The sequence below is a fragment of the Poecilia mexicana genome, unplaced genomic scaffold (genome assembly GCF_051168715.1).
Source record: "Poecilia mexicana isolate PSO_F unplaced genomic scaffold, ASM5116871v1 scaffold_5, whole genome shotgun sequence".
Lineage (NCBI taxonomy): Eukaryota > Metazoa > Chordata > Actinopteri > Cyprinodontiformes > Poeciliidae > Poecilia > Poecilia mexicana.
Genome location: NW_028263374.1, coordinates 11,849,177 through 11,962,503, shown reverse-complemented (window position 1 = coordinate 11,962,503; position 113,327 = coordinate 11,849,177). Strand labels below are relative to the sequence as shown.

Here is a 113,327-nt window from a genome sequence, read left to right as displayed (position 1 = left end):
GTCAAAAATATTTCACAGATATTCTCAGGTGCACCAGAGCTCAAACTGAGGTTAAGATATTTTGAAAAAATTTGTAGGTCACTGTAAAAATGATCAAAGCTAATTTCAGCTAATGTATCTTCAAAATCTTGACTTTTAACTAGAAAAATGCTGTTTTAACAAGCGAATGTAAGCAGTGACCAATGAAGGCTTGTTTAAATAAAAATACCATAGAAACTGTCTGACAGGAGCGGGAATGTCAGCTGGATCTGGCACAAGAAACATCCTTCTGGGACACCCAAATAGCAAAAAGCAGGTTGTACTAATAGATGTTGGCAAGGGTGGTACCGACATGTTATTAATCAGGCAGAGTACGCAATCAATTAGTTTAAAGTGCCTCATTTTTAACCATGCAACTGGCCAAAATGTCATAAAAGAGCAAGGCAGTTTGTTAAATAATAGCGGCGGTTCTCAGTGATGGCCTGTTTTTCTTCAGCTCCTGGAAAATAAGCCTAGGAGATCTACAGCATTCTCCTGATTTATAGACACTCCAGACATTTAGAAAAACCAAACCTTTATTTCAGTGGTTAAGAAAATTCATGTTAAGAAATAAAAAGAAATAAGTTTTTTTGTTTGTTTGTTTTCTGAATCACTTTTTGCCTCAATCAGTCAAACCTTTAAAAGTTTTAACAGGAGAAATTTAAATTTGTACTTATTTTAGGATTGATCAGAGTATCTGCAAATTTTAACTGGCCAATGATAATTTACTGATTGTTTGGGGTTTAATTGAGATATGAAACAGAAACCAGGAGACCCTCCTCAGAATGGGTAAAACTGGAGAACATGTTATTCTCTAGTTGAGGCAGATATGTGCTGATCTGCATCAGCAAATGGTTACAATAAATATATCACTTAACTTAACCTATTTTAATTAAATTAATTTCAACACAGTTCAGTGCAATTTAATTTAATTTAGTTTAATTTAATTTAATTTAATAATTCACAATTGCTGAACATCTTTTTAAATGTTTCCATTTAAAGTGGATTTACAACAAATGTTATTCCGCTTTACAAGACAAACAGATTAATTTAAAGTATAAGTATATACTAATTTATATACAGAAATACTTAATCAGTTTAATCCAGTCGGATTGAAATTCAAGTGATTGGTCAAGACAGCAATTTATTTTTATCAGCACGGTGAAATTCAGAAGATGTGATTATTCGCGTCATGTTTACGTCCGATTTTGAAATACATAACTTCCGCTTTTCAAAGTTGAAAAAAATACTGATATCCATTAAGTACTTTGAAATACTTTGCAGGCAGCTGTCAAACACTTTCACTCTGAGGTTATACATTAAACATTAAACATGAAACGAAAAAAAAACAAAAAAAAACGACTGCTGAGTGCTGATGTTGAGTCACTGATACATTTTTAAGTTTCTTCACAGTGTGAAAACAAACAGAATCAGTGTGTGAGCTGTGGTATGCACCTCTGCAGTCTTGTTCAGAATAATGTACAAAGCTATAAGAAAGTGAAGCTGGGAGTTCATTACTTATATAAAAGCCTGGATTATATTTTATTTTATTTGGGTAGTTTTAACTAAATATTGGGCCAAGAAAAACGACCAAAACTGCCATTTTCACCTAATCAGACTTCACTGAACTTTTCCCACAAGATGAAATATGAAATGCTAAGATGGAAAAATGATGCTGTAAAATTATATTAATACCAAGGGGTTCAGTTTCTGCTTCAGTTCACACTACAACTAGAGAGACAAAGTTTGTTCACGTAAAATATCGCTAACCTTTTATCTGCTGTTAAGGAAGAAATTCTAAATAAATTGGTTAACTTTGGAAAAAAGTTTGGCTCTCTCTTCCTCTGGATCCCAGGTCCTCTCAGCGGGCCGTGTGTGGCCACAAGGAAAACAAGAGCAATGCGTGTTGACGTCACAGAATTACAGAGTTTAATCCAATATACGACAATGCATAAACTTACACCAGAAACTGCAGAACAACGGAGACATACATCCATTTACCTGACATAAATGGAAAGAAGAAGAAAAGCAAAGATGTGCAAAGACATCTTTGGAGAATTGCAAGAGCAAATCTGATTTGTTTCTTCTGTGTAGAAAGTTTTATAGTTAAGGCGTATTCTTATCTTTAATTTATTCAAATAAGGCGTATCTTTGCTCCTCCAACCAGGAGCCATCTCTGACCCTTTGTCTCAAGCCAGAAACCCCTGCCGTGTTTACGGCCTTTCACAGATGAGTGTGAAAAGCTGGAACTTCCAATGCATTGTTTTCCCACAGACAAAAGGCAGTTCAAACGATCCTAGCAAACCATCTGCTGTAACTACAGGTAACATAAAGGTCAAAAAGTCAGAATACATTACTAAATTCAAAACCACAATTAGGCCATTTGAATCAAGACATGTTAAGTTTTAAAACTAGCTTATTTTAAATTTATTTTCTCAACACTGCTAACTAGTTAGCACAAGCTAGTGGCAGTTGTGATCTGAATGCCTGTTTGTAGATGACAGTAGCAGCACCAGGTGTGGTCATCTGCTGCTGTGTCTCAGCTGTTTTAAGGTTTTTTTGTGTTCACTTACGCTGTTAGTTCAGTGATTCTGAAGAAAAACTAAACTTTCAACCTTTTTTCACTTGGAATAGAACAGAATAACTCTTATTGGTCCCTGAGTGGGAAAATCCCTCATGCACAGCAGCAAAAGTGTGTGGCAGATACAGGCACATACTATTTTCTTTTAGCTCTTGAAAACAGTTAAAAAATCTTTGCAAGAAATAAGGACACAAACAGTAAACAACTGCAGAGTGAGGAGTAAGTAGTAAAAAAAAATAAACTGAAGAAAAACATCCTCAATAGAATAAAATGCATGGTATCTTTGCAAATTACATATTTTGAGCAGCAAATGTTGGCTTGTAAACAGTATAGTTTTTTCTATGTTCTTTTGAGTGTTGGCAAATTTGATATATTTTTCTTCATGTTTTGATTTAACATATCAAATACAGTGTTCCCACTACATTTGCATGTATAGAAATAACAGCTTTTATAAGGGTTTTCAGCCCTATTCATTTTTTAAGTACACTGCTGTCCTCTTAAACAGAATGTAGGTTCTGTCTGTGCCTCAAATGTTTAGGTTTTTTTTTTTTTTTTTTTTACATGAACAGAAATCTGATCTACTTCAAACGCCTTGTAACAGTAATGGGGCAAAACAAAACAAGCGTATCAAGTTTTTCGTTAGTGAAACAAAAAGAAGAGGAAAAGGGAAAGAAAAGAGGTTAGATAACTTAAATTAAAGAAACTGCAAACTTGGCTCTCTAAATGCTCTCCCTTTCATTTGCCTGATTCATTCAAGAGCCAACACACAAAAGCACACACACCCACATGCCCTGCTGACTGAAAGGCAGCAAGGATAAGTGGTAGCTCGCTGAAGAGAGGGTAGCGAGAGCAGGTCGCCATGGCAACACGGGGGGGCGGGGGATTGTTGCTTTCACTGGCGAAAGAGAATCAGCTTTGACTGTCCCCGCTTCTCCCCTCGTCTTCTCCCGTCCCCATCTCTCTCTCTCTCTCTCTCTCTCTCTTTCTCTTCCTTTTTCTTCTCCTCCTTCCCCCCGTCTCACCTTTTCTCCCTCTCTGTGTGTTTTCTTTTCATCTGACGTCAGCTTCCTGGGACATCTGCACAGTACGTGAGCATTCAAGTCACGTCTGTTGTTTCAATCTCTTCATGTCAGCACAACAAGTGATGTTCAGCGAGTGGATGTCTGCGTGTGAACAGAGGCATTGATTTTGAGTCTCATATTTTCAGATTATGAGTAATTGTTGCATTCTGTTGTCGCAGTGTAAAAAGCCACAAATCTTTTTTTTTTTTTTTTTTTTTTTAATTTCCCATGCATGCAAAACCAGCGTTATCTCCCTATAGAGTACTTTAGAGGACCGGCTTGCACATGAACACCTACACACATGTCTCAGTGTGCATGAGGGATACGTGTTGATGTGTGGCAGAGCATGTCTCCCCTCCTATCAGGGCATTTGGATTCTGTTCACAGGTGGGTGCACCCCCACCTCCCCCACCTCCACGCCGGACCTGAGAAGACTGAACAACTCAAGGACAAGCCTCCTCCCACCACATCACAGCCACCTATAACGACATGCGTGGACGGGGGAGTCTGTGTACGTGAGAGTGTGCATCAGTAAAATAAAGAGAGAGAGAGAGAGAGAAAAAGAAGAATGATGGAGCATTTGCTGCCATGGTGACAAGCTCAGCGGTATCTAATAGCAACAGGCTGTTGAGAAGCCTGACTTATCTGGGTGAGTGGGAAGGTGGAGGGGGGTGGGAGGAGGGGGGATGAAGGTGGACAGAGAGGAGAGGGACAGAGATGGAAAACGGAACCGAACCTCGGCTCAGGTTCCCCCCCCCCCCCCACATCCACATTCAAATAATAATAAATTCACTTTTGCGCATTTCTGTTTCCTTCAGAAAAAAAAAAAAGCATCTGTCACAATTACCGGGGCCGCAAGTGCTACCCTGCGGTATTTTTAGTGGCTTTTTCTACATTTTGAGAAACTTGAAAACAACAAAAATGAATCTGGATTCGTTTGATTTATAACATACAGTTCAAACAGGGCTCTATATCTCACTGTCTGCTGCTTCTCCCTGCACGCAGAGAGAAAGAAAGACGAAGAATCTGGTTTGAGGTTCAGTAAGTTCACTGTAATTTCATTTTGGGAGCAAAAGACAAAAAAAAGGAGCAAGATTTAATTTTTTTTTCCTTTTACATAAAGAGAGCTATTCTGCATGCAGCTCACAGATATCCTGACCATTTCATAGAGTTAATGTAACGTCTTTTGGGGAGGGCTCAATGGAAATCCGTTGTTAAGGAGGATCTTATGTAAAATATAATTGGACTCCACGTGACTTTTCAGCTCTATCTGGTGGTCAGGTGTGGTGATGCAGCCATAAAAAAAAACATATTTTACTACTCATAGAAAATGGTTTGTGTCTTTATAGCATTTTGAAGAAATAAAATCTTCTAGTATTTACAAATTGTTTTATAAAGAATTATTCATTGCTGTTAAATGATCAAACTCTGCCTGTAATTGCTGACCAGGCTTTTTGCTTCTTCTTCCTGCCGTCACCCTAATTGTTAGCTTCCCCCACATCTCCTCAAATAAGACTACCATGGTTGACCAAACACTACATTCACTTTCTTCTGTGGTCTTTTTAGTCCCTAGAGCTAAATCAGAAAGCCTGCAGATTAAGCTAAAGATGGATGAAAAAAAGCTATGAATAAAATAGAATAAAATAAAAGATGAATAAAGCTAGAGATGGGAGTAACTCTGGTTACAAAAGGACACATGCATAGAGCTTTTACTTGGGCACGAGCCTCAAGGTGTTTCTTCTGTGCCTGAGTAAAATTCCTTATCAGTATTTAGCGAAACATTGCATCCATATAAAAAAACAAAGTTATTAAAGATCCACTGTGGACTGGTTGTGTGATTTGAAAAGCCGTTTACTCCTAAAAATGGAGAACAGCTGTTCAAAACAATCAAAGTCACGTGTTCAAGTTAGGAAGCCAAAATTTGAACTCTAAGTGGCAATGCTGTTTTACTAAAAGATGTTATTGTGATGGAGAAGAATACAGTAGGAAACTACTTTTTGTTCTTCATGTGTCATTTTATGTGGCATCTAATTTCTGTAGACTTTGGAGCATATTGATAATTAAGCCAGACAAATAGGATAAATGTTTGTATTTAAAATATTAATATATATATTTATAAAACACAAAAAACTTTTGAATGTCTATCATACAATCTCACATGTAGTTTTCTTTATGTTGTAGCCGTGGTGTGACTTTCAAAGTCAAACATGAACATCAACCTTGTATTTCCCTTTTCTTCACAGACCAACACATGATGTAATGATGTCATCGCTGATGTCCACACCTGATTCAGACCTTACTGGACAGGATCCTAAAGCTCATTGGGACACATTAAATCCTTCTGGGAAACAAAACAACATAAAATGCAGCACAAACACAGGAAATTGTTTCATGTCTGAGTTTGATGAAGGCATCTGATGTTGGCTTTTTATTGACATCTTAAACAATAGTGGTACAAATACAGAATAAAATGACACATTCATTTACAAAAATCGTAGATTAATTGAAAATTTTAAATATGAACATGCACGGTCAATTACATGTAAACAACAGAATTACTAGCTAACAAACATATCAGTGTAATACATAAAAAGCTCCAAAGAACTATGTATATAAACAGAAGGTGACATCGGATCATATAGTAAAATTGTCTCATATCTGATACGGCTAAACTTGTGTTTAACCTGGGAAGGATGCTGCTGTTGTTATGAGGAAACCTAGCCCGGTAGAGTGTGTGTTTGTGAGTAGAGCAGCCAGCAGTGAGGTGTATTCTCACTCAGGTAATTAGGTGGCAGATACAAAGGCTTTAAAAAAATACCCTGAGGCTCTCAGGATAATGGTTATCTGATCGCTCAGAAGAGGTTATAAAAGAAAATAAAAAACAAATATCAACCCCTTCTTTCTCTCCTCTGCAGAGCTAGATGGAATAATAAAACCAAATGGTATGTCAGACGAGAACCAAGGAGGGTCACCTAAGTCGCTATAAATGGATTTAAGCCTCAGCCCTAAAAAAATTACTTTTTTTTCACATTTTTGCATATTATTCACAAACTTTTACAGGGATTTTATTTGAGACGGGACAAAGTAGCGTATAATTCCTCACGCCCCCTACGGAGTAAAAATAGTGTGGTCGGGTACGTTTTAATTTTCCCACTTTTTTTTTGTCTGCAAAACGTTGGTTGTTATTTAGGCTTCATGTGCATTGATCCACATGACTATACAATGTTGCTGATCAAGATCGTCACAATGAGACAATGGCAAATTATCACCTTGTTAGGTATAATAAAATAAACAAAACACACAATCAAAATGATCAGATTTTTTTTTTTTTTTTTTTTAACAATGCTACAAGTAAGTTTAAGTTTAGATTACAAACACTATTTGGTCCCACAATGCATTTAAATAAAAGTAATCATGCAAAACATTTTTTTTTCTTGTCTTTTTTTAAAAGTATTTCTATAGATTGAGAAAGATGCCTCACATACTCAGATTAACCGATAAACAGTTGAACAGACACATTAAAGGGAGTGGCTGGACCTCTCGTCAACCTCATTGGGGATGTCCACTCCTTGGACACCTTCATCTTTTGGGTAGCGCTCTCCTCGATGCATGTCGAGGAAGGGATGCCAGTCCTTCGACGGGGCAGACATTGATCTCACTCGCTGCAGATGTCAAAACATTTGAAATCAGAAAAATGCAGAAAAACAGCACACATAAGATTTAAAATTATGACTCGCTTACTTACATTTATGAGACTTCCTTTACTTTGTTTCAGATGATAGATGGCAGCAATAGGGAGCCAGATCAGGACGAAAAAAAGCATGCACCATCCCAGAGACAACCCCCAGGATGGGAAGTGTATGTCTCCATATGTGGGGGCTGTAAAGGTCGATAGAGACCATGCCAAGATAACCTAAACAACAATGAAGTATGACTTTAGAGAAAAAAACAAAACAAAACAAAACGCTGGGATCTTTGGTATCTTTATCTGCATCTTCAGATAAATGTTGATCAAAATTACAATGGCTCTGAAAAATTTACATCCAAATATTAGGTGCACAAAAGTAGGCCTAAGTCTAGGTTTTTCATTATTTATCCATTTAAACAGTTATTTTATACATTGTTATACTTAAACATGATAAATAGAAGAAGCAGAAACAATGTATAAGTTATTTTTCTTTTTTTCTTTTTTTTTACCAGTAAGATGCAGGGGGTGAAAAGGAACCAACATAACCTCCACCACAGCCAGAAACGGGGGGAATGTTCTCCAATCATCATTTCGATGTCATCTATGAAACGGTCCAGTCCTGTTCAATGTAACAAAACAAAACAAAACAAAACAAAACAAAAAAACACCCAGACTGGGGTTTGAAGGAGTCTCTCGCTTTCATAAATGTGTGCACCGATTTTTGGAGGTCATGTTTACCATATATGTAGGAAACACCAACGACCTCTAAGAGAACCAAAAATAGCACAACCCAGCTGGCGATAAACGAGTCGATGAGTGTCACCCAGTAGATTCCAGCCTTTAATTCAAAGGAACAGATAGAACGCATTGCCAGGTTTTAAAATAGATAACAGAAAGCTGCAGTGAGACAAACTTACTCTTGTGACACACGGCAGGCCCAGAATGTAGATGAATGTACACGTTGCTATTGTCAGCAAGGCTCGCCTGGGTTTCAAGACTCTGGGAAAAGCATCCTGCAGGGAGGTCAATACCACCTCTACGGACAAAAGGAGAGGCTTTAGAAAATGAAAATCCAACAGATTGACTCTGAGTTGAAGGTCTAACCTATTTCTGCAAACAGAGAGTCCAGACCGATAGTCAGAATCATGAAGAAGAACAAAACGGACCACAGTGGTGAGACGGGGAGCTTAGTGAGAGCTCCTGGATAGGCAATGAATGCCAAGCCAAATCCTGCAGAATAAAACACAATGACATCAATGCTGATAGTTTCATACACCAGACCTCAGGGCTAGCCGAACACTTTGAATGTCTGACCTTCCTTTACCACTTCTGCAACTGGTAATTTATAGATGTGAGCCATATGACCCATTATGGAGAAGATTGCGAAGCCAGCAAAGATACTAGTTGCTTTAAAGACAAGAAAACACGTCACAAATTGGAGCCATTTTCAAATTTCTTTACCAAATAGTGCAGCAATCTGGGCTCGTACCAGCATTAGTAATCGACACAACTATTGTGTCTGTGAACACATTGTTGTGGAAGTTGTTGTAGGAAGAGAGGGCCATGAGTCCTCCCAAGCCAATAGAGAGGGAAAAGAAGATCTGGGTTGCTGCGTCTTTCCACACCTACAACACATACACACAGACACGCACGCACGCGCACACACACACACACACACACACACAATGCAGCTGAAAAGTATAAGCTAGTGTTACATGCTGAGGCAGATAATGGCTGATTGGACACCCACCTGGGCTTCAGCCAGCTTTGTCAAATTGGACTGGGTCCCAATGTAGAACTCAATCCCATCTCTAGCTCCCTCTAGTGTCACTCCTCTGATCAGCAGGATAAAAATCACCACATAAGGAAATGTGGCCGTGAAATACACAACCTTCGGAGAAAGAAGATGAGTTGGAAATGAGTGGCTAAATCTTAAATCTTATGACAGTCTTAAAATGTACATCACATGATTTCACACATGCTTGATACAAGACACTGGACAACAGAGAAACAACAGAAAGGGTGAAAAAGTAAACTGAAGGCATGTTGCCCAGAATTAACTCTTTGTTTATCCATCCATCCATCCATCCATCCATCCATCCATCCATCCATCCATCCATCCATCCATCCATCCATCCATCCATCCATCCATCCATCCATCCATCCATCCATCCATCCATCCATCCATCCATCCATGCTGCAGAGGTCTGGAAGGGAAACCCAGACATTTCTCTCCCAGCATCAATCTCCAGCTCATTCCTGGGGCCAGATGATACATTTAGTAAGACGTGTCAGATTTACCCAGGAGTCGTTCTTATCAGACGCCTGAACCACCATAACTGATTCCTGTCGACACATTGGGGCAGCAGCTGTAGTTTATTCTCCCTCTTGAGATGTACGAACTCTGCACCCTTTATCTAAGGTTGAATCCATACCGTCTGTTGTTAAGGAACATATAACCAAATGTTAACTGGGTGGTGTGGAAATATTTGGCAGCACAGTGAAGCAGTGCTTAGTACTTTTGCTTTGCAGCAAGTAGGTGGTGGGTTTTAATCCCAGTCTGCAGTCTTTCTGCATTGAGTTTTTATGTTCTACAGTGACCAAAGTTGGATTAAAATCAGTGTCTTCAGTCAGAAGCTTCTTCAGCTTCACTGTACTACAAACGGCTACAGGAGATCTGTCCTGCCCAGTCATTAGCATCTACAACAACGTTTTTAATGTAACTGTATAAGACTAGTTGCAACATTTATTTATCTTCTGGAATTAATTAAGTATTTTTTTTAAATTACGGTAACTGGATTGAATAATACATTCAAACTTCTTTAAAAATCATTAAAGTTGTACGGAAAGTTACATTAGGTAGTTATTCCACCCTGGACAAAGATAAGTTCAAATTAATCATTAATTAATCATTAATTAACATGACATTTTCTCCCTTGGGTGAACATAAACTTATTTAGAGAACTGTATTCTGCATTGCGCAAGAGTTCTTCAGTCAAATATGGCAGAACTTTTAATTTTCCACTTCAAATTATGGACACGCTTATCCATATGCTGTAGATATGAGGACATACTTTTCCTGATGACTTGATGCCTTTGATCAGAGTTGCACCTGCAAGGACGGTGCTCAACAACAGGCAAAGAGCAAGGTGCCAAACCACTGGTCCTGTTTGATCCAGGCCACCGGATCGCTCCAGAGCCACATGGCTAAACATGACAAGAGAGACATCTTTAGCATGCTAGCATGCAGTAGGGTCAATTTTAGCATGCTCATTAGAAATGTGTAGCTCTTACTCCCAGTAGTACTCGCTCGGGCTCTGGACATCCATCTTGACTATGTTGGATGGATTACAAGTCTGGACCGATTGTGTCAACACACCACTGACATTACAAAATACTAAAAAAAAGATAAACAGTTAGTGAATGGATCACACGACTTTTGATTGTATTGTGTCATCTGTCACAATGCAATCGTTTGACATCTTATGATGTTCCTAAACAGTTTAAAACCTCAGAGAAATGGCACCTCCTTCTAAACCGCAGAAGATGCAACTATGACATTTTAAATAAGCACCGAAAGGCTTGTCACTGCAGATAGTGGTGGTAGTGGTGTTAGGGCAGCTGGTCCATGGAAGAGGGCTCTGCATGGAGGCAAACATGTAGTACAGGCTGTAACCAATGATGACGTTGTAGTAAATAGATATTAAGAGAGTCACCAACACCATCCCTATGCCGACACCTGGAAAGAGAGGCGAGAATATAAACTGTAAAATGATGAAAACTCCTTAAAACATAAACATTTCATCAGTTCTATCAGTGTACAGTGCATTTCAAAAGCCAGGATTCAAACCCAGGACCTTATTGCTACAAGGCAGAAGCACTAACAGCTGTGCAGCCCGTCAAAGAGTTTCATTACTTATCAGTATTTACATGTATATTTGACTTGTTTTCACAGACAACAGCAAATGATTGAATAGTGAATGACTTGTCTAATGGCTGATAAAATATCTATATTTTACTTAAATTTTACTTGTTAAAATGCTCTTCATGTCCTTTTACCAGCTAAAGGAGAATTTGCATTATCAAAGTCTTAAAGAAGCTACCGCACAATCAGAGCTGGGATGAAGTTAACTGTTGCTAATAGAGCTGTTCACTAACAGCGGTTCTCTTTAAATATGAGAACCGCATTCATCTGTGGACACAGCGTTGACCATTAACCACATCTACCTTACATCTCCCTGAAATTATTGACAGATGTTTTTTTTTTTCTAATCTCACCCTGCAGGAGCGGCACTGCTCTCCAAATATTGATCGGACCCTGGCTGCAAAACTGACCGAAGGAACTTTCAAGGAAGAAAAGGGGGATACCAGTCACCAGAAGCATTGTGAAGTATGGGATGAGAAAGGCCCCTATATGACAATGGCACAGAATAAAAAAAAAATGGTAGCACAATTAATGACAAGACTGAAAAGGAGCCCCGGTGGATTGGATAATGGATCTGAGAATATTAATGTACCCCCTCCATTCTTGTAGGTCAGGTAGGGAAACCTCCAGACATTTCCCAGTCCAACAGCATAGCCGATCATGGAGAGAACATAGTCACGCTTGTTTGACCAGTTTTCACGGGTAACATGTCCATTATTGGATGCATCCTGCTTTATGACAAAGTATAGACAATGTAACAAATGAAAAATACTGATCATTTTGAAGTCTATTTTTATTTATCAATCCCCCCCAGAAAAAAGCAACACTCGAGAAATGTTTTATTAACAGGGTTTATTTGTGCAGGTAAATACAGTACGGATGATTCCTCTCATTGTCCTCTTTCATAGAAATAACGCACAAATAGAGAAATTTGTTTATCAGAATCAGTGAAATCTCAACAGTCTTTGGTACAGTCTAATACCGCTTTCTGCTGACGCATAGCGCTCAGAGCTCAGATAATAACAGCTTGTACACACATTTGGTCACATTGTCAGCATATAATCACAGCCTGACGATGGATCTGACATCTTATCCCATAATCCCTGATACAGAGGTAACTTTGGTTTCTGCTTTTGGTAAGTGCTGTCGACAGTTGTGTGATTAAACATCATATTCCTTTAAACTAAGCCAAATTCATCACATGCTATTAGAACCGACAAGTGGAATTGCTAGATTAGAAGATTAACAAGTCCAAGGAATTTAACCACTGAGAACTGGTTCTCTACAACCGGCTCTCTCCAAAAAACAATTCTCCATTTCCATCCCTTGCTGACGGTCATTGTTGTGCACGTCAGAAACCTGTAGAGTGCAGCAGTCTGCGGATGCTGTTCAAGCTGGGGCACAACTACATACTTTCTGAGGTCCATGCGGATACATTACAAAATATTAATGACTAAATGAATAAATTTTGACATCTGAGCAGCAGCTTGGACTGCTAACACTAAATTGTTACATGTCCGTTTTCACTCACCAATTTCTCCACAATGGCATCAAATGAAACCGAGTGCAATATTGTTGTCAATAGAGATCACTGCTAACTGTGTTTTCGTAAGGTTAATGCTACACTATGCAACTTTTATAAAAATATGTTTTTTAGATATTTGTTAAAACATGTGTATGAGGGTGATTGACAGCGCTAAGACCCTTCTCCTGGCTCTGATTGGTTGTTTCTGACAGAACAAAGTATTTGTTCAAATGACAGCAGGTCCATAGGGAGAAAGCAGAGGAGTTTGATTTTTTTTTTTTTAGAGATTGTCCTAGATAATGCTGTCACAACATAGTGATATAGTGATTGTTTGAACAAATATGTACAAACTGCTGTTTTAAAAAAGCATTATTTAATAGCTTTAAACATTTTCTAAAAGTACATCACTTACTAATGCACTTTTAGAAAGTAAATAATATTTTAAAATCAAATATTTGGGATTAAGTGGCTGTTCCTACACTTCCACCTAATATTAGACCAACCTTTGTCCTGATTCCTTCTCTCTCCATCTTTTCCTGATCTCCGTCTTCATAGCTAAATGACATAAACTTTGTGTTAATTATGTTTTAAAAATACAGCACTTAAACCACATATAAAAAACATGAAATCTCAATTTGAATTACTGTCCGTGAGGGATAACAGCCACTGACTGGACTCTGCATCTGATCACACTTGGATACATCACAACACTAGTGTAGTGTTATATTGAGTGAAGAAACAAAACAGCTGGATTTACACAGAGATTGTATTCCTCAATATTAGACACGGCTTACAAATTAGGTGACTTCTGGAGTCAGCTGGTTTCACTGGATTGTATTCAAATACATCAGAGTAAAAAGGGCTGAATTCAAATGCAGATTATGCTGTTCAAATGTATAATTGTACATAAATGAAATTTGATAAAAGGGGTCTATGCAATATTCACATATAGTTCCAGTTGAGGTTCAATTTGAGGTTGGTATTTATTGTATTGTTTACCATGTATCGTGATAAATTACTTATCATAATACAAATTTTGATTTATTGTTGTGATCATAAATTTCAGTCAAGTATGATTAAACTCCACAAAACTATCTGTGTCAGGATTGTGAGTTTTAATATTTTCTCCAGTCAATGAGTATCAGTAAAATAAATGTGAAAATATGATTAAATGCAATTACTGTGTGCAGATTAGTGATGTAAATTACACTACTTTTTGTGACTGGTGTCCTAAACAACTGTACATGTGAATGTTTATCAAGAGCAGTATTTATGTTTGTGGGGCTATGATTGCTGTGCCATGCAGTCAGATCCATACAATTACCTAATAAAGATAGAATAAGTAGCTATTATTGTCACAGCCCGAGCTCTTAAAAATAAAAAAGAAGCTGCTGTTTTTGGCAATAAGTTATTCTTTGGTGTCTGAAAAGCCAGTTCAAAAACCTCTTTAACCTTGCTAAAAACAACCAGCAGCTTCCTATGTCCTGAGTAAACAGCCAGAGATCCCGTTTCCTGTCTGACAGTCCTTGTTCATCCTGCTGCATACCTTCGCCAATAGTCAGAGTAAAGGAGACCCATTCCGCTCTGTGTCCACATTGTGAACAAACAAAATAAATCACACATTTGGAGGCCATCATCACTTGTTGCTGCGGCCACGGTAACTCTCCCAACTCCCAAGTCGGTTGTGTGTCTGAGTGAGATGGTTTATTCCCAAACGCGGGGTTTAGTGAGAAAAATCTGAAGGTTTGAAACAAATTGAATAATTCAACTGCTGGCACCGTTAAGAGGAAAGGGGCCGCACTGAGACGGTTTTAGGCAAAAAATAATGCGAAACTAAAGAAGTTCACACAAAAACGTCAAAATACAAAATAAAGATAGAACCATACATAACTTATTTAGACAGTTTATCAGGAAAACAAAAGCGGATTTGGGGGTTAGAAAACTATCTGTGTTATCTGCCGTTGATTTTAAGCTAGAATCAACGGCACTGCGCGGTTACCTAGCAACCCCCCAACCCCTTAACTAACCAAGCGGAGCTCCAGCACTATTGATCAGTTGGTTTTGCCGCTGTATACAAAGCACAATGGGTGGTGGGAAAGGCAAGTGTTTTGTTTTTGACTTACCCTTCAGAAAGTACTTGCATCACTTCAAAATGTATGATTATATAGTATCACGTCTGGTTATAGTCATCCTCAAGTGCGAATGTGAACGTTGAGTTGGGGGCGTGGCCTGCGACAGCTTACTTTGATTTAAAGGGACAGGAGGCCCTTAATTAGATCATTCTGAAAGGATCTCAAAATATAGAGAAATCTATCTATCTATCTATCTATCTATCTATCTATCTATCTATCTATCTATCTATCTATCTATCTATCTATCTATCTATCTATCTATCTATCTATCTATCTATCTATCTATCTATCTATCTATCTATCTATCTATCTATCTATCTATCTATCTATCTATCTATCTATCTATCTATCTATCTATCTATCTATCTATCTATCTATCCTGTTGAATATATAGCAGGAGAGATTTACAATAAAAACATATGATATCGCCACCAGCCATACCGGAAGTACTGATATCAAGCGTGTCTAAAACGCATTTGTGAAGTGAACAACACTTGAAAAAGTGATCAACAAGTTTTAAAGTTAACAGAGCTAAGTGTAATTTTTTGACACTAAACTCTGTTTTAGGGATTCCAAGTATTAATAATAGTGAACTTCAGTCATAATACGTGACTCTTTCCCACTGTATTAGTTTTTCCCCCCTTTTTGTTTGTTTTTTCTTTTGTTTTACACTTTACTTAAATTAGACCAATGAGCATGAAATTTGAATGCTTATAATGTTTTTGCAGTCTTAAGATTTTGAGCAGGACTTTATATTATGTATCAGAGACAACAGAGTAAAACAGAGTAAAACAGAGAGATCTATAGGAGAAGACGCATAAAGAAAAACTGAAATTAAAGGCAAATAAAAGGCTATAAATGATCCTCACAACAAAAATGGATCATAGTCACAGACATATCATATAATACAAATTATATTAAAGCTCCTAAACTAATTTTGAGTACAACATGTAATCATGATCAAGTGACTGCTCTTAACTAAAGCAGGTCAATGTTTTCTGACCTTTGATGCAGCATAATACTGCTGAAGAAACATCTGTTAAATTTCACATTTGAACACAATCACAGCTGTGTGTGTGATAACATCACAATATGCCACTGGGCTTGCACTGATTGGGGTTTGACAATTCTTGAACAGTGGTCTAATGCACATGGTTAGATCTGGATGCTGGAAGCCCAACGCAGACAGAGAGCAGACTCTGACGGGATGTCCTCCTGACTGATCTCGTTCCCATCCAGTCGCAGCGTCTGCAGTCTGGAGAAATTTGTCACGTCCACAACGGGGCAGAAACTTCCCAGGGAGAACTCTGCAATGACAGGACAGTGACTTATAAAATACCCCTGTGAGTGAGGTAATTTCCTCACAATATGCCTGAAAGGCCATTTACCTTTGATCTGATTGGCTTGCAGGTAGAGATGCTGCAGTGTGGTGCTGACAGTAGGGATTCTCTCCAGTTTGTTGAAGCTCAGGTCCAGCTCCACCAGTCCGGTTATATTGAAGGTGTTGGATGGGATCCCTTTGTCTTTCAGCAGATTGTGAGACATCCTTATATACTGCAGCTGAGCTAATCCCCCCAGGAAACCCTCGGGCAGAGAGTCAATGGAGTTAAACTCCATGTAGAACTGGTGCAAATGTTCAGGAAGAGCATCTGGGACCTGAAGCAGAAAAGAAAAGGTTTATTTGCATGACGTCATTCAGGCACAAGGCAAGTCAAAGTCCTTTGTAGGAGAAAACTTAACATATTTACATTACAGACTAACATGAATAGTAACATATGCCAAGTAAAAATAGTAAAAATGTAAATGATAAAAAACCCTAAACCTAGTCAAGACAGGAAGAATGTGGATGTGGGAAAGCCGCTCTTTATGGAGGGTAGGTTAGTGTGATAATTGATGTTTAGCTTAACAAACTGTAACAAAGATTTAATTTAATTACAAATTCATAAACATTAAAAGACTTAGGAAAATAAGTTTAGATATCCAATTATATTTTGAATTAATTAAAATTTATTATTCAAAATAGCAGAGATAACTTTTATTTTGAAATAGGAAATGGAAGTGAGAAGTTTTGTTTTGAGCTTGATTTGTCTCGGCAGTTTATTTCTGTTATTTTCTGTTATTGGTCCTCTGATCTGTCCTCTGCAGTGTCTCATTTAACTGTTGCTCCCTTTGCTTTACTTATTAATTAGTCCGAAACAATGGACAGCATCTCTCTGATCATTTTGAAACTTCACTCTCAAGAACTTTTGTTTTCTACCTTAAAATGAATGAAAAACTGTCCTCTCACTGATTCTACCCACATACAACATACATCGTACAACTGGAATGGACTTTGGTCATCTTTTACCACAGACATGTAAATTTGTATGCTATCAGAATAGAAATGCCAGGAGATATTGTAGTACTCTGATAAATACTGAGCAAGGGGGAGCATGTAGATACTGAACAAAAGAGGCCTGGAAATCGTGTCCTGAAGAACCCCACATGATCTTTTTTGTTCACATTTATCTTGAATCCCCACCCCCCAAAAAAACATTTGATTTATTTTTAGCTGTCTAAATACCTTTATCAGCTTGTTGTTGCTGATGTCAAGCAGTGTGAGGGATTTTAGAGCCTTCAGTGATGTGGCCATGTCGGTAACCTCATTGTCATGAAGATGCAGGATAGTGAGGTTATCCATTCCTTCAAGGTCTGTTGGGATTACCTGGACAGGAGTGAAATTATCAATGCCAATTTGTTTGTCATGATATACACCCAAAGCAGGCAAAAAGTGAACAGCAAAATGACTCTTTAGGAATATAGGTACAGCGAAACATTACCTTTTCAATCCTGTTGTGGTCAAGCCTTAAGTCCCGCAGCGAGAGAGGAAGGTTTGGTGGAATGCTGGTCAAGTTATTGTGGTGTAGAAACAAACGCTCCAATCCTACCAGCTTTAAAAATGCCTAAAATGAAAAAGCATGTTTGTAAAAATGGCATGTAAAATTAACAGCTGTACCTGCTATTTCCTTCACATGTTCTCTGTATTGGTAATTTTGTTCAAGGGCCATTTGGTTGAGTCAAAAAGTCACTGCTCATCTTATTAGAGAGAGGAGAACTTTGTCTTTCCAATCTGAAATCCTGCCAGCAGAAACCACTTCACGAGGCTGGCATGTAGCCTGATGTAATTAAGTTTTTTCTTAGCAGTCAGAGAAAAGTGAGTCTTCAAAAACAAGCGGAAATTTTACATCTTTGGTAAGTGGCTGCTGCTGAGGATCTAATTAGTCATTTAGCACAAAATTATGAATATTTTGAATATTTGTTTAACTGGCTGCTGCAAAACAGAAACTAAATAAAGTGTCTTGCAAAAGTATTCACACCCCTTGAATTTAGCACATTTTGTCTCATTGCGTCCTCTTTGTTTAATTTATTTTATTGTGATTCTATGTGACGGACTGAGCTGCATGCTTTACAATTAAAAACCAGAAATGCGAGACATGCATTCATATTCAACTCCCAAGTGAACCTAAAGGTCCAAGTGTTTTGGGATGTGATCCCATTAGCTTTGTTCATCTATTGATGTGCTTGCATATTCATCCTTGCAAAATAAATCAACCTTAGTCACTCTGAAGGGAAAGTGCCTGAGCACAATCTCCTTTAGTCTTGGTGTATGTAATCAATAAGTTGTTGACCTTGACTAGGCCATTCTTGCATGCTTGATCCAAACCATTTCTTTGTAGTTCTGGCTGCATGTTTAAGGCTACAGTTCGACCGGAAGGTGAACCTCTGACATTGTCATTCGCAGCATCTGAAAGGTTTTCTGACAGTGTTGCCAAGTATTTATAGCTTCCCTGCTTGTGATGAAGAAAAGCGTTCCCCCACGGCATGATGTTCGCTTACTGTGTGCCCTGTGGCTTATAAACCTGAAGCCTGAAAGCTACAGAATGGACTTTATGTGGTTTTCTTCTCTAATAACGGTTTTTTATTACAAAATAGTTCAAACTCACAAAGATCATATAAAATATATGATTCTCTTATTACAGATTCACAGTTGAATTTTTCCTTGTCCATTCACTAATATCACTACAATATGTCAGAGAAAAGGGGAATGAATTATAATGGACAGAACACTTTTTTATTTGTTAAAAATACTGAAAAGCAATCAAAACTTTTTTGTCAATCCATTCTCTCTTCCTTTGAGAGAACAGATTGGTTCAAGGTTTGATAGGATAAAGAATCACTTAACTTCTCTGACATACACAAGAACAAAAGTCAACCGACAGGCTGGCAGACATCTGCGGGCCATCTGTCGGCCTCTCAGACCATTTAGCCTCGCACAAACACACATCTGGGCATAGTTTTGTGATCACATTACGTTACCTCCTTTCCAATAGCATCAGAAGTCAACTGATTGTGATGCAACATGAGCCACACCAGACTGGTTGCGTTGACCAGAGCTGCGTCAGGCACAGCTGAGATGGCGTTGTTCTGGAGGTACAGGTACTTGATGTGGGAGGGAATGGATGGAACGGCAGTCAGGCCCCGTCCTTCACAGTACATGGCTATGGGGAATGTTGGCGGGCAGTCGCACTCATCAGGACACGCCCATCCCACTGTATCTGCCCGCAGGAAGCCAACCTGTTGTGCTTGGCCGTGGCGGTGAAACAGCCAAGCCAGAGGGTCCCATCCATGAGAGAGGCAGAGTGGAAGCAGGGCAGACAGGAGGATTACAGTCTCCAGACGCATTTTAACAGAGCACAAAAGCCTTCACAGTTGCCTGAGACAGAAATAGAGAGAAAGTATTCAGAGGAAGTTCCTTCACGCTGCACTAATTGGTGGAGATTTTATTAAAAAAGAGATTGGTAATGATAAAAATATCAAAAAAAGAAAGAAAGAAAAAGAAAGCCACTGGCATAATACGCTGTTGAAACACAGTGTTTTCAGGATGTAAAGAAATTAAACCAAAGATCTTTCCAACTTTAATGTGACACATATCAGTGTTATTTAACCAAAAAGTGTTTTAGGGAAAGTTTAAAAACTAAGAAAGGTGAAATAAGCAGGCACACCCTTAAACTAAAACTTTGCTGAACAGCATCTTGAGTTCACTCCTTTTATCAAATACACTGAATTTGACCAACATAAAATAAAGCGTACATATCTCAATACATTATTTTATTTCTCGTTTTTGTTCATTTGTATCTGCTAGCTAAAGCCTGCAGAGAGGTTACAAAGTATTTAGAAGATCTTATTCTACAAAGGAATCAATCAGGATCAGAGTACAAAAAAGAAAAAAAGCAGAAACAGGACAGAAAGGGTGCAAAGCAGCAGGAGCACTGAAGGAGCTGCAGGCATTTCTGGTCATTGCTGGTTGTGTTCCACATGTGAAACATGGTGCTGGCAGAATCATGCTGTGGGGTTACAGTTTTTGTTTGATAGAATAGATTTCAAGGTGGATGAAATAATGAGTAGTTCTAAATGTTGTTTGGCACAATTCGTTCATTTCATTCATACAGCTTTGATTCAAAACTTTCAGAAAAAAATAAGAAGAAATTTTAATTTTCACCATCACTGAAAGTCAGAGCACACATCAAAAATTAGAACAAGACTAGCCTCACTCCAAGAAAATTCAAGTGCTGGAATGGCCTATTCAAACTTTACAAATTTATCTGACAGAAAATATGTGGGGTCATTTGAAGAGAGACCATCACAACTCCACTGCTTTTGAAAATGTTTGCTGACAGACTAAAATAGAAGGATCAAAAGATTTATTCACAAAGTGTTAGCCAAAGGATGCACACAGTGCTGTAACCAGGATCTTCTGGCTTTAAAAGAAAAACAAAACAATCTTTTTCTTCATGGTATATATTTTTAAGTTAAACTGCACAGAATAATTAATTAAAAGTAAGAGAAGTTTTGGCGTGGCCGGATTTTGTATGTCACAAAAATGTGTGATTTTTACAGGCATGTTTATAGTTTTTAATATTTTTCAAGAATATTCTTCTACTGAAAAGCTCTTGTGGCTCTCCTGCTGGGGTTGAATTATCATTCAGAGCCTTTGCCTTTGTTTGTGGATATGTGTGTCCACAGGGAGGCACATTTTTAGAGGACTTGTCCACAAGCAGCCTGTGAGGAAAATATGTAAAAGTTCCAGGTTCTGTTTTCTGAAAGTTATGTGATTTTTGTATGTAATTTTTTATTTTTTTATTTATTTATTTTTTACAAAACCTTGAATTGAAAGTTGGTTAAAATCAAATCTTTTAAATGCAGCTTGTTTTTGTCTCTTCATCCAAACTATTTTTATATCCATATGGTCACATTTTATAAATATTGTCTAGTACACCTTAAGCTGCTAACTGTCTAAGTGTGTTTACGTTTGACTGTGTGTGTGTTTTGTGCATTTATTTAATTAATAATAAAAAAAATTACCTTGATTTACCCAGTACAAAAGTCACTGAGATCAGTAGCCTGTGGTACAAGAACACTTAGTCTCAGAAAGCAGAATGCACAAAGAACAGATCAAACTACATATATAAATATATAAGTATACATAAATACACGTACTTAAGAAACATTATTAGCCAGTTTAGTAAACCAGATAAAGACAAATGTTTCTGCCTCTAATTCATTGAAAGACCACATTCTTAATTTGCATGTCCATCATATTCTTCTAACTTTGCTTAAAAATTTGATGCAGATACAAAGAGGAAAGTCAAAGTGGAGGACAAAAGAAACAGTAGACTGTCATCTAATACCCATCTAATACAGGTGAGCTCAGTCTGGAAGTCATTTCTTTTAAGAAACAGACTGAAATAAAATCAAAAAGACAAGACAGGATTTTAGAGACGCCTCATCTCTCAGCTGATTGTCTGCTGCAGGTGAAAACCGGCACTTTATGAATCACCTGGTTGGTGCTTATGTACTATTTTCTGAGACAAACCATTATCTTTGGTATCATTTTCAGACTCAGTGAAAGAAACTGGAACACATTTTGTCAGAAAGTGTGAAAAAAAATCCAATTAAAAGTTGTTGCTTAGTTGTCTGTATTCTTGCAGCACAACACTGTTTTATCCCTTGACTTTATCTGCCTGAAGGATCCACACGTCGCGACTGAACATCCTAATGAAAAACTTGAAAACCACATTACATCAGAATGTTGCAAAAACCCAAATTAAAAGTGTTCAAGTGTTCAAGACCTCCAGTGAGCCTGGAGAACCTGCTGATCAAAACCGACCAAGATCTAAAAGTTTGAAAACATTTTAAACTTTTTTCACTGTTCTGTAGTTTAGCAGAAACACAAAACGCAGCTCCACCATCATTACCTTCATTCTTCTCCTTAAAGACACACACACACACACACACACACACACACACACACACCCACACACACCCCCCCCCACACACACACACACACACACACACACACACACACACACACACACACACACACACCCCCACACACACACACACACACTTCTGACCTGATCAGGGAGACTGGTCCTCCTTGCCTCTGCTTTCTCTGTGTGCCCAGGAGCGGAGGGGCCCCTGAGAAACACTTTATTAAAAAAAAAAAGAAAAACTTTCTCCCCTCCCTCCTCTCCTTTCCATTATTCCAGCCCTCTGTCTGTCCTCCATCTGCTGGTCACTTTCTCCCCTTTATCCAGTCACCGGCACCCCACTTCTCTCAATTTAGAGAGAAGCAGACGGTGTGAAGGATTGTTCCCATCTGTGTTCCCCTCACATTCTCCCTTTTCTGAATCCCACTGCTTTCAAACATTTTGTGGGACCTTGTCTCACTGGATCAGATTTTTTTGGTTTTCTGACATGAAAAGCTGGACAGAACCACACATCACTCATCTAACCCAATATCCTTTTTATCTAAGCAAACTTTTGGATGGTCAACAAAAAGATTAGTGTCACATTTATGACAAACACTGCATGAAGAATGTAAGTGTGCACAGAAATATCAAAACATGTAAAGACTATAAAAATCATGCAAAGTACATTTTCAGGAAACATGCTGAATATGATTCATACCTTCATTAATATTCCCAGACATTGAACTACAATCTCAGTGCAAAAGTATTCATGCCTTTTGAAATGTTTCATTTATTTAGTTCCAACCTCAAAATTCAATGTATTTTCTTATTTTATGTGATTAACCGACACAGACTAGTCCATGGATGATATGTGGTTTTAAACTATTTTATAATTACAAATCTGAACATACTGTGCTGCATTTTTATTCAATGCTTTCTAGAAACTGGTGCAAAGTTGCCCTGTAGATCCAGAGTGAGATCGTTCCCTTTCTTCTTTGCAAAATAGTTAAAGTTCAGCCAGGTTGGAGGGATCTGCAGTTTTTAATTGTTGCTGCAGATTCTTGGATTTTCCATCCTCACAGCATTCCTACAGTAAAATATGGTGCAAACATTATGTTTTATTGTGGGGTTTATTGTACATTGAAACATGGTGGAAGAATGAAGAAAGAAGTGTGAAAGAGAGACATAAGTTTGCTGTTTCTTGGTTTTACTGATGACTGATGAGACAAAAATGTATTGTGTTACATTATGCAAAATATGCAGAAAAAGAAAACAAAATCAGAGTTGTTTATTTACTTTGTTTCTTGGAATTGGTTTCTGCTGCATGAAAACATAAAATGCAATGTTTTTCAGCCGCATGCAGTTTTTGAGCAGCTGCTTCAATTGAAATATTCCACGTCTGATTCTGTGTAGCAATATCATTTTCTGAAATTAATATTACTAACCTTTAATGTGTAAATTAAACATACAAAGGGTAAAATCTGAGTTTTATGTTAAACCTATAACTGATATTTGTAGAAATAGAAGCAGTACTTCAGCCTTATTATATGTAACACTGCGTAGATTAAACCACAAAAGGTTATGCCAAATTACTTTGTAAATTACATTCTAAACTTTGAGAGTATAACCATAGTGCTGCAGCAGGTGAAAACACAGAATTCAATAGGAAATATCAGAATGTTTCCATTAATGAAGAGCTGCAATTTTAGCAGAAGGAAAACACGGTTTCCAAGGAGCTGTTGCTGTTGTAAAGAAAGTAGTGAGTGAATCAATAACATTTAAGCAGGTGATTATGTAAAGACAAACACTAGATGAAAAGATTAATCCCTTTTCACTTTTGTATTATTGCACTTTGTACTTTGCTCCCTTCAGTGGTCCTTTTTGCTCTTTTACGCACATTTGTTCAAACTGTCAGCAGCTCATGTGAAAAATGTCAGCTAAACTGTAAATAAGATCCATATATTTTGAGTTTTGATGGATCCAGCTTTCTTTGACTCTCTGCAACACTTTCACATCTTGTAGAGAGGTAAATGAAAACAGCTGTCAGCCCATCCTCTTATGGTGTCTGTCTGGTTTTGATGTGGGCCTCTTCCTGCCACAGAATCCTTCAAACTGGTGCCCCATCTGGACCGAAGTTTCAATGCATAGTTTTGTCTTTCATTTCTCCGAAAAAAGTAGTAAATTTCAGCTTGTTTTGTCAGGTCTGACATATGTTTTCATGTGTTTTATTGAAACATTTTACTATGATTATCATAACGGAAGAGAGGTCTTCCTTTATGAAGACATATTTACACTTAATGATGGAGCGAGTAGTCAGATGAGAGAAATTCAGATGATCTGAAAATAGAAAAACCACAATCTATAAAATATAGTACAACTTGAATGTGTTTTATGTCAGCCATAAACATAAATAAAGTTTTTCAAAGTTTTTCTTGCTACTTTTATGGAGGAAAAACAATGGGTAATGTTGAGATTAGTAAATTAGTTAAATCATTATGATTACTATTATGTGTTGAGATGCTTTACCAAGGCCGAGAAAGAGTCACACGCTGTTAGACAAAGGGCCCATAGTAAAGAGTTACATTTTTGATTCTGTTAGACACTAAAGCATATTTCTCACGAGAAAACAGAAACTTATCAGGCCACAGAGACATGGTGTGATTTCAGGGAGTGTCTTCAGTTCATATAATCAGCTGCCCTCCTCTTTCTCCTCAGACGCTGCACAGACTTTTTTAGAAACTCTTCTCGGATGTAATGGTAAAGCGTCTCCTTTCAGCGCTGAAAGTTAATAAAATAAGTAAAGTCTGAATGCTTTTCTTGGCTGATTTTATGCTCCGTGTGTCAATACAAATTATGATTCATCAATTGAGATTCTCGTTCTCAACAGTTGGTAGCAGAGGATGGTTTTGTGTTGACACATGAGCAGAGATTGGACTGGCCGTTTAGGCGCAGACTTTCTGTAACAGTACTCTGGTGTAGGGCCCAAATAAAAGGTAAGGACACTTGTTCCTTAATATACACCATTGTACTGCTTCTCAGGTCTGTATAAATTTCAGTTGTCAGCCGTTGTATGTACTATTTCCCAGGTTTGTCTGCTTGTCACTGAGTTGTCTAAAATGTCAGCCATTGTTCATTGTCAGCTGTTGTTCGTACTGCTTTTGATCTGTTTGTCTAAAGGCTTTCGAGTTGTTCATAGGAGTAAGGTTAAAGTTAAGTTAAGAGTCAAAGTTAAGTTGTTAAGAGTCAAAGTTAAGTTGTTAAGAGTCAAAGTTAAGTTGTTAAAGTTAAAGTTAATGTTAAAGTTAAAGTTAATGTTAAGAGTCAAAGTTAAAGTAAAAGAAAAAGGTTGGTTGGCTGGTTGCAGAGGGAGGTCGCTGTCCCCGGCTTTTCCCGGACGCGGGGAAGGTAAAGGCGAGGTTTTGTCGGTTTTATCCTTGGGGAGTTCTGCCCCCTAAAAAGAACGCGTAAAAGCCAATCTGTGACTTTGCTTGAGAAACGCGAAATGCGGTGAAAGCGGTCCACCATAGGAAAAAAGATGAGACAAGAGAATAAAGAAATAAGAGAATAAGATAAAGGTTGATCGCGATCTGATCCTCTGTAGAGTAATAAGTGAAGAAAATAAGTGAAGAAAATAAGTGAAGAAAATAAGTGAAATAAGTGATAAAAGAGGACATCATAGGAGCTGAAAAGCGTGGATCCATTTCTGTGTGTCTGAAAGCTGTGTGTGTGTCTGTCAGCTGTGTGTGTAAGCTTCTGCCGCTGAGCAGACGTTATGTGTTTAAATGTACTCTTTTATGTTATTGCAATGTCTTTTAAAACCATGGTCAACATTGGGAAATTATAATCTGTGGGAGGTTTTTGATTTTGTTTGCTGGGTTTGATTTTCTACTGTGTTTGATTTCCTCGCCGCTGTGCGAGCAAAACTGAAAAAAAAAAAAGAGAAAAGAGAGAAGAGGTGATTTTTGAGCCTAAATTTTAGCCTAAACAGATGGAGGGTGAATTTGAAAAGGAAAAATATGATCCAAAGTGGGGCATCGGGCCATGGATTGGGCTCGGTGAGCAAATAGAAGCATTAATAACCTATTTGTCAAAGCATGATGAATATCAAAATAAGGGAGAAAGAGAAAAACTAAAAAAAAAGGGCTAGAATACCTGGTGCAGAAAGGAGGCGACCTGTTAAACAGCCTTTGGGAAATATTGGCTGGAAGCAATAATTGACGCTGAGGGAAAACTGGTTGAAAATGGAGCTTTAGCAGAGGTTCAAGCTGGAAGACTCCGCCCCCTCCGTTCACCCATTGACGTCATGCTCATCCCCGTCCTCAGCCTGGACCTCACCCTGCACGTTCAATCAGCAATCAGGCTCTTCATAAGAGGATCCACACCCAAACCGTCAGACGCTTCCCAGCTGCGTTCAATCCGTTCATCTGCACGTCTCAGCTCCTCCACAGCTTCGTGATTCCCCGTCCTTCGACCTCGCATCCTGCGTTGGTCCTTTCTTTTTCCCCTCAGACGCTCCCCGGATGCAAGAGATTTCTCCCGGCCCCAGCCTCGATCATTTCAAGCAGCTTCTCCCGCCTATCTCTCACCTGTCTAGAATTTCACTTACTCCACGATCCACCTCCGGAAAAACATAAGCCCTCCGGTCACCTCGTTTACTTTGACCCCTTTGGCCCGTGATGCACGACGGATTACCTCCCGCACAGTCGTGAGACAAGGTAGCTAACTGCGGAGCTCTACGTGGAGGGAACAGCCTGTTTAAAGATGCCACGTAAAGAAAAATGACAGAATCAAAAGGGAGGATCTGATGGAAGCAGCAAAAGGCTTCTTCCTTCGCCCGCCAAGCTTCTCTCACTTCCGCATGTCGTCATGGTCAGCACCTTTCCGGATTTCCCCCTCTACGCCCGTCTCAGGCTGTCGGGATGCTCCTCAGATGCAAGAGATTCCTCGATGATTTCAAACACGTGATCCCACTGTTTTCAACCCGCACCGTCGTCTTCACCTCAGCGCCTTCACACCAGTGCCACGCTAAGGATCAGCATGCCTACTATTTCCCTCTCCTGCATGGTCGCTGTCAGCCCGCTCAGCAACACCTCTCTGGTTTTCCCTCACTACGCCTGTTTCAGGCTACCAGGGTAAGACGTAGCATTCTCATGTCTCATTCGAGTCTCGCAATACTTCGTAACGCAGACACTTTTCATTAGTTTATCCCCTCCCGAACACTTTGGCCGTATATACATGCGCCACTCAGGTTCTAATGTTCAAGGACTTTTATCCGAACATTGACTTAGTTAAACCATCGTCACCTGTTTCTCCGAGGCGCCTTTAAACATAACATTGGTTCAGCAGGTGACCAGCTGTTGCGTAAGAGCTGCAAGGCGTATGTCAGAATCCAGTCTGCCTTGGAGGGATGTCTATCGTATGAATAGCAGATGCATGTGCACTCAACTGCGAGCAGTGCAGCCCATCTTTAACTGGTCGTTTGGTCACCGCAGTTATCTATCCGCTTCACATTAGTTATTCGTCGCTAGTCAGCGCAGTATTCTTTGTTGTCTGAGCTGTATTATAATTTATGCTACCCAGGCCCGGTGTTACGTCAATCCGCGTTTCCCCATCAGATACGGTTCCCCCTTCGTCTTCTTGCCGCTCCGCCCCGCCCACGCGGCAAAATAGGCGCGTGCTCGTGATGAGCACTGAGAAAGCACGCGCGTGGCAAGCACGCGCTTGTTCGGCGCGCTTGTCTGAGGAACTACGGACACCGTGAAAGCTCAAACAACATGTTTCGGCAAAGTTGTCACACTTTCTTCACGTTTTTGCGGGAAACTAATAGTAATAATACTAATAATTATAATAAATATAATAAATATATATGCTATACATATTATGATTATAATAAATAATATATATTTTATACATATATTATAATTATAATACATAATATATGTTATATATATATATATATATATATATAATAATTATAATACATAATTTATGTTATAGTTATAATTATAATATATATATGTTGTATATATTATAATTATAACATGTTGTATATATTATAATTATAATAGATAGATAGATAGCATAATGCTATATGAATTAAAAACAGGGCAATGCAATTTAATGCTCAATATTACCCATCAGATACCGTTTTCCCTGTTTTACAGTGGGGGAACGCTATCTGATGGCCATAAATCTCCCTTCAGATACCGTTTCCTCTGTCTTAAAGTGGGGGAACGCTATCTGATGGCCATATTTCACCCATCAGATACCGTTTCCCCTGTTTTAAAGTGGGGGAACGCTATCTGATGGCCATAAATCTCCCATCACATACCGTTTCCCCTGTTTTAAAGTGGGGGAACGCTATCTGAAGGCCATAAATCTCCCATCACATACCGTTTCCCCTGTTTTAAAGTGGGGGAACGCTATCTGATGGCCATAAATCTCCCATCAGATACCGTTTCCCCTGTTTTAAAGTGGGGGAACGCTATCTGATGGCCATAAATCTCCCATCAGATACCGTTTCCCCTGTTTTACAGTGGGGGAACGGTATCTGATGGAGACATTTCACCCATCAGATAGCGTTCCCCCACTGTAAAACAGGGTGAACACTATCTGATGGGTGATTTTAACATAGGGGGAACGGTATCTGATGGGTGAAATGTCTCCATCAGATAGTGTTCCCCCACTGTAAAACAGGGGGAACGCTATCTGATGGGTGAAATATGGCCATCAGATAGCGTCCCCCCACTGTAAAACAGGGGGAACGGTATCTGATGGGTGAAATGTCTCCATCAGATAGTGTTCCCCCACTGTAAAACAGAGTGAACACTATCTGATGGGTGATTTTAACATAGGGGGAACGGTATCTGATGGGTGAAATGTCTCCATCAGATAGTGTTCCCCCACTGTAAAACAGGGGGAACGCTATCTGATGGGTGATTTTAACATAGGGGGAACGCTATCTGATGGGTGAAATGTCTCCATCAGATACCGTTCCCCCACTGTAAAACAGGGGGAACGTTATCTGATGTGAAATTTATGGCCATCAGATAGCGTTCCCCCACTTTAAAACAGGGGAAACGGTATCTGATGGGAGATTTATGGCCATCAGATAGCGTTCCCCCACTTTAAAACAGGGGAAACGGTATCTGATGGGTGAAATATGGCCATCAGATAGCGTTCCCCCACTTTAAGACAGAGGAAACGGTATCTGAAGGGAGATTTATGGCCATCAGATAGCGTTCCCCCACTGTAAAACAGGGAAAACGGTATCTGATGGGTAATATTGAGCATTAAATTGCATTGCCCTGTTTTTAATTCATATAGTATTATGCTATCTATCTATCTATTATAATTATAATATATACAACATGTTATAATTATAATATATACAACATATATATATTATAATTATAACTATAACATATATTATGTATTATAATTATAATATATGTATAAAATATATATTATTTATTATAATCATAATATGTATAACATATATATTTATTATATTTATTATAATTATTAGTATTATTACTATTAGTTTCCCGCAAAAACGTGAAGAAAGTGTGACAACTTTGCCGAAACATGTTGTTTGAGCTTTCACGGTGTCCGTAGTTCCTCAGAAAAGCGCGCCGAACAAGCGCGTGCTTGCCACGCGCGTGCTTTCTCAGTGCTCATCACGAGCACGCGCCTATTTTGCCGCGTGGGCGGGGCGGAGCGGCAAGAAGACGAAGGGGGAACCGTATCTGATGGGGAAACGCGGATTGACGTAACACCGGCAGCACGGGCGGACACTTCAGTTGTGTCCCAGCTGTTCTGCAAGCCCCGTATTTTACCTACATGGCCAACTCTTTTATATTCCTGCATCGATTTGGTACCGGAGTTTCCTCCATCTCCCTTATCGCGTTCTCTGCAACCTTGTTCTGCAATTAAAACAGTTTTTAAGCGCTGTTAACATATCATCTATTTCAAACGCAACTTAAGCCCGGAGACGTTCACACCAGTCGCCAACGGCGTAGGAGCCGCTAGTATAACGCCAATACTTTGCGTAATTTAACCGACCGAGTAGAGTAATGCCGCTGGATGCAGGTGATGTTAGCTTAGTTATGACTAATTTCAATACAACCCCTTAAGCTTGTTAACAAGACGCCCGTGACCATTGTCGTTGTGTATGTTCAGCTACGTTGATTAACTCTGCCTGTTGAAGATTTTAGGTTGTAATTTTGGAAAAACTCTGGCTCCATCATCTTCTCACGGATCCCAGGTTCTCCCGGCGGCCGAGTTAAATCACACAGAAAACGAGTGTAGACATCTCAGAATTAGAGTTTAATCCAAAGAAGACGCACATGAAATTACAACAGAACTGCAGAACAGAGACATGCATTAATTTACCTGAGTCAAATGGAAGAAGGAAGAAAGAAGCAAAGACGTGCTTAGACGTCTTTGGAGAATTACAAGAGCAAATCCGAGTAGTTACTGCTGTGTACAAAGTTTTATAGTAAAGGCGTATTCTAGACTTTTTATTCTAATAAGGCATAGCTTTGCTCATCCAACCAGGAGTCGTCTCCGATCCTCTTTAGAGTTAGACACTCCCTGCAATTTGTTTTCAAGATCAAGCTCAAACTGTCACCTTTATCTAAACAAGTGGGAGCAGAGCTTCTCCTCTACTGGCCTGGACTCCTGCTGTTTCAAGGCTTTTCACAGATCAGTGTGAAAGCTGGAACTTCTCCTGATGATTTCCCACACAAAGAGCAGTTCAAAAGATCTCTGCAAACAATCTACTTTATCTACAGGTAACATAAAGGTTAACAGGACAGAATAAGTTATTAATCTGAGAACTATAATTAGGCTTTCCAATAAAGACATGGCAAGTTTTTAAAATTGGCATATTTTAAATTTACTCCTTATGACCTAAACAGTCAATTCAATCAGCTAATCTTGTCTGGAGCAGGGGTTCGCGTCTCGGCTGGCCTTCTCATACTGCGGCATGAGGCATAAATTGTCCATAATTGTGGACTTTTACCCTGTTGCGACTGCAATACGTGTAGTAGAGTGGCTTGCTAACGTAACATGAAGTCAACTAATAATTCCTCTTCAGTTCGGTTGAGTCTGTCCAGCGCTTCTGCTAATTATTAATCAGCCTTAAATTCTTGTTGACGAGGGCATTGTCCAATCATTTTCTTAAAAAAAAAAAAAAAAAAAAAAAAAAATTTTGCTCGTGTCCATTCACTACTTATCAAAGCAACCTTAAATAGAACTGGTTTAGTCTCGATGCAAGACGTGGTGTTTTTTTTTAAAGCATTCGATTTATAGGCATTTTCCACATGCGCAATGTATAGTGGTTGTTTCATATTTCATTCCGGTAGCTCAGTTCAGAACAATCCAGAGGATTTAAATGGTCTGGCAGTCGCTATTCCAGCAGGTGATCCTTTTCGTAGCTCAAGTTTTAGGTTTTTCTTAGCTGAACTCTGGATATTCCTGGTCTACTTGCTTCGCCGCTATCAACCAAGCTGTTCCATATTCTGATGTGTCCTGTTCAAGTCCCATGGGTCGCTTCTCAGTTTTATCTCAAGATCTCCCAGAATCGGCAGATTATTTCCCAGGCCATCCTGCCACTTTCAGGCTATGTAGTCGGTTCTCTCACTTACCCCGCTCCCATACTCAAACGTGCTCTTTCCAGTCTCACTTCTGGGCCAATAGCCTTTAGACTCTTACCAGTCATTCTTGTGGGTCTGTCACTACGGCAACCAGCTCTTGCAGGTATCCTAAAGCTCTCAGCCATTCTAGTCTAAACTCCCAACCCCATTGCCAGGTCCGTGAAGTTCATTCGAGTGGCACATCTCTACACGTCAAAGCTTTTTGATGAGTTTAGATAGTATTTTCTTTCTATTTTTCATTTTAAATTCAGTCCGTCGGGCATGGCCCTTTTTTTGGGGGGGGATCTCCTATGTAGTTGGTTCAGCTTCACCTTCATTTCAGCAGCTCGAGTTTCCAGCTTTTTACGAAATTGTTCCACAGCCATAACCCGTTTCCTGAGGGGCTAACTCCGCAAGCAATCCCTAATTGTCGCTCTCATCAGTCGTGGGTTACTATAAAGCTGAACCTTCACCAGTCCGTTTCATGTCATCAACCGACTTTAATCTTATCTGTTTTTCACCCATGATCATTTTGACTGTTGTTGATGAGCTGTCTCCACCTCTGCCCAGTTCAGTTCAGCCGTTAGACGGCATCGCTCATTTCATGTTTAATCTCAGGTCTCGCTCTGTAATTTATTAGCGAGGGCTCCCTCAGTGCCTAGGTGAGCACTGCACATTTCGCTGGTGGTGGTTGGTCTTTTCTTGCCTAAGCAAGCATTCTTATCCAGTGATTTGTACCATTTTCCTTCTCACGCCTCCATGCTCCCACCTACATGTCGCATCACAAGCACACTCCTTCTACCGCATTCTAAGTCTTGAGTCTCTTTATCATCTCACTGATTACTTCCCCTCTTGACTTTTCCTTCTCTCTCCATTGCTAACTCTTTTTCTGTTTTTTGGCTTTTCCTCTGTCCCTGCTGCTGGCCCACGTCCCAGCGTCTCCTGCCCCTGCTGCTGGCCCATGTCCCAGCGTCTCCTGCCCCTGCTGCTGGCCCATGTCCCAGCGTCTCCTGTCCCTGCTGCTGGCCCACGTCCCAGCGTCTCCTGTCCCTGCTGCTGGCCCACGTCCCAGCGTCTCCTGTCCCTGCTGCTGGCCCACGTCCCAGCGTCTCCTGTCCCTGCTGCTGGCCCACGTCCCAGCGTCTCCTGTCCCTGCTGCTGGCCCACGTCCCAGCGTCTCCTGTCCCTGCTGCTGGCCCATGTCCCAGCGTCTCCTGCCCCTGCTGCTGGCCCACGTCCCAGCGTCTCCTGTCCCTGCTGCTGGCCCACGTCCCAGCGTCTCCTGTCCCTGCTGCTGGCCCACGTCCCAGCGTCTCCTGTCCCTGCTGCTGGCCCACGTCCCAGCGTCTCCTGTCCCTGCTGCTGGCCCACGTCCCAGCGTCTCCTGTCCCTGCTGCTGGCCCATGTCCCAGCGTTTCCTGTCCCTGCTGCTGGCCCATGTCCCAGCGTCTCCTGCCCTTGCTGCTGGCCCATGTCCCAGCGTCTCCTGCCCTTGCTGCTGGCCCATGTCCCAGCGTCTCCTGCCTTGCTGCTGGCCCATGTCCCAGCGTTCTCTGCCCCTGCTGCTGGCCCATGTCCCAGCGTTCTCTGCCCCTGCTGCTGGCCCATGTCCCAGCGTTCTCTGCCCCTGCTGCTGGCCCATGTCCCAGCGTTCTCTGCCCCTGCTGCTGGCCCATGTCCCAGCGTCTCCTGCCCCTGCTGCTGGCCCATGTCCCAGCGTCTCCTGCCCTTGCTGCTGGCCCATGTCCCAGCGTCTCCTGCCCCTGCTGCTGGCCCATGTCCCAGCGTTCTCTGCCCCTGCTGCTGGCCCATGTCCCAGCCTTTCTCTCAATGTTGGCCCATGTCTCAGTTGGTTTTCTTTTCCCTCATACTTTCCAGTGTTGGCTCCCTTACAGTGGGCACCTATCCCCCATCATTCTCCAGGTGATGTCATCTAGCTGATCCTATCCCCAGCCTGGCTCCACACCTTCAACTATCTTCACTCTCACGCCTCGTATTATTTCGGCCCCTTCTCTGAGCAGGCCTTCATTCTTCAGCTGTGCATCATGATCTCATGAAAACCCCTCTATCAAATTGGATTACTCCTGCCAGCTTCTCTCCTTCTGGTCTTCTGCAATCCGTTAGTCTACAACCGTATTGTACTTTTCTCCCTGCATTCTCAAGTCAGCACACGAGTTTTAGGTCCCACCTTTCCTCGGGCCTCGGCCCCGGCCTCGGCCCCTTTTTGGGGGGAGAGCATCCCTAATCAGTTATCGGGATGTTCATCGAGTTCACATCAAATCTCAGCTCAAATCAGCTGCCGGGGCCCGAGCGCCAAAGAACTGTTATTCATTGCTGTCATTAAATCTTTTAATTGTTTCTTGTTCTCGTCTGAGTCTGTCCAGATTGAAATGGAGCTTTAGCAGAGGTTCAAGCTGGAAGACTCCGCCCCCTCCGTTCACCCATTGACGTCATGCTCATCCCCGTCCTCAGCCTGGACCTCACCCTGCACGTTCAATCAGCAATCAGGCTCTTCATAAGAGGATCCACACCCAAACCGTCAGACGCTTCCCAGCTGCGTTCAACCCACCACCTCCCCATCTCCACCCTCATCCTTCGGTTCTCCAGGATGGAACCCTTCCTGACCACCACCACCAGTGTCGGGCCCCGGGGGAGAGCATCCCTAATCAGTTATCGGGATGTTCATCGAGTTCACATCAAATCTCAGCTCAAATCAGCTGCCGGGGCCCGAGCGCCAAAGAACTGTTATTCATTGCTGTCATTAAATCTTTTAATTGTTTCTTGTTCTCGTCTGAGTCTGTCCAGATTGAACTAAACTAATCCTGCACAATTCACTAAATTCACATGTGGTAAAATTAACTGTATGAAGGATGAATGAAATTACATAACAGGTAAAATTGTAAACAAAATAAAGTGACATCTAATGTGTTGAAATTCTAGAAATTTTTGCTTAGCTTTTGATGGGTTAAAATTTGAACTTAATGAAACTTTAAAAATGAGGTTTATACCAGTCTTGAACTTTATCATGGACTAATCAATATTTGTCTCTCTCATTATCTTATCAAAAACAGGATTTCTTTTTATGTGAAACTTGGTCACCTTAAAATGTCTAAAGAGTGAACAGAATTGGTAAATAAATATGAGTATGTGTTTGATTTAAAAGGTGATTATGAAACAGCTCCAGATTCAATTAAGGTTCATTACAAAATATTCTTGTCTCAAACACAATTTATGATTCTAAATCCAGATAATTCGGTTACCTTACTTCAAAATGAGAATGTTGGAAAAGGAGTAATCACATTTCAGCTTTGGTTTAAGACCAGACAGCATTTATTACAAGACTGCTTCATTTAGTTTGACTTTTTTTTTTTTTTTTTTTTTTTCTTTTCTTTTCTTTTCATTTTTATTAATATTATTGTTTTTATTTTTTCTAACAACTAACCAACTAATTTACTAACAGAACTAACTCTTGATTTCGAAACACATGCGTGTCTTGGTAGAAAGGCACAAATTGGACATGAAACTTTTAAAGTGGATATGATAATTGATTATGTAAAAACAAACTGATTGGACAACAAATGGCTCACAACATTTGTGTGCCTTAAATTTTGATTGAATTAATACATGAATCCAAGTCCAACAAAACATTTGATTTGAAACGCAAAGACATCTTACAGTACTGCATAATTTTTGTCTACATCTTTTGCTCCTCTGCCTAAATTGATGAATTTTTCTTTTGTCGGTTCACACAGAACATTGACACTGCTTTTTAGGAAAGCAATCCAAATTCTGATCTGAACTCTTTAAAATAATGAAACTTTTGGCCTTTGCAGTACAGTTTCAGTTGGACATTTTAGACATATGTACAAAAAAAAGAGAATCTGAACAATATTTTGTTTGTTTTCTATTTACATAAGAAAACAAAAGGGGGAAATATAAAACATTTCTGATAAATCTTTACATTTAGAACATTTAGAATTTTAGACAGAAGATTTGGAAAACTTGTGACACCCTGGAATATTTTAGTTTTGGAGAATAGCAACATGCAAAATTGCTTTCAAATTTTTAAATTATATCAACAGGGGGCAGAGAAGAAATAGACTCTAATTCCTAGTCGGTTTATAGATATGGTTAATTATGAATTTATTCATTTGACATTATTTAATGAGCTCTTATACTGTACCTTCCTGCATGACTGAAATACAGAGTTATATAGAAGCCCTTACTAAATTGATTAATTGATTAATTTAAAATTGAATAGCTTCAATCAATATCTATGCCATGTTTATTTAAATATTCATGAATTTCCTGCATCACCTCTAATTTTAATTGTATAAAGTTACAGTTGGATGTAATTGTTATCATTGAGAAAACTTTGGTTAAAAGTACTATAAACTTCTACGGAGCCCCTTTAGGGAACACGGGCAAAAATTCAGATAAAAATTCTAAAAAGAAAAACATACATAAATACAACACTCAGCTGTTTTGAAAAATATCAGGATAATGGTAACATTTTCATTAATGGTATAAAGAATATTTGATTAGTTTTCTTTTTGACCTAAATTATTAAGGAAATTTAACTAGTTGTCTTAAAGCGTGGCAATTTCACAAGGATGCTTTTGTGTAAAATTGGACACTATTTACTTAATTATTTTACATATGCATTTGAATAACCAATTTCTGAAAAAGTGTATGTAGCTGGAAATACTAAATTTTGTTTACATTTAATAATTTCTTAGAGTTTAATTTTTGAGAGGAGTTGATTCCACAATTGGTTAATTCTGAATCATCTTAACGCATTTCTATTTCTCTTTGGAGCTCAGGGACTGAGGCAGTGGCCCTTATCTGAGTAGCTCCAGTGACCCTGAGCCTGGCTGAAACAAAAAAAAGGAAACAAAATAAAGAGCCAACTCTTCATCTACGTCACAAGCTAAAGAAAAGACATTTAATTTATAATTATGAGAGCAAAAGGTGGCATACACTTTTATTTTCTTAATTTACTTTGTGTTTTACTCTAGCAGTTCTGCTTCCTGTGGTCTGACGGACTGTAGGGGCCGGGTTTTTGTAGGGGCCTCCGTTGTTCTTAACCACTCTGACTTGGACATTTGCACTTTCTACACATGAATTATGCCATCTTCTGCTGGACTGCTGTCTGAGAGCAAAGACCTACTGGACGATTCTTACACCTTCTACAGAGGTCAGTGAGGTTGGATTGATTTTTCCTGTTGTCACCTGAAGGCGGATTGCAGCTTGCAGGATCTCGCATTGGATGTCTGACTGTGATCTCTGAGGAAACACCTGGCTAAAGGACGAGACCCAGGCGTCATTTCTGAGGGTCTCCTATGGCAGAAAAGACCAACAGCTTCTGCCCGACGTGAGACGGAGATTTTTCTGCACAGCGGGACTGAATGCTGCCCTGGACAGATTCTGATGGGGCAAATGGAACATCACATGTAAAGTCGGACTGAGACTCGGAGGCGGTCCTGTTTGTTGCCATGGTTGGTCCTGGGATTTCCCTCAGTCTACAGGTTGGAGACAAAATGGCTGCCAACAAAACTTTGTAGCTCTTAATAGTTTTTCTAGAATTTTTGAATTATGTGATGCCACTTTTTCTCACCTTTAGTTTCTTTACAGCAAATTCATTATCTACTGCCTTTGCACTCTGACCTCTGCTATTTGACCCCCAGGATAAGTTTAACGGTGCAGCAGGGTGTTAGAACTCTCTGCAGTTTACAGAAATATTGTTTGCCTGAATGATTATAACTCTGATTGTCCAACATCTGGCTAATATGTTTCTCTCCTCCAGCAGGACAATGATTGAAACAGGATAAAAGTCGGTAAAATTGTTAATTTCCTGATTTACAAAAGCACATCAGACCACACTTTAAATGCAAAAGAGGATGGTCTAAGTTCTAGTTGCCTCAAATTACAGTGGCTACAAATATAAAGACTATTATTTCAAGTTATGACTTAAATTTATTTGGAATCCATTTCAAATCTTAGGAAAATCTACTCTTCGGAAAATTACTCAACCAAATTATGGGTTTACTGCACATTTTTTCGATCAACTATTAAATTCTTTCATTGAGGTGTAAACACCCTGTTTTAATTACATCCAACTGTTACAGCTAGCAATGAAAGCAAATTTGGGCTAAATGATTTGCATGACTTTCTTAAGAGTTTCTGTACCGAAACACTAAACAGTGTTTCAATACAGAAACAGGGGGAGATGAATGGAATTACTCTATTCAAGCAAATTCTGAGTTAATCTAATCTATTGAGAAATTTTTCAGAATTTTTTCAGTTTTGGGCCTCAGCAAAATATAAGAGAGGCTAAATCAAAATTCACAAATGTTTTAATTACTCGAATGAGTTTCTAAAGTAATACTGAATATTCTGAATTGAATACATTCAAATTAACAATGTCATGTGTCAAATAGATTTCTACAAAATAGTTTAAATTGTTTGCTGCTTCTCTCTTGCTATAATTCAAAATAATTTGTTCAACCAAGTCATGCAGAAAGGTCTAACCTGAACATTATATCATTTAATAAATCTAGTTGTATCAAATTTCTCCCCAAAACTGCCAAAAACATTGATGAATATGATAAACACTACAAAGGAGTGTAATTCAGTTAAATACATATTTCACAGATGGGTTTTCAAAAGAACCAGTTGTTCAAATGTTAAAATTGTTGAACTTATGGGATTTAAAACCATGATCAGAATAAAATAAGTCAGTTAAATATGGAGTGACAGGGTTAACTTTATTCTTGTAAAAAAACAGGCTAATCATTCTTTGAGGGTTTAAAATGGGAAGAAAATATGAGGATTCACATAAGAATTGGTCTAAATTGGGATTTACAAATTAGCAATGATGGAACTGATTAAAGGGGGTCAAAAGGATTGACAGAATAAAAAAGAATCTAGTTCTATGTGTAATTGTTGATCCAATGCCTAAACATTTCTCATAATCATAATTTACAGTTTTTGGTCTGAGACAAAACAGGGTTGTCTTTTATTACATGAATGGAAAATACTACAATTCAACACGTATCATAAACTTTTCACACTATTGATGATATTTTACAAGCCTTTAGTGTAGAGGGTTACTTCTTGTTAAATGAGGACTATTTGATTGAGGTTAATTAAAAAACAAAAGCAAAAGATTTATATATGGTTTAAGAGTTCTGGTAAAGTTTCTATTAGGGATAAATCTTATATATATTTCAAATGATATTTCTTTGATAAAACATGACTGTGGGCAGTTTTGCACATTTATTTCATAATCTGATCTTTTACATGATTTTTTGTTTGGTTTCTGATTTTGTCTGATCCTATGAATATGCCAACACTTAAAACAAGCAAAGTTATTCTTGAAGGTTGAAATGTGCTACTTAATTTAAACATTTATTTATTATTAAGAGGAGAACTTAAATAACAGATGTTACTGATATATTGATGCTCTATTGGCTTAGTATATAAAAAAAAAATCTTGATCTTCAGCTTCAAGGAGAAGCCTTTAAATACAAAAAAAAGAACATTATGTTTACTAATTAGATGATGCAGAATCTTAAAGAACCTTCCTTGCTCTCCTCATCACCTGTGGATGCTGCTGTTCCCTGCCTGAGGTCCTCGGCTGTTCAGTGCATCACTTCCAACACAGAGAAGAGCAGCGGTACCAATAGAACCCCACCTGCCTATCAGACGTTTTCCCAGAACCTAAAGACGACCGTTGAACTCCAGCTTTCTATAGTATAAGGGCAGTACTAGTATCTAGTGACAAAACAACATTTTTTCATTCACTTTAATGTTCTTTATATAATTCATTGATTTCGCTTTTTGTTGTGTTTTTTCTGTTGCAGAATGAAGTCCAATCCTTTCTGGGTGTGCCGGGGTGTGAGACTGTGGGCGCCTTCCACGATTTGTGGACCGGGTTAAAGCTGAAACGCCACACTGAAGCCTCCTGGGCACTGTCGGGGTTTCCTATCGAGCTGCGCCGGCTCTACATCTGGACACACGCAGAAACTGATTTGACGTAGATAGGGCCTGCTATAGAGAGACTGATATGATTAGATCTTATTACTATCATTGCATTTTACTTAGAGAGCATTTTTACTTGTTTTCTCATCACAGTTAATTCATACCAGTATATTTTGACTGTGCTGCCCTTGATCCTGATTTATTTTATTGGTTTGCTGTTTTATGAATGTGTTCATTGTTCTGTCCTTTCAATACTCAGACTTCTAAGCTTTTCTTACCATTTCATTTCGTTTAACATTGCATCCTTTTTGTAGTTCATTAATTTTTAAATATTACATAGAAATTTCAACAAGTTGGGTTTATTAAAACTAACACATTGTTTTACTCATTACACATTATCGCTTCTATGACTTTAAAGGATAGTACCTTAACATTTCTAATTTTACTTTTTTAAGTTTTAAGTAATATCTACCTTTTATTCATTTTACATTCTATTCATTTTAAATATTAACCTAACACTTTATTCATTTTTGCATTTTATTGAGTTTTGAAATATCACCCTAACATTCTATTCAATTTACATTTTGGTTAACTCTAACAACTTGATGAATATAAGTTTCATACTTTTTTACTTTAAAGATGACAATTAGATCCTCCTAATACTTCACCCATTTTATATTTTCATAAAATTTCACATTTATTCTTTTTAAAAAATTTCAGACTTTGTTCTTTAATAGTTCATCACCCTTCTATGGCATGGCGTTGACCTGAGGTAACAAAAAGAAAATAATAAATAAATAACAAGCAACATAAAGGTAATAATAATATTTGGTTCCAGAAAGTGTCATGGTTTGACTTTATGATTGATGTGTAATTACAGATGATGAAGCTCTGACAAAACTGCAAAAATATTTTCTTCTACAAAAAAAACAAAACACAAAACAGTCATGCCATGGAGGGTTGACTTATGTTACTCCAAATTTAACACTCTAACATCCTTTAACAATTTTATTTCTTTACATGTTCTTTATTAGACTGTAAGAGGGACATTGTGGTTTCGATCCACCGCCTAAGAGGCATAGGGGTGCCCTGTCCGTTTTTACCCCCAAAATTGAAATGAAATGAAATGAGATGAAATGACATGAATGAAAGACAACATCAATGACTGAAATGATCAAATGTATGTCAAGATCTGTAAAAGCCTCGGGGGATGTTTTCCGGAAGGGACAGTGTCTACTCTAGGGTTTGTTTTCTCCTTTTTGGGCTCTTTTAGAGCCCAACAGGGGGTGTTGAGATTAGTAAATTAGTTAAATCATTATGATTACTATTATGTGTTGAGATGCTTTACCAAGGCCGAGAAAGAGTCACACGCTGTTAGACAAAGGGCCCATAGTAAAGAGTTACATTTTTGATTCTGTTAGACACTAAAGCATATTTCTCACGAGAAAACAGAAACTTATCAGGCCACAGAGACATGGTGTGATTTCAGGGAGTGTCTTCAGTTCATATAATCAGCTGCCCTCCTCTTTCTCCTCAGACGCTGCACAGACTTTTTTAGAAACTCTTCTCGGATGTAATGGTAAAGCGTCTCCTTTCAGCGCTGAAAGTTAATAAAATAAGTAAAGTCTGAATGCTTTTCTTGGCTGATTTTATGCTCCGTGTGTCAATACAAATTATGATTCATCAATTGAGATTCTCGTTCTCAACAGTAACTATACAGTATTCTGCATGAAATACTGTATCTCAAAGTTGTTCTATGGGTTTTGAGGTCAAGACTCATGGAGTTTGCTTTGTGGACATGTTGAAACAAGAAGGAGCAGTTCACAATAAAACTGGGTGCATGAAATCGTTCGTTAAATTATGTATGTTCAAGCATAAAATGGGGACGTATTATGCAAAATTCACTACGTGCATGTTTTTTGTGCTTCCACTTGGGCTTCTGCTTCTTTTAGAAACAGTCCAAGTGCTTAACAAACTCCACTTAGCAGTTTTCTGGCAATATGTTAACGTTTTTTGGTGTCTGGAAAGCTTCTGAATATTACTTCACGTCTGGTTTTACCGCTGTGAGTGATGTACAATGGCTGCTGGAAAGGACAAGTGCTTTGCAATCTTGTTGATTGCGGAGGAGGCTCTACATCTGCTTCTGGGTCTAACTCAAGGTTAAAGTTGAACCTTTGTACTTTTAAAGTGATGTGAGACCATGAAGCATCTCATTCTGAAAGGAGCTGAGAACTGAGCAAAGTGACATCTCATTATCTCAGAAGGATTTTCTCCAAAAAATGTAATCCGGATGTTTCATATAGCCCATAGGCCCATCCTAATTTGCTAAAGGAAGCATAATCGCTTCCCTTTAAGAGTTTCTTTCTCTGGACATAAGGGTCCAGACACAACTCCAGAACAGACATAATCCTCTCTGTACCGGAATATATACTTGGTCAAATGTGGTCTGGAAAAAGATTTCCAAACAAAAGCATGGTTCATTACTTCAGAAAACATTTCTCCAATGAAAGCAGGCTTCACATCAAGGGGTCCAACACTTGGTCATGTAAGGCTTGCATGCAGCTGCTCAGCACGAAGCTCTCTACTCCCTGTAGTTGAGGTGATATGTAGGTCATTCAAGGCCTGGAGGTGTGTAGCTACCTCTTCACATCTCTTCACCTCGGCATCTGCTGGATTTGCTGTGTGATTTTACAGTACATGGCAATCTACATTGCAGCTAAGTTGACGCTGCTCCTAGTTGCTTACACTTTGCTATAACAACACCAACAGTTGATTGTATGTTCTTAACAATGAAGTGATTTCATGACTGGGCTAACTGGTCCGGGTGCATCCATAGTACTAGGGTGGGATCCAACGTGTTGCTGAGAGCGACCAATTCTTCTTGATTGTAGAAGAAGTCTGTATGCCTACCGACTGGATTTTAAATAGCTTTGGCTGTCAAAGTGATCAGAATGCATGAATTCAATCATTTGGATGGCAACCCCAGTGCTTTTGGCAATAAAGAAACAAAGACTCTCCTCCAATCTGGAGGGCCGCATTGAAGAAAATGCAGAGGACTCAAAAACTAAAGTCTGTACCGTGATACCAGGTAGCCAGTAGAAACAAGTCAAGAATCTCACTTTCGTGCATCACACTTTGCAAAATATAGCTATAAGCTTTCTCCACTCCCACTAATCTGCCATTTGAATTCCTCTGTAAATTTGCAAAGATAAAGATATTGTTTGCTTTTGTCCCACAAAGACAAGAGTCAAGCTGTTCCTCCTTTGAACAAGGCTCTTTTCCAACACTGGAGTGAGATTTACCTCTGGAGTATAGTGATCTCTGTGGATTTGTAGCAAATAGCACATTTGTGCTTCAAAAGTATTAAACTGGTAAAGGTTTGTGACTATATAAATATATATCAAGAAAAGCCTAGTGAGAATTATATTTGGAGCTTTTGCACTTGCACACACTTTATCTTGTACACTCTGCTAGTTCCCTACTGAGCCAACTTTGGCCTTCAGAACTGATTTTACTCTTTAAAGCATCAGTTAAATGCAGTGTGGAAAGCATTCTTTAGGGACTAGATACATATTGACATAATGGCATCACACAGTTGATTCATATTTGTCTACTGCATATTTATTATGCAAACCTCCTGCCCCACTACATCCCAAAGATAATCTACTGGACTGAGATCTGGTGGCTGTAGAGATTATTGGAGTGAAGAGAAATCACCACCAACACCCTGAATAATTGACAGACGGGAGGATGAATCCACACTTTCATGTTTATCTTTCAGTCCGTCTCTCCATCCATCCATCCATCCATCCATCCATCCATCCATCCATCCATCCATCCATCCATCCATCCATCCATCCATCCATCCATCCATCCATCCATCCATCCATCCATCCATCCATCCATCCATCCATCCATCCATCCATCCATCACATTAGCAGAAATCTGACTCTACCATCAAAATGTTGCAACTAAAATCGAGACTCATTGGGCCACATAAACCCATTTTTGTTCTGCAATTGTCCAGTATTGATGAGCCTGCATGAACTGCTGTCTGTGTTTCCTGCAGCTGACAGGAAAGTCACCCAGAGTGACATTCTCAATGGATATTTTTAATTTTCTGGAGCGTTCTCTTTAAACTTGGGAGATGACGTCAATATTTCCACTGTTCCTATGAAAACATAAAAAAAACATCCACACATTAACCATACAGTCAGACTGTATATTTTGTACAACGCCTAAATTTGCTTTGCCCAAAAGTTACACAACTGGCTAAACATCCTCCACATGTTGCGATTCCTTATGTTTTACCATCAGCTTTTCATCTGAGAGATATAAGGATGAGATCACTGACTGGAAAGAAAATGAAGCAAATTATATTTAAATTACATCAACTTATGTTTTGGTTCCAGTGATTAAAGTCTTTTAGTAACAGATAACAGATCCGCCCAAACGTAAAAAGCCTGTCTATTGATTTTTGATCTTTTCTTTGGCTGTGCCCCCTGCAGGGCCATCGAGTGGCTGTGCGGGAGAGAAAAGGCTTCATTGCAACTGTCTAACCCAAGCAAACAAACAAACAAACAAAAGATTTTGGTGTTTTGGTTGTGGTAGTAATAATCTATACTTCTGACTGCATGAGCGGGGTTTTGGACACTTGTCTCAGCACTGCATCAATCCCAACAGAGCAATCTGGTCAACAGTAAAGCATCACTCTAACACTAAACATATAAAGGTCTACGGACCTTTCAGCATTTCAGTTGCTTATTTTTGACTATAGGGGTTGTGTTCAACACCAGACAGTAAAAGCCTTCATACAACCAACATGTGAAGACGTCTGCAATGCATTAAACTGATCCAGACATTTTGCTTGCTCTTTTTCGATGCCTCAGGTCGAAAAATTCACCAGCCATGCAAACCTTTGAGCAAGAATCACATAACAATATATTCACCAGTTTTAAAGTGTTTTGTCCGACACACATACTCTACTCAGCATCACAAGGCTATTTAGTTTCTAAATTTAACATATGTTATGGTTTATGAGATGGTCAAGCTGATAAACTTGTGAGTGATGCAGAGATATAAACTATATAAATAAAGAATACAATGAGACATAAACGAGTGAAAAGGAAAGAATGCAATACTTAAACAAAAAATTGATTTACTTGACTTCAAAGATAAATGGCTAAAAAAACACAACACAATCCTGAAAACATCCATCCTCCATTGTACGGTATGTGAAGGACTAAAATGGGAGGTATATGATTTTATTAATGTTTTAGAAATAATCTGAAAACTGTGGTATACCTTTACTGTAGAACAACCTTTGCATTTATGTTTGTCACTATACTCCTCTGGCAAGTTTGTACATCCAGGCATCGACAGTTTCATTCATTCTCCTTTACAGCTCACGTTCGGTCAGAATTGATGGAGAATATCTGTAAAGAAAGACTTTGCCACAGCATGATGCTGCCATGTATTATTAGTTTTCTCCCACACATTGCTTCTTATACTCAGGAAACAAAATTTTCATCAGACCAGAGAACTTTTTTTTAGTATGTTCGCTGTTTCCCCTACATGACTGATGCCAAACGGAAAGACTTTTTTTTTTCCCCTTTTTTTGTAGGTTTTCTTCTCATCCCTTTCTACAAAGCCAAATTTGTGGACTGTAGAGCTAAGACTTGTAGATCTCTGTATCTAGTCGCCATGCAGTTTTTTGCACTTTCTCTGATCAATGCTCTCTGTTTTAGGTGCACAGCTGTTTCTTGGTATGTTCTCTTTCCATTTTCAACCTGTGAATTCAACAGTGTCCTGTGGGCTGCTCAACTTTCAAAATAGTCAGGCATAAAGTCAGACACCGTGCGCATGCGTGTGCACAAAGCATTTACATCTCTCAGGCTTCCCCACACAATATTGCAGCTACAAACATGCTGTGAAATCCATGAGTCATTCTAGTATAAGACGTGCTGTTTAACAGGTTTGTTATAAGAAATTACACTATAAAAAGGGAAACAGAGGAATGAAAAGCATTTTATTTTCTTTATTGTAAAATATCACTAACTTGTACTGCTTAACAGATGTTCTTTAATTTTATAGTTTTCCATCTTGAAGTCTCTAATTCCCTGAGTTTTAGCCCTATACTTAACCTTCATGCTCCTTAACCTAACCCTGGCCCCGGCCTTAGCCATAAGCTAACAAAGGTCTAATGTTTATGGTCTAATTTAACAAAGGTCTAATGTTTATGGTCTAATTTAACAAAGGTCTAATGTTTATGGTCTAATTTAACAAAGGTCTAATGTTTATGGTGTAGTTTAACAAAGGTCTAATATTTATGGTGCATGTGTGTGTTTCTTTAGCTCACACACACAAAAACAAATACAGCAACGGTCCCTTGGAAGGGGATAATAATGATATTTAAATCTAACCCTCCTCCTTTCCAAACATGCAGTTGTGCGTATTAAAACATACACAGCAAAGGAGTTTTTCTAAGGAATGAAGTTTTCAAAGATACTTGGACATAGTGGCTCCTGGAGGTAATTTGAACCGTGGCCCTCCAGGGCACAGGGGCAGCAAAACCATGTGATAGAAAGCAGATGTTCACCCACATGCTGAATCACACAGATGTTCAACGTTTTGCAGGATCTTATAGTCTTACAAAGAAAAACTGTTAATTTCCATGTGCATGACTTAATTACAGCCAGTTCATACCATTTCTGTATACTGACTAGTTTTTACCTAACAGAGCTTAATTTTTAACAAACACCTGCACTAAAGAGCATCTGGAGATCAAACATGACGTTTGAAATAGCAGGAATATTCCCTTTAGCAAATAATTATAAGTAATACCCAGCTAAGCAGTCAGGATCATGAATCTGAGGTCAGTTTCAATGGAGGGTTTTGCATCTAAAAAGAGGTAGTCTTAATGAAGAGGGTTGGTTTTCATCTCCCCCACTTAAAATGTTATTATACATGCTATTCAAACATGCTGCGCTGAGAGTACACTACGGTTTATATGGATATATGGAGCTGCACAACATCAGGAAAATATGTAATTGCAAATTGCCAATAGATAATTGGAAGTCACATAATTAATGATATAATCCACATAATCCAATGTCCCCTCCAATCTCCTTGTGCTACAGTATCTACAATGCATATCAAATCATTTAGTCAGAGTTAGACTAATATTAACTCTAACATATATTCTCCTAATAGGCAAATAGTAAACACATAATGTTTAAAGTGCTGAATCCTACAAAATGTTGCTCCCAAGCAGTTCTTTGTGATCGCAATTTTACACACAGACACTGCCCTCTGGTGTCGGCCACAGGAACTGCTGAGCTGCAGGTTTGTGTCATGTAACATGAGGACAGTTCACATACTGGACTGGTTTAGCACATTGTAACAAGATGCGTGTTAACATGCATATCTGTAGATGTAATCAATAGGTAAGAAGCAGCAGGTCGTTTGGTAGCCTGAACGCTTTTCAAAGAGCACACGCCGATCTTTGCACTCTGGTGTGTTTTTGTTAGAAGCTTTTTAATAAAACGACAAGTCAAACAAAAATTTTCTCGTCCTTTTTTCCTGAAAGTACTTAATTAATTCTGAATACTCTTCTTCCTCTGAAGAACAACAATAAAACAATAAGTGAACTTATTTACATTCAATAATATCTCGTCTTTTATATTGTTTTACTGTGGCTTCGTTCTGATGTTAATAAAGTTTTAGGATTTTAAGGCAATACTTTACAATATATGTCCTATTGAATAACAAAAATCATCTTAAGCGAAGATCACCTCAATAAAATTTAGATGTTAAATGAGTAAAAATGTGAAAATATGCAGGTACTCTTTTTTGTTTTTTTGTAAAACTGCTTCAAATTGACAAAATAAAAATAAACAAAAAAAACAATTGCACTGAATTATTTTATACTCTCTCTATGATAATCTTTTCAGATTTATTCACCTACATACAGCTGCACTCTTCTGCTCCTGTGTAGCAAACTATGCAGTAGATGGAGGTGTAGATGCCATCTGCTGCATGTAATATGTAACCTGATAGCAAAGAAAACTAAGATATTTGGAGAACTCACTTAGGTTCTGTCATCCACGTCTCAGTGGTGGATTCATGTTTTAATTCATTCGATATTTTTACCGTGTTGCACAATGACATCAGTTTTAATCAAATTTTTGAAAATCTGCTCTGTGGAAGCTGGCATTTCCTACATGCTTCAAACCTGTTAGGTCTGATTGTCAGATGTTCTGGTGGCGTGCCAAAAGTGACCTGCCCCACTAGCGACATGTGTCAAAATCTCCACAGAGCAGCAGAGCTCACCGTGAAGAAAAACTGCAAAGTCAGAGTGATTAAAACCTCCCGATAAACCTGTATGTTGTGTGTTCCTAACATTATCAACGGGCTGATGACAGATCTGCTCAGCAAACAGGTTCCAAACCTGCATGAGCAGAAGACTGTGTATTCTTCTTTGATAGATTATTTATAAACCTAAGATAGAATAACTGGAAGAGAATGACATTACTTCCCATTCACACTATTGTTCTTTCATGTTGCAGTGCAGAAATTGTTTATCTCCTTATGCTTTCTCAAACAGATATTACGTAATTTATTAAAGGAGATTGAAGTGAGTTGTGAAAAGTAATATTTTACTACCTTTTAAAATGCAGTAAATTTTGATAGTGACATTCTCACTTTACAGCTCATCTGTCGCTAAAACGTGAAAAGTTAGCAGAAATCAAAATATTAATATGATAAATAAATAAAAAATACAGGAAACTTCTTCTTTTCAGTCTTGTTTTTGAGTTTAAACAGTGTTTGGTTCAAATTTTCTCTAAGTATCAGGTCTATGTATAATTTCAAGCTGTACCGACTTTTCTGACAATTTACAGCTGAAGTTTTCTTGGTCTTTTAAAAAAGCACGACTACAAATTGATATAACTTAAAATTTAGCATCTCATAAGTTTTTCATTATGGCTTTTATTAAACCTTCAAATGTGACATTACCCAAACTTTGAACTATGACCTCGGCTAACTCAGCTCTGCAGTAAGTTTTTCCAAATTTCCTGAACTGTGACAGAACTTTTATCCATCTGATGTGTAAATCTGTACAGTCATTTTTAAGTGTTGCAGGCATCAAAATCCAAAAATGTGAGTACTTGTAAAAAAATAATAATGTTTATCCGTTTGAACATTAAATATCTTGTCTTTGTAGTGGATTCAGTCGAAGGTTGTTGAAAAGGACTTGCAAATCATTGTACTGTGTTTTTATTTATGTTTTAAACTTCATAAGAATTGGGATTTTGAACAGTGGTGCATCTTTAAAGTTAATGTTGCAACTTTAAATTTCCAAAGAGAACCAGCAAATTCCCTGCAAACATAAAACATCTTCAGCATCCCTTTCAGCTTGAGAAACATCTTGGCTGTTCTGTGAGTCTCAGTAGATCAAATAGGAGCATAAAACTTACCTGAGTAGCTAAAACACTGATTGATGCACAACTACTGAAAGAACTTTACTATGGCTGGAAAAGGTCCAGTAAATACTTAGTTACTCATTATTAAAAGATAAGGAATCACATGGCTATGGATGCAAGCTGAAAAGTGTTTGTGAGAAACCATTTGATCAAACAACGTCACCTATAATTGATGCAACTTATCCTGTTAGATTCATAACAATCACAGAAAGTTCTTTAAGATCCATAAAAATGTCCTTCTGTGGGAGAGAGACATTTTACTGCAGGTCCAGATTTAATGTGGATTGTTCCTAACAACATTATTTTCAAAAGATGCTATTATTGGTTTATCACCAGCATGCCTAAGGAAATACAGTTAGCAGTATATTCAAACTATCCAAAGGAAGCAATCCCTTTGAAATTAATCAGACACAGAGGTAGCTCTGCTGGAGACACTTCTTCATTATGTTTGGAGGAACATCAGTGATTAAGTAAAGCTATAAAAGCTACTAAATGACTATTTTTTTGTAAAACAGGACTATTTGTTGAAATTACACCAGATGTGTATTATCCTGTTCTCTGGAATAAAGCTGGGAAGCAGAATACACAAACTATCCTGAACAGTGTGTGACCACCTATAAACTTCCTGCATCATCAAAAAAAGGGGCTACTTTTGCATTCTTGCCTCGATTTGAACAAAAACCACTTTTTGTTTTCACAATAAAATGTTTGACTGAATTCAGTCGATGCACATCTCTACCTTCATTTGCAAAACTAATGTTCACCGTGGGAGACACTTTTTCTACATTTTGTACATGCATAATTGTAGACGTTTTCCGGCAGTAGGGTGGTATAGCAGGCAAAGAAGATTAGTGAATTAGTTAATACGTAAATGCAAATCTAAAAATATCCCAATTTCACACACAACTTAGAAGCTGTCTGGGAAGTGTGTGTGCAAAGGTGATGCAAGTCCCATTTCTGCAGAGTGAGTCAGCGTCTGAACCGGCCTGCACTAGCCCATACTAGAATGTAGTCACACATTTAGTTATTCTAGAGCATTGCTGCCAAACCAAAACCAAAACCAAACCCTGGAAATATTTTGGCTTTTAATGCTGAAGCTTCAAACATACAGTTTAAACCAGAGGTTGTCATACACCAAATAATAATAAAAAAATATCTGTAAAATATTTTCTTGTTAAGTTTTCTGGCATTTGTCAAATAGAAACAATTTTGGTAACTTGATCTAAAACAAGAGAAATTTGTGTTTAACTCCTGGCAGTAAGAAACAAAATGTGTATCTGTTTCTTTATTCAGTGTATTTTTGGAAAACATCTATGATGGCTGTTCTTGAAACTGCAACATGTAGATATTTAATTTCTCCGGCACCAAATGCTTAAATTAAAATGTCTGACGAGTCAAATGTGAGACATCCTAACACATTTACTATCTGCTGAAATTCTGTTTTAAAGTAAAAACTTGTAAGTTTTGGTTTTCCCAACTTCAACCAAATATTTTTGGTTGAAATCAATGGTTTGATTGCCTAGATTCTTCTTTAGTTATAGCTTTAGTTATCAACTACAAAAGCTTCACAAATGACAAATATTCTTCATGAAATGTCTGCTCCGCTTTCCTAGAGGGCGCTGTTTTTTTCCCCAACATCTCCTTCTATTAAAATGCTCCCCAGGTTTATGGAGTGAAAATAATCTGGAACCGTTTTGCTCACTTTTGGACAGATGTTTGCAAGAAGCTTCGGTTCTTCCTTTAAGACACACTTGCCCAGAGCATGCAGTAACACACATACACACACAATGGTCTCTTTGGCTCCCCAGGTACTCTGTGGCTTCTGTGCCTCCAGGCAAGAACACATTTTACACACCCCATTCACACACACACACGCACGCACGCACGCACGCACGCACGCACGCACGCACGAACGCACGCACGCACACACACACACGCATGCAAACTGAAATATGTGCTTATTAAAATGTCTGTTTTAATATCTAAAACAACTCACACTAGCTAGACAACAGTGACTTCCTTAATTGATCAGGCTTTTTATGTATTTCTGTGCATCTCCTCAAAGCAAGTCAAGATGTTGCCATAAAAATAATATAAGTTTAACAATTGCTGCAGGGGGAAAGGAAGACTCAACTTTGTGAAAAGATTATGGAGGAGGTCTGGTGTGTGGGATGTGGGGAATGTTTGGAAAGGAGGACTGCATCACACAGTGGGCAAACACTACTGGTAGCTTAAAAACATACCCACACACACACACACACACATATGTCTCCCAAGGGCTTCAGTGAGAACGAGGGATAGCCCTGTCTCTGCTGTGTGTAGCTTCTGATCAAACAGGTAAGTGTCACTTTGCTCTTTGTTTCTCTTGTGCTGCCGTTTCCTCTTTGTGTGGTTGGTTAAGCTGGAAATGATCACCACTACAATGCATCCTTGTTTCATTACTGTAAACTCTTGACAGTGTTCTGAGTTGTCGTTGCACTGCAACGCAACAAGGTGTAATCATTTTAATCGAGTTCTAGTTCCTGATTGTTCAGACCTTTCCTGCAAATTACCTCTGCCTAAAAACTTTTTGTGTGTGAACTGTCGTGCACATGTTACTGTAACCTTCTATGCAATCAGGAAATTATTACACTATTTCCTCTAATAGATGATGCATGTTTAAGAAGCCATCCGCTACTGCAACTCAAACCAATGTCTCAGTCTTTTTTTCTTTTTAAGTGTTTCAGATTAATAACAATTGTTGAACCTCGGCTGCAGAATGGGACTTTCTATGTGAAAATATGTACTTTCGTGTAATAAAATTCTAGATGTACATAACATTATAATTTAATTTGGGCAGCATCATGTGTTTTCCGGCTACATAGTATCACTTTGTAGCACAATTAAGTAACTGTTAACTTCAGTTGTTATGAAAATTCGGTATTTATCAAATATGACTTAAAAGAAATTTATCTTCGTAATTTAGCGCCTTGAAATTGGGCCTCTTTTTCAGAAACTCCCCATCTTTCCAACACACCAGTTTCAGATTTGCATCACATCGTCTCTCCTCTGTTAACCTCTTAAGTGCGTTTTTACCTGTGTTTAACTGAGAAGTAGCTTGTATAATGAGCCTAGCAGATGCGCTGTTCCTTCAAGTGTTTGCTAATTGTTGCTGGCTAGTCTGAAGGAGCTGAGTGACCTGTCCTGTGGGAGGGGTGAGTCTGTGATGTGAAAATCGACCCTCCAAGGGGGAGCTGTGTCTCGAAGGCGGAGTTAGGTCCACCCATGGTATTTTGCACAACTAAATGGTTGCCACGGAGATCAAATGATTTCTCAAACATGCATGTTGGTGCAACACTCCAGGGATGTCTTTGATGAGGGAGTAACATGATATAAAGCTAGATAAGATAGCTTTTACATAATACTGCACACACAATATTCCCCTGGCAAGGCAAGAAACATAGAATCAATTATCTGACGTCCCAGATTAGAGAGCAACTTTGATGATCTATTTTCAGGTTTTGCCAATTTATGTTTAAATTGCTGTTCTGATGGAAGACACATTTCTTCTTCCTCAGTCTTAAAGCTCCTGCAGCCTCTTAACAGTTTTACCTCCATGATTGCTCTTTTATCCTGAACTCATAGACTCTGATCAGCTTTCCTGTTTTTGCTCTCCACGCTGGTAACATGAGAAATAACCCGCCTCCAGGAATGGTTTGAAATTATTTACTGACTTGGCCAATAAACTGTTAAACGACCTACTTTTCTTGACTTTTACCATTAGGCACAGACACAAAAACATTAATCAATGATTATTTCCTTGTTTGATTCCTTGCCAGAGTTGCCAGTCTCGTCCTCTGGCTCCATGGCTGCCCTGTTCTGTGGCGTGTTGGTGCTGCTGTGTGGCTTTGACTCTGCATGGGCCACATTAGTCACCGATATGGACTATGGTGGCATTCCTCTGTGGATTAACCGCCTGCTGGGCGAGCCCAGCGTTTTAAGTCTGCAGGGAAGGATTGACCCGGCCTGGTTTCGAGCTAACAATGACCAGGCCTGTCCTGAGCAGTGTGACTGTCCCATCCACTGGCCGACGTCGCTCTACTGTGACAGCAGAGGCCTTGAAAGCCTCCCCCAGGACTTGCCGCAAGGAACCCAGTACTTGTTTTTACAGGTAAGAATAAAAAAGAAACGCAGAAATGTTATTTTTTTCCATGATGTTTTCCATTCACTAATCTTCTTTACCTGCTAAACCACCTTACTGCCAGAAAATGTATAAAAACAATATTCTTCATGCAGATTCAAGATTCAAAGATTGTTTTAATATTGCACTTACAGCAGATTTAAATTTAGGTGTTTAATATACACAATTAGAGTACCGTAATGAAGCATATTGCGTCACAACTCCAATCATTAGACAGTGGCAAATTTCTTCCAATACAATCCCTAGTATTTCAAAATGCATCAGTTGGCATTAGTTACATACAAACTGTTTATGTTTCTGAATAAATACCTTTTTCTGTTTTAGCAAATTTTCATAGGTGAGTCCTGTTTGGGTGATGTTCATGTTTTAAACTATGCAGAGAAGCCAAAGTAGCTCAATATAAAAAGATCTAAACCTCTTACCTTTAAACTGAATGCCTCACCAGTGGAGTCACTGTGGAGCCCTGTTCATTTTCACTTCTTATACTGCATTAGAAAAAATAATTCAGCATCTTTAGGGATGCATTTTCTTTTGTTCCCAGGGCAACAAGATCTCATCCCTGTCCTACCCCGTCCTGGCTAATATCACGGGGCTACGCTGGCTAATCATCGACAACAACCAGCTGGAGAGCAACGAACTGGAGCTGGCCTCTCTGCAGAACCAGACTCAGCTGCGCTACTTTTTTGCGAACCGCAACAACCTGAAATCGGTGCCTGGCGGCTTACCGGCCGGACTCGAACAGCTGCGGCTGGCCTACAACCGAATCAGCAGCATCAGCCCAGGAGCTTTCCAGAACCTGCAGAAGCTGACGGTTCTGTTGCTGCAGGGAAACAGGCTGCAGACCATCACAGAGGGCGACCTCAAAGGTGGGGTCATTTGTTAGTTCTGCTCTTCGTACATTTGGACTGAACCTCTGACATCTGGAGAGGGAAGTAGACCAGTCCCATCTGGGAGTTTAATATCCAAAATGCACTCAAAAAGCAAATTTAGATTCAAGCTTTCATTAAACAAAGTCACAACTTTTGAAGAAACTATTAGGGTTTCAGAATTCATATAATTGTTTTTTTTTTATTTCATTGAAATGTTAATCAAACATCAAAAAACTTTGATCGATAAAGCTACTAATTAAAGTTTTTTTGTTGCAACTGTTGGTAGGTGCATAAACAGATGGGCTAATCTGACAGAAATTGGACTGAGAAGATCCAGAGATGACAAACAAAATAAACATTTCTAATACATTATGGAAATTATAATGGTCAGTAGATTCCAATATTGTGCGTCTCTTTCTGCACATTATAGATATAAATCAGTAAAATTACTTTGAAGCATTATCTAGTCATTCAGTGAAAGAGAATATTTTTTACTCTTTATTATAATCATAATCTGGATTTTTACCCTGTGAAGATGTTAAATTAATTTCTTGCTACATCATAAATAAGAAATTAAATACACTCATAACCTTTTAACCGAAACAACACACAAAAATACTGAACTATTCCATTCATGTCTTCTGCAGTGTTTGTGGACTTGTTTGGGTGTTTATTGCATGTTTTATAAGTGCAAATTCAAAATCTGCAGTAAGTGCAAAAAAGAATAAAATAAATTAAGTCCATTTGTTTTTAATTCTCATCTCCCTTCGGGGTGACAAAACACATTTTGTCTGGATTAACTCCTGCATGTGTGTGAAGATGTTCTCCTGTCTTTCAGGTCTCGTCAGGCTGAATCTGTTGGACATCAGTGGAAATTATTTCTCAGCCGTCCCCAGCCATTTACCTCCCTCTGTCCAGCAGCTTTATTTGTCCTACAACAACTTCTCTGGGCTGGACAAGGGCAGTTTTGAAGGTTTTCTCAACCTGAAGCACCTGCGCCTCAGCCACTGCGGCCTGCAGAGCAGCAGCGTCCACCCGCAGGCCTTTAACCACTCCAGCCTGGTGGAGGTGGACCTCTCTTACAACGAGCTGACCACCACCCCCACGGTTCCAACGACCCTGCAGTACCTCTACCTGGAGGCCAATAGCATTCAAGGTAATGAGCTGACTCATTGATACACACATGCATCAAGAATGCAGAGGCTTTGATTCAAAGAGGGAGAAAATGTAGCAAAAAATTGTTTGTAGCTTCAGGTTGTTGTAGACAAGTTGCTACATATGAATGTGGGAGGAGTTGGGGCTGCATGGCAAGAAGCTGAGACAAAGATGTAAGAAGAGGGTGGAGAAGGGGAGAAAGGTGACTGAATATTAATTGGTTGGATGTGAGGAAAGTAGGTTAAAAGCAGGGAGAGGGGTATGAGAACATCTGGGAGAGATTCAGAGGTATAAGAGCGCCAGATGGAGCAGAAGATGAAGCTGCTCCCCTCCCCCAATCTGTGTTGCTCTGTGTTGTCTGTCTGCTCCCTGTTGCTTTAGCTGGTTTGATGGTGCAGGAGCCAAAATGTGCCTGACAAGACGTCCTGCAGCGCATTTCAAAAGTATTTCTGCTCTTTGAACTTTTTCACACGGTCCTGTTTATTAGGCTTTTATGTAGACATCACAAGTGCATAATTATAAAGAAGGACAGGAACATGGTATTCCACCAAATATTGATTTCTAAACAAACATTAGTTTTGTTGTTTCTAAATGAATATGAACTTGTTTTCTTTGCATTATTGGAGGTCTGAAAGAGCTGCATCTTTTTTGTTATTTTGAACATTTCTCATTTTCTGCCAATACATACAAAATTTTTTGCTTGGAATTTCAGAGACATGTTGTCAATAGTTCAAAGAATAAAAGAACAATGTTCATTTTACTCAAACATATAAATATAAAGCGTAAAATCAGAGAAACTGATCATTTTAAGTGGTCTCTTAATTTTTTTTCATCCCTCTTTACTCTGAAACCTCCAAATAAAATCTGGTTTCTTCAGAAGAGACCTAATTTGTAAACAGAATCCATCTGTGAGTAATTTAAACCCACAATGCCCTGAAAACAAAATCCATGTGGTGTTGGCAGCATTATGCTGTGAGAACACTTTGCTTTTTCAAGAGCAGAGAAAGAGAAGCTGGACAGATTTGATGGAACGAGACAGTGGGTAAAATAAGTAACAAACATATCATGGGTTTTATATATATATATATATATATATATATATATATATATATATATATATATATATATATATATAAGCATAAGACAAGAGCACATCATGCACTTTTAGCTCAAAACTGTTTAACATTACCAACCAACAAGATAACATTTTATAAAACACCCGAACGGCACACAATGAACAAGACTGAATCTTCACCTGTGGCAATCAGTACAGGATTATTAAAGACATGATGTTAGATAAAATCTTTGCTTTTGTAATTTGTGCATTCACATTGACCAGTTTAGTTGTAAGGTTGGTTAGTGTTTATCTCTAAGAAAGTTTGGACAGGTTGGACCTGCTTGGTAGCAGGGCCTCCTCCATGTTCCTATTTGTCTTAGGATTTTGCACACTTCCTGCGTTTGGGTCCCTTTGTTACATCGTATGACAGCCAGAGGTGATGCTGCAAAGTATTTACTGGAGGGGCTCAAAACATACGTACAACACACTTTTCAGAGCTGTATTTGCAGAAAAAGGTGCAATTAAAATGTTGCAGAAAAAATCAATAGAATACATTGACGTTTGTGGTTTTATGTGACAAAGTTTAAAAAGTAAGGATATTTGTGCAAGGCTCTACAATAGCAGGAGCTGCATAGTCTGTTAGTGAGTTCTGGCAAAAATAAAAATGTGCTCTGGTTTTATAATCTGCTTTCGCAACGAACAAAGGAGCTTTATCCTAATGAGACAGACAGTCAACAGAAAAACTTCAGCATAAAAACACCTCACTGTCTCAGGGGAAGAAGCTCTGCAGTGGGTTAAAAAAGGAAATGGGTTGAGTAGTTTCCACTGCTTCTTTTTTCACCTCTGCACCTGAGACCTCTAATGGTAAATGCAGACTCTGTGAGCAGAGGACCAGACTGCAGCTGGCTGTTTTTGATAGACAAAATTGCATAATATGTCTGAGCTAGTCGAACTTAGGAGGACACGCATGCAAAAGAAACGCTACAGTGTGAAACTGATGCTCTCTGTCAAATATAAACAATGTTCTGACAGATCACCGACTGTCACCCTGGGGGGGGAGGATAACAAGTTTCAAAACGTAAAGTAACCATCTGAATAATGCCATCTGTTTTCGACAGAGTTCAACGTGAGCAGCTTCTGCAGAGAGGTGGGGCCTCTGTCCTACTCCAGGATGAAGATCCTACGGCTGGATGGAAACAAAATGGCACAGCACCAGCTCCCCCCTGACTGGGTTCACTGCCTCCGAGTGCTTCAGAGAATTTTCATCTGACTCGGAGAATTAGTTAGTACATCGTGTACCCCCTCCGACCCGAACAGGTGCTCCAGAGAAAAACACGACTAAACCTCAGCTTGTTGATGTCCAGCTAGTCGTGTCTGTTCTTCACATTAAAGCTTGAAATCAGACAGGCGACTTGTGATTCACATTGTCTTCACTGTGCAGAAACAAACCGAGTCGTTTCAGGAAAAATAAAAGTTTAAAAGAAGGACAAAGACAAAATGTATCTCAACATTAATGTTTTAGGAAAACTGCTGATTACAACATTATTATTCCAATCTCATTTCTACACGAGATCCGCTATTGCAGGGTCGGACATCTGTGTTGTGTTACTGGATAATAGCATTGGCAAGCTTTCTCTTCTGAATTTACTGACTCTTGTGACTGCCATGTTTCAACAACACGGCAGTCACACATCGAGCCCAGCAGAGAGATGAATGAATTGTCTCGAGATGAATATTTGACTTAATATTAAGCCTAAGGATGAATATGACAAAAATGATCTGCAGAAAAGGAACCAAAGTCTTAAATGGAATAATGAATTCATGTTAATGGAGAGGGAGGATTTTAACCTGTCCAAAGTTTGGATGATTAATTAAGCAAGAATGTCAGAGAGGCAACAAGGCTGTATGTTCAGTGTAAAACTGTATTTAACAAGTTTACCGTTGACAGATGGCAAAAAAAAGCTTAATGTTTGTTAATGATGGCATTTCAGAAGTTATGAGTTTTAAAAAGTAAAGTAAAGGCGGGGGAAAAGCTGATTGTAGTTTGTATTTGAGTCACAAGAGGTACAATAATCAAGTTCATCAACTGGCATCAGCAACATGATGAATGAGTGACTCAGTTTTGATTAGATTCAGAATCACTGAAGTTGCAGTTTAGTTGCACGAGGTTCAAGCTTAAATGTTGGAGCCAAAGTCTTGATGCAGTTTGATGGGTTTCCTTAGATAGAAAATGTTCAATCTACTCTGAATAATTAACTGATAACTAGATAACTGGAATGTATGTACGATTACATACCTTGAGACGACATTTGTTGTGAATTGGCACTCTACAAAAACGCTGAATTAAGCTGAAGTTAATTTTGCTCTGCCACCTGCAGCCTCTCAAAGTTTTTTTCACTGGTATGAAGCATTTAAACAATATTCAAACAAATGAAAAATGTTCTGCAAATGGAAAATGCGAGATACCACAGAGCAAAACCATTTTTTTGAACTTGCTGTTTTCAGGGAAAACATAGAAAATAATTATTTTTAAAATCAAGAAAATGGCAAATATTTGACCACCTCCAAAATCTGAAAATTCGCCTTTGTCTTAAAAAGGCAAATAACTAAGTTTATTTGTAGGTCTACCTTATCCTAGTAGTTATCTTAGAGTACTTTGTTCATTTAATTAATGCATGTGTCTTTAGTTTAAAGTTGAGAAAGTAAAAGAACTAATAAAGAAGTCATGTTTCTTGTTGTCCTTTTTGTGGGAATTATTTTTATTTAAAGATTTAATTTGGACACCACTGGTAAAAGCTTCATGCATGCAGTAGCTAACTGGAAAACATGTCATTGTTGGGTTGCTTAATCTCGTCAGCTCCATCTTATCCGACACATTCACACGGTTTAAGTGGTTTCTCTCTCTCAGCCTAAGATCTCCTGCTCTTTTAAAGAAGGTTACATTTTTCTCACAGCAGAAGAGACGCTTGGTTTCCAAGCGCCACTTCAGCTTGAATTGCTCCATGCTAATAATGGCCAGTTTTACATAACAAACTCAAACTGAGAGCCATTATTTATCCCCTGCAGATGAAGTCGCTGGACAGATAACTTTTATGAAACTGCGTCTCGTAATGTTTTAATCTTTCTTTTTATTCCTTTGGTAGAACACTGTCTGTACGGGTCAGGCACAGTTTGCTCCATGTAACAAATCACTTAGTTTCCTTCCCTTTAAAGGCTGTTTTCCTCATAGATTGAAGTCAGAGCTGCTGCTGTCACATTACCGCTGCTCAGACATTACATAAATGGGACCAGCTTTAATTCCACAGATATGTAAATGTCCATCCAAAGTATTCCTGCAGAACATAAGCATTTTAATATTTCTTTGAAGGATTCTGCTTCAATAATAGAAGATGTATAATTTTGAACAGGTTTTATGTTGCAACAGAAGTTGGGAAGAGGTGAAACAATGTCAAAGAAAAGTTCAAATACAGTATTTTGGGTGTGAGCCAGCGGCAGTAAAACTAAAGACAGTGCGCTTTTCATTATGAAGGCGAAGCAGACAGGAGTTGCCAAGCCCAGTAATTGAGAATTACTGGGAAGAAGCCAGAAACGACCCAAACTGAGGGGACGTGGCGCCGATCCAGAGACGTGTCCAGCAGAGGAGGAAGACATGTGAAGTCAGACAAACTCAGGTTAAGGAGGAAAAAAATGGCCAAATAGAGATTGAATATTACGAGCGGCACCATTTTTTTCCCCCTTGCAAAACAGGTCAAAAAGGCAAAAGAGGATTTTGACAATGTTATTGGATTATAACACATATTTATTTCAAAGTTTAATGTCACCTGAAGTGAGCAGCTTCAGGTGACATTTGTGCTCAAAAAAGCTTTTATGAGCACAAATGGCTCATAAAAGGCGTTGAGTCTGGCAGCATGAAATCATTTGTAGTCATTTGGGTTCAGTCCAAATAAGAATAATAAATATTATAAAAGTCCCTGTGCTGCTTTTCTCATGACACGTAATTACAGGAAAAGTCATAACGGATTTGTCCAAATGACAAACTAAGCCGTTTATAAACATCTATCAAATATTTAGTTCCACTACATAAAAATACACGTAACCTTTTTCACTGTCTGACAATGAAAAAGACCAAGCTTTTCTTTTTTAGATGAATCAGAATGATCAAAAATATAATATTTTTGCTAAATGCCAAAATAATAATAGAAATGTTCTGTGAGATCTACAGTAGAACGTTTTGATTTGCCCTTTTTGTGCTTATTCCACTTTGTAACTAATTTGGTTATGTGCTTAGAGTAAATGTCTATTTAAAGTCCCTTTAACTTTATGACTGTTGTTTTAAGATGTTGCTTCTATTTTTTTTCTTTCCAATGAAATCCAACCACACAGCATAATGCTGCCACCACCGAACATCACAGCTGGGACGGAGCATCCCCATTTCCTGCTGGAAAGTAATTCTGATAATTGTGGCCAAACAAATTTAACTTCAGGAAATACCTGCAGGAAATCTGGCGTTTTTATGCATATAAATATATATTTTTTCAGGTAATGGCTTCTTCCTCACTGTGATTGGCCTTTTTGTCAATGAAGACAATTTTTTTTACCATGATAGAGAGCAAGGTATTTTGCTTTTGAACTGCAACCGATGCACATTTTGGACCAAAACCTGTTTATCTCTAACACATAAAACCCATCTAGTTTTTATATGGTGCTATGCTTTGTATGCCTGTGTAAATAATTGAACAGATGAACCAGGAGCCTCCAAGAATCTGGACATTGTTCCCAAGGATGACTCAGACTTATGGAGTTTCAAAGGTTCAATTCCTATTAGTTAAATCCTTCCAATTTTCCCATAATGTCACAACAGGAAGGAGTGTTTTTGAGGTTTTGGTTTAAAATTCATTAACAGGTTTGCCTCCGTTTAACTTAGACATTGTGAGTCAACCTATCAGAAGGTCACAAAGTCCTGACCTTATCGTCTGGGCTTTCCCAGATTGTTTAAAGCTGCGTAAACATCCGACTTTAAACATAGCAACAAACTGTTTCTTTCTCTTGTCATTCTGGCATTTGGCAAATAGAAATAATGCTGGTAGTCGCAGAAAACTATACATATATACAAAATGTTTTCAGCTTTTAATTCTGATATTTTTAGAAGCCTTAAGAGACGTGAATAACAACTCTGTACCAAAAAATAACTGCTGCATGTGTGTTTCTGGGTGTGCCATGTTCTAATATCAGGTTTACTACCATATTTTCCAGGTGACACCATGTCTTACTGGTCAGCGTTGCCCTGTGTCTGGAGCAGCTATTACCAGAGACAGGAGACACGCAGACAGCCGCCCAGGAAGGACGAGCATTAGCCATTAACCAGTTTGTTCCATTAATGGCCAGCAAACAGTCTGCTAGGTGTCATGAAGTCATGAAGGACGGAGAAAAGTTCACAGAAAAAACCCAGCGATTGACCAAACAGCAGTTATTATCTTCCTGCAGTTTGTTTTAGTTTTTGCTGTGTTTTTAAAACACAAGCTCTCCTTGGTTCTTTTTTTTTTTTTTTTTTTTTTACGCGGGTGCAGCACTGCATCTGTCCTGCCCAATGCAAACCAGCCAGGACTCCTTCCATCCCCACACACACCCCCTTCCTCCCTGCCAAAGCAAAAACAAGTTCAGCTGGAGAGCAGAATGTTGCAGTGACATCTCAACCAATCAAATAACGGATTCGTCCAACAGGGTAGTTTAATTAACTTCCATATTATGACTTAATCAGGAATGTGGTTTTGCTTCCAGACAGTGGTCCTTAAACTCTTGTCTCCTGTATATTTCAGATGTTTCCCTGCTCCAATACATCTCTGTTAGTTGACTGAATTTCCAGCGCTGCATGTTATAAAGTTCGACGAGAGCTTGAACACAACCATTCTAAGTAACTCACTACTAAGGAGTGTTGATAGCAATTTGATGAAAACAGATTTGAATGAATGTATTGTTTTCCGTTAAATGTCACGTTTGGATTTGCAGTGTGACCTGACATGAGTGTTCTTGGACTGTGGAAGGAAACTTGAATACTTGTATAAACATTAAAACTATGCAGATGTTTTGGCAGTGCTAACCATAATAATCTGCACAAGTCAAGTTTGCTGTTGGCCCCTTAACCAACAGGCGACATTTTTACACACACATGGCAGAGACTGCAGAAAAAATGCTAAAGTTAGGTAATTATGATGAAGCACTGCATGCTCCAGCCCTCACTGCCCAGCTGCCTTCCCTGGTGGCTCTGTGATTTCAGCTCACACTGCAGAAGAAGGAATCTGAACCAAAAGCTCTGCTCAGGACGAGCCTCAACATCCCAAAGTGTCTGATGTCCAGATGCCCTCATCCTGCCACATCCATCCAGCATATTCCTTCTGGATGTTTTAAATAAACAAGGATAGAAAATAACATATTTGGATTCTATTCTTAGACTATGTGAGCTATTTTCTGTAAACATACTGGAAATATAGACGTTTTTTTCCTTGTGCAAAATGAAGCTATCTGGTGGAATCATTAACGTTCTGGCCATTCCTCTCTTCTGAACTAAACTCTACCCTGGAAACTACAGTCCAAACATTCAGCCGTGAAGCTCCCTGCGGTGTCGTCACAGCCACATACAGAAGCACAAAGCAGGAGAACTAACTATGTTTTGCATCCTCTACAGACTCAAAAATGTTTCATAAAAGCAAAATCCTCTTTGTGCATTTGAACTAATTGAAAAGTCATTAGATAAATTTCATGAAAAATGTTGAAAGGTTCTAATTCTGCCCAACTTGTCCCAGAAAACGGGGGCTGTCCCTGGTTTTTGTTGGCCTGTCCCCAGAAATATCCAAGTTTTTTCTCACGCTGAAAAAAAAAGGAAGCTGCCAGCTCACTCTTTTGTATTATAATTAGTTTTTGTGATACTAAATAAAATACTTCCTGACAAGTGAGTTTTCAAAAAGCATTAAAAGCACAAAAAAAGTCAGACTTTTGCCCTTACAGAAACTCATCGTGTTTTCAGGGTCGTTGCTCTGTTTCTAAAACCCATTCATATTCAGAATAATTGGCCTATATGTGCAGTAACGTTCACTGTCTTACATAGTGGAGTGCTGGTCGTTTTGGATTTTTATACCCAACGTTTGAAGAGTGAATGGTGATGTCTACATTGGAGCATCAACATTTGTACAAGGCAGAGTTTTGTATCTTTTTGACAAACAATAACAGTAAAAGTACATTTCTGTAATACTGTAGGCAAACTATAAAAGGATGTTTTTTAGATGTGGAGGCACTCCAAAAGTTATATATCAGCTGGAAGTTAGTTTGGTTCGATATAAGGTTGTATGTTGTGTAAAGGAACTAAAGAATAGTTTTCTCCAACATATAGTGGCAAAACATGGGGTCTAAAAATAATGATAAGTTTGCTATACGATGGGGATTAGGATTAATCTTCAATGATACGTAGAAGATAAGAGACATCTTACTATGCAGGAGAAGCTGCGTGTGACTGCTGAGGAACAAAATCCTAAAAACGTTAAATAATTAGTGGTTCTTACTTTTACTGAAACTATTATTTTGAAAAAGTAACACATTCAGGTTCATATTAAAGCTTCAACATCATTATTAATACTCAAAAATATGACATAATAATGGATTTTTTTAAGCTTTTTGAATTTCTAAATTTGCAAAATAAGGTAAATATCTGATTCTTTAAGATCTGTCAGCAGCTTTCGTATAAACAGGAAGAGCAATAATAAGTTGGTTGCACGACCCTACGCTACCAAATTAGAGAGTTTTGGTATTCTTGATATTTTGGAGATGAAACCCTCTGTGGCCACAACAAGTTATTTTGATCAGATCTAAAAGTCCAGCAGGGACATTTTGAGTAAAAGAGAAGAAAAGAGAGAAAAAAAGCAAAGTAGGTGAAAGGTCATAACCGAGAAGGCAGTGGGCTCTGCACAGAATAGGAGATTTATTTAACAATAACAAAATAAATAACATTACTATTTTGAATTTTTAAAAAATGCCAGAAAATGTAAACAACTCAGTATAGCAACAATGTGAAATTAGTCAAATAATTTCACATTGTTTGACTAACAAACAATGTTAGTCAAACAATTGTTTGACTGCTTCGCAGTCTTCTTTTCACCAGAAGACTGCAAAGCCCTTCTGGTGAAAAGAAAAAAAAAAAACAATTTGTGGATAACTTGCATAATTTGCGCCCATGACTTAATTACTCATGGCCATTATTACTCGTTATAATTAAGTCGTTCCCACAAAATACGCAACTTGTTCAAATGAAATATTAAGTCGTGGACTCTAATTAAACAAGTCATGCCCACAACTAGATGTTAAGTCATGGTCACGATTTTTTACTTTTTTTTTTTCCTGTGTCTCCAGACGCAATCCATTGAATACCGTTAATAATCAATGTATTTATTTAAACAAAATTAGTCAGTCAGTTGCATAAATGGGTCATCCTTACCCGGAAACATGCATTTTGAATCTGAATCTAAAAATGTAAAGTTCAAAGTGTATCTGAACTGAGAGGTCCGGAGGGAAGAAACTCTCTCTTTGAGTCATGCGGCTCTCGGTCTGCCTGGAGGAAAGGTGGAGAAAAGTGACCGTCCAGGGTGAGGTGGGTCACCTGTGATGCTTCTCCACAACAAACCGTGTGTTTGTCCTCAGGCTCAGGAAGGAGTGAGTGACCTCATCAGCTAAATGCCTCGTGCAGAGAGAGGAACTGCTGCATGTGCGTGAGTCAAGGGTGATTGTGGCAGACATTCTTGGGGGTGGACAGCTCTTACACACAAAGCAGAAAACAGATTGTTTTAAAGTAAAAAATAAATAAATAAATGAGTCTGCAAAGAGATTTGAACAGGAAATCTTTTCTTATACATGTCTGTATAAGAAGTAAGGACTGTGTGGCTGCCTGTTAGATGTATCCCACCAATATATTACTAAAAATAAACATTATGTAACTGGGATTGGCTTTAATTCAGACAAGAGAGCATTTGTGACGTCGGGTCATGAGTTGTGGCTCTCTGTAAAAGTTCCAGTTCACCTCAGTGATGTTGGGTCTGTGCCGCGTCCAGACAGGGGATGCATTTCTCCTCTGGATGAAGGTAAGCAGGTTTCAGAGCAGTCATGGTTTCACTGGAGAAACAGCAAAGATGCATAAACAAACAAAACAAAAACAAGACTTTAAATGACGTTCTTGTGTTTGGAAGGATCGCTGTCAATCAGCATAGTACTAAATTAGTCTTTTGCTGCATCTAGTTTACAAGTATTTGCAGTAATTCAATAAATTAAAAATGCTTTCTGATGAGGTTTATTTATCAGATTAATAGTACCTTTTGAAAAAAAAATACATTTAAGCAAGTCTTGAATATACTTTTTATGATATATATTTTTTTCATTATTGATCTGATTCTAATGCTAATCTTGTTTTCATGAGACTTAAGCAGAAAATGATCATAAATAAATAAAAACAATGAGTCTGAGTGTAATTAACATATATGTTGCATTTAGTTTGGTGCACTCAGTTCATGAAGTGGACGAACTTTTCAATAATATTCCAATTTCCTGAATATGATTGTAGGTAAAATATACTTGGAAATGCCACAAACAGGGAGGATTTCTTCGCCTCACTGAAGCAGAGATGTGCAAAATCAGAGCAGTTTGTGTTGAAAACAAAAAGAAGTAAAAACACATGAAGTTTCATGTTAATCTGTTTGTATGTCTGTCCTCTCACAGTGGACTTTGCTGCCTATTAGATATGATGGGATATTCCTTCAGTGAACTTGTCACGAAGTGCAACAACAGGACGGCTGTTGTTAGTAATTTTCCTGTCCTTTAGCTGAACGGAGACAGTGAAACTTGTTTCTGTTGGCAATAAATAACTTTAGTTTTCTGTCTCTGGTGTGTGTCATGTCATGACTGCCTGCTCAGACACACCCTTGCTGATATAGGCGAGTCTTGGAAAAAAGGAGTAAAGTATTACCAAAGCTCTTTCTTCTTCAGTGTGATTCAGTTTGGGATTTTGGGTCATTAAGCTGTTTTATCACCTGCATTTGACCTTATCGATTGCTCTTGGCTAAAACTTTCTTGTCCTACCAATTTGGATAAATGAAAAGTATTTTCTTTTCAGTTCTGAATGAAAGATTGGTGATGAGTTGGCATCCTGGCTGTGTGAGGAATCTGTTTGTTGTTAGGAGAACTGGGGGGTAAATCTGCTGCAATATTGTAAGATGTTGTGGTTTTGGCTGGATGACAGAGGAAGTTGTTAGCTTCATTTTTACAGGCCTATTTATAAGGAAGATGAAGACCTCCAGCATCCTGGCTGAACACACACTCAGCTTTTAAACATGCTGCTTGTGCCGACTGCTCTCTCTGTTCTCCCAAATGCACTGAAAACTCATTTAAGTTCATCTTTAACACAAAACACAGAGAGAAATTAGTTGTCATGTTATTCTGTTATTAACCTGAAAGCTGTGGCCAAGAAATGTGAAAACAAGATCATTCTGGACGCAAAGCCTGCAGAGGTTAAATAAGAGCTCAGTTGACACGACCTTCCCACACAGCACATTTGGAAGTGTTCCATCAACTCCTACAGAGTTAAATTCAACACTTTGAAAGTGTCTGTATTGGTCCACTCTGGATGGTGTAGAAGTTACACTTTTGAAAGTGTTATTTGTGATAGAGTTGAATCAACACTCACAATAGTTGAAATCAAACACACTTCAGTGTTAATCTACCCAACAACTAGTGTATATTGTCAAAAGTTAACACTATGAACGTGTTAATCTGACGCAGAATGGTGTAAAGTATATATTAACAGAATGGTATGCTGTTAAAGCACAAATATAGTAAGTAATACAACATACAGTGAGTCAACAATCGAAACTTATAGTTTAGGATCTACGCATGCGCAGTTTGATCCAAAAATTATGCCCCGCCTCTTCCGTGACAACTCTCACACATTCAAAAAAAGTCTCGCTCTCACACATTCAAAAAACGAGTCTTAGTACTGTGTGTGTGTGTTCAACTTTAGTCTTGTGTATGTGAGAGATAAACGTCTGTGTGTGTGTGCGAGCTGTTAGTAGTGTATGTGAGCGAGAAAGTTAACGTTTGTGTGTATGTGCGCGAGCTGGTAGTGTATGTGAGCGAGAAAGTTAACGTTTGTGAATGTGCGAGCTGTTAGTACAGTGTATGTGAGCGAGCTGATAGTGTGTGTGCGAGAAGTTAACGTTTGTGTGTGAGAGACAAAACATAATTTTTTTGAGTGTGCGTGGCTATTTTTTTGGAGTATGCGAGAGTTTTTGGTAGTGTGTGAGAGACAAAACGTAATTTTTTTGAGTGTGCGAGAGTTTTTGGTAGTGTGTGAGAGACAAAACGTAAATTTTGTCCTAAACGGCCCCTCATACCAGGGGCCTGCTGCACCCCTACCCTATCCTATCTGTTGCTCCTTTACTGATGTGATGTCACAAATATGTTACAATTGTGGGAGGAACTGTCTGATGTTGATTTCTAAATCAACACCAGACTGAGTGTTGAGTTAGACTGTTGGAGTTAATTTAGAAATCAACACTGGACTGGATTGCTCTTTGTTTAACTCTTTGGGACTCTTTAGTGAGTGTTAGGGAAACTAACTCACTAAGACTCATGTTGTTGAATTAACACTGTATTTTTAACATACAACACTTGCACTGGAAATCTGACACTTCCGAATTTGCTGTGCATATTCACCATCCATCAATAGGAGATTTTCTAAAGTAACCCATATCATAAATAAAAGTAAAATTCACAATTATCTAATTGTGAATTTTAATTTTTTTCAAAAATAAATCTCTCTGCTTTAACATTATGGCATTTAAACAGAGGAGGAAGGTAGAGGAGCTTGAAATGTTGCAGCTTATGGTCCAGCTTAAACTCGACTCCTTGTGAAATCTATATTCTGCATTCCTGTTTTCAAAGAAGACGAGTCTTATACTTGAAACATGTGCACATTACCTAGCACAATATGGAAAAGCACATATGCTGCTGCACTTCAACAGCCTACACTGCCAAATAGTGATCATTCCTCTTGAACCTTTTCACATTTTGTCACGCTGCAAACACAAACTTTGAAGTATCTACAGATTAAATTGACAGACCAACACAAAGCAGTGCATCATTTTGAAGTGGATGTGTTTTTCACAGTTGCTACAAACAAAAATCTACTTTGTGGTAGCAGCATCATGCTGTGGTAACGACCTTTTCATCAGGGACAGGAAAACTGGCCAGTTGGTCTCAAACTAACTAAGGGGTAATCCTAGAAGAACGTTGCAAAAGACTCTTGAATGAAACGGAGATTCAACTTTCAGCGAATAACAACCTTAAAACTGCAGTACATAATGTTTATAAATAAATATATATATATGAATATATGTTTTTAAGTGTTTATTAAAGCTGTCACCATGTTGTGACAGTTTCTTATGAGACAGATAGTCTGTGAAAAGATCAACCTCCTCCCTGATCTACTGTTGCTGCCTGAAAAAATGCATCGCTCTTGAGTCATCCTGACTAAAAACAACCCATCAAAGCCAGGAGGAAGGTCTTAGAGCTGCCAATCATCCTCATGTACTCGCTGCTAAATATGCTAATGGGGGTGAAACAACTTATCATTACAGGAAAACCTTTTATTTACCGCCATTGCTGGTCATGTTAACTAGACTGAGCATTCAGTGCCGCAGGGAGGGGTAATTGACAGCGCAAAGACCCGCCTCCTGGCTCTGATTGGTTGTTTCTAGACAGCACTGGGAGAAAATTAAATTAGCTGCTTTCACACTGAACAACCGCAGACCACCCAATCCTGCTCACGACCAGAGTTTTTATTTTTACGACAAAAGGTTTTGGTTTTAACGGCCTCGGATGGCACAGTGTGAATCTGGCTGCAGATTAAAGAGCAGCTGTGTCAGAATAACCTGGTCAACATTCATAGCAACATTTAAATGTGAATCTGTGACAAGACTTGAAAACTAATGACTGAGTTTTAATTATTTGGCAAAGAAGAAAAGGCAACAAAACTTCAACCTCTGGATTTCAATTGCAATAAGCTGCACAAAGTATTGACTCACTCAGCCAAGCTGATTGCACATTTGGTAGAGTTTTATTTGTCACAAATGTTTAAAAATCTCACTTCCACTTCACAATTATGGATATCTTTGTCTTGGTCAATGTCATTACAGTCAGTTCCGGTTTGAGTTTGTACTCAAAATTCAACAGACCTTAAGGGGTTTTGTAGAGAATATATATATAGGAGGAAAGGCTGTAAATATTTGTAGAGAATGACTACATATATACATATATATATATATATATATATATATATAATCCAAACTGCAGGATATGAGATTTGTTTCAAACAAAAAGTAGACGCTGAGTCTCTGTTGAGGCCAAGCAGCTTGGCCAGGCTTTGAAAGCCTCAACATGCCAAAGCAGTGTGAACCCTGCTTTCACAAGGGGCTGGATGCAATCAAGGCAAACTTTCAAAGGATCCCTTCTTCGAAATGAGTCAGCTGCAAACATTTATCTGGTGAGACGCCAACTTTAACTTAATTAGGCTGACAGCTGATTGAGTCAGCCGGCAGTAGTTGTCATTCTTACTGGCCTGAAGTAAAAGAATGAGCAACCTGCTGATAGTTCCTGCTGGAAGTATTTACAATCTGGGTGATTGTTACAGTGCTTAAAATAATGAAAAGTAAATATAGTTTCTGCTGCATTGTCTCCAGAACAATTATCCAGAACAATTATTTAGCTTATTGAATGAGCAATAAGCTAAACAAAATGTCTGAGATATATGAAAGTATAAAAATTAGCTTAGCAACACTGATTATCTGCGTGGAGTTTAGACCTTCAAACCTAAATCTGAAATGTTATGTATTTATTCAAACTCAAAGTAGAAATTAAAAAATAAAATCCTCTCCTGGGATCTTATGTTTTAGAAAATATAAAAATAATTCAACCACATCTGGTGCCTTTGTCTTACGAACAAATAGTTTTTGGTTTTCTTTTTTTGTTTAACTATAAAGTTTTGATTATTCGCCAAATACAAACCTCAAAGTCCAGTTAGTGAGTAAATTATAAAGAATTTAACTGGTTGAAGGATTATGAAATAAGCAGCTAGAACCCCCAAATTAACAGCAGGTACCCAAACGCGCCTAAATTTAAGTTTACCGATATACTTAGATATTTTTTTTGTTGAATTTGAGCAGTAATTAAAAAAAAAATCTGCCTTACTAGATGTCATGTTTTTCAGATTGCAAAGACTTTTCTGACTGAAGCATTTTATTGTTTCATAGTTAGTATCACAGTGGTAGCATGACTGGCTTTACATCTCCACAAACTTCAGGAGGAGGGATGATTTGAAGTATGAGAACATGAGGAAAAAAATGCAGCTTTTCCTTGAAACGATCTGAAATAAATCTTTAAAAGGGCAAGAAATAAATAAAGGTACATTCTGTTCTAATATGAATCAATAATAAATCAATAGAAGCCTCAGAACAATTTCTGTAAGAACTCAAGTAAATTATACTGATTAAATTATATTCAAATACTTTCACCTTCCTAAAATAATGGCCTAAGTTTTTGTTTTTCTTTTCTTTTTTTCCAAAACATCTTTTGGAAAGAAACAGGCAATGGTTTTTTTGTTTGTTGTTTTTTTCCCCCCAAAATCACTTTTGCTAAAAAAACGACTTTGGCCATTATTTTAGGTGACAATGTACTCTTTTTATTCTAATCGTTATCAGTATTTGAATCATGTGAAGTTAATGTAACCTGAACAAAACACTTTGGGTCTTTAGTAATTAATGAAGCTTATTGCATGATTAATAGTGCTATGTTTGTAAAATATCATTATAGTTATAGTGGATGTATAACATAAATGTTTAGTTTAGCTGGGTTGACTGAGCTCTAATGAAATTCTGTTCAGGTCCGTGTTCAGCTTCGGAGCGGCTCAGACGAGACCGGCTACAGTACAGTTTGATTTTTTTAAAAATGCCAATATTTCACAGCTTTCTTGACATCTTTTCACATTTTCATGAACAGACCAAGCAAAGCAACACATTTGGTGGAGTCAGTGACGTGACCTACGTGTGAACTGCCAATGAGCTGAAGCCTGTCTGGGCAGCTCAATGTTTGACTTCATAAATCCTGGATAAAGTTTTGGTTTGGAAGCGTCTCCTGATTTTTTTTCTCTGTTTTAAAACCTTGCTTATGTCAAATGAAAAGAATTTGAACTTGCTGACTTTTGATTGACATTGATTTGATGAGCAAAAGATGTGAGTCTCATCAGCTGCTACTTCAGACCTTTATTTACTATAGCTGAATGAATTAAGCTCACTTGGTGCCTTAATAGACCTCTCACTGAGCGATGCCAAAAATCAGATCAACTTCACTGCTTTATTGGTTTTGTATCTTAGTAATTTAATCTGTTAATTGCTTTAATTAAGCCTATCAACAATATTATGAGACGTGGAGATAATAACAGCATATGGTTATTAAAATGCATTTGGTTATTTGTCTAAGTTAGTATGATGCTGCGTTCAAGTTGCACTCAGAACTGGGACATTTCGACTTCACAGTCGGAAAAATCAACTAGAACTCCTTCTGTAGTCGGATTTCTAACTGGGAAGCTGGAAGCAATTTCGACTTCCCCCAGTTACGACTCGTAAGGCAGACTTTGTGTTTCAACATGGCCGCTCCGTACATGAACAGTTTAAGGAAATGTGTATTTCACAAGACCAACATGTAAACGTGGATCCAAAATCACTGTTAAAAGTAGCGAACGCATCTCTAAGCTGAACAAATTAATTAAAGTTTAAAATGATGTTGTAGAGAACGTCGCCGTGTTGAAATTCTTAACTAGACTGCTGTTAAATTCAGCTGATAGTTCCAACTTCCCAGGTAGCCTGAATGCAACGTTAGTTAGTTTTATCTATACATTTTGCTTAAATGGTCCGACCATTTATAAATTATGTAACTTCTCCTCAGTTGCCTTTGAGTTTGGTCAGTTTTGTGAGTATATTTTGTTTGCTCAGTTAATATTTTGAAAGTTACTTTTTAAGTAGAGTTGTGTTTTGTCGACCTCTCTTAGTGATTTAGGTGGTTTCTCCCAGTGAGCCGCTGGTTTTGGCTCAATCATTTTGCCATTGTTTCCTTGGACAGGACATTTCACCTGGTGGCCTTCCAGACAAAGCAGCCTTGCTTCTGTCAGTCTGTCCATGGCAGCTTTGGTTACAACGGAGTTTATCACCATCAGTGAGTGAGTTTCTAATTGTAGCATAAAGCAGAGCAGAGGACTCAACCTTGATTAAGTGCCATCCATCGTTTGTGGCTCCTTATTTTGGAGCTTTGTTGTCATTTCTGAACAAAAACCCATTTTGAATTTTTTTTTCCTGTGTCCGTTATTGGTTCCCTCAGACACTGATGATCTTTCTTAGTAAATCTAAAAAAAATGATTTAGTCTCTAGATTAAGCAGTGAGCCAGCATGTTTTTTGGATTTTTTTTTATTTTTTTTTTAGCAAATTAAGTGTCTTAGTTGTATGTTCTCCCACAGGTGTTCCTCATCTGTTCATTAAGTCACCAGGATCATCTTCAGTAATCAAACTCTGTTTGGATACTTCTTTCCGTTCTCAGATCCTTTGTTGTTCTCAGATTTTATTGCGTTTCCTGAGTTTGATCCATCGTTAAAATCTAGTTTCATGATGCGCTTCCCATCGTCATCCGTGTGTTTTGGCTCCCAAACCACGCCATGACATGTCAGGTCCATCCACATCCCTTATACGTTACTTTTCTTTTTTTTTACACACGTTTGTTTACTTTCACCAGGGCCTGTTTTCTATGTATGTTTCTCTGAGGCTTGAAGAATGTGGTTTGAAAGAAATAATACAATTTTGTCCAACTGGATGCTGACTCAGACAGAGGAGTCCAAGTCGTGGCCTCCTTCAAAGAAAACACTTGAATTGCATTTTTAAAGGTTCCTGCTGCAAATGTTCATTTGTGAAAGAAATTTGCTAAACTTGCAGTCTGCTAGAAAGTCATCCATGGGAAATATTTAATGTTTGTATTTATTTCTTAGAACATTGTTGTTGAACTCTCTGGACTGACTAAGTCTTTTTGTTTTACATTTCTATGACCACTGAGGATTATTCCACTTGTCTATATCAGATAGCAACTAAAACCACTACAATCATCTTTAAATTATGAGTGAGATTTGCAAATATGAAGTTTAAGCGGAAATTCAGCCTGGAAGACTTGACCGACCTCACCTGCTCATCTAATCAAGCCGCATCGCATCCAGATGGCAGCATCCCTCACCAATCTCCCCCAATCATCATTCGCCGCTTCCTTCATAAAGTCCGGCCGTCCGGCCGCGCCCGCTTTCTGGCCAAGCTTCGTCCCGCCGCCGCCGTCGCCCCTCCTCCACCTTCAGTCACTACTCCACCATATCCGCTCAGTCCCTGACGACCTCTCCACCACCAGCGTCCGGGCCCGGGGGGAAGACATCCCTAATCCCTAGTAATCCCTAGGCATCGCAGCTCTTTCTCAGTCAGCGCATTCTAGAGCCATGTCTTCCGTCTGGGTCCGACCGCCAAAGACTAATTCTATTATTATCATTTCTGTTCTCATTATTTTGTTCCACATCCATTAAATACCCTAATCCCTCTCTCTCTCCCTGCGTGAGTCTCTCCAGGTTGAATTGTAATATTGTGGAATTAAATTTTAACCCGTTTGCCCCGCTGTGCCTCTTTTGTCTGCGTTGTTCTCTCAGGACGCCGTCTTCTCTTCGTTGTTCCAGCAAAGCTGTCTGCAAACTGTAAGGATATTAGTCTTATTCTGTGGGAACATTTCTGGCAGTCTCGGTATCTCATCTAAGCAAAACAACTTAATGACGCAAATCACTCGGAATATGACTGAACAGACCGTTCTTGGACAAGTTCCAGATGATTAAACACATTTTGGGCTCGGGTTGCAGTCCGTCTTCCTCTCTCCATCTGGTTGGAAAACAGCTGTTGTGGTTCGTAATAGCACTGTGAGGTACATCCGCCTTACGATTTCCTAGAGTGTAAGCAGCTTTCAGTCTATAAATATGGATCTCCCATTTTGAATTAACAGGTTGAATCCAGCCCTGACAAGAGTTACGCCACTGGCCCATCATTTCCTCCCACACCCTGAAAGCTACACACTAATTAGCTACAATACACAGGTGCGATTTCATGTGAGCTTCTAAATTAAAAAACTGGATCCTCATATGTGAGTTAAACTGTTTTAGATGTGGTGATGGATTACGACACAATGCACCTTGCTCCTCAGGAAGCAGCATTTTTATTGTTCTCAAAGCAGAGCATTAAAAGGGCGACGAGGTCTTAAAGCTGCTGCTGGAAATGTTTGTAAATGTGTTATTTACATATTTGATATAAAAAAGTGTCACTATGTCCTGAGAGTACAATAATATGAGGCAGAAAAGCTGAGAAAAAATTCCAGCTCCTCACAGTGGTCCTACTGACATCTGCAGAAATACACAGCTCAATCAGAAACAACCAATCGGAGCCAGGAGGAGGGTCTTAGCGCTGTCAAATGTTTTCATGTATGCACTGCTTACACCCTACCTCTTGTTTTCTGCTGGATTACACGTTCCCCACAATGGTGCATGCTAACTAGCATTAGCATCCTACGTCACAATGTTCATCTGATGTCATCAGCTGTCGGTGGCATCAGATAAGCAGTTTTCGTGTAGCTTTACGTTGTTCCACTGTCATTAGCACAGTTGTAGCAAGTTGGAAATCTTGAGCTTGTGCGTTCTGTGCTGTGCAAGGGTGTCAACAGCACATACACAAGCCTGGTTGACAACGCTAAGACCTTCCTCCTGGCTCTGATTGGTTGTTCTGACTGGGAGCAGGGCATTTCTGCAGGTGACAATAGGGGTGCTGGGGGAGGAACTTTTCACAGATTATCTGTCTCCTGTCACAACATGGTGGCAGTTTTAGTAAATATATATTTGTTGTTCTGGGTTCTTCAGTGACTTCCTTGGTGTCACTTGATGCACTCTTAGAGCATTTTTGACGGGTTCACTGTTAAATGTTTTCTCCTTTTGTGGATTGAAGCTCTGAGTGGTTTTCTGAAGTCCAGTCACCTCAGAAATTACTCATAAATGTTGCTGAATTTGTTCCTATCATCATGTTGATGCTCTATTTAACTGCAGTTGTGGAAGTGGGTATGGCCAGCGAAAATGAACTTATGAACTCAGCTTTCCAAAAATACATATATAAAAATATTGGTTAAAAACAGCTTTTTCCCCAATAAATAAATTAAATCATAAATTTTATACATCATTTTATATTTACTCTGGTTATTCTTGTGTTATGTGACAAAATGATCAAAACCAGAAGTCATCTGTAAGAGAGTAAACACTTTAGCGTAGAGCACTTGCTACTAAATTTGCAGCAGAGGCAGCTCGGATGAGCTTATGCTTGAAACAGGAAAGCATCCAAACTTTTATCAGACATGAGCTCACTTCATGTAACCAGGGAAGTGAATGGAAGGCGTTCCTCCAACCTGTTAGCTGATAGAGGAGGTCACTAAAACACTTACCAAGAAAGTGACGTATTGATTACATAAACCCTTTTCTGTGTGCCTTATGTGATCCTTTCCTTTTTCAAGTTTAGTTTTATCCGGACCTGGTATTAGACCAGAAGACTGGCAAAAGCCTCCTGGAGGGAGGAGTAACGAAAGAGAGGGAAGAAGTGGAGGAACATGTTTAAGAATCCGATCCACAACTGTGATCGTCCCGTTAGCTCACAGCTGCGTCTCATGCTGCAGGATGGCAGTCATGCAAACACACCCCCACCCTGAGCCACATGGATCGCATGAAGTTAAACGCGTTTTAATTTCGGTCTCACTCCGCGTCACTTCCTGTGCTCCATCACTACATCTGCTACCTCACCCGCACTTGAATAGCTTCCTTGAGAATGACCAAAATGCTCTGGGAATTTAATGGAAACTGAACGGATGCCAGAACGTCGGTGGGACGATTGCATCGGTGGAAAGATGCAAAAGCACATCTGTGTGTTGTCATCCTAACAACGTGCAGTGGGTGGGAGATGTACTTTCAGCTGGACTTTCCTAAACAGAACTCCACTGTTTACAACATTTCATGGAGAGTTTTGCATTTGCACACATTTGCAAACATCCATGGCACATTGTGTTGTTTTCTGTTTTGTGGGACTCATCCATCCATCGTTTGGGGAGGAACACAATTATAACAAATCATGACTCATTTTCGTCACATGAAAGAAACTGCAGCTTTCCAGAAGGGATTAAGATTAAATCTTCTTGGACCGAAGCCGAGCTGAGCAGAGCAGAGGAGGGGGGGGACCACTGTGACCCTCAAAGGGGACGGAGCCAGAGAACAAACCCAAAAGGCAGGCCTGTCCAGCAAGAAGGAGTGAAAGAGGGGAGGGAAGCGAACAGAGGAAGAGAGAGTGAGAGAGAAGGAGGGAGGGGTAGCAAAGGAGTGTGAGAGGCAGAGAGGAATAAAGACACTAACTTGTGACTTGACAAAAGAGGGCAGGTCCCAGAGACAGGTAAGAAAGTTTGTTTGTTGTCCAGTCGGGGGGATTTTTCACGAGGAATCATAATCAGTAAAAGTTGGCAGCAGTCAGGAGTGTTTTGTGTGCAGCAGAAGGAGGCAGAGGGGCAGAGGGAAATGTTTGTGGACCGAATCCTAGCACAGGAACAGCTGAGCGGGTTTCTATAGAAACACTGCAACATACAAAGTGGTGCTCTGTCCTCCGGGGTGCTGCAGGGACACTTTGGGTCCGCCACACCTCGGCTTTTTAATCCATCAGTCAGTGAGCATGACTGCTTCTGCATTAAAGTAAATGCAAATTGCAGATTTTCAGCTTTGCGAAATGCAGATCTCGTGACTTTGCGTGATGCAGATGTGGCTCTTCAAGGCTTCAGTGAAAAGGGAGCATTTTACTCGTCGACTTGAAATCCTCTGGACTGATTTCAGGTGGATGCAGCTCCTAGGTGGGTGTGAACCAAAAGCTGTTATAAAAGTGGAAAGGAATAGTCTGGAAATCTCCTTGGAATGCAAGTTTATATTTCTTTTTTTTTGTAATCAAGCACATTTTGTTCTGATCCCTCATGCTCTAGGTGGATAAACTACATTAAACAGTATCTGAAATGTGGAAAGAATGCTCAAAAGTAAACATAAATCAATCTTCACTGATTCTTGGAATAAAGATGCTGGCATTAGAGGCACCAGTCAGGGCAAAAAGTTCAAATATACTGAACGTGTGGACAGAACAACAGGCTATCAGGTATGGAAAGTTTTTTTGCTTTTAATATTTTTGTAGCTGATTTTATGGTCAAATAGTTCATCTTTTTTCCTTAAAAGGTTTGATATTATTTATGTGAGACTGGCTAGACTCCACAGTCGGACAATTACAACAGCATCATAACTGAGCCATTTGGTCGCACAAATTGCCAAAGTCAGATAATTAATTTCGGCTGAGAAATTTCTGTCTCTTGTCCAAAGCTCCAGAGTTTTGGCAAAGTACTGATCTTGACTCTGGACCAGCGAATGACTATTCCTACTTGACCAAAACAAAAGAGAGGCAGGGAAAAAGCTTATTACTAAGGCCTGCTGCAACAAAAGCTTTTATTAAATACTGTGACCGGTGCAACAAATGAATTGAAATTGCTATTTTTTTTTTCTAACTCAGCATTCCTTAAAAAACAGGAGTGCACTCACTCAAATGTTTAAATCTGTGGTTTGATAGACTTAAGCATCGGAAGCAAGCTAATTTTGCACAGATGGAGTATTTTATGAGAGATTTTTTTTTTTAAATGGCCTCAATACTAAGTTAGTTGCTGAATGCAAATACATTTTGAGATGTTTGGCGTTCACAGGTCAGACCAAAATTTTAATAATTCTTAAATCTTTTTCCCAGACTTTGCATTGTATTCTTCATATGACTTTTAAAGGGCATATGTGTAGTATAAGATTTTCAATTGTTTTCAGGACTAAATAAAGACGGAAATGTTCAATTTCAAGTGTGAAATCAAGAAGCATGTTACAAGAGTGGATGAAAGCAATCAAGTAGCTTAAGAGAACAGGTGAAGGTTGGGAGGAGTAGTGATGTTACATTTAAACCCCAAACTTGGACCTATAAATATAGTGACAGCAAGGTGATGTTTATACATTCATCCAGCGAAGAGGAGAAAGCGTGGACACTCAACAAACGGGCACCTTACCAAAGTTTTTAAAAGCTCTGTGATGTGTGACGCCTTGAGTCACCAGAGGTAACTGACAGCTCGTGAACAAACGGCAAGAAGATTGATAAAGTGCAATAATTTCTGCTCCAGTTCTGACTAACATTATTGCTTTGATTGTCCCAACAATTGTTTCACTAGGGTAGCCTCCTCTGTGCCATCATTTCATGAAGTGATAATGCAAGTCTCATATTTTTAAATCTGATCAGCCTGTGTTTTATTCATACAGATTAGCAGCATTACTGTAAAATTGTTTTAGATGTGTTATTTACGAGGACATTGTCTGTGACAGGTCTGTATCCAGTTAGATGGAGAACAACATGTTCAGAGGTCCCATGTGGTGGATAGAAAGGATGTTAATGCACTAATGTAAAATCAGACTGCAGATGTCGAACACTCTCCCCTTCATTTGGCTCAGGCACAGGGGAAAAAAAAACACTTACAGCTGGGGTTAATTATCATGCCTCAACATTCAGATGGGACTTTGGAGGCTAGAGACTTTACATGAACTCTGGACATCAGCAGATATTCTGTATTTACATCGAATGTAAAACTCTCTGTAAAAGAACGTGTTTCTTTTATGTGAAAAATATTAAACTCGCCATGCTTCTGTCTCCTCGGTGATCTAGTTGTTTCCTTCCTGCTTTATTTTTAAGAATTTTGTACTTTTCAAGATAATTGTTAAACATTTTCAAGATGTAAAAGATTTTTTTTTATGGGGTTAGGGTAGGGTTAGGATTAGGGTTGTCATTTTTTTTAATATAACAATAGCTCTTTAAAAACTGTGGTTCCAGATGACAATACATGGCACTCACTTCCTGTTTATAAAACAGACAAAGCTAGACTTTATTGTTGTCAAAATGGGCTCATAGAAATTATTTATCTGTTTTATAAAAACAAGGGCTTTAAATGATATTTTCCCTCCAAAAATCTGGATTTTACTTAAAAAGAATAAAACATGACTTTGCAGAAAAAAGAGTTTAGAACGACTCATACAGTGACATTTTAGTCTGCAGTTACTGTTTGCTTAGATGGTTTGCCATGTGAGTCATGCTTAATGGACTCCAAGAACATAGTCCTCCAAGTCCAAATCGCGTGTTTTTCAGTCAGACTTACTTATCAAGGCGACACATAACATAGCAATGAATCAAGCCTCTCTGACACTCACAGTTTTTAAGTGTTTGCCAGATTTCTCCACACAGAATAGCAGAAAGAGGGAACAGAAAGCTGGTTCTGGTTTCAAACTAAAGGGCTGTGAAGCTCTGAGAGGGAAAAAGGAAGGGCAACGCCAGGGAACACAGGAAACTTCAGACGTGTTTTTTCAGGCAGAGCCTCTGGATCAGAACCTCATTCCTGCCGTGGGATGTTTATGTGATGTGTCAGTCATTTTGTTTTTGTGGGACCTTGTTTTGTTTTCCATTAGCTTCCCTTTTATTTGTCTTTTTTTAGTTTTGCTATTATGTTTTATTCCTTGAGTTTAGCTTCTTTCTGTTTGTCTTGATCTCCAGTGTCATTCTTCTTTGCAGGTTTTTGATTGTATTTCTGGTTTTCACACCTAGTGTGAGCGACTTCTGTGTTATGCACACTAAATGTTGCAAGAAATGCGGCGCTGCAGGGCGCTGCAGGTTTCCTACACAGCCAGAAGTTAACATGATGTTTCTATGGTCTTTAAGAAATGTCGGCTGCATTTTATCATCTGTAGTTCAAAATCTGAAATACTTCATATTTTTCTCAAATTTTTTTAACCCAAATCAGCAGATAACAGTAAAATATTCATGCAGGCAATACCCAGATAAACCACATAGAGTTCAACCAAACAAAATAAGTAAAGTGACAAGTAGGTCACTCTTTCTCTAAATCTTCAAGACGTTGATGAAGGGAGATTCATTACAACACAGTTTGAGTTTCATTATATTTGTGAAAATACAAACACAAATATTTTTCAGCTCATCTGGAGCTCTGCTCCTGCTGTCTCTCATCTTCCTCTTGACTCCATAGACTCTTTTTGTGTTCTCGTTTCTGGATCGGACCAGCTTCTGACCAATCACAGTCATACCATGGTCATAAACTCAGAAATGATTACTTTTGGCAGCGAGTCCTGATGGAAAATAAAATCAGGAACTCCACGAGGCATCAGCAGAGGCTCGAAGTGCTCTGACAATTCATTCTGACTTTGGACTTGATAAAGTGGACCAACACAGCAGATGACACGACTTTCTAAATCATCTCTGACTGTGGAAACTTTAATCTGGACCTCCAGCAGCTTGGAGTCACTCTTCTTCCAGACTCTGGGATCTTGATTTCCAAGTGAAATTTGAAATTCACTGAAGTAACACTGTAGCGGTACCATCTATTCCTCTTTTCCCCAGGTGAGACGATTCTGCTGTTTCCTCTTCCTCAGAAGGAAAACAATGAATTCAACACTTGTCACCCATTTCCTGGATAAGTCTGTGTGTACAAGTGAAGTAATAACTCCAGTTCACACTTTGTGGATCATTTCAAAATCTTGGATAGACTACACTAAAGCCTGTAATTATTCCTCTTGCCGCAGCAGCAAGGACTGCCACAGTTTTTGCTTCCAGTTAACTTTCAGATGAAATGTTCAGATACGACACTCTGTTCTGTTCTGTCGCAGTAACTTTTTTTTGCCGTATCCTCGTCATGGAAGGTGTTTAGCAGTCTTCCTCATGATTTTATAGGCGTAGCATTTCTGTATCAAAAATTGTTTTCAGAATTGCTTTCAGTGAGTTTATGCAACATTCAATTTTTTTTCACGAAACTGAATTTTCAAATCAAGTTACTTGAAAAACATTAATTTTGTGATTATCTGTAGACTGATCAAACTGTACTGATTTAAATAATTATACATTGATTACTGAACAACGGTTTTGTAAAGGTTAAAACCTCACTGGACAAGTAGTTTCTTCCTTGGTTAAAATAAATGCATTGCTCTACTTAATCAGCCTGCCTCCTTTTGGATCCTCCACTTCATCACTTCAGTGACATAAAGTCTAAAAAAACTGGGCAGTTTTCCAACGCCAATGCGATCAGGAATCATTGGTGCCTCAGAGTTGGAGACTTGTCCTTAAAGTTTTGTGGTGATTATTTCCAGCAGGGCGTCTTTGCCTGTCCAGGATGTTGCTCGTTAAAAATACTTCTGCACACCCATTCTGTGCAAGCCGAGTCCCTTCACTGAATCAGATTTTGTTGATTGTGTTCCTCCTGCACACAGCCGAGCTCGTTTCCACATCTGTAAACTATATTTCTAAAGATCAGGGGTTACATTACCCTTTAAAAATCCTCCCACTCTGTTCTGCTGCTGAAAAGGAAAACTGGGTGTGTCGAAGAAGAATCTGCAGCAAAGATTCCCTCATGCAAGCAGACTAATTTATCACAAGGACTTTTTTTTTCATCTGGTCATTAAGGAGCAAATAGCTTAGCAGATTTAAATTATGTAGGCTACCTACACGTGAGCTATAAAGTTGTGAAATGTACATATAAATGAATATATTCTGTATTTATGTATTCGCTATTTAAAATCTCCCAGATTTTCAGGTTTCTATTTAATTTTAAATATATTCTGTCTGTAAGTAATTATTAATATAAAGTTATTTTTTTGTTATTTTATATTCAATGGGATATATTTTGTTACTGTACTGCTGTAACAAGTCAATTTCCCCACTGTGGGATTTATAAAGGATTTTTCTATTCTATTCTATTCTATTCTATTCTATTCTATTCTATTCTATTCTATTCTATTCTATTGTGGTACCTACATTAATGTCTTTAAATTTGCCCACCACAGCCTTCTCTCTGGACGATGTTGATTTGCAGATTTTATTCAATTTTTTGTAGCATTTTATGTATCATTATCTTATCTTCTTTAACAATTTACTCAAATTTGACAAAAAAAAAAAACAAAACAAAAAAAAACAAAACACCCAGTTCCATCCTTCCCTATAAAGCAAAGGCATTTCAGCTCTCATAGTGACCCTAGCTTAATTCCTTAAAGTAAATTTTATAACACCCTACTACTATTCCTAAATAATTAGGATATGTTTTGGAAAATTCACTCACACTCTGTTTTGTCATCTGAGTCTCAAAGAAAAGTCTTTGAGACTTGACAATGGCTGAAGATCAAAGCTGATGTGTGAGGAAGAAGTGTGTGGATGTGGAAAAACAGCAGTCACATGGAGTGGAGGGAGAAACAGTATGATTTTAGTTAAGACTCAGAACCTGGCGGCACGCGAGGAATCCAAGCAACGGGAGCAATATCCTCTTGCCAAGGAGCTATGATGAACTTCAAAGCTGATAAAAAGAAATTTTGACAGTCAAGTATGGCAACCATCTTCTTTCTCTGCAAGAACAAAATGAAAATATTTGACCTTAAACTCCTCTAATGAGACCAGTTTTTGGGGAGCCTGAAATAAATGTGCTTCTGTCCCACGTGCAATAAAAGAGAAAAGAGCAACGTCACAGTATTTTCCAAGCCTGAGATGCTGAAAACAATGAACTCAGAATAAATTGGGGACAAAAACTGCAACAACAAATCAACAGTGACATCATTTACTGCAATCGTCGCCTTAAATAAAAGCTGTGAAGAGAAGATTTAGTCATTTGTTTTCCAAAGCACAAAAAGTTAATCACCAAATGAGCCGGTAAGAAAGTCGAGTCTTGCGGCACTGATTTACAGAACCAAATAACAGATCATGATCATTAGGAGATCAATTCTAAGGTTTTAGACGTTTGAACAAAATCTTTATTCAGATTCAACGAGTGAGTTATTTCAGAATATCCTCTTCTCATAACAAAGACATGGATAATTGTGTAAATTATTCTGCTTGTCTGTTTTGTTTTAGTCAGTCTGGCTTTTTTCTCTATGCACCCAAACAAGATCCCAGATCCACTGAAGGATTTCACTGCTTTTGCACACGTCATGAAAGTGTGTTATCTAACTCAGATCTCTGGCGTTCACCTCGGCTTGTACTGGGGAGCAAATAGTTTCTCCAGGTGTTATGCCTGATTTCAAAGGCAACGCCAGCAAAATACATTTACATTTTCATGAATTACGCATTGGAAAAGACCAGCAATAGTCACCTGAGAGGTGGTTTTAAATGCAGCTCAGGAGAATAAATCTTCCTGCTGCTTGCTGGCTGTGCAGAGCCGGTGTTGGTTATGAAAGTCTAATTCATCCTTCCAGTAAAGAGCGACTGGTATTTTTCCACAAATAAATTCTGTAATAGACAAATAAACCTTTTCAGTTTTGTCAGTCACATAAGAGTGGTGTAAAAATAGTTTGTCTCTTGAGATTTCTCCTTTTTGCTTTCATGTCACAGTTGGATGTGGGCAGAAAACCAGCGGTAGTTTTGACCTTTGAACTCTGCCTTGTGAGGCCTTTTGGACTGTTCTCGTCATGACGTCAGATCAAATGAGGCACGGTAGGATTGAAGCACTTTAGATGTTGTTCTGGGTTGTTTTGTGACTTCTGGATGAGTCGCTAATATCCTGTTGGAGTCATTCTGGTTCTCCACAGGTCCATGTTTTCTCCACTGATGACGCTCATTGCGGTTTGATGAACTTATAAAGCTCAGAAATGGTTTTGTAATCCTTTCAAGACAGATAGTCGGCCGTTTTATTTCTTGTCTGTTTTTGACTTTCTTTAGATTGAAGCGTGACAGGTTTTTAATCTGTGACCTTTGAGCCTAATCCTGATGTCAGACAGATTAAATTTAAGTGACTTCTTGATTCTGCAACTCTGGCAGCAATCAGGCTTGTAACAATATCATGTTCTTTCAAGTTAATTTATGATTTAACATGAATTAAACCTATCCTTGTCCCAGTAATTAATAGGATAATAACTAATCCATTTTCTCTTAGGGAATTTATGACTTTAAAACCTCTTTTGCAGAATTAAATGTAATTGAACTGAAGTGATTCTTTTTATCTCTTTGCTTGATGCAATATTGTGCATTTTACTTAAAAAAACAATGAGCTTCTCTTTCATGTTCTCTTGTAGGACAATGAAGGCTGGTGTGGGACTTATTTCTTCATTTCTCCTGTTCCTCTTAATGGGAGCAGTGTTCGCCCAGAGACCGCGACCAAAGAAGCCTACCAGGCGTCCAGCCACCACCAGGAAGCCTTTTGTCCCCAAGCGTGTGGAGCCAGCTGTGGCCGAACCCCAGGAGCCCACAGATTTCCCTCCACCCATCCTCGGCCCACCCTCCATCTACTCTGATTGTCCCAGAGAGTGTTTATGTCTCCCAAGCTACCCAAATTCTCTCAACTGTGAGAACCGGAACATCCGTGTGGTCCCGGTCATCCCATTCAGAACTCATTACCTGTACCTACAGAACAACTACATCTCTGAGCTCACTGCAGAGGCCTTTAACAATGCTACTGAGGTCCGCTGGATCAATCTGGCAAACAACCGCATCCAGAAAATAGACAAACAGGTTAATCCGATGGTTTTTTTGTCTTTTAAAGCCTCTAAAAATCTGGAAAAAAAAAAAAAAACTGGTTTAAAATGCCAATCTGTTCCCCATGTCTGCAGGTCTTTGAGAAGATCCCGGGTCTGCTGTATTTCTATGTCCAGAGAAACCAGCTGAATGAAGTACCGTCAGGCCTCCCGACAAGTCTGGAGCAGCTTCGTCTGGACAGGAACCGCATTTCCAAGATCCCCGCTGGTGCCTTCACCAAGCTGGAGAACCTGACTCTGCTGGACCTGCACTACAACCAGGTGAACCACATTTGGCACCCTGCACAGGCAGGAGAGCCAACTGCATTATGGGAAGTAGATTTTCAGTGTGTGGTGTCTTCTCGGTCAGCTGAGCGACAGTGGCCTGGGAAAGAACACACTCAAGGACCTGAAGAACCTCATGCAGCTCAACCTGGCGCACAACGTTTTGAAGAAGATGCCCGCTGGAGTGCCAAACAGCCTCATCCAGCTGTTCCTGGACAAGAACCGCATAGATGACATACCAAAGTAAATACTCAGGATGCAAACATTGGTTAACGGACATGTGTGAATAACTCCAGTGTACTGTGACAGTGTTGGACACACACATGGGCTGAAATGTTGCCAAAGAAATTAAGATTTCTAAGATTTGCGCCGCTGTCAGAAAGATTTATGTTTGGAGCATTGAACATTGCAGATATGAACCAGAAATCTACATTCAAAGCTATTCGTATCTCCGTATGTTCCTCTTTAGTTGAAAGTGCACACTTTTTATCTCAAACTGTTAAAAACTCTGAAATGCAAAATATGTTTGGCAGTTTAAATCCTTCTGCAGTTTCCTTCAATGCAACAAAAAGTTAAATTTAGATGTAGAAAGCTGTTTTTGACTCAAATTTGAGTCAAAAACATATATAGTATAGGCTGATTTTCTGAGGGGTACCAGCTTTGTTTATATCCTGCATGCCTGTGCTGTCCAGAGATTACTTCAAGGACTTCACCCACCTGGCGTTTGTGAGGCTCAACTACAACCAGCTGAGCGATAAAGGAGTTCCCAAGGCCGTGTTCAACTTGACCAGCCTGCTGGACCTGCAGCTGGCTCACAACCAGCTCACAGTGATTCCCCTCTTCAACAATCACCTGGAGCACCTCCACCTCAACCACAACAGCATTGAGAGTAAGTGACGCTCTTCTACTCACTGGTGCTAATATTACTGGTGCAGTTTGATTTCACTCTCCTGTGGGTAAACGGGTTTGGACAAGAACAGACGAGGAGATGCAGAACCACCTCCTCGCCTGTGGGGGCACTGCACCAAGAACTACTGAAGGAAACAATGTAAAAACCCTCAGATGAAGACACAACTTCCTTCTTCACAAAATATAAACAAAATTGGAATGGTGTCAGATTTTAGAGGTTATAGAGTTTCTCTTTTGTCTTTGGCAAACGACCACGAGCCATTTCTCCTGCAAACAATAGACTTTGCGCATTTGTTTTGGTTACATTTACCCAGAATGTCTTGCGCTATAATCTGCTTTCTGCCTTTGGAGCGATTTCTGCTCAGCTTTTATGTACATATGCGTTCAAGCAGCGCCAGAGTTCACTTCAACTGAACCAACACCTATAGGACCAGATTTTTTTCTGGTCCACATCAGAGTTTGGTTGTGCATTCACACCTCAAACGAAGCGAACCTTCTGGACAAACGAACTAGAGTTTGATTAAACCGGACTAAATGGGGCCGGTACGCACCTTAAATTTTCGACTAGCACATGACTTTGGATTCAATTAAGAAAATATCACATTTTTAAAATAGCACTGAGTCGGCTGACAAGCTGTCTGAGCAACACAACAATCCACAATTCAGTAAACCCACCGGTGCTTAAAAATGTGAAGTATATGTGACGTAAGTATATGTGAATGTGAAGTATAGAAAAAAGAGTTTTTATTTTGCATCTGTAACTATTTGTTTTACTGACAGGCATCAACGGCACTGAGATCTGCCCATTCAGCCTGCTGGCCGACCTGACTGACGACCGTCTGGTGCCACGACTAAGGTAAGCTAACACGTCAACATGAACCGGTGCTGCAGCAGCTCTGGACGGGAGCTAGCAGTCAGGTCACGTGCTGACGCATTTTGTTCTGCCGCCTCAGATACCTGCGTCTGGACGGGAATCATTTGCACCCCCCCATCCCTATGGATGTCATCATGTGCTTCAGACACCTTCACTCTGTCGTCATTTAGGAGGCAGGGCGTCTTCACACACAGACCCGCAACACGTACGAAAAACCGATTAAACGACAGCAGTGCACAACGGGGCAATTCGAGCTAAAGCGCGCTCACTGGAGCGCAAGGTTTCGAGCTTGAACGAGCTGCGGAGTTGCATTACTGAAAGAGGAACTCTGCTCGGCTGCAAAGCTTTGAGTTTGCTTTTTAAATGGCTGAAAGTGTCATTCTGCCAGAATCCAAGCAGTGGACTGCAAACTGGCAACAAGAGATTATAGGAACATTTAGCTTATGGTTTGCATGGGAGGTTTAGTATCTATTCAGTAAAAAGAAAAAAAAAAATAGAAAAAAAATAATTAAATGAGCAAAACTCCAACTCCAGGTGTAATAAAATACATACAGCTGCATTTAATAAATTAAATTTAGTTAAATTTGTATTTATTTCAGTAATTCAATCTAAAAAGTGGAACTCATATGAATTTATTACCCAGCTATACGTCTAAAGAAATTATTTCTGGATGGATTTTGGGTGGATATGAACATTAAATAGGGCAAACAAAAACCAATATTCAATGCATGAAAGTAATTAATGCATAAAGTATGTCTATGTACTTTAAGTCATAACCCCATCTATCATTGGTTGGAGCTCCTTTTGCATGAATGACTACATCAGTGAGGTGTGACGTGGTTCAGCAGTACCTTAACACAAAGATGAAGCTGCAGTCTGTCCACAAATCCCCATCCTCCACTTTTGAACAGGTTTTTTTCCACCATGCTCTTAATTTACTTTAACTTTCCATCAATATGTTTAGATAGCAAACTCTGTGAACTGCAGAGTTCGCAGTAGGTCATTTAGCGATGACCTTTTGTGAGTTGCCCCTCTGGTGAAGTGTGTCAGGAACAGCTGTCAGATCAGCAGCCTTCCCCATGATTTTTTTTTTTTTTTTTACGGATCTTATGTAATATTTACATTTGCACAATCATGAAAATGATTGGAAATAAATGTAGAACATGTCTCTCTGTTTGTAATGAATCTGCATATGAGTTTCACCTTTTCAGCTGAATGCCTAAATTAAATTAATTTGATATTTAAAGTTATGGAGACGCTCCTCCGCTCCTCTACAGAGGGCGGCTTTAAGGGCCAACAATTGCAGTGCATAGACCTGAATAATGCCTTCAGTTTCCAAGGTGCTTTGTGTAAAAATGTTTTTGTTTTTCCTATTAATAGACTTTTATGTTATTCCTCTGTATAAAGGCGCTTTGTACAAATACTGAAAAATAAAATGTCTTTGTTCGTATGCAGCTGATCTTTAATCATAATTTTTGTTTCATAGCCCCGATACATTTTCTCCACCTTTGAGTTTGCTGGGTTCAGTATCCTGAGACAAAACATGTTCATGATTTGGGTTTTAGGAAATGTTGAAGTATTTGTATCCTTAGAATTCCCAAAATGTTCTCAACACATTATGAAAATGTATGTACAGTCATTATGCAGGGATGAGCTCTGCCAAATTGGCAAGGGGAAAAAATGTAATTCTTTCTAAAAACAGAAACGTTTCCAGGAAGCTTCTGTCTTCAAGTCAGGGTGCAGGAAGAAGTTTGTGGCAGGAAGGATGTGAGCGTAACCAGGAAGAAGCTCCATCCCTTACATCCAGGTACCAGAACCATGACTCATCTTGACTTTAGTCTTGAATAGATGCTAATAGTCATTAAACAAACAGAAAACAGCGGATCATCAGTACAGAGGCACGCAGAGAGGGAAAATGTGGATTGTAGTTCTTTCTAATCATTGACTCATTTTCACTTTTCTTGTAGATGTTTTAGATTTTTTTTTTCTAAAACCTCCAGGTATTTTAAAGAGGTCATGATTCAATGCACTTTGACACAGTTCCTAGAGCTTTTTGGAAAAAAAAAAAAAAACAGGCCCACAGCATGACACTCTCTCTCTCTGTTTTCTACCTAAAATAAGCATTTATTTTAGCACATCTTTTCCAGGTGGCAGGCATTGATCAGTGCATCCTTACAGCAACGCCTCAGTGTATTTCATTGCAGTTTTCATATAATAGATCAACACAAAGCTGTGGAGGGATTGGGATGTCTATAATATTTTTCAAAGCTATTCACAAATAAGGTTCTAAAATCTGAGACGCATTTGTATTCGTCCCCTAGAGGCGGTACTGTAAAGAGCTGTCTTCTCCTTCAACCAGAGCTCCAAGTCCTTTTGGAAAATGTCTCCAGCAGCTTCACTGGAAACTGAAAAATGTTCTTAGCAACACGATTCAGGCTCAGTCAAACTGACTTCTGATCATCTGTGAAAAGGTTTTCCTTAGACGTCTTGATGCAAAGTGGTTGATTTCATTTATAGCTACTAGATTAACAGGTGCTGAATACATAAGCATGCCACACTTTTCAGATTTGTATTACTTTTAAAAAAAATTAAACTACATAGAATTTTCTTTCTTTCTGCTCTTATTGTAGACGGATCAGAAATCGTTAGACCAGATCTTCTTTCTGGTGAACACATTCGCTTCTCTTCCTCTCCGGAGACACAACATGCTCATGCAGCTTCGTGATGACCCCTGCTGGCTACTTACTGTATATCACCAGTCACTAACCCTAGGCTGTGAACTTTTCCCTTTAAATTGTCTGTACTTCCAGTTACAAATGCTGACACGCGTTTCCTCCACTTTGAAAGACCCTCAGGAATTTTGTGCAGATACTCCCGTAGTAACAGACAGTGACTCAACGTTATTCCAAGAACGCAGGCAATTCCTGTTTTCATCTCACTTCCCCGAAGACATTTTCTTTTTTAAACTGTGACTGGATTCTGTCACTGCAAATAGATGAGCAGGTTTAGCGAGCGTTTCTGAAAACGACTTGCCTAACCTGTGTTGAGGTAAAAGACTTCGACCTCGAGGGGTCAAAAAAAAAAAGTGCTGACAGACGGATTATTGATGTTGGGCAGCAAAAGGAATGATCGGTACTCTCCAAGAAACAATCGACTGGACAATTTTAGGTGCAGACACTTAATTCATCCTGAAACTGAGAAGAATAAAAACCCCACAAATAATCTGGCAGATTGCAAGGCAGATGTACAAAACAAAACGATGACTCTCTAATCTGATGAATGACTCATGAACACATTCGCAGAAAGTCAGTGAGAGTTTTCTTTTCTCCACAGTGACACGGGGTTTACGTCATAGAAAGGGAGGAAACTCAGTTATACTATCATTTTCAATAGCATGACTGAGGAGTTCCTTTAATTGCATCACTTCCTTGTCCAGTAAACAAAGGCGTGTTCGCCCGCAGTCTCCGTTTTGTGAGCCGAAACGTGATTCGAAAAACCCCCTCGGTCTGCTATAAGAGCAGAGAGGATGGAGGCTCAGAGACACACATCCTCTCCAGGACTCATCCTCTCAGGTAACACACAGGTGAGTCTGAGCACAGGCGATGCTGTTGCTGCTCTGGGTCCTGCTGATCCTGAACTTTGCACTCGCTCTGTTTGCTTTCATCTTGTAGGGATATGTTTTATAACTATGTAGTGCAGTAACTGTGTACATCCTGGGATTTAGTCATTACTGATGGATCGTTGCAGCGTTTCGCCATGATGTTGTGTCGCCAAGATGGGCGATAACTTCATCCTTACCCACAATACTCTCCTCTTAATACACTGTAAAAGCTGACAGCACCCTAAAGTTAAATGCACTCATTTTACCTCCTAACTCCTGATGTTTTATACAGAAAGTTGGTTAAAGAATCGTATCATGCCTAATTTAGTGTTAGGGTTAATTGTATATCTTAAGATTAACTTAACTCATCATTTTAAGACAACTTTTAAACTTCCATTGCTCAGGACTTAACATGTAACGAATCAAAAATGTCTCCATTCAGCTTCACCTGCAGGCAACCACAGTGATGAAGATGCTGCTCAGTTCTTCGGTCTGCGCCGTGCTCCTCCTCCTCCTCCTGGGTTTTCTGAACGGGCCCGCGGAGAGCCGGACGCTGCACATGGACGGCTGCTCTGCCAACGTTCACCTCCATGAACTACACCAGTACTTCTCTGAGATAAAATCAGATGCGGTGAGTTTAATCAAAACACACACACACACACACACGCCAGTGCAGCTGCTCATCCAGAGTAACATTTGATGCAGACACAGGAAGTCATTCGCTTCATGTTCAAGTGTTCATTATTAGATGGGAAGAAGCCGCCCGAGAGAGATTTTAATCCCGATTTTCTCACCTTACATGTCAGATATCAGCGGACGGTGAGATTGGAGTGAAACTTCTGGATGCATCTCTGATGAAGAACGTTCAGGTGAGCTCTTCAGGCATCTTCACATGAGAACATTTCCGTCCTGTTTCTTAATTTCCCGACGTTGTGACGAATGCTTTCACTCCTGACACCAGGAGGGCCAGACGTGCTGCTTTGTGCGCCTCCTGCTGCGATTCTACGTCGAACGAGTCTTCGGCAACTACGAGTCCTCTCAGCCAAGTCAGCAGCGCTGCTCCAGCGCCTTGGCAAACGCTTTTGTCAGCATCAGAAGGGAAATGCACAAATGTGTAAGTCAGCCGTCCTGCTTCAGCTGTGATGTCACCAGACGCAGCTCAGGGTCTTGTTAGTGACTTTTGAACTCTTTTTGCTCTTCGCAGCACTGCCACTGCGGAGAAGAAACCCAGAGAACCATTGACTCGGTGCTCGCCAACTTTGACAAGGTACGCTACGCCATGTGTGCTTTCTGTACAAAATGCAAAGATCTTTTCTCAGCTCGCATAACGACAGCTAGATGCAGAAGGTTTCAGTTTCAGTGGGCAAAGAAATAGCTTTGAAAAGGCTTTGCATGTCAGGAATTATTGATCAATTTTTTTCTTGTTACAAACAAACTCAATGTCTCCCTCTACCATAAAGAAATCAACCAATCAAGCAGCATAGGCATTTTTCATCAATTAGCAAGGCAATTATAAACAGCCAATCAGTTCGCTTAAGCCACTCTTATATTGCTTTAGTGATTTTCCATTTCTGCTCATATCTAAGCCTCTTTGCTCTCTTCTCCTGCAGCTGCAGATCCAGCAGGCGGCGCAGAAGGCTGTAGGGGAACTGGGCACCGTGCTGGACTGGCTGGAGGGACTGGGATCTAAACCATAAACACCAAGCTGACCCGCACAAGAGCGACTCGTTCGTTTACCCCTGAGCCGTTTTGCATTTCTGTGTGTTTGTACTTGAATTAATTTAAACCTGTATATATCCCTGTATATATTTATATTCTCTCACGTGTTTTTGGTGGAATGTCTGAAGCTGACTTTTGGAAGGATGTATATTTTTATAGAAATTAAAATTACCAGTATGTTTTTCTGTGAAGTTGTAAAATGAGTTTTTATCAAAACAAAGCTTTTATCTCCGTTGTAAAAATAAATAAATAAAATATGACTATGCTTTAATTTTCTTGCAGTATTTGTTGTAATTTACTGCCACCTGGTGGCTTTAAGAAGAATGCAACAACAACACGAAAAAAAAGATATCCACATTAGTATGCAAAACCCTCCACAATCATTAAATACCTTGGTAAAGACGTGGAGAGAAGCCCATAAATATAAGATTGTTATGGAAATGCTTTGCTGAAGTTTTTTAAATGTATATTATTTCTCTATTACCATCATCCTGAAAAGGAAAATCTCAAGGTACTCAGCCTGCAGCTGCAGGTGCTACTGAAATAATCCTCAGTCACTTGGGGTCAATTTAGAATCACAGAAAATCTCCAAAAGGGAATCAAACTTAAAACTCTGAACTAAGAACTTCTGATCACATAATAGTAATAATTGACCATATCTGTCATAGTAAATCATTACTGATAACTATTGTGAGTATTCCCTAACATTATATATGATCAGGCAGCATGTAATCATCTATTATTGTTATAAAGGCTGAGCCAAGAAAATGTATGTCTGTATCAAACAAGCAGCCCTTTGTGTTACTCTGTACCCTGCTCCCAGTCTCAAAAAAGTTTGGTGACCCCTGCTGGACTGTGGATAAATGCCAACCAAACACATTTTAACTTGTTTTTGTTTTTATTTATTGTTGTTGTAATAGTGTTTTTTTATGTTGTAGCACTTATCATGGGACAGGGAGTAATTTCAATTCTCATGTTCTTCTACATATGGCACAATTAACAATAAACCTGATTTAATTTGAACTGTATTATGTTCATAGGTTGCATAAATAAGTATTAAAACCAGAGTGACAAGATTTGATTGATTTATAAAACACTCACTTTATAATTTTGAAGCGGTTAACATTTTATGTATACAGAGAAGTATGTAAAACTAAGAGCCCACTGCACTGAACCCCATTGAAAACCTCCTGGTTATTCCACCAAATGTTGATTTCTGAACTCTTACCGAGTTAAAACATTAGTTTTGTTGTTTCTAAATTAATCTGAACTTGTTTTTTTTTTTTTTTGCATTATTTGAGATCTGACAGGACTGCTTCTTTTTCTTTATGTTCACCATTTCTCATTTTCTGCTAATAAATAATATTTTTTTGCGTAGTATTTCAGAGTTCAGTAGTTCATAGAATAAAAGAACAATGTTCATTCAACTCAAACATAAACCTATAAAAAGTAAAATCAGAGAATGTGATCATCGTAAGTGGTCTCTTCATTTTTTCCAGAGCTGTATGTTCTTTGGAGAATGACCGATAACGGAGAAGTATATAAATATATAACATGAGTAAAATATCCACGACCTGTTAAATGTTAAATGTTTTTAAAACACCCCAACAGGGCAAGTTTTTGGGTCACTGTCTTCTAAAAGCAGTGACTGCAGAATGAATCCAGCAGAACAGCCCAGAGCATCACACTTCCTCCTCCGTGTTTGACAGCAGACGCCCCACGCTGTGGAACGATCCTTTCAGCTGCTTCGCAGCGTACAAGATCCTGAGTGATGAACTGAAAATGTCAAATTATGATTCATCAGTCCTTTTTCACCACTACTCCTGATGGTGGCGTTTCATGGCGCAGATACGCTTCTTTTTTTTCAGTCTGATATGATTTTTAATGTTTTATTTTTGTTGCTGCAAAGTCTTTTCTTCACAGCTGAAACTGAGATTACTACTGTAACTATTAGTCTATCTCTGTGAGCCTTCCCATCAACAAGCTGCTAACTCTAAGAACCTGCCCTCTGAATCAGTTGTGGCTTTTGGTCTGCCAGACCTCTTCCTGTCAGAGTATGCCCCAGTTTCTGAGTCTTCACCGACTCCTTAACTTTGTTTTCGTTGGTCTTTCTTCCACTGATTAGTGCCTTATTCCCTCTGTGTTTGTAGTGACAAGCTACTTTCTGCAGCGCTGTTCAGCAGAGGCTCATCTGGGAGGAGCAGTTTGCTCCAACACTGATTTTATGAGGTTATAAAGTAATTCAGAAGGTTTGGACCGCCTGGAATTAGTAGCACCAGCTTTCAACTTTAAATTTAAAGTGAGTTTTAAATTTAAATTAAATTGTATTTAATTTTGCATTTCCTGTAAAATACCTCATCGTACAATTCTGAAATGTACATTGTTTTTCAGTTCAGTTCACCACTTACGTTTGTATCATTTCAAGCTCCTCATTGGGCTTGAATGAAAAAAGAAAAACTTGAATTGAAATAATAATTTTGAGGGTTATACAGCTCTTTACCAGTAGAGCTGGTTTTATAGAGCTTTTCATGGCTTTTACTCAACAAATTCCCAAGTAAGATAGACTCACATCAGTCCAGCAGGGGGCGCTAGAGTCTGACGCTTTGAACTCATTGGCGCCATGAATGACGTGTGGATTTTGTGAAAGTATGTTGGCTCCCAAAGTGTCTTCACTGACTGCTATCTTAGCAGCGCTGCCTCATGCACAAAACCAAGCCAGAGACTTTAAGTGTTGCTGAACATTAGGCATTCAGGAAGTTTGTATTGCTAAAACACAAAACTGTTCAGAGAAAGCCATAAAATTTACAACCAAAAACAAATGCAACCCCCTCCTAACTGAGATTTTCTGACTGCAATGTTGTTGTTTTTTTTTGTTTGTTTGTTTGTTTGTTTTTTCACTTTTAAAATGAGAGAGAAATGAAACCTAAAACAATCTGGCCCACTTGTACCGTCTTTTAAATCTAGCATGTGATCCATTTCCTTTAGTGAGTTTTTTCTTTGCTGAGGGCAGCAAAGAAGCTGCATTTCAAGAGTGAAAGTAAACAATCTGAGTGAGTTTTCAAATGATTTACCAGTAAATTAAACACATAAATATTTTTGAAACACTTGTCTGATTTAGAAACATGACATTAAACTGACAATGAGGCAAAGTTAATAGTAACTTTGGCTGGAATTTGTTATATTTAGCCTTTTTTAAAAAGAAGAACATAGATTTTAGCATGCTCCCTTTTGAGTCTGTGGTGGTATCAGCCATCTAGTGTCTGAAAAGAAATAATAATGAGGATTTCCTCTTAACCTGCTATTCCAGCAACTTTTTTATTCTACCAAATGATGGAATACACATATTATATGAGATCAATAAAAGTATCAATTGGAATTTGATGAAATTTTTCTTTGTAAAAAAAAACAAAACAAAAAATGATGTGTATTTAAAAGGCACTGCAGCTTAATTAGTCTCTATTGAAATAAGAATGAAAGAAATCCAGTGAGGATGCACGATGATAATTAAAAAAAAAGTTAAAATAAGAAAACTTGTGATATTGAATGATGGCAGATGAAGAAATAGAAAATAAGACTTGAGTTGGGTCACTGTTGACCCAAACTTTATTTGACAGCTTTGGTTTCTTCCATTCACACATTACCTGCTCAGTCTGGCTATTTATTTATTTTTAATTATGTTGGAAATTATTCTCCAATAAAATTACTCTCTTTGAATTTAACACGTTAAAATCAACAACACACACATACGACTGAACACAGGGAGGATTGATTATCTGATTATCAGCAGCATTACCTCCATTTTTTATTATGTCTCGACTTCCCTCGGTCTTGGTCTTGACTTGGTCTCCGGTTAGGTGGTCTTGAACACAACACTGTCAGCAGCATTACCTCCTTTTTTACTTATGTTGCCAAGGATTTTATTTTATTTTTTTAATTATTGAAAGGCGCAAAGTAAATGTAATAATCAGAAAAAAAAAAACAAAAAAAACTTCCAGACAGCGATGCCATCTAAAGGAAACCAATGTGATGGCAGCATTTTTCCTGTGGTTTAAAATCTGCATACGCTGTGTCTGTTCTTGTTCTTATTAAATTGTAACAGGACAAGAAGCCATAAAACAAAACAAAACAAAAAAAAAACATGAAAACAAAAATAGTTTCAAAAATAGCAGTTTTTATCTGGTACATTCAACAAATGTACTGGACAACAATGAATCCTTATATACCAAATATAAAGATTACACAGATGTAGAAACCAGACGAAGGTGTTGATCAGGAGGGTGAACATGTGATGTAGTTATACTGAAATTAAAGTCTCAGTTTTAAAGTTTCCTCATGCAATGTTTTATTTTTGTTACTGTAAGTCAGATTCCATTTTTATTTTTTAAATTTAGGTTCATGATTAATGCTGCCACCTTGAATTTGCGTGCCACGCTGCTGCAAAAGCAGCAAACTAAATTTCTCTTAGATTCGATCATTTTCATTTGACATGAGCAAACGTTTTAGTTTAACTTGTGATTATGTTATGAGTCACTCTGCATTCCAATAAAACCCAAAGATCATCCTTGTGGGTAAAATAACTCGACATGCATGATTGCATGACGTTAAGAAACCTGTTTGGTTTCGTGTTTTAGAGTGAAATCTGCTTATCTTTCCGTAATACATGTGATTAACTAGGTATGTTAGAACATAGTGACTAATACTGCAGACTTGTCAAAAAAAATAACACCCACCTAGTTTGGTCAATGACGAAAATTGTTAAGACACTGCCCACTAAGTCAGAGAAAAACATGCTTCTGAAGAAGACGGTGATAATTGGAGTTAAACCTTCATTTCACCAGGGAAAATATTCCAAACTTTTTCATTATTGTCAAATCAACACAAAATCCCTTCTTCTACGATACTCTCAGTCTGCAGACTTGTGAAGAGAGCAGGACGGCGCTCCTGGGACTGTGGAGAATCTCGATAGAAACTTGTGAAACTTTGTAGATCTGAGTGCTCGGCTGTGGGAGGGTTTTATAAAGTATTGATGCCAGGGGGGCTGATAATTGTGTGACCATTAATTTGGTTTAAAAAAAAAAAGAAATTAATAATAATAATAATAATAATAATAATTAGCAAAAACAGGAATCTTTGACGAAGGAGTCAACGTATCAACATTGGAGGTTGGATTTTCCACATTTTTCAGTTTACGCTGCTACGGCGAAGATGCATTTATTTCATGCTTTTATGCACATTCGGGTCGCCTTCTTAAGAAATAATGTTCACTTTTTGTTGGAAAGTGATCGAAACTGGCTGTTCAGTTTTTACTTAAGCAGAAACCAGGAAGTGGTGAATTGTGAAACTTTGAAGTTGTGTTTTAAAGGTTTCCTAATGTTCTTTTGTTGAGGCACAGGGTGTTTAAAAGAACATCAACAGGACAATACCTACACTGGCTTATTCAAAAGTGACATACATTTATACTTTTATCCTTAGATCAGCTATAATGTGATTGATGATGGTATTTTTTATTAATTAAACCCACATATATCTGTGCAGAGTCACAGTGGGCTGGAGCCGTTCTCTAGTGGTCACTGTGTGAGAGGCGGGGTACGCCCATGGCCGACATGCTCACGCTCACAATTTACAGACACAAATTAACCTAACGGTTGTATTTTTGGATTGTGAGAGGAAGCCGGAGTACCCAGAGGGAACCACACATTCACTGTGCATACACAGCAAGATCAGACCCAGGCTTTCTGAAGCCACCACCTTTTTACTGCAAGGCAACATAAATCCCTCCACAACTGTCTGAAAATGAAATAAAGTCTATCGATTACAATAAAGTGAATCTCTTTCCTAAAACGTCTACACAAAAATACTCCATTATGACAAAAAAAAAACAAAAAAAACTTTGAGTGTTTTGCAAATGTATTAAAAGCAGAAAAAAGGAATAACATTTAGAGAAGTATACACAAACTTTGCTTAATACTTGGTAATTAAAGTTGAGCTGTTTCACTATGAAATGTTTAAACAGCCTTAATGGAGAATAAAATAGGCCAAAATGCCTAAAAATACGTGAGCTAAGCTTGTTGCGTCAAATTCAAAACGAAGTGAATCAAGAAGACACTAATCAAAGGTTGTGAATGCTTATGTGATTTCTATTTATAATGAGTTTGCAAACCAAATTTTCCATGTGGTCATTAGGGGGTATTTCTGTGTAAAACTTTGGGGAAAGAAAATCATTTTGCATTATTCGGAATGAGGCCGTAATAAAATGTGGAAAAAGTGAAGCACTATGAATACTTCCCGGACACAACGTACACAGATTTTGAGTTCATCATTAGTCATCTAATAGATTCCCTAAATATAGAGCAAAATTATTCTGACAAGTCAAGGAAGACCATACACAGACAAGTTGTGATGCAATGCCTTTTTTTTTTTACTCAAACAGGAAGACCAGCAGTGAAGTATCTCTCTCACTGAACGTTATTCTGAACATTTATAAGGGAAACAAATATTACCAGACAGGTTTCTGGTAGGCCTTCTGACTTTTAGTAAGCTCTCTACACTCAGAAACTGTTTGGTCTGACGCAGGTACGCAACAATTAACAAAACAACAAAATGTTTCAGGTAAACCAAAAGCATGACGCGTTGTGAGAAAAATGAGCAATGGCTGAAAACAACAAACAAACCTTAACTCTTATTGCTATGGAAGGAAATTGGTTTCAACTGTTCAAGCTCAAGACTATCGTGCGCATAAATTACGAGAAACCCGATGATTCGCGAAAGCGTATACATGGATTCCTGTCTGAAGCTACGGCCGTGAGCAGATAAATCCAAGAAGTACCGTGAAGTAAACGAGTGCGGTGACAGGAACAGACAGACGGGAACACAGAGCAACGGAAGAATGAACAGAGAGAGAGAAGAAGAGAGAAAGAAACTAACTCTAAAGGAATAAAGAATAACTAAACACAAGGAGTAAACAGGATAATACTGATCTACAGATCAAATAAAAACGAAGGCTGATCACAGATTAAGTAAAAATGCAAACAGAAAAAACCCCCACAGCATTTCATCTTTATTCAGTCTTTGTTCTGGCATATACTTTATTTATTTATTCTCTTTTTGCTTGATTTCTTTTGTCCCCCTTCCTTCTCCACTTTTTCCCAAAATATCTGACACTAGATAAATGAATTAGTGAACAGAAAAATAAGTGAAATTAGACAAATGCCAACATTAGAAGAAAAAAGCACATCCTAATTCACACGTTAATCAATTTCATGTTTGTTGTGACACCGATGGACCATGTTGTGTGTTTTGTTGTTGTTTTGAACGTATCCTTTTTAATGCCTACTTCCTTGTTTGTGTTTTTGTTAGTTTTTGTTTGTTTGTTATTTGACGGGCTGTGAAGAAGACTGTCATGACACCATCATAAACATAACACCTGTCATGAACATGAATAAGCCTTCATGAATATTTATGACTGTTGTCATAAAGAGTCATTCGGTAAATTATGACACTTTTAATACAAAGCTGACATTATTCAAAATGTCTTTGTTATGACAACTTGACATTAACCAAGAAATCATTACTGATATAAATTTGTTATAAAAGTATTACTGATTGCACTTTAAAAATTAGGTAACTTTATGTTATTAAAGGTAAAGTTTAAACAGTAATGATTTCCTGGTTAATGTCAACTTTGTATTAAAAGTGTCATAATTTACCGAATGACGCTTTATGACAACAGTCATAACTATTCATGAAGGCTTATTCATGTTCATGACAGGTGTTATGTCATGTTTATGAAAGTGTCATGTCAGTCTTATTCACCCCCCTTCAAATAAAGTGTTACCCTGGATAATTATTTCGTAGATCAATGCCCCTTTTTTGCTTCTTGTCACTTTGTAATCCTTGTTGTTTATTATACACCTGCTGGTGGTGGATAATAAATATATACTTTCAAAAAAAGAAAAACCAAAACAACCCAAACACTTCTAGTCTGGGAAAAATGAGCTTTTTGTTCTACGCTTTGCTTCGTCCAGAGGGTCTGGGCTCTCGGCTAGAGAGTTCAACGCTATGAAGCTTACCGGAAATTGCTTGCGCTTTTAATGTTCAATAATTTTATAAGCGAGGCCAGTTCGGACTGAACAGCCTCTTTCACTTCCTCCGCCGCCAATCCTAAAACTACAGGCAGACTCCAGCGAGAAGAACGAGAAGTCATCGTTCACAGCTTCTTCTTCTGTTCGCTGACTGACCAGATTGAAGTTCTGCCGGAGGGAATTCAAGCGAAGGGTGAAAGCTCAGAGTTTGCTGTCAGAGAGAAATTGTTCGAGCGCAGTTGCACAGGAAGGCAATGGCCAGGCTCAAACACCCCCAGCATGTGGCAGAAACAGAATGTGGTTCATGTTTTTTGTACTTACACAGTATCTTCTCTCCATGTTGACACGCTGGAGCAGGACCTCCTCTACATCAAACACTACATGCCCAAATCCACACTAGACATTCACACTGCAGCCCGACTCTAAGGCCTACAAGAGATTTTCTCTGACGTTGGTCACAAACTTTCCACCGCCATAAAGAGAAGAACTCATCTGTTGGGAAAGAGAAATGGATGAAGGAAAACAGACGGAAATTCTTATCTGGTATTGAACGGCTGTGACCTGGACGACATAGTTAGACTCACGTTGCTCCACACAATGACACTGGCACAGCGCGAACACAGCAGTCCAAACGATGCCATTGCTTTAACTAAGGTAACCAAACAGAAATCGCTTCGTTTTGATTTTCTATGTTTATTATTCTCATAGATTTTTTGCTTCTTTTTTTTTTACGGTGTTTTCTTTATAATTCACAGTATTTCAGTTTTCACAGTTTAAAGAAAAAAGTCACGGAAGCAATAAAATTTGCATCAAAGCATTTCTGATCCTTGTGGTGAGGAATTTGAATAACGTGCTTCAATGGTTTCATACCAATCTAGACAGTTTCAGTTTATTAGGCAGTTTCTAATAGTTAAGGGCAGGTGATTTCTGGTTACCGTGGCAACGTGGCCCTTTTGATTTATTTGCACGTGTTCATGTGTTTATTTAGTGATATTTTTGGAATAACTTAATTTTGCTGTGTTATTTTAATCTTGCTTTCATTTGGGGTTGTTGTGCTGCTTCCCTGATTCACTTTGTGCCACATGTCTTTGAGGTTGGGACTGCCTCCCATGACACGCCCACTGAGGGCTCCCATAGGTTTTCCCGAGCAGCTGCCGCGGCTTGAAAGCCATAAATTGGGAAGTAAGAAGAGCAGATCCTCAGAGCTTGAGGACAGAAGAGCAGCAGGCGGAGACGAGCCCGTGTCGTGCGGAGCAGGCGCGGCGAAATGAGCAGGGGCCGAGAGCCACATCTGATCCGGGAGACGTGGAGCCAAGTACCCAGATCCCAGGTGATGAACAGTAGTAGTAATAGTAGATCGTGTACAGCTGGAAGGTGTGCAGTCATCCAGGTCTGGTGTCGAGGGCTTGTGATTCCACAAAGATCATTTAATGCAATTAAGCATTTTCTTTCAGAACTACAGAGTTGTAAAGTAAACCTATGTAATGAAAAAAGCTGTTATCTTTTTGCCTCTAAATCTTACGGTCTGTGAAGAACATGACGGTCTCTAGCAGTTGCTGTATTTCATCTGAAATGAACGTTCTTGCTCTTCCATCTCTTACAGATTATTTCAGTTCACAGTGAATATTCAACAGCCAGGGCTACTTGAACCGCTTCGTTCACATCAATAGCCAAAGGTGTTTTGAATTGAATTTACTTTGAGTTTCAGTTTTGCTCCTCTTCTAACGTTTATGCAACCCGAGTGCATCGCAGTATCAAATGCGCTTTTAACGGGTGATGCGTTTCCAAGTCTTGGCTAACTAGGTCAGGCATGCTTAAGGTTAAGTGAAAAACGACTTATGGTAGACGTTCGTTTTAAATAAATCACCTGATGTGAAGTTCTAAGTTTCAGATGCTTCATAAAGTGTGTCAAAAAAACGTAGCAGTCATTTGTCTGTTGTACAACATTTGGCCGCTTCTCAAGTTTCCAACAGAAGAATGCTTGCTCAGTAGATACAAAACAGGAAACCTGAACAAAAGAAAAAGTGTCTCTATAAGGCTGACACGTAGCTTGACATGTGAGGCAAATTATTTCCAAATTAGGCAAGAAAAAGAGCACTGCTAGCAGGGCAAAGGAATTTAGGCATCATTTTTAGATGTTTATTTAGACATTAAGTGGGCAGGTGGAAAAAGGGAACACGTGCTTTTGTTCTGTAAATAAACTACTATTCACAGAATAAAAATAAACAGATATTACATCAGGTAAAAAAAACTTTGGCTTAAAACAATTTTAGAGAAAAAGAAAAAGAAAAAAAAGCACTGAACCAGGACTACTTTCTATGGTAAAGAGTGCACTAAGGTAACTTTAGCCTCTTATCAGTGGAGTGATTCAGGGAAAAACAGAACAAAGTGAAACACAAAGATACTGGACTCTGTCCAGGAAAGAGACGCAACCAAATACAAAATCCGTTATCCAGGAGTACTTTCTGCACAGAGAGTATTCGTACTTAGAGCGGCCCCCACCTATCCGTGGCCTGTTTGCAGATTTTTCTGTGGTACGTGACTCCAAATTATTTGCAGAGAATTCACCTCACATGTTCTCTGGAGCCCATCTGAAATAAAGAAGAAGCAGCTTGAGAAGCTGCTGAAACACAAAGTCTTGTCAGGTACTTTTGGTCTAGTTTACAAGACCCGTATTATAAATCATAATATGGGGATAATGTCTTTTTTTCCTCTGCCAGATTATTTCAATTATAGCTAGTACTTTCTCATCGGTATTAAGGAATTATTCACCTAAACTCCTTTTTTTTGTGCTGAAAAGTTACTTGCAGGTTAGTGTTGACTTAATCCAAGTGTACTCAGATATTTACACCAGAAACCAGATCAAAAATACTTTGCAAGATTTTGTGTTTTTGCAGTGCAATGCTGCTTCACACATTATAAGTTGCTGCTTGCAAAGCAATCTAGTAGCGTCACTCACTTTCCTTGGCACTGATTGGCTGTACCTCAAGAGCGCACATAAAGGGAGACTGTGGACGTTTAGCTTCTGCGTTGGTGTCAAAATAATTTCCACATTATTAAAGCAGACTGAATATACTTGGCGTCTTGAACTGTTAAAATAGATATAAGCATTTTAATGGCGGGCCTCGATTGTTTGCTGATTTTAGCTGTTCACCAGGGTCCACAGCAACAGCTCTATTAGTGACTTTATCAAGATATGCACAGAACAACTGGGAGAAGTTTCCCTGAGAATTGAGTAAAATAAAGTGTTCACAGGCCTGATGGTGGGAGTAGCTCTCATTGAGTATCTGCAGGAGATGGACACAGTTTAGCCACGGCTGTCCTCCATTAGAGGAAATAAAGGCAGAGAGATCCCAAAGTCAACAAGAGCAATAATGTCACTTATCAGTGACACTATAGGGAGTAAAGTCAGCAAAGCAAGAAAAATTTGTAGTAGGTCCTCCAGTAGTATGAATACAAAAATAGCTCACGAAACCATTAGCTCCAATAATCAAAAAGTACAGTTTAGGAGCCAGTAGAGGATCGCTAAGTAAACAGGATGCTTGTTTTTTTTTTTGCTTTGGACTAAAACTGAGGGAGGGTGTTCCAGAAGAGGAGACTGTAGACAAAAAGCTCCGACTCTCTAACCACACCACCTAAGGGTGGAAGTGTAAACATTAGGCCTCACATTTGTGTCATTTCTGCCAAACTTGACCTTCACTTTGCAGCAAGTGCTATCATTGAGGATCAATTATTACACTGCTAAAATACATATCATCCCCAAAAATCTGTGACTCATTGTTTGATTTGCATTTAGAAACTGTGCTCTTTTTTTACTTTCACTGATTCAGAACTCATATGTTTAAAAACCTTGGGAAAATTTGAGTCGTCACAATGAACAGTGCTTACTTAACTGCGGTTAACACCGTTTTAAGCAGTTAGCCCTATGCATGAATTTGCTTACGCATTGAACTGAAATGCACCAGCTCTAAAATTAGGATGGAAAACTCTGCAAAGCATTTGACTTGCATTAAGCAACAAAGAATCGGAACTGGCTACACCAATTTAAAAGTGCACCATCGATTGCTCCGGCGTCAAGTGAAAGTTATGGTCAGAGGAAATTTTCAAAGTTTCATCTTTCTACTCCACATATGCTTGCTCAGCAGTGTTGCTTTAGGTTCGCGCAACGTTTATGGCTCAGTTCTGCAAATATGATAAGAGATCTCTGAAGGGGTTTTAGCAGGTTATGCTGGAGAGATTTCCAAATAAAAACTTTGAGTGTTGTGGGTATTAACAGTAATGAATCAACAACTCATATCGGCCATGATGATGGGACAGAGAGGAAGTTGACATGACTAAGGATTTCATCGGAAGTCCAAGTGATTGTTCACATAGATGAAACTCTTATAAAAGCTGTTTTTTTTTGTGTGTGTGTGTGTGTGTGTGTGTGTTCTGCACAACACTGTGAAAGGGCAAATGTCTACCAGAATTACAAAATGTGTGGTCACAACGCGTGTTGCCACACCCGTGAATGTGTGGCTGTCAGAGAGCAAGTGGTCAGTGCCGGAAGTCACCCAACTGTAATGGCCCCGCAGAAATGCATTTCTGAGAGTTTCCTCTTTTCTTTGAAGATTTGGCAACAGAAACTAGGGAAGAAAAACTACACACGCTTACACAATCGTTGCAGTCTCTGCTTGTGTTCTGCGCCACCAAGCACTCAACATAAACAAATCACCGAAACAGTTCAATGGACAAACAGTGTGAAAGTGAAAGACGAATGCGGTGACTCTGTAGGTAAAAGACAAATCGATTTCCTCTAAAGATGACATTTGCAAATAGATTCTGCGGGAGAAAGATGTGCACAAGAGCAGAGATTGCGATGTTGGTGGCTGAGGAAACGTAAAGGCACAGCTGCAGAACCTCGTGCAACTCGGTTCTGCAGATCAAAAGGAATCTCACCGAGGAGACCTAAAGCAGAGACAGAGAGAGAGAGAGAGCTGTCAGCTGTTTGCTGTAAAGCCTTCACACATTTTCTGCCACTGGCGATAGCGGCACAAAGTGGTGGGCTGAGTGTGATATCGGCTGGTTTCGTGTAATGTGCTCAAAAGTGCTGATGACAGATTCTTGGCACTGGTGTGACTCCGTTAGAAACCGGTTTGAAGGTAAGGGGTCAAACGATGAGACGCCACATCAGCACCTGATCAGAAACGCTGCTGCACAGATGACAAACTGTCAGACATCTGATAAGATTGGACTGATTCAGCGTGACACCCCATTGATCTGAAACAAGGAAACCAAAGAAGAAGTGCCTCATTACGTAAGGGTCGGGGTCTAATATTAAACGCCGCTGCATATCGAACACATCAACACGAAAAATTCTGATGACAGGCATTTCCGCGAAGTAGATGACTAAAAGCTGACTCACTGAATTATGTGGTTGCAGCCCACTTTGGTTCATCTGGTCATTTGGTGTGTGTGCACATCAGTCACCTGTCAACAGCTGCTTCTTTCATTCTTAAAATACCCCGGTTTAGACAACTCATGTTGGCGGGAATTTATACGCATTAAGTGCTCGACAGTCACAAAAGATGGGTGGGGTGAGATATTCAATAAAATCTCACTTCTAATCTTATCTTTTGCAATGAGGAAATTTGAACCTATTTGAAAAGATTCCATTTTTATGAAATGATGAAATATGAACAGCTTTATCAGCTTTTTTTCCCCCTATAGTTCCTTTTTTACATGTCATATTAAGACTAATTAAATTATTGACACAAATTTCAAAAGTCCACTTTTTAAAAATCTGAATAACATTTGCTTTGATCTGAATTTAAATCTGCTGAAGCTATTGTTTTCCACATTTTAATTTGACTTTTATCAGTAGTGTCGGTTTTCCGTCGATAAGAGGAATTTACTGCAGACGCAACAACATGAAACTGAACAGTTTCTGTTTTGGCTGCTGTCTCCCACAGAAAGGCTTCATGAAAACAGACGCAGTATTCGGATGCCTTTGTGATTAATAACAACTTTTCTTAAAAATTTAGGTACAAGTAAATATGATTTTGATACTATTTCACTAACGATGAACTGTTTTTTTTTTTACCAAAAAAAATAAATATAAAAAGACTCCAACCACTTATGTACTCATGAAAGCTATTGTGTACAATGTCTTTCATAAAGGCCTTTTTTTTTTTTTTTTACTTTTTCACAATTTGTCACATTACCATCAAAAATTTACAACCTAATTTTACAAAAAGTTCATCTTTTGCTGCATCTAAACCTACTTGTATTGATTGATTAACTTGTAACAAAAATCTCCCAATCAGTTTAGGCCTGGACTTTGACTATTGTTCTCTACCTGACTTGAACACCTTTAAAAACTCTGTTATTGTTTTAACTGTGTAACTTTAAGATTGGGAGGCCCTCTAATTTATTTCTTCTTCTATGGTATTGTCATTAAATTGTTTGCCCCCCCCTTACACTCCCACCTTTTGCCATGTTATCCTGCGGGAGATTCATTAAGTAAATTTTTGTTATCACCATTATAATAAATGAATCCATTCTGTGCTGTAAATATTTAAGTGAATCTACAATTGCAAAATAGCAGGAATTAACCTTAGTTTTGTTATGTACTTTTGTTTTGTGTAAGAAAAATGCAGAAAGGGTGTGGTTATGACTACATTATTCCAATACGTGCTTTCATCCAAAATACTTCTTGATGGTCCTCCTGGATCTTTGTGGTTGTTGTGAAACCTCCGTCCCAAGTCTCACAGTTCCAACAGGCGTCTTCATGTGAACGTCTTCTCACTTTTCAGCCACAATTTTTAGACAGAAGACGATTATGTTCTTTCGCTGCTCAGCACAAATCGAAGGACATGCTCGTTTTTCTTCCAATGTGCAGATATACTACAAAAGTATTTGTTCTCTTTCATCTTCATGCTTGTCTTTTCTGCGGGCTGTTCCGACATGCATCACTTTCTGCGGCCATCAAAAAGTTCAGGGCGCAACTAAACCTTTCTGCTTAGCTAATTCCTTGAAGAGCACACCATTTTATCTTCATGAGTTACACACAATTCATGGTTAACCCTAACAAATCATACTTAAACGCATCTGCAGATTGTGAAGATCTTCATTGCAAAGCTCATATTAGGAGGTGGTTTACCACTACGACTGAATGGTAAAATTCTTGAAAAATCATGGGTTGCCTAACGCACAGACTCAGGCTAATCATGAGCCGGGCAGACAGACACGTGACAGCTGAGGGTAAGTGGACATTCCAAAAAGTTCTCAGGGGAAAACACCCCTTACACTGTCTTCTGATCGTACCCGGTTACTTCTCTGTGGTTTATCAGTGCAGTACTAGTCTAGGTAAACCTCGACAGTGGAATTACAAAAACAGAAAACAGAGAGCTGGCATCTTCACGCTCCCCCACCCTCTTGTCAGTTTTCTTACGTATATCTGACACACAGAGAGAATCCACAGCGTCATCATAGTCAAATCACGAGTCGATATTATTTCCATATTGGGGGGTTCAGTTTCATTTGCCACTGAGGAGAAAATGCTCAGAAATAATTAACTGTAATCTACTGCATTCAGGCCATTAAAAAAGTTGTAATGTTAGTGCTTGTAAGCAGTTATTACAGCACCAATAAGTGTAATAATAATAATAATAATAATAATAATAATAATAATAATAATAATAATGGGTTTTAAAATAAAATTGGGTCAATATCTCAGTTTATGCAGAGATTACCAATACTGTTACAATAAATAATAATAATAATATTGTTATTTTTAATAATGATAATACAATGGGTTTCTTGGACATTTTTTATGTAACAACATATTATGTCATATCAAATCCCTGCGGTTAAAGGTTTTTCCTTGAGTTTAGTTCATGGGAGGAGCACATTACTGCAAAGAAGAAGAAGAAGAAAAAATCCCCTATAGATTAACCCCTTCCGGGTAGTCTCCTCCCTTTTGCCTATATAATGACAGCAGAAATGAACCCCAAATCATGCACTTCTCAGCTCCAAAGAAGCATCCTCCAAAGGACCATTTTTTGGTTTTTGTCCACTCGGAAATCCACTGAGCCGGCCGTGCGTTCATCTTCCCCGAGGGTCCACTTTCCTGCAGCGTTACTCCGTCTTGTCCAGCATCATGAATCCTCAACTACTGTCCGTCTTGGTCCTGCTGTCTTCCGTCTTCTCTGCATGTTGCAGTCCAGTGTGCCACGACCAGTGCTGCCGCTTCGTGGAGGAGTTCCCCGTCAGGGTGCAGAGGCTCAGGGAGGACTACAGGAGGATCAGAGGTTTCTATGTGAGTACCGAGCATTTCCGTGCTCTGCAGCATCATTGGTGCGCTGGAGGTCGACGCGTGATGCTGCGCTTCAGTCGCCTCTACAGGTGCAAGCGCTTTTCCACTCAACACGTTTTTGTTTCTCCAGGAATCAAACGACGACTTTGACAATGCACTGTTGGACCAGAGCGTCGAGGATGCCTTTAAGGTGAGCGTGAACTCAAACGAAAAGGATTAATGAAATTTTCAATGAGGAAATACACCAGAGCGCACGATAACGCAGCAGAAGCAGCTGCTTATGGCAAGCCATTAGGGCCAAAATTTGACAGCTACTTATAACCTGTCTGGTAAGAAAGCTTAAAAATCGCTTAAACGTTTTTTTTTTTTGTTTTGTTTGTTTTTTTCTTATGCTACACAGCACCAAAATCGATGCTTATTTATGACCAGGTAGATTTCTGTTTATTTTTCTTGCTAGTCATGAAAAGACACCAATTGCACTTCGAGACCAGAAAGCAGCATTTTTTGTCACTCATTAAAGACAAAATTATGTAAAGTACATAATTTTAACTTTCTCTATGGCATCCTAGCTATGAAACGATCTATATTGTTGTCTTTACCAGATGCGTTATAAAAGATGTTTGGCAAAATGGCTTTCCATATATTGCACTTGTCATCCAGTAACCAGACTGGTTCTGTTTTGTTTCCCGCCCCGCAGAGCCAGTTTGCCTGTGAAGCCATGAACAGCATCCTGGAGTTTTACCTGAGCACGGTTCTGCCGACTGCGGTGGCCAGTGTGACCATCGACACCAGTCTGAAAATCCATGTGGAGTCCATACAGCAGATTTTTGATGAGCTGAAGAGGGACGTCCACAGATGCGTAAGTAGCTCAAACACGTGTTCTGCTCCTACAACGGCTGCAGAGCGGTGGACTGTAAAATGCAAACTTTTCTGTGGTTGTGGAAGTTTTCCAAAATAAGCCATGCCCCCGCTTTGAAATTCTGAAGCTCGTCTGTGGTCGATATGTGTCATGTTTACATTACAAAATTGCCCTATGTTGGCAGGTTTGTTGTTGTAACTTTTTGGAATGTAACTATTTATGCCAGACTGTTAAAAACCACATTTAATAATTTCCACCCGCGCATGTAATAATTTCTCCACGCACTATGCGGCTGCGAGAGAGGAAGAGGTCAGCCATGGCTCATAGGATTTGGACACGATCTTAGCGATTAGTCAGTGATTGCAGAAGCACACAGAGTGTTTCTCCTTTTCTAGCTTTCTTGCTGCGGATAGTTACTGCTTATGAAACTTTTCTCATTGTTGTGAAGGACGGCCATCCAGCTCAAGTTCTAACATCTTTTCTGTTGTGTCTTCAGAGAAAAGTCTTCGAATGCAAGAAGCCGTTTGATATTAGGAGCCTAAATTCAACGTATACCGAGGTGAGTGTTTGGACAGTGCTTACATCATTGCGTATTGTGACGGACCTAAAATTGCCTTCTGCATCGGTTGTTCAAGTGTGATAATGAAGGATGTGTATTTGTTTGCAGATGGAGAGTAAAGGTGTGTACAAGGCCATGGGGGAGCTGGATCAGTTGTTCAACTACATCGAGACGTACCTGGCGTCTCAGCGGAAGAGAAACTCTCAATGAAGACCAGCTGACTTTAATGAAGATTATTACTGCTGTGTGCGTTTTGGGAAGCAAAATGGACAATCTTTGAGTTTGAGACTAACATGCATCTACTCGATCGTGTCCAGAACTATGAATGTAATGTATGAATGGAGAAGTGTTGTCTGCTCTTCAGAGACAACAGTCGTTTGTCCCAAGGACAAGTTTACTGTTTGAGAACCGTGTTCTGTCGTGCTCAAAGATAGAATAAGTATATTTTCAGTGCAGAGAGTATTTATTACTTCTAAGTGTCATTTAATGTATTTTTTTTTATATTTATTCCATTTTCTACTTTTTCATAGAAATAAAGATCGTTAAAAACAAAAAAAAAAATTCCTGGTTGACATCATTTACCTAGCTGATGAAACTGTCGTCATGTGACTGCTTGTTGGAATGAGTAACGAGGAAATACATACGTTTTCACATCCTGCAGATTAAATACATGCAGAACTAATGTGTAAACTCTTCATGCTGATCCTCTAACCTCAAACATGACCCATATACATCACTTACCAGCAGCAGACCGAGCTTGTGTGTCGATTTACCGTAACTGTAACTAGCCAGCCTCACCCTCATGGCATATGCACACTTGCACAAAAAAACGCATGCATGCAGAAAGAATCTTGCTTAGTCACACGCGCACACACACACGCACACACACACACACACACATCTGGAGAGCAAAAGTGTTGTGGGTTATAAATCAACCGTGTATTGAAACGTGAGAGTCGCCTTGCACTCTTTTTATTTCAGCTCCAAACAATCTGTGCACAGTAAAATGAACGCTTACTGTATTATTATAATTTTTATTACACCACTTAATTTAAGTTTGACTTTAACTACCTTTATTGTATGGGATGCAAGTATCTTGATGAAATTCTTCAAATCTTCTGTAAACTTTAAGCTGGTCTGTGAATAATTAGTGCCACGCAAAAGACGCCGCGTTGCTTTTAGCCTCATCATGCAGCTTGCAGAAGAATCGTTTAAATTTTACGCAGCGGTATCGCTCTCAGAGAAGGGTCTGTAAGCTCATGACTCCGCTCGCTCCATACTTGACTCAGGGCTTTGCAATGAAACTACTCTGAGGCGCCTCTTCAGTCATATGCTGAGTCAGTGTGGGAGGATTTGAATAGTATCAATCCAGCAATGACAGTACTTACGAAAAAGCTATCATTCATAACATCAGTCCTCCAAACCAGGACTCTGTTTTTACCCACGTTAACAACAGTGTTTTTTCAGCTGATGATACGAACAAATGTTGATTCCACTGCAAATAGTAATTTTAAAAAGTCTTTAAAAATAGTTATCGCTTCATTACCGCCCAACCACATAGCGAGAATTTAACGAGCGGTGTGCGTATTCAATATGGCCACATGCAGTTGTTTTGGAATGAGTGTAAATCTCTAGTCAGACACCAAAGCACGGTGGGAAAAACTAGAGCTGGTCATGTGAAACTGTGCACAGTGGTGCAGAGGGAACCGTTACGTCTGAACTCCAATGGCAGCTCTCCCTTTTTTGGGCTTGGATCTTAAAAGTGAAGCGGTGGAGAGTGTCAGGAGTGTCTGCTGTGTTTGGGTTTGGGATACATCTGCGTCTGAGTATTTAGATTGTTTACTTGTTTCCCACGTTCCTTGTGTATTTTAACAGCCGTCTGTCCCAGTACCTCAGCTGAACTTCAGTTTCAACCACCTGCTCCTCGTCCAGCACAAATAGCTCTTCATCCTGTTAACTTCCTGCATGCCTCCACCCTGCTTCCTTTCGGTTTCCTTGTGTTTTATTATTTTGGATTTATCTTTGGACTTCAGTTTTTGTCAGTTTTTTTTTTTTTAAGATAAGCTATTTGAGTTTTACGATCCTGCCTCCTCTTTACATTTGGATCCTGCAATTCATCGTTGCATGATAGTCTTTAAGTATCTGGCAGATGCTGCAAGAATGATACTATCTCTTTTTACTTTAGCCAAAAGACCTTTACACACAACACCTTTTGTTGTCTTTCTGAAGAAATATAAGTTATTGTTTTACAGAGTGGTCTCATTGGATAAACTTCTCTTGTAAAGTAGGGCAGCTCAGAGGGTTTGAACGAACATAAACTCTACATAATGTTGTAAATAATTAGTAGTGAAGAGAAAAACTGCTTTGTTGTTTTATTTATTTATTTATTTTTTTACAGCCTTGTCCCCTTTACACACTTTTCAGGAATATTATTTATTGCAGTTTGAACAATGGAGCAGTTGCTTGCAGTGTTGCCTTGAGTGTCTGCAGTTCAAATTCCTCAGACGAGGGTCTTTCTGCATGTTCTCGTCATTCGTGGGTAGGTTCTCTCCAGGTAGTCTGGCTTCTTCTCACGGTCCAATAATATGCAGTTTGGTTAATTGATCTCTACCTTCCAACTTGATGATTGCCGGAGGTAGGCATTAGACAAAGTGGGTGCAGAGAGTAGGTGACACAGTCACAACAATTACCAAAATGGTTGCCAAGTGATGAAAACAACTTCATTCCTAGCTACCTGTAGCACCGAGCTGCTCTACGCTGCACCTGGTGCATAAAAAAAAAAAGGA

At 38.9% G+C, this 113,327-nt stretch overlaps 6 protein-coding genes and 2 long non-coding RNA genes across 9 annotated transcripts; 5 read left to right on the top strand and 3 right to left on the bottom strand.

The window, feature by feature from the left end:
* Nucleotides 1-6,056: 6,056 nt before the first annotated feature.
* Nucleotides 6,057-15,033, bottom strand: slc6a14 (solute carrier family 6 member 14). Of its 2 annotated transcripts, none has more exons than XM_088005517.1 (15): nucleotides 14,922-15,033; nucleotides 13,302-13,353; nucleotides 11,866-12,004; nucleotides 10,923-11,087; nucleotides 10,643-10,745; nucleotides 10,423-10,555; nucleotides 9,099-9,239; nucleotides 8,838-8,973; nucleotides 8,663-8,755; nucleotides 8,453-8,578; nucleotides 8,266-8,384; nucleotides 8,087-8,186; nucleotides 7,858-7,967; nucleotides 7,406-7,573; nucleotides 6,057-7,322 (listed from the first exon to the last, which is right to left on the bottom strand). In XM_088005517.1, the coding sequence occupies exons 1-15, from the start codon at nucleotides 14,939-14,941 to the stop codon at nucleotides 7,179-7,181; spliced, it is 1,749 nt and encodes a 582-aa protein (XP_087861643.1). In that variant the 5' UTR covers nucleotides 14,942-15,033; the 3' UTR covers nucleotides 6,057-7,178. The 2 variants fall into 2 exon arrangements, with proteins under 2 accessions (XP_087861643.1, XP_087861644.1); XM_088005518.1 differs by having other exon boundaries at nucleotides 11,866-12,001.
* A 614-nt stretch (nucleotides 15,034-15,647) lies between these two features.
* fmoda (fibromodulin a) lies at nucleotides 15,648-20,017 on the bottom strand. The gene is made up of 5 exons (XM_014975722.2): nucleotides 19,287-20,017; nucleotides 17,750-17,872; nucleotides 17,494-17,634; nucleotides 16,319-16,586; nucleotides 15,648-16,237 (listed from the first exon to the last, which is right to left on the bottom strand). Exons 1-5 carry the CDS (start codon nucleotides 19,650-19,652, stop codon nucleotides 16,086-16,088), a joined length of 1,050 nt encoding a protein of 349 aa, XP_014831208.1. The 5' UTR covers nucleotides 19,653-20,017; the 3' UTR covers nucleotides 15,648-16,085.
* A 4,670-nt stretch (nucleotides 20,018-24,687) lies between these two features.
* On the top strand, nucleotides 24,688-26,335 carry LOC148159643 (uncharacterized). Its single transcript, XR_015762834.1, has 2 exons — nucleotides 24,688-25,505; nucleotides 25,542-26,335. It is a non-coding gene; the product is annotated as an uncharacterized LOC148159643 (long non-coding RNA).
* Nucleotides 26,336-51,591: 25,256 nt separating this feature from the next.
* LOC106933883 (lumican) lies at nucleotides 51,592-59,323 on the top strand. The gene is made up of 5 exons (XM_015013412.2): nucleotides 51,592-51,662; nucleotides 53,144-53,475; nucleotides 54,047-54,371; nucleotides 55,213-55,530; nucleotides 57,705-59,323. The coding sequence occupies exons 2-5, from the start codon at nucleotides 53,170-53,172 to the stop codon at nucleotides 57,854-57,856; spliced, it is 1,101 nt and encodes a 366-aa protein (XP_014868898.2). The 5' UTR covers nucleotides 51,592-51,662; nucleotides 53,144-53,169; the 3' UTR covers nucleotides 57,857-59,323.
* Nucleotides 59,324-64,531: 5,208 nt separating this feature from the next.
* On the bottom strand, nucleotides 64,532-74,761 carry LOC148159642 (uncharacterized). Its single transcript, XR_015762954.1, has 2 exons — nucleotides 73,894-74,761; nucleotides 64,532-65,739 (listed from the first exon to the last, which is right to left on the bottom strand). It is a non-coding gene; the product is annotated as an uncharacterized LOC148159642 (long non-coding RNA).
* Nucleotides 74,762-77,080: 2,319 nt separating this feature from the next.
* On the top strand, nucleotides 77,081-88,880 carry prelp (proline/arginine-rich end leucine-rich repeat protein). The gene is made up of 7 exons (XM_015013420.2): nucleotides 77,081-77,208; nucleotides 84,921-85,356; nucleotides 85,455-85,640; nucleotides 85,729-85,886; nucleotides 86,336-86,532; nucleotides 87,333-87,408; nucleotides 87,506-88,880. The coding sequence occupies exons 2-7, from the start codon at nucleotides 84,925-84,927 to the stop codon at nucleotides 87,594-87,596; spliced, it is 1,140 nt and encodes a 379-aa protein (XP_014868906.1). The 5' UTR covers nucleotides 77,081-77,208; nucleotides 84,921-84,924; the 3' UTR covers nucleotides 87,597-88,880.
* A 129-nt stretch (nucleotides 88,881-89,009) lies between these two features.
* il20 (interleukin 20) lies at nucleotides 89,010-93,017 on the top strand. Its single transcript, XM_015013451.2, has 6 exons — nucleotides 89,010-91,009; nucleotides 91,470-91,658; nucleotides 91,834-91,896; nucleotides 91,989-92,141; nucleotides 92,232-92,294; nucleotides 92,638-93,017. The coding sequence occupies exons 1-6, from the start codon at nucleotides 90,953-90,955 to the stop codon at nucleotides 92,722-92,724; spliced, it is 612 nt and encodes a 203-aa protein (XP_014868937.2). The 5' UTR covers nucleotides 89,010-90,952; the 3' UTR covers nucleotides 92,725-93,017.
* A 15,494-nt stretch (nucleotides 93,018-108,511) lies between these two features.
* On the top strand, nucleotides 108,512-111,102 carry il10 (interleukin 10). Its single transcript, XM_015013466.2, has 5 exons — nucleotides 108,512-109,126; nucleotides 109,254-109,313; nucleotides 109,821-109,982; nucleotides 110,479-110,541; nucleotides 110,650-111,102. Exons 1-5 carry the CDS (start codon nucleotides 108,968-108,970, stop codon nucleotides 110,749-110,751), a joined length of 546 nt encoding a protein of 181 aa, XP_014868952.2. The 5' UTR covers nucleotides 108,512-108,967; the 3' UTR covers nucleotides 110,752-111,102.
* Nucleotides 111,103-113,327: the final 2,225 nt, after the last annotated feature.

Excerpts from the sequence above, each read along its gene's own strand:
- prelp (XM_015013420.2), top strand. The coding sequence starts at position 84,925 with ATGAAGGCTGGTGTGGGACTTATTTCTTCATTTCTCCTGTTCCTCTTA. Across the intron at positions 85,357-85,454 it reads TCCAGAAAATAGACAAACAG|GTCTTTGAGAAGATCCCGGG; the intron begins GTTAATCCGATG and ends CCATGTCTGCAG. Across the intron at positions 85,641-85,728 it reads TGGACCTGCACTACAACCAG|CTGAGCGACAGTGGCCTGGG; the intron begins GTGAACCACATT and ends CTTCTCGGTCAG.
- slc6a14 (XM_088005517.1), bottom strand. The coding sequence starts at position 14,941 with ATGCAAGTACTTTCTGAAGG. Across the intron at positions 10,556-10,642 it reads CCGAGCGAGTACTACTGGGA|CCATGTGGCTCTGGAGCGAT; the intron begins GTAAGAGCTACA and ends TGTCATGTTTAG. Across the intron at positions 9,240-10,422 it reads GCATCAAGTCATCAGGAAAA|GTTGTGTATTTCACGGCCAC; the intron begins GTATGTCCTCAT and ends CTTTCTCCGAAG.
- il10 (XM_015013466.2), top strand. The coding sequence starts at position 108,968 with ATGAATCCTCAACTACTGTCCGTCTTGGTCCTGCTGTCTTCCGTCTTC. Across the intron at positions 109,127-109,253 it reads GGAGGATCAGAGGTTTCTAT|GAATCAAACGACGACTTTGA; the intron begins GTGAGTACCGAG and ends TTGTTTCTCCAG. Across the intron at positions 109,314-109,820 it reads GCGTCGAGGATGCCTTTAAG|AGCCAGTTTGCCTGTGAAGC; the intron begins GTGAGCGTGAAC and ends CCCGCCCCGCAG.
- LOC106933883 (XM_015013412.2), top strand. The coding sequence starts at position 53,170 with ATGGCTGCCCTGTTCTGTGGCGTGTTGGTGCTGCTGTGTGGCTTTGAC. Across the intron at positions 53,476-54,046 it reads CCCAGTACTTGTTTTTACAG|GGCAACAAGATCTCATCCCT; the intron begins GTAAGAATAAAA and ends TTTTGTTCCCAG. Across the intron at positions 55,531-57,704 it reads GGAGGCCAATAGCATTCAAG|AGTTCAACGTGAGCAGCTTC; the intron begins GTAATGAGCTGA and ends TGTTTTCGACAG.
- il20 (XM_015013451.2), top strand. The coding sequence starts at position 90,953 with ATGGAGGCTCAGAGACACACATCCTCTCCAGGACTCATCCTCTCAGGT. Across the intron at positions 91,897-91,988 it reads CTCTGATGAAGAACGTTCAG|GAGGGCCAGACGTGCTGCTT; the intron begins GTGAGCTCTTCA and ends TCCTGACACCAG. Across the intron at positions 92,295-92,637 it reads TGCTCGCCAACTTTGACAAG|CTGCAGATCCAGCAGGCGGC; the intron begins GTACGCTACGCC and ends CTTCTCCTGCAG.
- fmoda (XM_014975722.2), bottom strand. The coding sequence starts at position 19,652 with ATGCGTCTGGAGACTGTAATCCTCCTGTCTGCCCTGCTTCCACTCTGC. Across the intron at positions 17,873-19,286 it reads CTGATGCTATTGGAAAGGAG|GCATTTTTAAAGCTGGTAGG; the intron begins GTAACGTAATGT and ends TTTTCATTTTAG. Across the intron at positions 16,587-17,493 it reads GCAACAACAAGCTGATAAAG|GTCCCAGATGCTCTTCCTGA; the intron begins GTATTTAGACAG and ends TTTCTGCTTCAG.